At 31.8% G+C, this 140658-nt stretch overlaps 16 protein-coding genes and 1 long non-coding RNA gene across 27 annotated transcripts in view; 9 read left to right on the plus strand and 8 right to left on the minus strand.

Moving 5' to 3' along the window:
• Positions 1-4522: 4522 nt before the first annotated feature.
• On the plus strand, positions 4523-16595 carry LOC114177756 (cyclin-dependent kinase E-1). Of its 2 annotated transcripts, XM_028063264.1 has the most exons (16): positions 4524-4813; positions 4890-5000; positions 5088-5191; positions 5298-5340; positions 5499-5597; positions 6714-6783; positions 7194-7288; positions 7440-7473; positions 7575-7659; positions 7827-7904; positions 9800-9847; positions 10151-10183; positions 10427-10535; positions 15246-15449; positions 15562-15628; positions 16134-16595. In XM_028063264.1, exons 1-15 carry the CDS (start codon positions 4607-4609, stop codon positions 15625-15627), a joined length of 1386 nt encoding a protein of 461 aa, XP_027919065.1. In that variant the 5' UTR covers positions 4524-4606; the 3' UTR covers position 15628; positions 16134-16595. The 2 variants fall into 2 exon arrangements, with proteins under 2 accessions (XP_027919066.1, XP_027919065.1); XM_028063265.1 differs by lacking the exons at positions 15246-15449; positions 15562-15628; positions 16134-16595 and adding an exon at positions 11821-14326 and having other exon boundaries at positions 4523-4813.
• Positions 16596-17661: 1066 nt separating this feature from the next.
• On the plus strand, positions 17662-19284 carry LOC114176183 (protein DOG1-like 4). 2 transcript variants are annotated; one of them, XM_028061135.1, is made up of 2 exons: positions 17662-18730; positions 18811-19284. In XM_028061135.1, the coding sequence occupies exons 1-2, from the start codon at positions 17908-17910 to the stop codon at positions 18876-18878; spliced, it is 891 nt and encodes a 296-aa protein (XP_027916936.1). In that variant the 5' UTR covers positions 17662-17907; the 3' UTR covers positions 18879-19284. The 2 variants fall into 2 exon arrangements, with proteins under 2 accessions (XP_027916936.1, XP_027916937.1); XM_028061136.1 differs by having other exon boundaries at positions 17666-19284.
• Positions 19285-29110: 9826 nt separating this feature from the next.
• On the plus strand, positions 29111-33026 carry LOC114179001. The gene is made up of 4 exons (XM_028065178.1): positions 29111-29392; positions 29777-30965; positions 32090-32164; positions 32644-33026. Exons 2-4 carry the CDS (start codon positions 30075-30077, stop codon positions 32758-32760), a joined length of 1083 nt encoding a protein of 360 aa, XP_027920979.1. The 5' UTR covers positions 29111-29392; positions 29777-30074; the 3' UTR covers positions 32761-33026.
• A 1223-nt stretch (positions 33027-34249) lies between these two features.
• LOC114179122 (aldehyde dehydrogenase family 3 member H1-like) lies at positions 34250-40057 on the plus strand. Of its 2 annotated transcripts, XM_028065346.1 has the most exons (13): positions 34250-34316; positions 34715-34796; positions 35019-35120; positions 35236-35479; positions 35647-35715; positions 35790-35886; positions 36329-36535; positions 36789-36904; positions 36981-37085; positions 37161-37333; positions 37419-37509; positions 38002-38151; positions 39652-40057. In XM_028065346.1, the coding sequence occupies exons 2-13, from the start codon at positions 34759-34761 to the stop codon at positions 39883-39885; spliced, it is 1626 nt and encodes a 541-aa protein (XP_027921147.1). In that variant the 5' UTR covers positions 34250-34316; positions 34715-34758; the 3' UTR covers positions 39886-40057. The 2 variants fall into 2 exon arrangements, with proteins under 2 accessions (XP_027921147.1, XP_027921146.1); XM_028065345.1 differs by lacking the exon at positions 34250-34316 and having other exon boundaries at positions 34532-34796.
• Positions 40058-41380: 1323 nt separating this feature from the next.
• On the plus strand, positions 41381-44401 carry LOC114178341 (aspartic proteinase Asp1-like). Its single transcript, XM_028064181.1, has 8 exons — positions 41381-42106; positions 42350-42467; positions 42623-42846; positions 43024-43248; positions 43353-43491; positions 43699-43899; positions 43980-44052; positions 44158-44401. The coding sequence occupies exons 1-8, from the start codon at positions 41901-41903 to the stop codon at positions 44265-44267; spliced, it is 1296 nt and encodes a 431-aa protein (XP_027919982.1). The 5' UTR covers positions 41381-41900; the 3' UTR covers positions 44268-44401.
• A 120-nt stretch (positions 44402-44521) lies between these two features.
• Positions 44522-46023, minus strand: LOC114178342 (NAC domain-containing protein 2-like). Its single transcript, XM_028064182.1, has 3 exons — positions 45760-46023; positions 45392-45669; positions 44522-45285 (listed from the first exon to the last, which is right to left on the minus strand). Exons 1-3 carry the CDS (start codon positions 45917-45919, stop codon positions 44836-44838), a joined length of 888 nt encoding a protein of 295 aa, XP_027919983.1. The 5' UTR covers positions 45920-46023; the 3' UTR covers positions 44522-44835.
• A 5616-nt stretch (positions 46024-51639) lies between these two features.
• Positions 51640-57192, plus strand: LOC114176486 (beta-galactosidase 6-like). Of its 5 annotated transcripts, XM_028061537.1 has the most exons (18): positions 51644-51967; positions 53048-53143; positions 53310-53422; positions 53496-53562; positions 53669-53761; positions 53874-54017; positions 54250-54344; positions 54445-54553; positions 54654-54738; positions 54817-54935; positions 55015-55179; positions 55299-55480; positions 55588-55679; positions 55861-55970; positions 56095-56199; positions 56305-56406; positions 56550-56695; positions 56834-57192. In XM_028061537.1, the coding sequence occupies exons 1-18, from the start codon at positions 51794-51796 to the stop codon at positions 56955-56957; spliced, it is 2121 nt and encodes a 706-aa protein (XP_027917338.1). In that variant the 5' UTR covers positions 51644-51793; the 3' UTR covers positions 56958-57192. The 5 variants fall into 5 exon arrangements, 4 of the variants coding, with proteins under 4 accessions (XP_027917341.1, XP_027917338.1, XP_027917340.1 ...); XM_028061538.1 differs by lacking the exon at positions 51644-51967 and having other exon boundaries at positions 53051-53143; positions 53321-53422; XR_003603006.1 differs by lacking the exons at positions 56550-56695; positions 56834-57192 and having other exon boundaries at positions 51640-51967; positions 56102-56199.
• A 1760-nt stretch (positions 57193-58952) lies between these two features.
• Positions 58953-60174, plus strand: LOC114177469. Of its 2 annotated transcripts, none has more exons than XM_028062836.1 (3): positions 58953-59066; positions 59162-59756; positions 59936-60141. In XM_028062836.1, exons 2-3 carry the CDS (start codon positions 59217-59219, stop codon positions 60089-60091), a joined length of 696 nt encoding a protein of 231 aa, XP_027918637.1. In that variant the 5' UTR covers positions 58953-59066; positions 59162-59216; the 3' UTR covers positions 60092-60141. The 2 variants fall into 2 exon arrangements, with proteins under 2 accessions (XP_027918637.1, XP_027918636.1); XM_028062835.1 differs by having other exon boundaries at positions 58954-59066; positions 59847-60174.
• Positions 60175-64873: 4699 nt separating this feature from the next.
• On the plus strand, positions 64874-67877 carry LOC114179750 (amino acid permease 3-like). Its single transcript, XM_028066176.1, has 6 exons — positions 64874-64934; positions 65162-65395; positions 66071-66164; positions 66413-66627; positions 66716-66855; positions 67136-67877. The coding sequence occupies exons 1-6, from the start codon at positions 64877-64879 to the stop codon at positions 67778-67780; spliced, it is 1386 nt and encodes a 461-aa protein (XP_027921977.1). The 5' UTR covers positions 64874-64876; the 3' UTR covers positions 67781-67877.
• Positions 67878-68318: 441 nt separating this feature from the next.
• Positions 68319-78957, minus strand: LOC114179493 (auxilin-related protein 2-like). Its single transcript, XM_028065848.1, has 8 exons — positions 78127-78957; positions 72567-74199; positions 72117-72240; positions 71917-72014; positions 71692-71757; positions 71415-71504; positions 70633-70809; positions 68319-68816 (listed from the first exon to the last, which is right to left on the minus strand). The coding sequence occupies exons 1-8, from the start codon at positions 78642-78644 to the stop codon at positions 68778-68780; spliced, it is 2745 nt and encodes a 914-aa protein (XP_027921649.1). The 5' UTR covers positions 78645-78957; the 3' UTR covers positions 68319-68777.
• A 3722-nt stretch (positions 78958-82679) lies between these two features.
• LOC114176925 (ultraviolet-B receptor UVR8-like) lies at positions 82680-87332 on the minus strand. The gene is made up of 12 exons (XM_028062127.1): positions 87089-87332; positions 86252-86438; positions 85771-85917; positions 85085-85166; positions 84557-84709; positions 84166-84339; positions 83904-83975; positions 83719-83790; positions 83515-83633; positions 83342-83427; positions 83189-83241; positions 82680-82996 (listed from the first exon to the last, which is right to left on the minus strand). Exons 1-12 carry the CDS (start codon positions 87174-87176, stop codon positions 82940-82942), a joined length of 1290 nt encoding a protein of 429 aa, XP_027917928.1. The 5' UTR covers positions 87177-87332; the 3' UTR covers positions 82680-82939.
• A 10251-nt stretch (positions 87333-97583) lies between these two features.
• On the plus strand, positions 97584-102467 carry LOC114177514 (lipase-like PAD4). Its single transcript, XM_028062891.1, has 4 exons — positions 97584-97783; positions 97915-98239; positions 100529-101257; positions 101459-102467. Exons 1-4 carry the CDS (start codon positions 97650-97652, stop codon positions 102284-102286), a joined length of 2016 nt encoding a protein of 671 aa, XP_027918692.1. The 5' UTR covers positions 97584-97649; the 3' UTR covers positions 102287-102467.
• Positions 102468-103649: 1182 nt separating this feature from the next.
• On the minus strand, positions 103650-107231 carry LOC114178120 (F-box protein At5g39450-like). Its single transcript, XM_028063838.1, has 2 exons — positions 105068-107231; positions 103650-104045 (listed from the first exon to the last, which is right to left on the minus strand). The coding sequence occupies exons 1-2, from the start codon at positions 106903-106905 to the stop codon at positions 104042-104044; spliced, it is 1842 nt and encodes a 613-aa protein (XP_027919639.1). The 5' UTR covers positions 106906-107231; the 3' UTR covers positions 103650-104041.
• A 1585-nt stretch (positions 107232-108816) lies between these two features.
• Positions 108817-128166, minus strand: LOC114175784 (protein CHROMATIN REMODELING 24). Of its 3 annotated transcripts, none has more exons than XM_028060582.1 (25): positions 117454-117635; positions 117296-117385; positions 117137-117223; positions 116950-117048; positions 116788-116865; positions 116080-116696; positions 115865-115995; positions 115714-115768; positions 115281-115409; positions 114455-114562; positions 114245-114300; positions 114084-114174; positions 113636-113773; positions 113466-113543; positions 113141-113347; positions 112989-113060; positions 112664-112744; positions 112464-112582; positions 111052-111163; positions 110762-110830; positions 110573-110667; positions 110122-110253; positions 109644-109706; positions 109423-109555; positions 108817-109098 (listed from the first exon to the last, which is right to left on the minus strand). In XM_028060582.1, exons 1-25 carry the CDS (start codon positions 117557-117559, stop codon positions 108949-108951), a joined length of 3096 nt encoding a protein of 1031 aa, XP_027916383.1. In that variant the 5' UTR covers positions 117560-117635; the 3' UTR covers positions 108817-108948. The 3 variants fall into 3 exon arrangements, with proteins under 3 accessions (XP_027916383.1, XP_027916384.1, XP_027916385.1); XM_028060583.1 differs by having other exon boundaries at positions 117460-117632; XM_028060584.1 differs by lacking the exons at positions 116950-117048; positions 117137-117223; positions 117296-117385; positions 117454-117635 and adding exons at positions 127624-127719; positions 127808-127894; positions 127966-128166.
• LOC114175785 lies at positions 126922-127246 on the minus strand. Its single transcript, XR_003602908.1, has 3 exons — positions 127235-127246; positions 127021-127151; positions 126922-126943 (listed from the first exon to the last, which is right to left on the minus strand). It is a non-coding gene; the product is annotated as an uncharacterized LOC114175785 (long non-coding RNA).
• Positions 128167-135349: 7183 nt separating the features above from the next.
• LOC114179827 lies at positions 135350-136350 on the minus strand. Its single transcript, XM_028066293.1, has one exon. The coding sequence runs from the start codon at positions 135931-135933 to the stop codon at positions 135568-135570; it is 366 nt and encodes a 121-aa protein (XP_027922094.1). The 5' UTR covers positions 135934-136350; the 3' UTR covers positions 135350-135567.
• A 461-nt stretch (positions 136351-136811) lies between these two features.
• LOC114178942 (tRNA uridine 5-carboxymethylaminomethyl modification enzyme MnmG) overlaps positions 136812-140658 on the minus strand; it is an 8203-nt gene continuing 4356 nt past the window's right edge. The window contains exons 6-13 of the mRNA XM_028065098.1: positions 140495-140658; positions 140226-140306; positions 139768-139986; positions 139496-139638; positions 139240-139406; positions 138352-138569; positions 138109-138201; positions 136812-137254 (exon numbers count right to left, since the gene is read on the minus strand). The exon at positions 140495-140658 is cut by the window's right edge and continues 16 nt beyond it. Of these exons, the coding sequence (XP_027920899.1) occupies positions 137054-137254; positions 138109-138201; positions 138352-138569; positions 139240-139406; positions 139496-139638; positions 139768-139986; positions 140226-140306; positions 140495-140658 (1286 nt within the window). The 3' untranslated portion in view covers positions 136812-137053. The remainder of the gene's footprint in view (positions 137255-138108; positions 138202-138351; positions 138570-139239; positions 139407-139495; positions 139639-139767; positions 139987-140225; positions 140307-140494) is intronic.

Genomic DNA, 140658 nt, shown 5'->3' on the forward strand with positions numbered 1-140658 from the left:
CCAGACTTAGATCAATTTAATTTTTCCCAAGCTTAGATCAATATCACTTACTTCAATGCTCAGATTAAGATGTCATTTTAAACATGTTGGGACTAATATCAACATAATCAAACTAATTCATTTCTTCATTCAACAATAGTACAAAATAGATTGGACTTTAAAAGATTACACACAATAATAGTACGAATAATACAATAACAACACAAGTAAACCCTATTACTACTTGCAGCATCTTTTCAACAACCTTCAATGACTTCTCCAACTCATTAATCCTCATCTGTGTCATGATGATGGCATCATTTTCATCAACACCACCATTTGAAAAAGTTGCAGCCCACATTATTGGAACTACCACTCTGTAAATCAATAAACCAAAAATTAAAACTAATTTATTATTAACACAACAATAAAAACAGATTGTACCCAAAATTTTCTACCAATATTCTTTGGAGTTCTTGCCATCCTCAAAATTGTCATCTTTCCGTAGCTACAAATCGGGGTTAATCCATTTCTCGTTGAACCACCAACAGTGCACGAAGTGATACAACACGGTTGTCTCCAACGATTACAACCAAAGGTGAAGTAAGAAGATTGGGACCGTAACATACCTATATAATGGGATTGCAGGAAGAAGAAGATTGCAACAACACCAATTGGGAATGGATGAACAAGATTGTCAAAACTCACCAACTGTCCAAACATTCCTTACCAAAACCCTAGCTCACTTATTTATCCCCAAATATCTAATTAGTCATACGTACAACACACGTAACACATCCTAATACAAGTCATGCCACCTGTACAATGTTCCGTTAATGATTTAAACGGCGTTACAGAAAATGACCAAATAAAACACGAATTGCAAAGATGAGGACCATTTTAAACATTCTGTCAAAATGAGGATCATCCACAACAAACACTACGAAAATGAGGACCAAAAGGATATTTAAGCATTTTCCTAAATAAATGAAATCTTAAATGATAAAAGTAAATATTCAATATATCTGTATCTTTATCATAAATTAAGCATAGTTGATTCACTTCCGTTATTCAAGGTTTTGTTTAAGGTTAAAATTTATGCCTATAATGGTATGTGATAACTGAAATTGTATATTTGACCATTCAAAAAGAAAGTTGGAATTATTTCTTATATTAATTTTCGCATTTTTACCGAGACTTAAATTTACACTATGATTTCTCAACAATTTGGTATTAAGGTTAAGACTTAGTATCATAATTCAATGGGAATTACTTTTTAAACTATTCTTATTTCAGACTCCTTTAACTAAATAACATACGAGAATGAATAAAATAACTATTTAAGTTCAAGTAAAATTTAATATAAAAAATATTGTAAATATCTCAAAGTTGTTTGTAACTAAACTTTTACATTATATGAATTCAATCATATTTGTTCAACTAAATTATCAATCATTACTATTTTAAAGATATCACTCATAAAATTCTATAAAATTTCAAACAACATATTCCATTTAAATAATACTATTTACTTATTATAACGTTTTTGGAACTTACTTTTAAGTGCTTACGGTATTTCGTATAAAATTACATACAATTAAAAGAAAGAAAAATCTTAAATAAAAAATAATTAAATTTCAAATAAATTTGAGCATGTTTAATTAGTTAGAGATCTTAATAAATTTGTGTGGCTTTTAAGTACTAAAAAATGTAAACTTTTCAATTCACTTCATCACAAAAAATTCTTTAAATACGATCAATTTTAGAGACATAAAATAATTATCACAGTAGTCACTAATTTATAAACTAAAAACTATTGATTTTAACATTATTATTATTAATTACTAATGTTGAAGTTACTAAATAAATTAGTGTGTAAATTGACAATTTAGACATTGATATTGAGCTTGAACCGAAGTTTTATGTGCTAGCAATATTTTAAATAGGACAAAATTAATAAATTTATTTCAAGTGAAAGTCATATTACGTATAACAACTTCTTCATTTTGAAGTTATACTCCTCATACGAAATTGAAACTTATTACTGTCTGCAACTTTGATACATTTTAATTCTCAAACTTAAAAAATGAATGAATATAGTTTTTTAACCCAATTACATTATTTTTTTATGTGTCAAACGCGATTTTCAATGGATATTGAGACGAGAACGTGTCAGATAATAAAATCAACTCAATTACTAGCATGAAACGCATTTATACTTTAAGATAAATTTTACGTAATTGAGTTAGAAAGACTATATCCATTCATTTACAACGTTTAGGGACATAAATATATTAAAGTTTCAAATAGAAATGAATTTTAATTCAGGTCAAATAGAAGTTTTAAAAACATCACACATACACACACACGCTTCAAACACACACACACACACACATACGCTTCACACACACGCTTCACGCACATCACTTCACGTTTCACGCGTCACGTTTCACGTTTTATGCTACACGTTTCACGCGTCATGCTTTACGCTTCACCCACACCCACACGCTTCACGCTTCATCCAAATGTTTCACCTACACACTTCACTCACATGTTTCACGCTTAACGCTACGTTTCACGCTTCACGCTTAACGACACACGCTTCACGCTTAACACTACATGTTTCACGCTTCACCCACACACTTCACGCTTAACGATACACGCTTCACGCTACACGCTTCACGCTACACGCTATACGTTACACACTTCATCCTTCACACTTCACCAACACGTTTCATCCTTCACGCCTCACGCATCACGCTTCACGCTTCACCCACACGCTTCACTCTTCTCTCACACGCTTTATACTTCACGTTTCACGCTTTACGATTCACCTTTCACGCTTCGCCCACACGCTTCACCCACACGTTTCACCCACATGCTTCACACTTCACGCACACGCTTCACGTTTCATGTTTCACGCCACACGCTTCACGTTTCACGCTTCACAATTCACGTTTCACGCTTCACGCTTTCACGTTTCACACTTCACGCGTCATGTTTCACGCTTCACGCTTCATGCTTCACCCACACGCTTCATGTTTCACGCTTCACGCTTTACGTTTCACGCTTCACTCACACGCTTCACGCTTCACCCACATGCTTCACGCTTCACGCTTCACCCCTCAGGCTTCACGCCTCATGCTTCACCCACACGCTTCATGCTTCACGATTCACATTTCACGCTTCACCCACATGCTTCACGCTTCACGTTTCACCCACACGTTTCACGCTTCAACCACACGCTTCACGTTTCACGCTTCACACTTCATGCCACACGCTACACCTACACCCACACTCTTCACAGTTCACGCGTCACGTTTCAAGCTTCACGCTTCACGCTTTACGTCTCATGTTTCACCCATATGTTTCACGTTTCACGCTTCACGCTTCACGCTTTACGTTTCACACTTCACGCTTCACTCACACGCTTTACGCGTTAAGCGTGAAACGTGAAGCGTGTGGGTGGAAGCTTCACCCACACGCTTCACGCTTCACATTTTACGCATCACGCTTCACATATGCATGTTAGAAAACAAAAAGGTGGTGGCTAGACCGAAAAGTTGGTTCCCCAAACAAAAGCACATGAAGTTTCGACATGGTTTCCAAGGTGGGAAGACGATGTCTGATGAAAATATTATCCTATGCATTAAAATGCACCAGAGAGAAACAATTCACAATAGTCAAATGTATGGTTCAATAAGTGACATAATAGATTTTGTAGCATTTCCACATAGTTAAACATTCTTGAACCTATTGTAGGTGAGGTTGATGAGTTGGAGTTAAGATTTAAGCGAGAAATTCTTAGAAATGTCGTTAAAGATGGTGTTGTCAAAGAAATTTAGAAAAAATAAGAAGATATGATGTTGGGCAAAGATTTTTATGATAAATATATTATGAACTAAGTTAAATATTTAGTGATGATGAATTGAAAAAATGGGTGAAATTTGACGATGAAAAAATATAATAAAAGTAATAATTGTAAAATTATAAAAAGTAAAATAAAAGATTATAGAATAAGAATATATAAATTATAAAATTACAAAATAAGACATGACGAGTAAACATGGCAGGAGTGTAAGATAACAAGCACACTACTTAATTAATAGAAAAATAATTAAATATCAAGAACTTAATTAAAAAAAAGTATAAAATTATAAACACACAATACACAACAAAATTTTTATAAAGGATGAAATTTAACATATACAGAGACTTAAAACTTAATTAAAAGATTACAAAAGTTAAAATACATTTATTAATAATTTATGCCAGAATTTAAGTCTTAAACAATAATAACAATCGATTAAATTAGAAGAAACAACTTTTAATTTTGACAATTACTTGCATAGAACTTCAATTGTCATATCTACTGATAATATGCTACATAAGTTAATTAAAATGACCCTCTTTTAGTAAGACGAAAAAAATGATTTTTCTTTTTGTGTTGACATTTATAATATTTTTAACGATAATGTTGCTTTAATGACTAAGCTGAAACACTTTTGGGCCGAATTTAGTGATTTATCCAATGTATAAATAAACAGAAACCATTTCAATTTTGACATTCCAACTTATCCCTTGCGATCGAACAAAAAGAGTCTTCTTCTTCGTCCTCGTCGTCGTCATGGGTGACGGAAGTGGGAGCCGGTGGAGCAGGGCGGAGTGGGTGCAACAGTACGATCTGTTAGGTAAAATCGGCGAAGGCACTTATGGCCTCGTTTTTCTTGCAAGAACCAAAACCCCCTCTCCCTCCAAATCAATAGCTATCAAGAAGTTCAAGCAGTCCAAGGACGGCGATGGGGTCTCCCCCACCGCCATCCGAGAAATCATGGTATCACTTCTTTCCGCCCCCTTCACTTCAACTTCACTTTCAATTTCGGTTTTCTCTCATTCCTCTTTTCTTGCAGTTGTTGAGGGAGATTACGCACGAGAACGTCGTCAAGCTCGTTAATGTCCACATCAACCACGCCGACATGTCGCTCTACCTCGCCTTCGATTACGCCGAGCACGATCTTTACGTCGGTATTCCGTTCCTTCGAGGGCGTTTTTCGCCTTTTTCTTCTTCTTGAGTGTGAATTAAGAAATTGCGGTGTTAAATGTCGCAGGAAATTATTAGGCATCACAGGGACAAACTCAACCATTCTATTAATCAATACACGGTTAAGTCTTTACTCTGGCAGTTGCTCAATGGATTAAGTTATCTGCACAGGTCCGAATTACTGAATTTGAAACATCAATCTTTTTCTTTCTTTCTTTCTTTCTTTATTTTTTGATACTTTTTTTAAATAGACTTGGTATTTTTGCATCCCCTGTAGTAATTGGATGATACATCGAGATTTGAAGCCATCAAATATATTGGTATGGTTCTGGCTACCCCATTGCTGTACATTGGCTACTTTTATTGCAATATATGTGTAGTTTTTTTTTTTTTTTTTTTTTTTTCAAAATTGAACTTTGTTGCTCAAGTTTTGATTAGTGCATTTGCTGTTTTAGTTAAACGAACTTTCTTTGGTCAGGTTATGGGCGAAGGAGAGGAACATGGAGTTGTTAAGATTGCTGACTTTGGACTTGCAAGGATATATCAAGCTCCTCTGAAGCCACTATCTGATAATGGGGTATGATTTGGGCCATGTCTAGAAATTTGGAGGCCTTTAGCATAATTTGTATTTGAGGCCTAGTATTGTTTAATATAATTGATCTTTTGCCATTTTATTTTTCTAGCTTTTTGAGCTGCTAAATTATTAATCGAAGTATTATATGGTCAAATATATTTGATCTATTTTGCAATGTAGTTAGATAGGATTTAATCAACTTTAGTTCCTGATTTTACATGACCCCAACCACTTTAATTCCTTTGCAAAATGTCATTCTCTTTAGTCCTTCTTCCAATGTAAAACCCTAATCCAAAATTTGTAATGCCTGTGAATCACATAAAAAACAGGTATTTATTCTAAAAATTGTTCAAGTCGGTTCTCAATAGAGGAAATAAACTAACCTAATATGTATATAAAAGAACCAAAATTGAAAGAACCTTCTATTAAATGTGTGATCTGCTACACTTGTCACTAATAATTTAAATTAGGAATAAATGAGTTTGTTGAAGCCTTAAATGATTGGTGACTGTAGACAACTGCCAGTTTAGTCTAAATGCCTCATCTGCTCCGTGTATGTGAGTGTAAAACTCCTTTTGTAAACAGGGTATGACCTTATGATGCATTTTTTCATTTTCATCCACATGTATGATATCCAACATTTCATTGGTGTATGTAAGAAATCTTTATCTGTATCTGCATGTGCATGCACATACATGCATGGTATTCTTTGGATTTAAGAAACCAGAGCCTGGCTAAGTATATAATATAGACAAGAAATCATTGATTAAAAGGTGATACTTTCTACAACCAGAATGATGGATATGTTGGTTTCAAGTTACCTTCTTTTGCTGCCTAGTGTGTTTTGGAAGTACCATTAGAAGATAAAAAAAGGGCGTTCACACTTTCCTAGGCAGAAAATGGAGAAGGAAGTCTCTCCTTTTGTTGGCTGAGTGATCATTTGTGTTGGGTCCAACTTTTTACAAAAAACCTTTAGTCTGCTGCTATCATTCTCTAGTGTTTTGGTTTCCCACACAAGGGTTGCTTAAATTGTCTGTTCTCTTCCGCTGTCCTCAATCATCAGCTTGTCATGTGTTTTGATTATCTGGTTTCCTGAATATAAGAGTTACTGACTTGCAGGTTGTTGTAACTATTTGGTATCGTGCACCTGAGTTGCTTCTTGGAGCAAAACACTATACCAGTGCTGTTGGTATCCCTTTATTGAAGTTTTATTTTCTTTTTAAGTATTGGGTATCAAGTTAATATTTTTTCATATTTTCCTGTCAAGGAATTTCTGTGCTGTGCAATAGGTAGCTTCAGTTGCATGTTTTGTGGTTCTGTTTTTGTCTCTACTTTTACTCGAGATACCCACTTCAATGCGTTATGATTTCACTGAATTGGTGATTTCCACAAGATTGAAATAAGGTTTATATTTTAATTTATCCTGTGGGTGCTTGGGGGAAGCTCATCACTATGGTACATGTAAACCAAAGTTAAACTTGTCCACACTGTATAGTAACTGAATATGTGTGTAGAATTTTTCCTTGGGTGGGATAACATTTTTCCACTCTTCTAAAAATGGTCTGTACGGCATTCATTTTTCCTTAAATATACATTTAGATATGTGGGCTGTGGGATGCATTTTTGCGGAGTTGTTGACCTTGAAGCCACTATTTCAAGGGGCAGAAGTTAAAGCTACATCAAATCCCTTTCAGGTACTTGATGCAATAAGTTATACCTTTCTGATTCTGTAGTTGAATACTGTGCTACAAATTTAGTTTTCTTTGGGTTCGTGTTGAAATATTTATTTATTAGTACTAGCTTTTCCTTTTTGGATTTTTCATAATTATTGTTCCACCTGTGCAGCTTGACCAACTTGACAAGATATTTAAGGTTTTAGGTAATAATCTGCTTAGTGTTTTTTATTTTCCCTGCTGGTGGACATTCATTCTGTTGATGAATATTCTAGAGCTATATCACAGGACATTGTTAATGTGCCAGGCCATCCCACATTAGAGAAGTGGCCTTCGTTGGCAAGTCTTCCACATTGGCAACAGGACGTGCAACATATACAAGGACACAAATAGTAAGATCTTTTGATATTATTGTTAATGTGATTATGCACTTATATGTAGGAAGGATATTTTCCTTTAATATGTAGTCCTCTTTACTTACCCTTCATCCTTTAAAATTAAATTGATTTATTTGTACTGTGGAATTAATTGATTGTTATCTGTTTTTGTGGCTATTAAGTGACAACACCGGTCTCTATAATGTTGTGCACCTATCTACAAAAAGTCCTGCATACGACCTCCTGTCAAAGATGCTTGAGTAAGTTTGTTCCATGGATTTAATTTTTTTTTATTGTTCTATGCCTACACAAAACATTAGAAATGATGTGTTTCACTTTCCATTTAATACAAAATTGGACCCTAGGTGATGTACAATAACTTCTGTACATTTGTGATTTTAGTGCTCCCAAATAGTGATAAGTGGATAAGTGAGCCAAAACATTTCTTTTCCTTACTTTAGTGTTGATATGTAAAATGTAGGCTTGAGGTTTTTATTACTTTTACTTGTAATTATATTATTATCACCTACCTGTTAACTTCTTGTTACTTTAATAATCATGATCACTAGTTCTTTCTGTTTCAACTTAAATCCACCTCCTCCTGGTTTGTGTCATCTGAATGATTTATTCTTGTTGTTACACTTGTCCAACCTGTTGAAGAATCTACACGGTGATCTTTTCAATTGTGAAAGGCTGTGACACATGTTTTCAATGTAAAATATTCGCCATGTGAGCCATAAACCTATTTGTCATCTCAATTCTAGGAATTTGTTGATATGGGCATCGAAGGCCCATTTTACTACCCTACCTAAGTCTTAAAATTTGGGTTAATGATCTACATCAACCCCACAAACTTGACTTATCAGGTGAGGATTGCCCAAGCTTTTTGAGCTCCATTTAAGCCATATCTCTAGCTGATATTAGATTAAACACCACCCTCGAGATTGCAATTATGATAGGTTTCTTGATTAAAGAACCCTGTTCGTAACTCACACACACTCCAGAAACGTATGAACACGGGTCTTCTTTGCAAAAATGTAACTCCCAACACAAACAGAGCCCACCTATATACAGTCTCCTATTTAGGGAGACTACCCACTCCTAACCAACCTAATAGGCTAACTAATTGTTAGTTTTCTTTCTTCTCGTATAAACCTTCCATTGCCTATCATTACCCTCCCCTGGCAAAATGATATTTGATAGTGGCGAGATCCTCCCAAGTGCCTGCCTCGGGTCGTCCATCTTCCCACTGAATTAGAACATGGTGCACTGGCTCTCCTGGGTCTGCCTGTTGAACAATCCTTCTCTCTAACACCTTGCTGGATTTGTTTCTTGATTTAATTAGGATTATAATCTAGTATTAGCCTGTATGCACAAGGTTTTGTGCTTTATGTCTTTTGCAACATGTACTACACATACCATATCAAGTCAGTTTTTATTTTAGTGTTTAGTGTATTTGTTTCCTTTTTCTTCGTCTACCTAAAACTTCACAGTTTGAACACAAAATTCCCCCCCCCCGTCTTTTTTTTTTTTTTTTTTTTTTTTTTTCAGTTTTCTGTTTAAGATGATGAGGGATATCATAAACCAACTATCCCCAATGCTTAAGTTTTCTTTTACACTCTCCAAACAAGTCCTTTGGCTTTGAAGTGTGGGTCATGCGCAAGCCAGCCTACCTTTATCTATGTTGGAGATTCCACATAGACTAGAGATAAGGTAAATTTTGCTTTATAGTATATAAGTGGGTGCAAACCTCATTGTATAAGTTGATTTTGGAGATGAATTAGGTTTAAAGTCCGTTATCGGACCACTCATAAATATCTAGTTTCATGTTCGAGATGTGTATGCTTTGGCATAAGGAGGTGTGTTGGAGATTGAACATAGACTAGAGATAAAAAAAATTATAGTATATACATAAATGCAAACCTAATAAATTGGTTTTGTAGGGTTGAGTTAGACTTAAAGTTCACTTTTTTAATAATCTTGTTTCAACTTTTTTACCTGTAAGTGTTGGGGTGACATTGATTGGACTCTAGATTACTGGACCATTGATGCTGTAATAGTATGTTATAAACTGACTATTCAAAAAGCCTAAGCTTTACTATGAAGACAGATTAGTGATTTTACATTTAATATCAGTTTGTGGATTTACATGCAGATATGATCCTCGGAAGCGTATAACAGCAGCACAAGCTTTGGAGCATGAGTAGGATTCTTTTCTTCTCCTTCTTTGTTCTTGTGTACATTATGTGTATCTAACCTTGAAAATATGATTCTGCATTTATTTAGTTATTGGTTTTTCTGTTTACTGAATTTTTCATGTGGTTCTATCTTTTTTTTTTGCTTCTATTTCTTGATATATGACTTACGGTGCACTGAAAATGATGTGGTTGTCATCTTGTTGTATCAATATAATATAGTTAAGATTACATTGTGAATTTGGTTATTTTAGTTTTTTTTTGTAGTTCAGCTGTTATCTGACAAGCATCCCTATACTCTGTTTTGACAGGTATTTCAAAATCGAACCATTACCTGGACGGAAGTGAGATTCTTTCTTACCACTTTTGAATATTCTGGGTTGGCCTTTATTCTAAATTCAAAACATAAAACCTGGTTGTATCATTCTCGATCCCCTTTAATATGCTAAATTTTTGTTGGAAGATTTATAAACAAAAACATTAATGTAGTTATTTTTTGTTTTTCACAAAATTGTAGTCCTTTTGATGCCCATATTCGACCAATGTTTATTTTCTTTGACTGAACATTTCTATAAAATCATGATCAGTGCTCTTGTACCATGTCAACTTGGAGAGAAAATTGTAAATTATCCAACTCGTCCAGTGGACAACACAACTGATCTTGAAGGGACGACCAATCTGCCGCCTTCACAAGCGGTATGCAATTATGTTTGAGAATTTATTGCTTTAATATTATTGGGGTATATCATTCTAAACAACTATTGCGCATACCAAATATATTGTTGGGGTATCTCGGTCTATATATTTAAAATTTTCATAGAGCAGTGTATGAATGATATGATTCAATAATGTCCTTAAATAATATTTTAGCGAAATTATACAGACTTAAGTCTACTAGGAGCAACAAATTTTAGAAAACCAAGGATGTTCATTTTTTTATGGATAAGGCAGTACTTCAAATTGTAACAGTATTGCATATTTAGAGAAGTGAAGGACTATTTAGAGGATGTGGGTAGCCTATGGCTTACAGGATGGTAAGAAATTATACTGTATAAAGATAAATTACATTTTATTGGGTGGAATGTTTAAGGTGAATCAGGGTTATAACATAATGATGAATCATCTTGTATAATGATAAATTACTTTTTCACTTTTTAATGCTTTAAGATGTTTAGGAAACGAGACCTTTCAAATAGGCATATTATATAAGGTGGAATATGAGAAGAAGAAAAGGGGAGTAAGAGAGAAGAAAAGAAATTGTTCATATATAAATTTATGATATCTCTAGAAGATATATTATTTTGAACTTAATTGATGACTACATGTATTTTGAACTTTTACTCTTCCTCTGTTCACTGTTGTAAAATACTCCTTTATGACCTTGTTTTTGCTTTTAATTTTGTATCCAAATTGAGAGTTGATTGTAAAAAATTGAGCCTTTGTCAATATAACTATGATATACAAAAAAGATATTAGATTGAATTTATGTGGACTAATCATTTGATTCCATCCAATTATAAATTTGAGTACTTAATATCACAAAAGAGATATTAGGAGTCACTTTCTTAGAATGGTATACAGTTTCTCTTTAATTAAGTATCTTCCATTTAAAAATAAATAAATTCTTAAATATTATTGCTTAAAGTTAGTTAATTCCTTTTTGAATTTGGTTTTCAAATTTTTAATTTTAACACTCCATATCAAATTAATAGACATAGGGATAACATGTTTGGATTGAAAAAATGTTTTTGTACTTTCATATTCGATTTAAAAAATTATCTGTTTAAGTTATTCCTTTCTAATAAAATAGAAATCTTATTATCTGTAATGAATAAGTCCTTCATTATATTTTATTCTTAAGATATGTTATTTCACCATTGTATAACAATATTTTTTTGTCTTATATACTTTATATCATCTATAATCAATTATAACTTCAAAGTATCCTTGCATTAACTTGCCAGTTTTACATTTCTTACAGATAAGGGAACTGCTTGGAGAAAATGTAGGTGATAGTTAACATTAATAAAGTTCAATTAGATGGTGCCATGATGTTTATGAACAATTTCAATGGTTTTGCTATGTTCGGTAGAACATAGTTGCCTTTGTGTACCAGTTCGTGACAATTCTAAAAGTCTAATGTGAACAAGTTGTTCGAATCATATATGGATTGGTAATGACAAGTCATAGTTGGTATTAATGACTATTGTGAACAAGCCGTACTTGAAAACTTTTAGATGTTATATTATATTACAAAAGTTGTACACATGAAAAATAACAACCTAATTATGTAACGAGTTATCTGCATAATATACATCTTAGCTATATTATTTAATTAGATAATTAGTAAGCCTTTAGAATTTTTAAAAAATATTTGAAGTAAAATTATGTAAATATAGATATGTTTGAGTAAACTTCATAAACTTTTAGGAAAAGAAATAAATAAAATAAGTTTTTCCCAAAGCTAAATTAACTCATGCATAAGTTAAAAATAAGCTTTTAGAAAAGCTAATATGAGAGAATTTCTATAAATTAACTTATGCACTTGTTACTTTTAGCTTTGGAAGGAACTTGTGTTTTTATTTTCTTCTAGAACTGTTTTTATAGAAGTTTATTCAAACAAATCCTATGTCATATACAACTTGCATAATATGTTTAGTTAACAACTCTAGATGTCATACACTACATATATAACACACATATTTGTTAATATAAATTATGTAAGTCGTAACTATATAATTGCTTTAATACTAATATTTATTAACGAACTCAAATATTACAACCAAAATTTGAAAATAAAGTTCATTAATTTACATGATTAGCTTGGTTATGCTCCACAATGAGGGATCTTTAAACCAAATCATGCTCATCATATAAACGTAAATTTTATTGTCATATTGTGGTTGTGATATTTTTAATTTATAAATATAAAATAAGGCCTTAAAAGTATGAATAGTTATTCATAGGGTATTTTTTGATCCATCTATTTTAATCAACACAATAACACAATTACAATTAAGATAGCCTGTACTTCCTACTAAGGTTTCAACAAGAGTTTGTCCAGCTGAATTTATCCATGACATGCCTGAAAATGAACTTGTTGATATTCATCCATAACTGCTCTTAGTTAAAATAGGGTCATTATGTGCAGCCTTACTTTTGCATATGCAAGGAGACTACTTCTGGATTCAAAGCTTTACCTTTGATGACCACAACTTGTCATCAAAGCAACTTTAGTGCTATACTAGGGCACACCCTTAAGTTTGGTAGCTAAAGTTTGAATAAAATCTAACTCGTGAGCATCATCATTCTGTTTGTAAGTTTCAACCGCTCACAGACTTGTGAAATATGTACAATTTCTCCTCGAACTATCAACCACAAGCTTTTTTGTTTTCTTTCAACATTTTTGTGCAGTGTTTTAAATCCTGGACAGTGGGGCATAGCTCAGCTGCCATTGAAAACACTATTATGGGATAGCCACCATATGCATATAAATTCTAGAAAATGATAAAGACTACTCGAAATTCATAATATTCATGAGAAGTAACAGTTGCCTTAAACAGAACATACATATAACAAGTCAAATACAAGTTTGCTAGATAGAAATTGTTGGAAGTTTCACATTAACTAGAGATATTGTAAAAAGTATAGTATATTAGTGAGTAGAAATCTCATCTTGAATTCCCACATTTTCTAAGATGGTGGTAGAGCCTATCATAGTAAGGTTTGTTGAGCTTATTGTCTCACCTGTTATCAAACAACCACACAAATATCTAGTTCCATGCTTGAGACATCTATTCCTCGATGTGAGGGAGTGGGTTGAGGATTCTATATCGACTAGAGATATGCTAAATTTATTATATTAGTGGGGACAAACTTCACTTTCCTTGGTTTTAGAGATTGGATTAGACTTAAAGTCCACTTTCTGAAGTGGTATCAAAGAGTATCCCAACAAGGTTTGTTTACCTAAAATATTTAGTCTCATGTTTGAGACAATGAGTCTTGGGCATTGGCAAAATGGAGTGTTACGATCACTTATCTTTATCATTTTCACTGTTTATCAGTGCTGTAGATTTCATTTTTGGAAATGAAATCTAAAAAATAGCCTCCTAAAGAAGAAACATTCTCTTTACTCAGAGGGCTTTTTTGAAATCAACGGACACTCCTATCTCTTCTGCTATGGCAGGTCTTCACTATTTGGTCTCTATGGGTGCATTAAACTGATCTGCTATGGTGGCCACAATAGCAGCCAGGGTGCTTCCCTACACAGTTAAAATGTACTAATTAAAACTCTTTTAATCAGCATCTTGTGTTTGCTGTTTTGCACATAAACATGAAAGTTTTTGAAAAGACGATTCCTTTTCTCTGCACCTGAGTGTGAATATTTAATAACAAGACAGTTTTTGTTTTGTTTTAGACATATTTTGTCCACATATCAAGTGGTTGGCATGAGAACATTTGAGTCTACTAAAGTTGACTGTTAAATTGAACAGGAAGGGAAAGTTATGAAATTGTGGTAAATCTGTATATAGTATCCTTAATTTAATATATAAGGATGAAAAATGCAACTAGAGTAATAATTCAAGGCTTAAGGTGGTGGTGAAATGTTATTTTACCTTAAATTAAAAAAAAATTGACAATGCTTTGTGTCTAGTCTATACCATGCAGATTACATAATTTTAAAAGTTTGGTAATGTATAGATATATGTGACTGACTTAAATGATGTAAGTTATGTATGCCATATATGACTGTAATTTTTTCAATTTGAAAACTTATTATTTAATTAAATAAATATCGCAAGAGTCATATATTATGGATTTGACTCATGATTAAGTAAAATTAAGTTGTTAATTTTCATGTATATAATTTTTCTAATTTAATTTTAATCATGTAAGATTGGCATGAAATTTTCCTCTTTAACATTGGACCATCGAGACTTCTCCTTCAAAAAACAAAAAATCATAGATGGTGGAGTAGTAAATTGCATAGTTAAATCAGTTTGGATATTGTAGTATAGTTAAAAAGCTGTATATAATTATCTAACTATTTATTAATAATATTGGAATATGTGACTTTTGGGAATATGATTGTGTCGTATCTTTCTGCACTTAAATGTGGGTGTAAATAATCTGAGGGCGAGCCTGTCTGAAGTGATAAAAGTAGCCTTGTGTATTGTGAACTAGAGGTTGACCTAAAAATGTTCTTATGTGAATAATAACTAGGAGTGGAAGTGCATTTGATATCATTATTCCTTATTAAAATTAAAGTTGCCTTGCTTATTAAAAAAAATATCATTCATAGTAAAGTATGGTTTTATACTAGCTTGTGTGCAAGCTTATACTTGTAAACATGCTCTACACCTTTGAGTTTTAACTGTGTATGTATATTTCCTACTTCCGAGTCAGGTAACTGCAGTTTCTGGCAGCATGCCTGGTGCTCATGGATCTAATAGATCTGTTCCTCGGCCAATGAATGTTGTTGGAATGCCAAGATTGCCACCTCAGGCAATGGCGGCTTATAATCTCACATCTCAGGCAGCCATGGGAGACGGAATGAATCCTGGGAGTATCTCAAAGCAACGAGGTGTTCCGCAGGGCCATCCACAACAGGTTTAGTGTTTCATGGGAATTGAGAAAGGGGACAAGGGGTTTAACTTTAATTTCTTTTTTGGTAATTTTTCTTCTGCTGCTGTATATTCAAATTTTATTATGCTGTGAACAGTTGAGAAGGAAAGAGCAAATGGGGATGCCGGGATACCCTTCACAGCAGAAGTCAAGACGAATATAAGGTAATGCAATCCACTTATTTATTTTGGCAATGGTGTGGTGGTAGACGGGCAGTTGTTTTAGATATGAACTTGATTTCCCATTGGACTGGGATATACCTCTGAAATGTGAAACATCTTTTATCGGTATATTTTGAGGGCAAGCCCTAGTGCAACAATAAAGTTGCTCCCTAATAACAGTTTTCATATGTTTTAATCCGAAAACTCCTGTTGCATTTGTAAGGATAAGACTGCGTACGATGATCTCCCCATACCTTCGCTTAGTGGGGAGGAGTCTTACGGCACTCATTATTGTTGGGGTGGTTTTTATTGAAGAATAAGGTTCATAAGATGTATGCAAATAAGCTTCGAATTTTGCCATGTTTGTTTTAAAAATTATATGTGAATTTCAAAATCACTGTTTTACGTGGCAGGCATCAAGCTAGTTTCTATAATTCCAGCCATATTTAACCTGATGGAATGCCTAAAGTAACTATTGGACTGATAGTGAGATTTAATATTGTCTCAGGGTTAGGTTTCTGCTCGGAGATAGAACAAGTGAGGATAGATTTGGGGTCTCTATTGTTCAGTGGACTCATGCAGGACATTTCTAGACGCAGGATTTGCCCTCAATTCTCGCTAGCCTCGCTTTATTGCAATCAAAGATTGGGTGCATTCTTCAATGGAATTTTGATGCTAAAATGCTAACTGTAGTGTTGGAGCACCAATGAAGTCCTGAAAGGAAAAGGGAATAAACGCAGGAAAGGGTTAAGTTATTGTAAAGTACATTTATTAAAGTACATTTATTGTGATTACAACAATGCAATTCTCTTGTATTTCTCAGCTTTTGGGCAAGATCAATGTCGGTAAATCAAATATGAGCGTTTTTATGTTTTCAAAATGTAGCATTAAATCTATCAAATGCTACTATGTATTTGTAAGAATATTATTACCTCGATAGTTCAAATATCACTCGCATTGTTTGTAGGTATTTTGTTTAAGTTTTCTGTGAGATTGCCTCTGGGCTAAGTTTGCACTCAGAAATAAACTCTTAGCCTATGTTTGAACGGGGGGTTTTAGTAATTCATGAAAGGAAAAAGGTTCTTTGAACCAACAATTACCATCTGACAATCCTCTAAAAAAAGTAAAATAGTTTTAACAAAAGTAATTTTTCGTATTTACAAAGAAAACGAAAGATAGTAAATGGTAGTGTCATATGAGTGTAAAAAAACTTTGGTACAAAAGTACCATTATCCTTCATGAAAATACAAAATATATATTCAATTCCAAACACTTAGTTTTTCTATAGTAGTTCGTAGTTTAACCATCAAATTTATACAACAATCTAAATACATGTTATGGATTCTTTAGCTAGAAAGTATAAGTGTATTTGTAAATAGTCTTTCCATGTCTGCTTTTAAATGCTTTTGTTGCAATTGTTGATACCCGTGGATTCAAATGAATCGTATTTGGTGTTAATAATTTGACTTTGTTTAAGAAACACTCTAACTAAGAAATAAATGAATTGTATAGTTGTCAAAATCAAATATTTGTTTAGTTAATTTTATGTTGGTCTTGTTGAGAGAAAGTTAATTGTAATTTAAAAAATTGAAAATAGTAATATTTTACTAAAAGTTAATTGTTATTTGAAATAAATTAGATAAAGTTTCGAAAAGAATTAATTTTAATTTTTATAAGGAATAAAAAATATATTTAGTTTTTTTTTATATAAATAAGAATGAAAGTATTTGAAGTAAACGTGGGCTATTTCAATCCATACTTTTTTGAATTCCCTTTTCACAAACTCCAACGATCATCTTCAAAACTGAGGACAAACTTAGCTTTCAAGAAAGTCTCACGTGGAAAGCAATAAATATGGTGTATTCATTACATAAGCACTTGAGATATCATACAAGTAAATACAATACAATATAGCCGACATATTACCCCTCCCATACAAAGCTACAAACAAGTCTTTTATCGTTTTCCTTCCTCTAATCATGGCACCCTGCAATAAACACCATTATTTATTTAGTCTCATGCATGATCTCATCCACCATTATTATGACTTCATACTATTCTCTCATTTTTCTCAATTCGCCTTCACACACGCATTGCACACACATTTTATTAAATATCTTTCACTAAATACATTATATAGCAGCATATGTAGTTTAGTTGAAATTAATTCCCACAGATGACATACACTGAATCCAATGACATGTCTCTCCCTATAAAAACCACAATTCTGTGTACCTCTGTCTTGTGCTGCTCCTAAACGTTCTTCTACTTTGTTCTCAGCTATGTCTGAGGTTCCTTGCGATTGCAACCGCACCACTGAAAATGGTGCTGAAACTGAAAGCTTTCACCAGTTTTTTGAGTGCTGGATTTCAGAGCAAAACCAGCATCTGAAGGAGCTTTTAGTTGCAGAATCAAGTCAGCTAACAGGTGAGGAACTTCAGGCACTGAGTGAAAAGGTGGTTGAGCATTATGAGTACTACTACAAGGCCAAGTCAAGGTGTGCAAAGCAAGATGTGTTGGCCATGTTGTCCCCACCATGGATGAGTTCCTTGGAAGAGGCTTTTCTATGGATTGGTGGATGGAGACCAAGCATGGCCTTTCACCTGCTATATTCCAAGTCTGGTTTGCAATTTGAGGCCAGGTTCAATGAACTGATCCAGGGTCTAAAAACACATGACTTGGGAGATCTTTCAGCATCCCAAATAGCTGAGCTTGATGAGATGCAAAGGAGGACGATCTCAGAGGAGAGGGAGATCACAGATTTGATGGCAAGTCACCAGGAGACTTTGGCTGATGCATCAATGGTGGAGTTGTCTCATGTTGCTTCTGAGATGATTAGAGGCAATGAAGGAGGAGAGGTTGAGGAGAGTAAAGTGATAGAAGAGAAGGTTGAATCAGCACTGGTTCCAAAGGAAAAGGGTTTGGAGAAAATCCTGCAGAAAGCTGATGAACTTAGGTTGGGAACAGTGAAGGGTATTGTTAATGTTCTGACTCCAAAACAGGCCATTCATTTCTTGATTGCTGCTGCAGAACTGCACCTGAGGTTACATGAGTGGGGAAAGAAGATAGATGCCAGAAAGGGAAATCTTGGTACTGCTGGTGAAGGTAAAAACTGTAATTCATCAATTTGAAGATGGCAACACTTATAAGAGAATTGTGCTAACTTGGATTTTATGTTGTTGTAGTAAGTAACTCACAAGTTGAAAAAAGCAAAGAGGATGTGATAAGGATAGCTTTCTTTTTGGTAGGGTGAGAATGAGATCAAATCAAGTTAAGTCGGCTTTGAAAATGAAATTGTAATGCTTAAATTTGAAACATATGAAACAAACTAAAAGTGTTTTTTTTTTACCACACCAAATAATCTCACAAGATGAAGTTTAAAACAGTTTAAATATTCATTTTTTTCTTCTTTGAAACAAACAAATATGTTGAAAGAATGGTGAAAGAAAAGTTGAGATAGGAAATGTTGGAGAAGAATGAGAAAAACAAGATAATGGAAAGAAGCACCGACTCTCTCTTGTCGGCATATTGTTTCAGGGGTGATCATGTCATGAAACATAGCTGAACTCTGAACCTTTCATTTTTAGAGTGAAAATTAGGCTTAATTCAATTGTACAGGATTAGTTTACAAATTCAATAAATATTCTCTTTCAACTAAATACCTAATTATTTATAATATTCAATTATATTTTATTTTAATTGATCCTAATATTTGCGCTGGTTATTAGAAACAGAAGCACCAGATAAAACATTCTGCTTCCTATTCTATTATATGTCCGATTCGAGTTTAGATTTTTTATTAATTATTTTTTTATTAAACATTAAAAATAATTTATATTAATATTTTAAATATATTTTAAAACATTAAAATTAATAATAATTAATATATTATGAAAATATAATAAGAAAATAGTATTAGTAGAAAATCTAAATTGTCCTCGATATATAATATAATCCAAATCAATCACGAGTCAACAAAAGAAAACTATTGTGTTACATGTTCAAAAATCCAAATTTTTTTACTAAACTTGTTGATGTTATTCTCTACTAAATAAAAAATATACAAAAATATACTGTATTAATATTTTAAATATTTTTAATATATTTTAAAATTTTAAAGTTAATAATCATCAATTTTTTTTGAAGGCACGTTTAAAAAAGAAACCGAGAATTTTCAAGCCATTATTTGATGACCATGAAACAAACCATTTATAGGAGATTTTGGAATTCTATGTTTAACCCTTAATGATGGAACCTAATGAATTGACCCATTTGACCATTTTCTAATTTTATTGCTTCTATTACCAGTTTCACCAACATAATTGTTTCCAATCACCAATGTCATTTCTACTACATTATTATAGTTTTGATTTCATCATTAATATGGTTAACTACTTTTTTTAACTATTGGGTTACTATGTCTTATGTTGTTACCACCACTGCTTTTACTGTTGTTTATAATATCTTTCATTGTCGGGTCATTATTATCTTTACCACTATTATCTTCATATTGCTGTCACCACTGTAATTTATTTAAATACATGTATATACTATTATAGTTAAGGTATTAATTGAGATCGAACACTGAATACCATACAAGTTTATTCATTTTTTTTATTCTTATTTCATTATATACATATGCTTCAAAATGGGTCTAATATGTGAATAAATTTGACTCATGAGTTTGAGGCGGTTTAAATTGAAAAAAAAAATTAGTTTTTTTTTAAAAATTGGTCAAACACAATTCAACTCAAAATTAAACAAATTTGATTTAGGTCAGAGGTGAGTTAACATGTAATTTTCTGTTAATAACCTTTTATTATTTTTTTATTATCTTTTCAAGTACATTTTTTTAATTATTTATTACTTTCAATTGAAATTTAATAATTTGGTATTTATAAATATTATAACGTTGTTTAATAATGTTTCAATAATTTAGATGTTTGATTTATTCGTTTTTTCAATTATATATGTTAATATTTTAATTTATAATTATTATATATTTTTATAATTTTTGATGAAATAAATTAACATTTTTATTGTACTGTATGGATAAATGAGTCAAGTTCAAATATTTTGATTATACCGCAAGAAATATATAAAAGTAAATTAAGAAAATAAACTATCTTTAAATAAGTCGATTCATTTTATTCACCATTTTACGATGATCAAACAATATTATAAAATTTTTGTCCCACTAAAAATACTTAAATTAAATTGATTCAATTTTAACTCAATACATAATAAAATAACTCATGTGAATTAAGTTGATTATTTTTATATCTAATTATATTACTCACATGGATGACATCTTAGAAATCAAAGTTCTTAGTTTTTTAATTTTAATTTATTTATTATATGCAAAGTTTTTCATTTATCATAGTCTGTGTTTATTTTTCTATCACGTTGGTTAATCTTGTTTAAGCATTATAACACATTAAATATATTAAATATAGACGATTCTTAAATGTAAATTTGAAATTGGTCTATCATTAATTTTTCTGGACTCAATCCTGGTATAATTTATTTTATTTTATTATAACCATTGACTCATTATTTTTTAAAATAAAAATGAATACTTTGGTAGATGTCCTAAAATATTTAGTACGACTATTTAAAACATTATTTATGGTTTTAAATTTTAACTGAATAGTACTATTGTAAGACCCTAGAAAATAACGTTTTAAAAGTGATAGTGGTTTAAAAATAATGAGACTCGATTATTTTAATATTAAAAGGTTTTAGTATAAATAGAATTGTTATAAACGAGTTTCATTATTTTAAAACACATCATCTCTCTAGAAACCACTTTTCTAGAGTTCTCTGACTTCTCTCTAGAGGTTCTATCTCTCTGGTCATCTGATTGAAGAACCGAGACCGTAGGATTGATCCTCTCGGCGAGCTCTTCAAATTGGACCGATCAGTTTCTCCATTCGCGTAAGTTGAGTTTTCGCTCTTTATTTTAGTCTTTCTGTTTTCTGTTGCATGCAAGCCCTCTTCCGCTTGCATGCGACGTTTTAATCATCAATATGAGTTTCTGCTGCTCAGTGATCATAACGGTATGTCCTGATCGTTCTTGTGATGTTTCTATGTGGAGTTAGAGGTGTTGACGTTTTTAAGGCGTTGACGTTTATAAAGTTGTCTAAACAGGATAAAAGGTAAGGGAAGCTAATTCTGTAACTCATTTGATGTAGATTGTATTCGTGAGTGTTTTAATTGCATGATTGTTTGTGTAATTGATGATTGAAACTGTTGGTGTGTGAAATTGAGTGGTAGATGCCTTTGAGCGAGTTTGCATGTGCATAACAGGGAGGATTTCTGGTAGTTTCGCCTAGGCGAGTCGATCTCGCCTGAGCGAAAATACCAGAAGCTCACCCCTGTTAATTGTGCGAAATCTCGTCTAGGCGAGCTGGGGTCGCCTGAGCGAGATGACATCTCGCCTAGGCGAGCCAGTCTAGCCTGAGCGAGAGTTCGCCCAGGATTTGTAATTCGCCACTGTATGATGTCTCGCCCAGGCGAGATCAACTCGCCTAAGCGAGATTGACTCTCTAGCCTAGGCGAGACCATCTAGCCTAAGCGAAATTTCCTGCAGAATATTGGTTTTCCCACTGTTTTGATTTCTTGATGTTTGATTGGTTGCCTTAAGATAATGCTGGTTGATAATGCCTGTGATCCCTATGCATGTTGGACTGTATGAAGGAATTGAGTATGAACTTGATGTGAATGGAAGTATGTTAGAGTTAGGATTTCAAGGGAAATTCTAAGAGGAATGTTTTAGTGTAAGTAAGGACATAAGGACTCAGTTTTGGTTGGCATCCTGACGCTCCTAGTAACCATTAAGACTCATGTAGAGTATGATGGATTACGTCGGGGGGAGTAGCAGGAGGTCCTGGTCTATGGACCCGATCCGCCATAGAGGTGATGGGACTTACCTTGGGAGTGGTTGGGTGATAACCCCTTGTGTCCAAACTCTGCAGAGTTTGGGAACCATCGCAGGTGCAAGCCACCAAGAGATTCGATGTCGCTTACATAATCCGGATATTGAGTCTAGAGTCATGTAAATGTATTGTGGTGGTCTATATGATTCTGGTGATAATGAGAAAGATTGTGTGGTTTCTGTTTATAATTGAACTGCATGATTCCTTAATCAGATTAGCTTACCCTTGCTTTTTGTGTTCCTGTCTTGTGTTGTATGTTTCCTTTTGCGATGATCACCTATTCGGTGGGAGCAGATGTGGTTGCAGTGTCAAAGGCACTTCTGGAGGATGAAGAGCCATCGTGTTAGTGTTGAAGAGGAGGTTTCCAGTGGGAGCTTTAGCAGTGGTCAATAGTACAGAGTTTATTAGTTTAGTTTAAGTGTATAAGTGATATATTTTTATAGTCATACCTTTTGTAAGACTGTATTAATATATTGGGTACACTGGATTATCTGTTTTGGAACTATGATGAAACTCCCTATTTTTATTAGTTTTAAGCTGCTGAAATTGGGATGTTACATTTATGGTATCAGAGTAGTTCGTCCTTAGGATGACCTGAGGGTTGTGGGTTTGTCATGTCTTTTTTTTGTGTTGGAGTTCGAGTTTAGTAGAGTTTGTCTTTGAAACCGAAAGTATTAAGAACAGAAAACGTCTTGATAAAGTAATGAGGGTGCACACTCATGACTAGATCAAAGATTATTTTCCTTTCTTAATTTTACTGGTTTGAGAAAATAAGAGAGATAGAGAAAAGTTTTGGTTATCAATAGATGTTAGAGTTTTGCTTTCTGTGTCCATGTTTGTTTTGTTGCACCTCTGTGGTTTGCGTTTAGTGTTTATAGTGATAGAGGAATGCAGATTCAACGTCAACTTGACCTGCTTACCTTTGTGAGGGTTGGACATAACTTTTGAGATAACTTTTTGTCTCAAGGATATAGGTTTGTTGTATGAAGTAGATCGATGAGCGAGGAAAGTTAAGCTTTGGGTTAGTAGACTGGATGAAGAGGTTAAAATTTAGCATCAATGTTTAGACTAAGGAAGCTTCAAGGGCAGACTCACGAGATCAAATATCACAAGTTTTCCAAAAGAAGTTGAGTTCAAAGGTTAGAAATATTGAAGATATCAGTGTATGTCAGCGCAACAATGTTTGGGGAAAATTAACTTGGTTCTACATCATGGCAATTTTGAGGTTCAGAGTTATCCAGATACATGCAATGTTAGGAGAAGTGTCATTAGATATAGTCGTAAGACCATATCTAGTGCTTTATTGGATTGGTGGAAGAAAAACAGTTGGTAGATCCTAGGTTACAGAAAATAATGAGATTGTTTGACATCGAGCAAGCTAATAAAGATAAAGATCGTGAAGTGTAAAAAGACGACAAATCCCTAGTGGGAGGTTAAGACATATCAAAGTTTGCGGATCAGTTAGGTAAGATGATGTTTCCTAAGTAGAAAGAGAAATAATATGTGGATGAGAATGAAGTGGCATAAAGGTTTCATATTAGGTTCAATAATCAGAAGGAGATGCTTGGATCTTTTCAGTAGACAGCGGGATGTTTCAAAGAAAAGTAATTCATGAGCATAAGCATTGACTTTGGGGTTGAGGTAGAGAAATTCAAGTGTGGGGAGAAGAAGTGAACCGTTAAGTTTGATCTTGTGGGAACGATAAAAGCTAGAGAAGGCAGAGCACCGTAAATGATGAAAAGAGAAGAAAAATCTTGTTAAAATGGTGTCTACGGTAGTTAGTGTTGGAGTTGTTAATGCAAATTATCAAATTCAGAAGGTGGTGTTTGGGATATGAGTTTTGGTTTCGTTCGTGATTATAAAACCTTGGTGTCGTCAATATGGTAAATGAGTCATGGTTAACTGCAAGGAAGAGTTGGAGTTTGAGCTAGTAGTTTTTCTTCTATGGCAAACAAGTAAATGTTTCTTGGACGGGTGGTATGTTTCGAGGTGATCAAATGATTCAAATTCAAAGTTAACTTAAATTGTTTCCTTTACAAGGTTTGGGAGCATAAATCTCAAGGGTGACTTGGTTGTTTTCCAAGCTCATTCTGGTGGAATGTGGTATCATAGGAAGTGATGTTCCTTGTTTCAAGAAGGTGAGTAAATGGTTGTGCATCAATGTATGGAACAAGTTGAAAAGTGAAGACAGAGTGTTACCGGTATGAGTGTTTATCTAGTAAAGGCCGCGAAAAACATATGCAAGGGATCTTAGTGGTGAAGCAATTTTAGTTATGTTATGAAGCAGATGTTAGAACAATCACCGACAAACAGTGGGATTCATTATGGCAGTGATATATGAAACGTAACCAGTATCAATAGTTTTACATTGGATGGTTTTGCTAAAAGTGTGGAGTCAAGACAACAGGTGGAGGAGTCCTTAGAAAAGCAATGGTTTAATCGCAGTGTATCATCTTTAGTAATCTAGTCTAACAAAGTTTGGAAAGAGAAGTAATTATATGTTAAGATCTACGACTGTAAGTGGTTAAGATGAGTGGAAAATGTGTTAAGGGAAGGGAAGTTCTAAGAGTGACTTTAAGTAAGGTTTTACAAGCAAATTATTATCAAGGTTTCGTGACAAGTTTCTCAAGTGTGAAGAGAGTCGTCAAGACGTTGAAGAAAAACATGATCGGCGCTTTAATGATTGATTATTCTTTTGCGGTTTATTGTGGTTAAACACATCATATGTGAAAATGGTTGTTGATCAGAGTGACGCAGCGGAATAATGGTGGGATATACTTATCAATAGTGGGAAAACAGAAAAAGAGGGGGTATCTTACTCTTAACCTGGTGGTTGATGTGGTAGTGAGTTCTCTAAAACAACAGATGTGTCAGTGTTATGAAGATTTGTTAAAGATTTTTAGTGATCATCAACAACTAGAAGTATGAAGTTGCATAGAGGGAAATGGATAGGAAACGAGAGAGCAAAATCAAGTTATGGTTTTGAGTTGTGCTATCACCGTAGAAGTGGAAAAGTGCTAGTATATGTTTTAAGCGGAAAGGGAATTGCAGTGGTTGGTTCGACACTGAAGAGTAAGAATTGGTGGAGAAATGGTTGAAGATTAAAGGGTTTAATAAAATGCTGAGAAAGTATCAGAATTTGGGGTCGTTGTTGCCGCAAGTGAAGGGTCTACTCTGGAAGTGGGATAGCATTATTATGGACTTTGCTGCCCTGGTCAAAGTCAGTATGAGAAACATGATGTCATGAGGATGGTGGTGGATAGGGTGGTCAAGAATGTTATGAAGTTGTGTGTGACCAAGTCAGATGAGTGGTACCTCAAGGAAGAAACTAGATAATGAGAAGTGATAACAATCGCGTTCTAGGTTGAGATCGGTTGCAAATCTTTACATTTTGGTAAACACCTACTAGAAGTAGTGGAGAACATGTGGAAGGTGGGTCAGCATATCAGACATAAGTGGGTTGGTTAGGTGTCAATGATCATTCAAGTTTTAAGGTGGAAGGTGGAAAGTTACTTTGAAAGTAGTGACTAATCCAATCTATACTGTTAAACATATATCGCTTAGCACAGAGGCAGAGTTTTCAGTCAGTTTAGCTGTTGTAATCGTTAAGTTAGTCATGTCTAGGTGGTTGTTCTAGAGAACATGAGGATAGCATGGTTTTCTTTCTATCTGACGAGTGAATTTTCGGGGACGAAAATTTTTCTTGTTGGGGAGAATGTAAGACCCTAGAAAATGGCGTTTTAAAAGTGATAGTGGTTTAAAAATAGTGAGACTCAATTATTTTAATATTAAAAGGTTTTAGTATAAATAGAATTGTTATAAACGAGTTTCATTATTTTAAAACACATCATCTCTCTAGAAACCACTTTTCTAGAGTTCTCTGACTTCTCTCTAGAGGTTCTGTCTCTCTGGTCATCTGATTGAAGAACCGGGACCGTAGGATTGATCCTCTCGGCGAGTTCTTCAAATTGGACCGATCAGTTTCTCCGTTCGCGTAAGTTGAGTTTTCGCTCTTTATTTTAGTCTTTTTCTGTTTTCTGTTGCATGCAGGCCCTCTTCCGCTTGCATGCGACGTTTTAATCATCAATATGAGTCTCTGCTGATCAGTGATCATAACGGTATGTCCTGATCATTCTTGTGATGTTTCTATGTGTAGATAGAGCATCCTGTGGAGTTAGAGGTGTTGACGTTTTTAAGGCGTTGACGTTTATAAAGTTGTCTAAACAGGATAACAGGTAAGGGAAGCTAATTCTGTAACTCATTTGATGTAGATTGTATTCGTGAGTGTTTTAATTGCATGATTGTTTGTGTAATTGATGATTGAAACTGTTGGTGTGTGAAATTGAGTGGTAGATGCCTTTGAGCGAGTTTGCATGTGCACAACAGGGAGGATTTCTGGTAGTTTGGCCTAGGCGAGTCGATCTCGCCTGAGCGAAAATACCAGAAGCTCACCCTTGTTAATTGTGCGAAATCTCGCCTAGGCGAGTTGGGGTCGCCTGAGCGAGATGACATCTCGCCTAGGCGAGCCAGTCTAGCCTGAGCGAGAGTTCGCCCAGGATTTGTAATTCGCCACTGTATGATGTCTCGCCCAGGCGAGATCAACTCGCCTAAGCGAGATTGACTCTCTAGCCTAGGCGAGACCATCTAGCCTAAGCGAAATTTCCTGCAGAATATTGGTTTTCCCACTGTTTTGATTTCTTGATGTTTGATTGGTTGCCTTAAGATAATGCTGGTTGATAATGCCTGTGATCCCTATGCATGTTGGACTGTATGAAGGAATTGAGTATGAACTTGATGTGAATGGAAGTATGTTAGAGTTAGGATTTCAAGGGAAATTCTAAGAGGAATGTTTTAGTGTATGTAAGGACATAAGGACTTAGTTTTGGTTGGCATCCTGACGCTCCTAGTAACCATTAAGACTCATGTAGAGTATGATGGATTACGTCGGGGGGAGTAGCAGGAGGTCCTGGTCTATGGACCCGATCCGCCATAGAGGTGATGGGACTTACCTTAGGAGTGGTTGGGTGATAACCCCTTGTGTCCAAACTCTGCAGAGTTTGGGAACCATCGCAGGTGCAAGCCACCAAGAGATCCGATGTCGCTTACATAATCCGGATATTGAGTCTAGAGTCATGTAAATGTATTGTGGTGGTCTATATGATTCTGGTGATAATGAGAAAGATTGCGTGGTTTCTGTTTATAATTGAACTGCATGATTCCTTAATCAGATTAGCTTACCCTTGCTTTTTGTGTTCCTGTCTTGTGTTGTATGTTTCCTTTTGCGATGATCACCTATTCGGTGGGAGCAGATGTGGTTGCAGTGTCAAAGGCACTTCTGGAGGATGAAGAGCCATCGTGTTAGTGTTAAAGAGGAGGTTTCCAGTGGGAGCTTTAGCAGTGGTCAGTAGTACAGAGTTTATTAGTTTAGTTTAAGTGTATAAGTGATATATTTTTATAGTCATACCTTTTGTAAGACTGTATTAATATATTGGGTACACTGGATTATCTGTTTTGGAACTATGATAAAACTCCCTATTTTTATTAGTTTTAACCTGCTGAAATTGGGATGTTACAACTATCTTCAAAATTAATAATTAATTGCATGAAATGTTATAAAACAAATAAAAGGTTCCAATAAATGGTGGTTTACGAAGATGGACCATGTTTAAAAGTCAAAATGTTTGTATATATTTTAATAATTAAAGCATATTTTAATATCTTAAAATAGATGTCTTTTAAAATTTAAAAAGTAGCAATATAAATTAACTAGTATTTCTATCTGTAAAAAACAAAAAACATAAGTAATTTTGTAAGGATAAAAATTAAGGAGTTATAAAGTTATTTAGTTAAGAAATTAAATAAATATTTTTGGTAGAAAGATTTTAGTAATTATATATTTCATCAAATAATAAAATGTAAAATTGTCTAACAACAGAAAAACTGATTATAAAACCATTATATGACTATTTTATAATAGTGTAAATAATCCCTTTAAAAAAATTACAATTTGTTTAAAGTTTTCAAAACAATTTAAGTTTAACTAAAATGAAAAGTTATTTTTGAAGAAAAAGAATTAAATGTATAAAAGTAATTTTTTTAAAACGGAATAAGCACAAATGACCTTTTATTTAAAAAAATCTAAAAAATAAATACTAAGTTATTCCATATTCAGTCCCTTAAACTAAGAGTTAAAATATGTAACTTCTTTCATATTGTCTAAATTTCCCATTAGTGTTTTTTTCCTATGTACCTTCCAATAATTCGTTAAGCCAAAGATTAGTAGTGATGGCAGCATTTTAACGTCACTGAGTGAATGTTAAGGGTGGAAATCAAATTCGAAATTCTCATTAAATAAATCGTTCTCACAACAATTCTAATAATTTTATTGTAGGAAAAAAGGAAAAGCAAAATACTATGATTGATGTAAGATAGAAAAAACATGAATGTTAAGGAAGATTTGAGGAATACAAGGAAAAAATGGTAACACACAAAAATAGGAATAAAAAAAAGTGCTTTTATTATATAGATGCGTGATGGTATTGATGTTCGGTAAGGAAAATGCTACAAATGGAGAAGGGTGGGTAGACGCAATTGGTATGTATGTATGTATGCAGTGTCAGAGCTGAAAACGGTGAAAATGTATTATTGAACTGTTTTTGTGAAAGAGAAAGAAAGAAAGAAAAACGATGCGAGCAAAAGATGCATAAATAAGAAGATAATAGAAGAGAAGAGTAGTAGCAATAAGTGAGAAGTGAGTGAATGAGTGAATGAAACTCACAACACAAGACAAGACCCTCTAACGCACTCAACTCAAATCAGTTCTCTCTGGGTAAGTTATTCTTCACTGCTGTCACCTGAATCTTCCATTTTTTTTTCAAATTTCCATTATTAGTAAGAGATTTCACTGTTGCCCTTATAAAACCAAACAATTGGGTTTTCTGAATTTTGCGTCTTTCAATTGTGGGTGCCGCCTCCGCCGCCCCATTATCACATTCTCAGTTGTGTGCCAGTTTTAGTTTATTTTTCAGATTTATTCTATAATATTCGCTCAATAACAAAATCTGGCCTTTGGGGTAGATAAAGATTGATTTTTGAATTTCCCTTGGAATTTTGGACTGCTTCACTCTTCATGTTTTATTTATTTGTTAATTTTTAATATTCAACTAGAGATTATGACACTGAATTGCAATTAACATACATATACGTGTTTCAGGGTACAGAAGAACTGGATCTGCAGCATTGAAGTTTCTGTATTCTTCTGGAGAATATTTGGTCCAATCTCGTTCCATTGTTTTCTGCTGAGGGCCTCTGCTTTAAAATTGAAGTCAAAACATATTTTCTGCGAATGGTTGTTGTTGTTTCTGTGTGTTGGAATGCTAGTTTTTTTCTTGACGATGATTCTCAGTGCAGAAGAAGGGTTTGTGTACTCAATTAAGTTAATCTTATTGAAGTAGAAGAATGGTCTAACAATCTGAAAGTTCATTTTGTGTCTGAGTCTAAAGACTGATCAGATGGGCAGAGAAAATGATTCAGGAAGGACAAAGGAAGAAGTCAGTGATGATGGTTCCTCCACTGTTGAGAATGGAGATTTAGAATCTCATGCTCGAATTAGTCTGGACAAGGAAGGCTTGGAAACTTGTCGTGTGTGCCAATGTACTGAATCTGATAAAAGGGCAGATGCAGCGCTAGAATTTTTGGGCATCACCCCAGGTTCAGAATTGTGTAAAAGCAAGGGGGAAGTAGGGTGTGATGGCAATGGAATTCCCAGAAACATGTCTCTTAACAGAAACATTGAAAAAAATACAGGGATGGTGGAATTTGTAAGCCCTGATGGGGAGGTTTTCATTTGTAAAAGCGATTTGGAACTTGGTTTGTCTCATCAAGATAAACTGGTTGAACTTGGATGTTCTTGTAAAAACGATCTTGCTTTAGTACATTATGCTTGTGCACTCAAGTGGTTTGTCAACCATGGATCTACCATTTGTGAAATATGTGGACATATAGCAAATAATATCAGAGTTTCTGACTTCAATAAGGTTGTTGGTGCTTTGAAGGAGTATGAAGTATTGAGGGAAAGAACTGCTAGTGGTGATCCTGGTCCAGCACAAGCTCGTGCAAATGCTGGTGTGGATCCTGATGCAGTGGCTGCTATTCGGAGGCAACGGCTAATTGAGATTGCACTATGGTTTTGTCCTCATCATAGCAGTACCAATAACAACGTTAGCAATGTGGACACAGTTTCACAGGTTGCTTCTGAGCAGCCTTTGAGTATTGTTACTGAAGATGCTGTCCCTGTACAAAATACTGCAACTAAATGGGCCGTGGAGGGTACAGGAATCCTGCTTGCTACGGGGCTGCTTACCATCACCCTTGCGTGGCTTATAGCCCCTCGTGTTGGAAAGGTATGTAAAATTATCAATGGGAATAAGTACATGATCGTGCTAATACATTTGTACGACAAGTTCTTAGTTGCCTTTTCTTTTCCTGAAAGTCCCTGTACATGGATCAATACCATGATTGTATACAACTACTTTTGGTTTACTTTCAACTTATGAATTTACATAATTGTAGGCTTAAACTTTGAAGAGGTTGTGATAGTGATGCATACATTGAGGCTGGTTTAATGAGTTACTCATACATGAAGCAAATATAATAGTTTGGCTCGCTAACAATTCCTTGCTCTACATAATCTGTAGGGCCACCCTTTTCTCATGTGATTCTTCATCTGCTAGACCAAATGCTATTTATTTTTAAAGAAGCTGCTTTCATCCTTATTCAATATTCTACCAATCTGTTTTAGTAAAACATACATTCTGGAAAATCAATAGCAGGATTATAACCGGGAAGAATGATGATCCTTCATTTTCCTCCCCGTTTCAATAAACTCCCTCACAACGGTTAGGTCTACTCAATCGTACCCTCCATCTAAACACACATGTTAGAATTATGTCTGAGAGTCTCAATTATGAGGGCAAATAATGTCAGGTAAAATGCAATTTTGGGCGATAGGAAGAGGTTGTTAATTATTAAAATTGAATGGTCATTTATCGATGTGGTGTATACTGTGAAGTGTGTTCATTTTATGGTTGTTTGTTACTAAAAGACTTGATGTGTGCGCATCTAAGAAAAAAGTATGCCACTTGTCTTTGCACACCAAGGTGGATATATTCCTTTTGGACAACTGTTTTTAGCATTACACAGCACTGGGTGTATGCAGCTAGAAAATATTTTTATGGTTTCTTAACTATAAAGACCAGCAAGTATATTGAGACTAAAATCTTATCAGGGCCTTTTTTGCTAGTCTTCAGCTTGTGTGATTCAAACGTAATGCTTGTATTTTTCGGGGTGCTTTGGTCTCTAAAATTTGTTTTGATTGTCGATTCATGCATAAAGTGATGAAACAACTTTATTACTTTCTTTTCGTTTTGTTACACTCCCTTGTGTTGTGTGTGTGTCTATATGTTTCTTCTTCCCTATTGATTTTGTTAGAGGCATATGGATAATACAGCCTTTGTTTGTTGTCCAGAAAACTGCTAGAAGTGGTCTTCATATCTTACTTGGAGGGGTTTGTGCTTTAGCAGTGGTGGTTTTCTTCCGCTTTGTAAGTACTCTGTGTCCCTTCCTTTTGCTCCCATTGTATTTTACTGAAGAAGTTTTATTCAGATTTTGTTATGTTTGGATGAATTCACACTTGACTATGTTTTTATCCTACTCGAATGGGATTGTCTTTTAGGAAGATACCTGTGGCCTTGTACCAAAATAAACAATTGAATAGATGAATGAACAATTTCCAAATTTTGGATTGGATTCTCCTTTTTTGTTTTAGTCCCAACAGTTAGTGCCCTTGTTGAGGGTTGGGCCACGGAAAGGACTACCTCACATTAAGTAGGATAAAGTACTTTAAAAAGCCTTGAGGTTCTCTCACTTATTTGACTAGTATTTATGGTTGTACTCTCTTCTTGTGCTTAAAAATAGAATACATGCTTGATCTCAGTGGCATATTCATAACTGCACTTTTTTTATTTGAATCCTGTTGTTAGAGTCTGACTCGTTTGTTTTGTATACTTGTGGTTATTGCAGTTTGTGCTTACCAGAATCAAGTATGGACCTGCACGTTATTGGGCAATCTTGTTCGTTTTCTGGTTTCTTGTGTTCGGAATATGGGCTTCAAGAACCCATGGTGCCCATACAACATGATCCCTTAGTACAGTTTAGATCTTTGTTAAGTCTTTTGTCACTCTCCCACAAAAAAAAAAAACTGCACTTCCTTCCCATCTTGAATTTTGAGATTTTGAATATATTCATTATGATACGACTTGTAAGTCTATAGATTCGCATATTTGTTCAATGTAAAATAACAATTATGTTGTTTGCAAGCTATATTTCTGAATGCTCACATAGAGAATGTGGATGAACACGTGCACTCTGTCATGAATATAATGAGAACATGCCCTTGCTTACTATTTGAGTTTTCTGTGCTGCACTAATATTTCAGTATATTACGTTGTCTCTTCGCTAAACCTTTGAAGATTTTACAGAAGATAATACAAAAAGATTCAGCTGAAATTTGAAATTGGTATAAAAGTCACACTAATTCAACACCTTTCGGTCACCCAATCCGTACCATTGTTTCTATTAGTGGCCACTACATGAAAACTGTTCAAACTAAGTCAGCATTCTGAGTTAGTTCATTTTTTTTTATGGATGAAACTGTTTGATGCCCTACCGAAACTTTTACAACAGCGTGAAGAAATAGGAATCTATGTATCTGGTAACAAGGTTGGGATTGGAACTGGTCCAGGTGTTATCGATGGTAGTGGAGAACCACTTCACTTTACATTAATAAATAGTTATAATAATAATATAACTATTTAGGATAAAAGTTGAAATAGTAGATTTACGAGTTATTGGATATATATAATCTTCTTTTATCCAATGGAACTCTTGAAATATCTATCATATGAATGACTTGATTGAATAGGGAACCATGTTATCCATTAATATTTTAATCCATGAGAAACATAAGTGGAAGGCTTATCAAGAAAAATAAAAGGAAAAGTGGAAGTGGAAGGTAGAAAAGCAAACTGAACTTTACAAATCTATTCAACTATATCAGTTACAATAAAAGAAAGCTTAAACATTTGTGCTAAAACCACTTTGATCTTCAAATTGAAAAGAGAAATAGTTTCTTAGACTTTTTTTTCTTTCTAAAACCAAATAAAATTCACAAGAAACATATCTTTGTCTTTGGTATAAAAGGTACTGAAGATATTATCAAACAAAGTCATTTTAAAGAAAAATAGACTGATACCTGAGTTAGTAGTTATCTTCTTGAACAAAGATTAGTAATTAATAAATGTTGGTGGGTGATACTATTTTACAATAACATGATTAAATATGTATTTAATTTTATCATAATTGTAAATAGTTAATATTTATGGTGTGGCATAAATATTAATGGCATGACATAATGACTTGAGATTTCAAAAGCTAAATATGTGTTTTTGAAATGGGAGGGATTAAAGTAATTGTTTTTAAGGGATAAAAATTAATTTATCTTAAATATCGAGATTAATACCTAATTAATGATTAGAAAACATCAAAGTTACAGTGTGGTCCCATTTTAATCGTTGTGGGTAGATACGGGTCCATTACGTGGAAAAGGTACACGGACACAAAGCCAGTGTTCTGTGTCGTGATTCTGACCTTTCGTCTTCAACTAGCACAGTACACACATTTGAATTTTTATGAAGGTATTTGTCACCCTTGATCCATCTTCACTCATTTTACTCGTTTTGATTCAGGGACTGTGCCAAAGGAGATGCATGATGCATGATACATGCTGCATGGAACGGTTAGGATTCAAGAGATCCATGTGGGTTCTGTACCACATAAAATCCTACCCATTCCATTACCAAACATTACTTCTCTACGCAAGTTTTTTTTTTTTTTTTTTTTTTTTTTTTGTCTTACTGCCAAACTAAAACGTTTCTTTCAATTTTGGATTTTGGACATGTCTTTGTCAAGTTAGACATGATTAGTACCTAGTCATTAATTGTGTGCCACATTATCTTCGAATTTTTCCATGGCTGAGAACTCACTCTGGTTATGCTTATATGTATGCAAGTTAATTCAGATTTTGAAATTTTAGTTTTAGACATCACTACCAAAGATTTTTCTGCTTCTTGTCCTACCATGAAAAGCCTCTGCCTTGGGCCGTTCCTTGCTGTTAGGTACGTGTTTTATTTTCTTCTGCCTTTTGTATTCATTAAGGCAGTGATTGTTCATGTAATTTTTATTTATTTTGTGATATGAAAACAAAGATGGTCAATGCAACTTGATGGGAAGTATAATCACCCAAAATAATAATAGAATTGCTGAATATAAGTTGAAAAAAAAAACTGCAATTTCATCATAATTGGCGGGCTTCTTATCCTAGTTCTTCATATTAACAGTGACCCAGTTAGTTCAAGAGCCTTTGGAGGCCATTTAACCAGAAAGTGCTTCCCCAAGCAAGTTCATTTCCACTCCCGTTCTGTTGTTTTCTCTTCTATCTTGTAAGCCCTCTCTCTGCCTCCACCTTTTCTGGTCATGAGGTGTTCTAATAGTATTTGCACAATTACAATGTTCTTTTTATGTGGTTTGGTTGCATGTATGGTTTATCTTGTGAAGATGTTCTGCAACCCTATCAGTGTTGCCAGAATTAGAAGAGAAGCAGATATTTGATGGAGAGAAGGCTAATTTGCTTGTTAGAGATCTCAGAAATTGCTTTGATTCAGGCAGGACAAAGAGCTATGAATGGAGGGTTTCCCAGTTGGAGGCCATTTTTAAGCTGTTGAAAGAGAATGAGAAGGAAATCACTGAAGCTCTATATAAGGACCTTGCTAAACCTCAATTTGAAGCATTTGTATCTGAGGTCTTCAATTTCTTGCTCCTGTTATGCATTAGTTTATGGAATTCTCTCCATTTGCTTTTTCTCCATTCCCTTGTCATGTTTCCATTTAATGTTTCGATATGTCCAGTAGTCTTGTCAGCCTCACTATCATCATGGTCACATCAGATTTGCTATGTTTCTTAATGCAGGTTTCCCAGGTAAAATCCTCATGCAGTGAAGCACTTGAGGGGCTGAAAAACTGGATGAAGCCTGAGAGGGTAAATTGCAAGACGAGCAATAAGTTCCAACATAGTTTTATTAATTAACAACCAAATGTCTTTTACCCTTTTAGGTGAGTACTTCAATCACAACATTTCCATCAACAGCAGAGATTGTGCCAGAACCGCTGGGGGTGGTGTTGGTTATCTCTACATGGAATTTTCCTTTCTGTATGTAGATGTTCCTTTTTCATTCAATTCACACATCTATCAAATGTTTGGTTATCATGGAGAATAGCTTTTCTTCATGTCAATTGTTTTCGTCACTGTGGAGGACTTCTTCGGGATGTGTTATTGTAAATACAAACCTTTTTGCACACTTTTCTTTCTGTCAAAATTCAAATTTCACCAGTTATTTCAAGCTCTAAAATTCACTCTGTTCTCTGTATGTGAATTTGGCCAACGATTGTGGCCACTTGCTTAAAATTTCAATAAATTAGAGCCAAGTCTGTGATACTTGTGCATTCTTCTCAATATCATCATAATCTTTTGGTATTCAGAAATGTATTTATATCTTTCTTTTGTGGAGGGAGATGCTTACTCTAATTTGTTCACTTGCTTCTTTTTTATGTCATTTTCTTTCCATTGATTTGTTTTTACTTCCTATATTCAGTGTTATCAATGGATCCTGTTATTGGAGCCATTTGTGCGGGTAACACAGTGGTCCTTAAACCATCAGAAATTGCTCCAGCAACATCATCACTGCTTGCAAATTTGATCGAACAATATTTGGACAATTCTGCCATAAGAGTTGTTGAAGGGGCTGTTCCTGAAACAACTGCTCTCCTGGAGCAGAAGTGGGATAAGATACTTTATACAGGTAACATGTCTTCTAATTTTTTATCCACATCCTACATCAAATAGATTCATTTTAAGATGCCTGAAATTTGTATCTGATTAAAGCTGTTTCATATAAATGTCTGATCCTATTAACACATTATAAATTATGTCCAGGATTTGAGTTAGCACAGTTGAAATTTTCATTCTATAATTAACAAGTCAAATGCATATAGCTCATTTAGCATGCCTGCTTCGCCATAAGGTTCCATGCATAATCAACCCGCTTTTTGCAGGTAGTGCGAGAGTTGGTCGCATTGTCATGGCTGCAGCTGCAAAGCATCTTACACCAGTGATTCTGGAACTTGGAGGAAAGTGCCCTGCTGTTGTTGAATCAGATGTCAACTTACAAGTAACATCTTTGAAGGATCTCCTGATTTACACATCGTGTAACATATTTTCGTTTATAATGATCATTGAATTTTCAGGTTACTGCTAGGAGGATAATAGCTGGCAAGTGGGGATGCAATAGTGGACAAGCATGCATTGCTGTTGATTATATCATCACAAGAAAAGAGTTTGCTCCAAAGCTGGTAAGGTGGCCTAAAAAATACAAAATGCTGTGCACTATTAAAATATATTACTCTTGATGAATTCTCACTCGACAGATAAGTGCCTTAAAAGAAGAATTGGAACAATTTTTTGGTAAAGATCCATTGGAATCAAAAGACATGTCACGGATTGTGTCTTCTAACCAGTTTGCACGGCTTGTGAAACTCTTGGATGAGGATAAGGTATCTGACAAGATTGTTTTAGGAGGTCAGAGGGATGAGAAGAAATTGTGAGTGACATTCTTCTTTTAATGTTTATGATTGTAATATCACTTATAAGATATCATAACATGAGATTCTTCCTTCATATTGCAGAAAAATTTCCCCAACTATCATATTAGATGTTCCTGAAGATGCTTTGGTAATGCAGGAGGAGATATTTGGGCCAATTTTGCCAATCATCACAGTGAGTTATAGTTCACTATGAAAAAGTACAGTTTGAGACATGTTGACAAGAATCGTGGTTCATGGTTCTTTGTGCAGCGAAAACATGTTCCATCTCATTTATGACATTTTTTTTTCCTTTTCCAGCTGTTAGTGACCATTATTTGATTCCACCTCTTTTAAAACCGTACTGTTCTTTTTACCAGTTTCCTGATCCCTTTACAACTAACGTAGATCCCAAAACACCGGTTCTTAAACTTGCATCTCTTTTCTTGTATTATTATGTGTGAATGAGAGCATATCGAAAAGATGATTCTAACTTAACTCAAAGTCTTCACTTGTTTTTTCCAAAAAAAAAATTACCTTTCAAGCATAAAACCACTGTTACCATGTAATATCTATCTTTCTTACTCCCTTTATCCCATGGTTATTTCCAACCAAATTAACTATTACAAAAATAATTTTTGAAAGGACTTCATATGTTTCTTCATATTATATAATTATATTTTTGCAGGTGGACAACATAGAAGATTGCTACAGTATAATCAAATCAAGGCCAAAACCTCTTGCTGCATATCTCTTCACAAACAATGAGCAGCTGAAGAAGGATTATGTGGATAAGATATCATCAGGAGGGATACTCATCAATGACGCTATCCTCCATGTAGTTATCCTCTTCCTAAAATTCACAGATGAAAAATTGTCATTTGCTATCATAATATCTTTTAATTATCATCATATTTTTCTCATAATTCGATTGTTTCCTTTTAGCGCTCCACATATAGAAGGAAAAAGAAAAGTTCCGTCTCTTTATTTGACATCTTTCATTGACATACATAAAATTATTGAACTTAGCTTTAGAAAATTTCTGATGGTTGGCTGATATAAGTTGCTTGAATCAATAAGTGATGAAAGCCATTGGTTTCATCATTCTGGAACAAATAATCCTTTGAAGTGTTTTTTCGGAATACTAATTATTAAGTTTCTTAGTTATACAGTTATATTTATGATAGAGGATGAACATGCATTGGAAGCTTCCATAAGTTTTAATATTTTTGCGAGGTCAGAGTTGAATCTCATTTTTGTCTTAAAATATGAAGTGACTTATGTCAAGCTCTGATTCATAGATTCAAATAACACAAGAACACAAAATGAAACAAAAATATAATAAGAACATAAGAATCTTATGCACTGAATTATAAAGATAATGGTGAGAATATAAAAGCATTAGAACAAGTAAAATAAAAGTGTAGTCAAAGGAAGCAGAAAAGATGGAAAAAAAGTAGCAATGGAGAATATGTTACTTGAGATTAACCCAATATAAATGCATCAGATAATCACCACTTATATTCCAAGAATTTCAAGATAAAACTCAAAAGAAAAAGAACCACTCTCCTAATAGACAAATGTTCTAAAAATTCTCATTCAATATATATAGCTATTGAAGCACCTAAAACGTCAACGAAATTAGAGAGGAAAATTCAAAATTCAAAATTCAAACTCAAATTCTAGATCTAGATGAGTCTATGTTTGGAAGAGAACTAGGAGATGTGATCCATGTATAGTCATGCTTTCCATGTTCCTTGAGGCACCATGCTTTCTGTGTTTTCTTTGACTCTTCTCTTCCTTCTCTTTGGCCGAGACTTTGAAGGCTTAATTAGGCCTTGATTGAGTTTTCAATTGAAGCTCAATTTTTTAACTCAAACTACAATACAAACAAAATACAAATTGAAAGAATTTGTACAAACTCTAAAACCAATGAGCCCATGAACTAGTAAAGAAAGAAAACAAAGATTTATTTTATCAAGAATGTTCAAGTAATCCTTCTTGGATATTCTCACTCTTTTTTCTTCTTGATTCCTGCACTCATCAATATACCATTGATCTTCATGTTTGCCTGCATGTTTTTTACTTAAATATTCATCATCAACATATTGTTGTTCTTAAAGACGTTAGTATATCAATTCAGCACTAAATGAAATTGAACCTATAACATAAGATGCTTGAGACTTCACAAGCTAAATTTTGTGTGGGCATAGAATGAGTGAAAGCTGAAAATCCAGTGCACATATAATCATCAAATGAAATCAAAAACCTTAAATTTAAGCTAGTTCATACATGCACTCAAATGTGTTAATATGTAGACACTTGTCTATGCTCGCAGGTTGCAACTCGTGGTTTGCCTTTTGGAGGAGTTGAAGAGAGTGGAATGGGTTGTTACCATGGAAAATTCTCTTTTGATAGTTTCAGCCATAGAAAGTCAGTTCTCTATAGAAGTTTTGATGCAGATTCATCCATAAGATATCCTCCATACACAACTGAGAAGGAAAAATTATTGAAGGCCGTTATCAGTGGCAATATTGTTCAAATAATTCTTGCTCTTTTTGGATGGTCTTAAAGGAGAAGGAATGATAGGGTTCTTTTTAAAATGTTCATGAATTAGGAAGTACTAAAATAATGTGCTTGGGCAGTAACTTGTGGCTTCCAATTTGGTATAGTGACAAAATTTAATTACAATTTTTCCCCACAAGTTTTCAATCTCATGAATTTGTTCTTTGATTGCCATTAAATTATTGATTCAGATATCAAAGATAATGTGCCTGCTTTGATAGAATAGGGTGTGGAAACACAACATAACATGAATGCAACTTTTGTTTTTGTTGTTTTTCTGTCACTAAAATTGGAGTGTCAGTGATCACATCAAGTATTTTGCTGTTAAAAGTAAGTTGAAAACTTGAAGAAAAAGTTGGAAACTTTCGTGTGTTTCCTTTCTTTTGTACTTTTTGTTGTCAAAATTTGATTCCAAATTCTCATTTTCTTTTTAAAATTCTGTACGACAAACAGAGAAAAAAAAGTTTTTAAATTAGTATTTTCTACACAAATCTTTGAAAATAAAATATTAAAAACATGATAGTTTTATAATTTAAAAGTTAAATAAAAAGATGAAATTTACATCCAAGATCATAGACTCAGCAAAAGTTGAATTTTGTAAATGTATAAACTTTGTCCATATCTTAACCTCACTTAACTTCTATGATCCCACTTCCCTATTTTTTTTTTCTAATATTAAAAAAAATGCTTGTTCACCAGGCTTGACATGTATAAATTGATTCCGAATCCAATTTTTCAACTTTCTGTTGTTTTCAGGAATGCTAAACTTACAATAAATTCTCACTGATACAAAATATTTATATTATTTTATTTGCATTTTATGCAACCAAATAATTTTTAATTTCAATTTTCTTCTTACCATATAATCTAAACAAGTATTTTATTTTTCACTCCTTTTCTTTTCGTTTTATTTCCTTTGTCTTTCCTAAGGTAATTTTAATGTACATTCAGATCCAACAAAAAAAAACTTAATCTCTGCCTCTATACGACCCTTTTGAAATTAGTAAGTTGGTGAGGAAAAACATTTTAATATATACCGAGTTTTTAAGGTGATTTGTCGGTCACTATCTGCGTTCCCAGAAAAGTCATTAACAGAAAAGTTTTCACAGCTTCAAATACAATCCAAACTTGGATAAATAAATTCACATGTTAATAAATAAGTTTGGTAAAGAATATTCACTTACTGATTATTAATTTTATTTTTTATTTTTTATATTAGGTCAAATATTATCAGTTAAGAAAAATGTACTTCTCGATATGCAATTCCTCTACCCAACAGACAATAAGAAAGTTTAAACTTAAACTTAAACTTATATCACCAATATCTTGGTGTCATGGAAAAAAAATATCATCTATTTATGAGCAAATGCAGTTTAATTGATATGTTATTTTTAATCAATTTGTTTGCAATGTATAATAATTATTGTTTGAGTTGAAATAGAAGTGAATAAAAAAATATACATGTTGTATTGAACCGGTTAAAATAAAATATATCAAGTTTTTGGCTGCATTGTTGAAAAGAGACAAGAAAGAAGTTTCCCAGAAGCTATCCAAGAGTCTCAGAATCGAACGAACACACAACAGTGTTTCCAGTTCCAGTTCCAATTTTTTCTTCATTTACTCAAAAGGGTTGTGATAATTTTTGTGGAGAAAGTTCAGTTTTGATGCTTCATGAGGAAGAAAGGAACTAGAAGCTACAGCACGAGAAGCAATTCCACTTCCAATTCCAATGCCAAGGTTGTTCTGTTCTTTCCTCCTTCCTAAACACAAACCCAAACCCAATCCTAGGTTGTCACTTATATTCCCATAAACTAACACCAATAATCGAAGCAAAAGCAATACCCATGAATCCCATCCTTCATGGACAAGGGCAAAACCAATTCTTCCTACAAGAATCAAGAATTCTGATTTAAACTTAACCCCACCACCACTCTTCAAATTCTTTCATCCATACATTTAAAAACAAATAAACAAAATAATAAAAAGAAAGAAGTTTCTGGTTGGATCCAGAGAGAGAAGAGGATGAAGATAGGGAAAGTAGAGATGGTGCTTGCAATGATGCTGTTGTTCAACATGTCTTATTGTTCAGCTTGGTTTGGTAACAGACACAAAAGTGGAAGGAACTCAATTCTCCCAACTCAAGCCACGTCATCATCATGTCCAAGACTGTTGAATCCTGCTGGCTCTTACGTTGTGATCCCTCTTCATGGCAACGTTTATCCTGTTGGGTAGGTACATAACTTATTAACAAGTCTTCTTTCTCGGTTCCTTGTGTTGTTTCATGTTTTGGGGTTCACTTGATGTTGTCTTCTGGTTCAGAACTTTTCCAAAAGAGTATAGAAAAACAACTTTAGGATAATGATATTCTGTGGACATCTATAGCTTCCTTTTTCTAATTAAAGTGAAACATCTTTAGGATATTGATATTCTAATATAAGACATTTTTTTATTGTTGAATTCAATGTTTGCAGGTTCTATAATGTTACTCTCAATATCGGTCAGCCACCAAGGCCTTATTTTCTTGATGTGGACACAGGTAGTGACCTCACATGGCTCCAGTGTGATGCCCCTTGCACCCATTGCTCTGAGGTATTGTTATTGTTATCACTTCACTACCAATATGAAAAGAAAACCACCCCATCAATTTTTTTTTTCATGAATGTGACGGCAAAATGTTCTGATATTGAAAAGCTCATTCTTGCTTATTGCATTGGTTGAACTGAATTTGTTGCTTATTTTTCCAGACACCCCATCCACTCTACAAGCCTAGCAATGACTTTGTTCCTTGCAAGGATCCCCTTTGTGCATCCTTGCAGCCCTCTGAAGACTACATCTGTGAAAACCCTGATCAGTGTGACTATGAAATTAATTATGCAGATCAGTACTCAACCTTTGGTGTGCTTCTCAATGATGTCTACCTTCTTAACTTTACCAATGGAGTCCAACTTAAAGTTCGGATGGCACTGGGGTTAGTTTATCATGCAAGCTTTGTTTCACTTCCTCTCTACCATTTTTCCTTTGTCTATGATATTGTTCTCTTCATATATTGGCGTTTCTGCATGCTTGCAATGTGTGAAGCATTTTTGTTGAGACATTCTTAGTTAGTAGTAAGCTAATGCACCTCTTTTTCTATTCCTTTTTTTAGGTGTGGATATGATCAAGTGTTCTCACCTTCTTCTTACCATCCCTTAGATGGAATACTTGGCCTTGGAAGGGGAAAGACCAGCTTGATATCCCAGCTCAATAGTCAGGGCTTGGTGCGAAATGTGATTGGTCACTGTTTAAGTTCACAAGGAGGAGGATATATCTTCTTTGGAAATGCATATGATTCTGCACGAGTCACATGGACTCCAATTTCATCTGTAGATTCGTGAGTACACCTTAAGAAGTTACATCCTCGTTTTACATTTTCCACATGTTCTTAATGATTCATGATTCTATGTCCTGATTCAAATCTTGTGTGCTTTGTCTCAGCAAACATTACTCTGCAGGGCCTGCTGAACTTGTTTTTGGAGGGAGGAAAACTGGGGTTGGAAGTCTCACCGCTGTTTTTGACACTGGGAGTTCTTATAGTTACTTCAACGATCATGCTTACCAAGCATTACTTTCTTGGGTCAGTTAAATGATTTCCACTGTATTCCCCAATTTGAAGTGTTTCAATAGGCATGGAACAACATTTCTTCTATATGATCATGCAAGTTTTGTTGCAAAAACAATAAACTCAGTTCATTCTATGTTCATCAACATTTTTTATAATCTTGTGTTAGAAAATAATGTCAGGTTATGTAACACGGTCATTTGTTTAATTTTGCAAATGTAGCTGAAGAAGGAATTAACTGGAAAGCCATTGAAAGCAGCACCTGATGATCAGACTTTACCTCTGTGTTGGCACGGTAGAAGACCTTTCAGAAGCATACGTGAAGTTCGGAAATATTTCAAGCCTGTGGCACTTAGTTTCAACAGTGGTGGAAGAGTTAAAGCTCAGTTTGAGATTGCTCCTGAAGCTTATCTTATAATATCAGTGAGTTCTGCACTCTAACCAATCAAACATCTTCTATTTTTCTCAAGTAATGGATGTATTCATGTGTCATGTTTTTCTAGAACCTGGGAAATGTTTGTCTGGGCATTCTAAACGGCTCTGAAATAGGTTTGGAGGAACTAAACCTAATTGGAGGTAGGAATCTTTTTTTCTACTGTTACCATCTCTTTTCATCTGGTTCTCCATTTGGATAATGGATATCATATGGCATTACAATTCTTCTCTTTGTTGTTTATGCAGACATATCCATGCAAGACAAAGTTATGATATTCGAAAACGAGAAGAAGTTAATTGGTTGGGGGCCTGCAGATTGCAGCCGTGTTCCAAAATCTAGAGGTGTCAATATTTGATCATTAAAAAAAAAAAAATCATTCAATCATGTCGGTTATATTGGAACATGTTAAGGAGGTTCATCATTTAATGTTGTATTGTATTACTGTAACATGCTGATTCCCGAAGCAATTAGTTATCGTATTTTACATCAGTTGGCATTTAAAAATAAAACACAATGAAAGTTGATGCTGTATGGACCATGATAACACGAGTTTAGTTTCAAGAAGATGAGATGAAACCCTACATTTCAATTTTCAATTGCTGCTTGCTCTGAAAAATTAAAAAAATATAATATAATATTAAAAGAATCCAACTGCAATAGCATTGGAACTACAATTTTCTACCGGGTCCTTACTCCTTAACACAATTCCTAACATAACTAACGGATCTTCATTTTTCAGCCGGTGGAGATCATTTTTCTTGGTTTTATTTAGTTACAGTATACATGATCACTCATTAGCAGTTAAACTCAACCAGCACGTGCGGTAGTTAAGGCCGCACGATTTAATTTTCTTTTTTTTTGGTTTTGAACAAATTTTATAAATAAATGCGAGACCCTTGTTTTTTGGGTTCCACCCTAAAAAATTAAAATGTCTTCGGAAGGTACGCGAACATATCTTGCCAGGTCGAGGGCTGGTTCATTTGGTATTGGGCCTGAGGAGCAAAAGCGTCATCTGCTGATAGCTCCATGAAGTTAAAATCGTAGCCCGAAACCAGGTCCGGGCCCAACTCCAGGTCGTTCCACTTGGGCTCGCTCTGCACCTCCTTCTCGCAGGTGCCGTCCGGCGAAACCACGTGCTCGGAGCAGCTAGAGTCCGTGTTTAACCTCGGCACCGAATCCGACGTGTCCATGTACAATTGGTTGTTCCTGAAATGATCGTGGTCGTACATCTGGATCTCAGGCTTCATCTCGTGCTGGAACAGAATCTCCTCCGGTAATTTCGCCGGTTTCTGTTCCACCACCCCGTCGACATTATTGTACTTCTCAATCTTCCCTTTCTTGTTGTAAATCCGACATAGCACCCAATCATCAAGCTGCAATTCCAACAGACACACACAATCGTTACAAAAGTTCACCGAATCGCATACTATTATAATGAAGCGAAATTAAAAATTGAAGGTAGTTGTTACGAGGAGATACCCTCAAATTGTTGTTTTTCTTGGAGGCAGATCTATCGACGTTGGCCAAGCGATATTCGTGCATGATCCAATTTGTCTTGACTCCTTTCGGGGCTTTCCCCGCGTAGAACACAAGGGCTTTCTTAATTCCACGGGCTTCCGGTTTTCCAATCGGTTTATCCGCTCCGGTGGCCTTCCAGTAGCCGGTTCCCGCGGCCCGGTTCGGTCGTGAACCGTTAGGGTATTTTCGGTCACGAGGGGAGAAAAAGTACCACTCTTTCTCACCGTAAAGAGCCATGTCTGCACACAGAAAAGAAGAACGGTTAATTATTCCAGGCCGAGTCGAAATTGCTTGTTAGTTTGAACGATGGTTAAGTAAAAGGGTGGTACCTGGAAGCTGCCATGGATCAAACTTATACAAATCGATTTCTTTGATGATGGGAGCGGCAATGGATTGAGCAGCACACTTTCTACACAAGTAGTGATTCACGAGTTCATCGTCAGTGGGGTGGAATCTAAACCCGGGTGGTAATTCCAATTCTCCTTGCATTCGCGGTTTCTCTCTTCTCTAGTTTTCTCTGTCTCTCTTCTTACTATCCCTAGCTCTGGTTTTTGTGTGTGACTTGAAACTTGAGAAAAGAAAGGCGAGGTTAAGCTTTATAGCACGCCACAGAGACTTTATTTTCACACGTGCGTGGAGGGAGGCGGTACGTAGGGTAGACAAGTCCTTCAAACTTCGAACCTGGTCTCGGCTCCAACCTATAAAGTTAAACGCAGCCGACACGTGGCACATCGTGAGTGGAGGGTGCGTTTGAGTGAGCCACCTTCAGCTGATTTTGTCACTGCTTCCGTCACCGCCCCACCCGGTTTTGGTCAAATCGTTGACTGTTTTTGGTAGCTGCTCACTCTCCGTCTCTATCTGGTCGACACCATGTGGACCCAACTTTTCTCCCTCCGCCCAACTGTTCCGCGCCACGTGTACCACTTTTGAACGTTCTCAAAATATACCCTACGATTTTCCCAAATAAAAATGAAAAAACATTTTTCTGAAACACACTCTGATAAAGCAATAACAGTCGCAAATCTCGAAGAATATTCCTCTCCGGAAACACTATTTACTCAAATTGGATATTAGTACAACTCTTCAGTAATGCTTTGACTATTAGGTGCGTGCCACACATTTGATGAAGAGTTAGTGACATATTTTTCCATGGCACAGCACACAATCAAGACAGTAATGTGCACACACAGATTTTAGGTGTGCGTATCTTCGCCAGAATTTTTCAGTAAAAAAAACACACACACACAACAAAATATAAAAAAATTTGACGGTGTTGTAGCAGTGATTGATAATAAAGGAATGAGGTCAAAAACATTGGATAAACAGTTATGCAGAGTTGCATGGAATATGTTTTTTATTTGTGATCGAAAATGGATTGAGAAACAGTAAAAATGAATGTGACGTGGTTGGTGAGGGTAGTGGATAAGGACGTTGGTCTGAAGGTGGAAGCTACCAGGATGTTACCTCGTAGTAGATTGATGAAGACCATTCCACAACTCTTTTTCCACACAATTCATTGGTTATGTCAGGAATCATTTTCATCTTTTGGCCCTTCGGATTCAATTCAAACCTTTTTCTTCACCTGTCTTCAATCAACTTGTTGTCCTCTTCCTTTTCTTTCAACTTGGCCAGCTTGGATCCATAATCCACTCCTCTCACCTTTCACTTTTATCTCCCCTTTTTCCCATTAAAATTAGAAATTAAATTTAATACTAGAATTTCATTCAAACCAAATATATTTTTATATTGTACACCCAAATGCGTTAAGTAGTAAAAAACAGTGAGATGATGTTGTGGAAGATAGTTGACGTGTTTATTAAAAGAATTGAATAATGTAGAGTGAGTGTGAACACTAGATGTAATAGATATGAATTTACTGACTAACTGTTGACTTATAATAATGAGTGATTAAAAAGATTGGGGCCCAGTGGGGGGTTTGTCAGCTTATGCATGATATGAAAAAGATTGTGTCAATGTTTTGGAGTTTAAAAATTGGTTTGATGAGATCTAGGTCTAAACTTGAGCACCAAGTTTTGTTGCTCCATACATAATCATCATTCATGTTGGCCGCCGTCTATTTAGTGGACCAATAAAATATAATATATAAAATATAAAACAGTATTTATTTAAAAGTAAATAAAGGCATTGTCTGATGAACATGGTTAAGAAACATCTTTGTCAATCGTGAACCTACTTGATGTTCAACTGGTCCAAGAGAAATTAACATTTTCTTGTCTTGTAACTCTGCCACCTTCTACGAACCTTCTTCATACTTCACATTATTTTCTCCATTAGGTTCTAGAGAACAAACATTCTCTTCAACTGGGCTAGGACTGCTTTTTGTAAATGGGCTGGGTTCTACTTGGGTTTTAATTGGTTCATTTGCTCAATCTATGAAGAAATGATTCATGTTTTCTTTTTGGTAATATCTTTTAGTATCTCTTTGAATCTCCCTAAGTGTTAGGAAAAGTATTAATGGTTCATGGATTAGAAACCATCTGAACCGGAAAATATGAAAAATTATCAAGACAATGATACTATGGTTGCTATCTTTTGATTTTCATCCTTCCTTTGTTTCCTAATGTAACTTAGGCTATGTTCGCTTTGATGAATGGTACTGTGTACAATGATTTGAGAAGATGAATTTAAAATAAATTTGTGTTTGCATCGCATGATTTAAAAGAGAAAGCAAGGATGGATTTGCAAATAACTATTAAAAATCTATTCCACCCATTTTGCAAAGATTTGAGTAGATCAAGCCAGTTCTCATTTATACCATCTGTAAATTTTATATAAATATACATCTACAAATATAATTATTAATCATAATATACTATTATTTAATTTATTTATAATAAATATTTTATTGTATATTATTAATTATTAACAATTTTAATTATTTATTTACTATTATTTTATTATATATATATATATATATATATATATAAATTAATAATAGATGTAATAAATAATATATATATATATATAATAATTATTTGTAATAATGTACATAATATTTAACAAAACTAAAATTTATATAAATGTCTATAATAATTAATTATAGTAATATAAATTTTGTTAAGATTTTATATTTTTATTTTATTCAATAATAATATTTTTTATTTTTATTATTGATGTTTTAATGTATTTAATAATTTACAATAATAAATGATAATATATTTATATTTAATAATTAGTATTATATATAAAATAATAATTAATATTAGTATTATCTTTTTATAATAATTAATAATAATAAAATATATGAATATGTATAATAATTAATATAAATTAAAATATTGTTAAAAAATAATAATATATATAATTATTATTATTTAAATTTATGTATAATAATTAATAATATATATATATATATATGTTATATATTATAATATTGTTAAATTTTAATATTTTTAACTCTTCTAATAATTATTTAATTTTATTTTTATCATTAGGGATAATTTAGTAATTTTAAAAATTTATCTATTAAAACTTTCTCAAATCATTCACTAACTCTTATAAAATTTATATCCAAATCTACTTATTTTAACCTCTAAATCCACTCAAAAAAACACATATATTCATCCACTCAAATTCACACAAATCCATCTTCACACTCTCCCTTACATCCATCTATACATAGAAACACGACCTTAGTGTGAGTAATTGATTAATATCACTATCTTTTCTTTTGAAAGAATCAATGATTCATATTAAATCACGTCACGAAATGAGTAAATATATTCATTATGTAAGACAATTTAGAATATGTTTATAAATATATTTAGAATTACATAATCTAAAAATTTATTTTAAATTGTACAATTCACAATATTTTTTTATTATGAAATTCAAAAATACATTTCAATTTATACAATCCAAAATATATTTTTAGAATGTGAAATAAAAAAAATTTAGTATGCAATATTCACATCATCTATTACGTGGATAGTCTAATGGTGTTCAATCTAAGAACATATTCGAAGTGTCTAAAAATACTTTAATGGTGTGTTTATGTGTATGTGTAAATATTGAAAGTAATACATTTGAAACTACTAAAAAGATTATTTCAAATCTCGATACATTTTATATATATCAAGATAAAAGCTCAACAATTTATCCATATGACTTTCATTGAGAATAATTTTCTTTAACCCATTATCAGCAAACACACATACTCCTTCTTTGAACCTCAATATTTTATTAGATCTAATAAAAAATAACTTGATCAATACCTAACAAATCATGAGTGCATATAAAATTAGGCTCATGTAACTATTTTTCCCATATCATACTAACGCAATAGTTAGTCACAATTGACATGTTGAAACAAATATGATTAGATGTCACCACTACCTCTAAACTCGTGCTTTTGAAAGTCTTAAGCAATTCTGACTCTTTAATTATTATATTAGACATTTTCACTATTTTTATTCAATGCATCAACAACCATAATAGGTTTTCCATAATGGTAGTTTAGTTGGAAATCGTATTCTACTCTCCTTCTTTGTCTCGTATTTAAGTATTTCTTTTATCAAACAAATATAATATACTTTTGTGATCACTAGATACATCAAATATAACATCATACAAATATCGTCTCAATGTTTTCAGATCAAACACTACATTGTCAATTCTAAATCATAGATGGGGTAACTATTCTCATAAATATTTAAATGTCAGGATGCATAAATAACAACTTCTATTTTCATGCATCAACACACATCTTGTACTCTATAAAGAGGCATCATAGTAAATTTCACTACGATTTTCTCAAATACATAATTATCAACACCGGTGCATTGGTCTTCCTCTGTTTTAATTCAAAAAAACTTAGATCATCATCATTTTGGACAAATTTTTGTATTTCCCTTCATAATGTATCATAATAGTTGGTGATATATGACACGAGTTTGCCTATTGAATATTTGTGTATAAAAACGAAGATTTTTTTATACTTTAACATTTTTTATGTTAATGAATTATATGACATTTAGTTTTTAATGATGGTCTTAAGATGTCAAGCAATATTTTAGATTAAGCATCAAGCAAATAAACACTAACATTTTTGCTTTAGAAATCATTAAAAGAAACACATTTGTATTTAGTTGTAAAATTCTAGGTGTTTCCTTAAAAGATAACTTAGACTAGACACCAATTTTAGAATAGTTACAAAGTTAATGAAAAAGAAAAAAACTTGAAAAGTCAACAAAGCTTGATATTGTCACTGTAAAAAAACAAAAAAACTTATGTGACTAATTCATAAACTAATAAACTATTTTGACTAACACAAAAAGTGTCTAGTAAAATATATTTATAATTTTGTTAGATAATATATATATTACGCACTGAGAGAGCGAGTATGAACTTGTCGACTACAAATTCCTTTAATAGAAATAAAATTTGAAAATGAAAATAAAAATAAAAATATTGAATGAAAAGGTAAAAATAATATATATAACTATTTTATTTATAATTAGTAATAAATATATTACACAATTAAATTATGTAAACTAAATATTAACAATCATTGTTTTTATTGTAAACTAAATATACTTAACTATAAGGCCGAAAACAGAATAGTTAGAAAATGTCATAGATTTAAAGTTGATAGATATTTTCGCAGGATCAAAAAGCATATGGAGCCGTAATTATATGAATTAAAAAATATTTTAAAAAAATTCTTAAAATGCATATCTTAATTTTAATATACCACTGTACCGCTTCAATAGGCTCCAAAAGGAGTTTTATATAAGAATTAAATTTTTTACCTTGCTAAGAACTTTTATGAGAGACGCGCAAGTTGTATTTGTACTTATACTTAACATTATGAGTTCGTTTCTTTGTTTTTGTTTTTTTTAAACAAGTACTATTTAATAAAATAAAACAAGTTTTACTTATTTTTTATGTATTTGTCTAATATACTTATTTTTAAATTTTATATTAAATAAGTAATTAAAAAAAAAAACTTATTTTAAATTGAACCAAAGTAGTTGAACGTGAGGCAACATATAATTTGTACAATAATAGACAAGCTTCAGGAATCTTTGTATTGGCAAGAAAGGGAGTTGTTACATGGACAAGTGCATAGAAGAGGAGTTGTTGCAGCTGTCCCTGTCATTTCATTATTGCCATTTTTGGCCTCATTGATAAGGTTATTACAGTATTTCGGTGTCTCCCATTAATGTCTATAAAGTCATACTTTCTTGGTGGCAATGTCACCCCCATAAAAGATTTTGAAGTTTTAAGGTAATTTGTTGTATATAACCGATATTACTATATATGCAATACCTGACAAGGGTTCAGAGTAAGAGAGGTGTGGAACTGCAGAATCAATAGTCTCTGATAAAACAGTTATTGGAGATGGAAAATTTGGTGTCTTTGGTGCTGATTCTGCTGCTGCTGCTGGTGTCGTTAACAGTGGGTGATAGTGATTTTGAAACAGAGGTCACATATGATGGAAGATCCCTTATCATTGATGGTCACAGAAAAATACTCTTTTCAGGTTCCATTCACTATCCTCGCAGCACTCCTCAGGTAATTAATTCTACAGTGCCTTTTCAGGTTCCATTTTCAGACTCACTCATGCAATTCATTCATCTTCTTCTATTATGTATATGAAGCCCTCGTTGCTGAAAAAATTCTGAGTTCATGTATGGATAATACACTGTGAGCTGAAAATTAAACTTTTTATTAGAAGAATGATAGTCATATATAGCAGTAAGATTTGAACTTCTGTATAGAAACTTGAAGAGGGTGTTTTTGATTCTTGTCTAAGAACCACATTTATCAGCAAAATGTGTTAGTTTGCTTACAGTGATCCTAAAACAGGTAGATATAATACAATGTCATGAAAAGCACATGGTGGTGTTGGTTGAACATAAATAGGTTTTATTGTTTTATATTGCTTTTCTTGCAAGATACTCCTCTTGGTTACAGTTCAGAATTCAGAGTTTTGCTGGTTTTATGTGTCCAATACAGTTCCGGCTGTGAAGCGAAAGACTCCATATTTAATTAATGGAGGTTTGATTTCTGATAAGACGGCTTTAATTATTATGTGCTTTGTTTGGCTCTTCATTTACGTCGATACCAATGTCACACTTTTGGAAGCTTCTGTCTGGAATTTATATAATAGTTGCCATGTGCTACGAACAAAGTCTACCTCATATACTTCTCCTGTATTAGGGACATAATAGGATTTTTTTTTCCGTAATGGGCAAATCAGTTTCCATAATTACAATAAAGTATGTTTTGATAAAGAAACAGTAAAACATTATTTGAGATAAATATTTATAACATTTTATTCTTATTCCGTTCCCTCTTTCTTCTATAATATTAGCCACTGTTACAACTTTGACCTTTGTTCTAATTAGGAAGTAATGTTGTTTGGATGGTTTATTGGGTTTATCAAGCATCGATTATTGAGCTTGACATGGCACAGTCTAATAAATAGTAAGCTAAAGTGTAGCAAACACAACAGAAACTAGGTTGGAATGTTTTATTGTTGGAATCAAGCAACAGAAAAACATGTTACACGGATGAGTTGTTGCGCACTAGTTGCCAGAAAGGAATGGGAGAGAAAGACAAAGAGATTTTTTGACAAAACCTAATTTTCAGATGTGGCCAGCGTTGATAGCAAAAGCGAAAGAAGGAGGACTCGACGTGATTCAGACTTATGTGTTTTGGAATCTACATGAGCCCCAAATCGGACAGGTTTCTTTCTCTTTCTCATACCTGTCCTTATATATAATTACTCTGAATGATGCACTAGCCGTTCGTTCAAATAAAATGAAAATGACCACGTTCAAGTTTTCATCACTACGTGTACGTAGAGTATGGTATTTGAGTAAAGTATTTACGGAGTAAGTACATACGGCAGTATGATTTCAGTGGTAGATACGACTTGGTGAGATTCATAAAGGAAATCCAAGCTCAAGGGCTGTACGTGTGCCTCAGGATTGGGCCTTACATTGAAAGTGAATGGGCTTATGGGTACTTTTCGTTCTATCTTTTATCTTTGGATGGGCCTTTTAATGTGTGAATTTTAATTGTGATTTTCTTTCAGGGGATTTCCATTCTGGTTACATGACATTCCCGGCATTGTATACCGAACCGACAATGAGCCATTCAAGGTAAGCATAGCATAGCATAGCATAGCATAGCATCTTTTGTTGAAATAAATTTACTTTTTATTGCCAAAGCATCTTTTTGAATTTATGTATTTTTTTTATTGTCCAGATTTATATGCAAAATTTCACGACAAAAATAGTAAGCATGATGCAATCAGAGGGTTTATATGCTTCTCAAGGAGGCCCAATTATACTGTCGCAGGTATCATTCCACTAAATGCTTTATTCAACCAATAAATAATGTAGTGTACGGAAATTTTGACTTTGTTTTTCTTTTTTTTCATTAAATCGTAAACATGAAAAAAAAATTAAAGATCGAGAATGAATATCAAAACGTGGAAAAAGCATTTGGAGAAGATGGATCACAGTATGTTCAGTGGGCTGCAAAAATAGCAGTGGGCCTCAAGACTGGCGTGCCCTGGGTTATGTGCAAGCAAACTGACGCCCCTGATCCAGTGGTTAGTTTCATCCGGCCCAACTTTTCACTGTCACAAAATTTCCACCTTTTTTTTTTAATTTAAGAGAATTATTTGATTTGAATTTTGGAAGATGCAAATAATTTTTAGAGATATTTAGTTAACATTTAAGGATAAACTTAGAAAGTGAAACAGTTTTATTAAAGATTTTTCAATAAATTGTTGGAGCTTCTTTTTGTTTTGGTTAATTTTTTAGTTCTGCATTCTTGCGCAGATTAATACATGCAACGGAATGAAATGTGGAGAAACTTTTACTGGACCGAACTCCCCCAATAAGCCTGCATTGTGGACAGAGAATTGGACTTCTTTGTAAATCTCATTGCTCATATCCATATCATTAGTTTTCATTTATCTTAAATTCATCACCTCAATTAATCTTCATTTTTTCTTCATTCTTCACTTTCTGAAGCTATCAAGTTTATGGTGGTGAGGCGTACATAAGGTCCGCGGAAGACATTGCATTCCATGTCACACTTTTTATTGCAAGAAAAAATGGAAGCTATGTCAATTACTATATGGTATCCATTCAACTCATGATTTTAATAGAATCTTTCTCCTCTCTATTAAGATAAAAACTTGTATAATAACTTCCAAGTTACCGTGTTTTTGTAAACGTAGTACCATGGCGGAACAAACTTCGGGAGAACAACCTCTGCCTATGTCATAACATCTTATTACGATCAAGCTCCACTTGATGAATATGGTAAGTGTACTACAACGTTAATAATTCCCCAACCTTGATGAATATGTGCTTCTAATGTTATATATATATTTGCATTAGGTTTTTTGAGACAACCCAAGTGGGGACAGCTTAGGGAGTTGCATGCAGCAATAAAGTCTTGTTCTACCACTTTATTGGAAGGAAAGCAGAGCAATTTCTCTTTAGGTCAACGGCAGGAGGTTAGTATATTCATTCCCTCTCTACCACATATTAGGTTTGTTTCCATTAATTACTGGTATTTGTTTTGAATGCAACCAGGGTTATGTTTTTGAAGCAGAAGAAGGGAAGTGTGTTGCTTTCCTTGTAAACAATGATTATGTGAATATGTTTGATGTCCAATTTCGCAACAGATCATACAAATTGCCTCCAAACTCAATTAGTATCTTACCAGATTGTCAAAATGTAACTTTCAATACCGCAACTGTAAGTTCACACCTTCCCACATTTAATTCAAATGTCTATGCTTCATCACTACATAGTATATGTCATACACGAAATCTAGTGATTAATTTTCTGTTTTGTTTCATTTATATCATGTTTAGGTAAATACAAAGAGCAACAGAAGAGTCATAAGTCCAATTCAAACATTCAGCTCAGCGGATAAATGGGAGCAATTTCAAGATGTCATCCCTAACTTTGACCACATTGCGTTAATATCAAACACATTACTTGAGCAGATGAATGTAACCAAAGACAAATCAGATTATCTATGGTATACTCTGAGGTATGTTATAGATAATAGATCCCCTTTTTCTGTTTCTTACGAAAGGGTTGAAATATATTTATTGCACAGTCAGAACTAACGATGAAACTAATTGATTTTGTGAACAGGTTTGAAAATAATTTATCTTGCAGTGAATCAAAACTCAATATTCAGTCTGCAGCTCATGTTACTCATGCTTTTGCAGACAACACATACCTAGGTAAGTATTAATGAGTGAAGAGAGTCTGGGTTGTTTAATGATAGAATCTATTTGTTTATGTGCTTACATAAACAATGAAAAGCAAACAAAAACAAGTGATGATATAATCTAAATATGCATATTCATTGAAATCCAAAAGATTTGTAGTTATGAAGTATATGTGATCTCATATATGTGGTAGGAGGGGCACATGGAAGTCACGATGTGAAGTCATTCACCACAGAGGTTCCCCTAACACTGAATAAAGGGACAAACAATATATCTATACTAAGCGTTATGGTTGGATTGCCGGTAATGTTTCTATGTCGATTATTTTATATCATCTTTCCTTAAAATGAAAACCTTAATTATTTTTAACACCAAGGAATATTTTGTTTTCTTTTGTTATAACTGTATGACACTGGTTAAACAAAAGGATTCAGGAGCATTTCTTGAACGAAGATTTGCTGGCTTAACAACAGTGGAAATTCAGTGCAGTGAGGGGTCCTTCGATTTGACCAATTCTACATGGGGATATCAGGTTTTATCTTCATTTTTCCACTTGAGTTTTCATAACAATAGGCCTTTTTGCTCTAAAGTATATGAAGACATGTGTTGAGTTGGATTTGTGTGTTATATGTTAAAGGTTGGATTACTGGGAGAGAAATTACAAATATATGAACCAAGTAGCAATGTTCAATGGAGTCCATTAGGGAATACTTCCAATCAAAATCTCATTTGGTACAAGGTAGTTATTGCAAATAAGATTATGTAATGACAACATTTTCTTTGCCCTGGAAACTGATTTTCTTGCGTAAACTCTTTAATTGATGAAAAGGAAATATATGGATACATTTGAAAGAAATGTTAATGATAATGATGATATTGTAGACAACATTTGAAAGACCGAAGGGTGACGAGGGTGTTGCGTTGAATCTTGAATCAATGGGAAAAGGAGAAGTTTGGGTGAATGGACAAAGCCTTGGTCGATACTGGGTCTCCTTTCATGATTCTAAAGGCCAGCCTTCACAAATACTGTAAGTTATATATTTTATATATGTTGATAAATTTTTCGTCGCACTTAAGAATTATATAAAAAACAAAAAGTAAATAAAATGGTTGAGATTATAGGCATTGGTAATCATGTTTTTCATTTTATTATTACATGGAAACAGGTACCATGTGCCGGGATCATTCCTCAAAGATACCGAAAATGTTTTGGTTTTGTTTGAAGAAGAAGGTGGGAATCCTCTTCACATCTCCCTCAACACGGTTACCACTACAACTACGGATGACTGAACCATTTCCCATTTCCCATGGTTAATTTATAAATTATACAAAGAAAATCGAAAAAAGAGAAACACACTTGTGGCAGTACAGAAATTTTTTCTTGTGCCCTTCGTAGATTCATAGAGAATCAATTGATACGAGATGTATTTTCTTCAAAGTTTGATTGAGATTAGTAAAATCAATACTCTTTAGGAATTTGCTGTAATATTAAAGAAATGTGTAAAAATGAATGTTGTTTACTTGAGAAAAAATCACGAAAATCACATATATATTATTTATTAAATTATGTATTTTAAATAAAGACATACTATAATGACACCAAACAAGATAATAGTTAGATTAAAGTTAAAAATAATACAGTACCAAGGTAAGAAAATTAAATTATATTAATCACTTCATTTGATATACATATATTTTTAAGCGTTATCCTATAGAATTACATGCTTCTAAAATGCATAACAAATAAATGAAAGAAAACTAGAAATAAACTATTCCTAGTTTTATTCAATATTTCTGACTTTACATAAAAATGGCTTTGTTATGAAATACAATCACATAGATTCATAACACAAAAAAGTGTGAGTTAATTTTTTTCAAGTCATATAATATGCGTATGTATAATTAGTTATAGGTATATTAATCATTACTATGCATTTTTTTATTAGAGAATCATTTATAATAATGAACATTCTTAATTTTGAGAGAACATAACAAAATATTCTTAATTGAAAATTCAAGATTATAAGTTAATTATGATTTACAATTTAGGATTATATGAATATTTATTTGTATCTCACTTTGACATTAGAGTAACATGTTACTTTTAACATCCAATGAAAAACTTGTATTGTGGTTGTGAATAAGGTTTGTTAGGTATAAATGTATTACTTATTAAAAATAATATTTTCATCTTAGTTGACTTATACAGGATGATTTATTTAAATTTCGTATATTTTATAAAGTTTATAAAGTCTCATGTAAGAAATTTATTTTAGCTTTTTATACCATTTGATATTTTAATTTATATTATTTAAACAATAAGTGAAGTTGAGATTTCTTTTTTTAACAAAAGTAGGAGAAGTTAACAAAATTGCAACAAGAAACTATTATGTAAATTAAATAAATGATTTTGTTTTGTTGGTATAGGTACTATTCGCAAAATTGCGATTGAAAAGAAAGAATGAGGAAAAGTAAGTCATTATTATTATTATTATTATTATTTATTTTAATATGATATTCTTGTATTTTTTTATTATAAAATTATTTTCATTTTAAAATTTTCTTATGCAGATAAAGTATATATGAAATAATTAGTGATATTTACATAGTACAATTTACAAGAAGACGTTTCTAGTATAATATACTACTTGCTGGTTCTTAATTAACAATGTATCATCCTTTTTACGAGGCAGCTCATTTTTTTAAGCGAAGAGTTACTAGTGAAATAACTTTTAAAAATAAAAAAAAAATTAAAATGATAATTAAAAGTAAAACTAACAAAACATAGAAAAAAACTATTTTTTATATTTTTATACGTTTGTTATAGATTATTATTATTATTTATATGTCGACGTAATAAGATTAGTAAATACTTTTTTTATTAAAATTGTATGATTTCGTGTACTTAATCAAATTTTGATTATTTATAATATAATTATTTACTATTTTCACGTAAAAAAACATGATCTTATTGTATATATTTATGTGAAAAAACGGAATTATATATCATACAATCAAACGTGGATAATTATGACTTATTACTATATGATCATTTAAACAAATTCTATTGTTCTAGTTTTGATCATTTATAACAAAAATAAATATCATAATAAAAAAAAAGGAAAAACTGTAAATATAAATGTAGCAAGTTAATATAAATGTAGCAAGTGCAGATGAAGTCACACGCCACGTGTTGGAGGAAACAAGTGTGTCCCATGCAAGTTGACACGTTAGTAAATTGTAGATTTAGCAGAAGATTCTTGTCCCTTGCCTCTGGTAATCTTCTGCTCCGCATCTCTATCTCATAACATCTCATTGCATCATCCATTGCCAATAAATTGAGAATATTCAACCTTTCATGTCATCGTTTTTGCTACACCCTTTTGGTTCAGCTATCAGGTACACGTACCAGAACTCTAAATACTAACTTTACACATTATGCTTCAGTTTCTATCGTCATCAATGTCCACATTCTTCTTTGTTTTTGTGTACAGAAAAAGGAACTGTAACAACAACTGACAACAAACAACCTGAAGTGAAGCAAATACAATGTCAGGTGTTTCATTAGCCGTGTCTGGTCCTGAGGAACAGGGAAGCATGACCTTCATGGGTTCACTGCGCGTGATAGAGCTTCAGCTGGTGGCATTCGTGTTGGTTTTCTCAGCGAGTGGTCTTGTCCCTCTTCTTGACCTAGCCTATTCGGGCCTCATCTCCATCTACCTAATGCTACTCGCTCGTTTCGCATTTCCCTCACACGGACATGGGCCGGGGCCCATGTTCCACGGAAGTAGGCTTTTCCAGATGTACGTGGTGGTGGGCACCGTGGTGGGCCTGTTCCTGCCCCTGGCCTACGTGCTTGGTGGGTTTGCGAGAGGAGACAAGCATGCGGTGCAGGCCTCGAGCCCACACTTGTTCTTGCTGTCGTTTCAGATACTAAGTGAGAACGTGATAAGTAGGTTTTCAATGTTCTCGGCACCCGTTAGGGCTATGGTGCCCTTAATGTACACCGTGAGGAGAATCTTTGTGGATATTGATTGGGTATCTGATGTGTGGCTCAACCAGACTTTGGTCACAAACGCAAATCTTCAGGTTTTTGTTTGTTTGTTTATTTGAAATATATTATTACATTGTTTTGATGAAGTTATTAAATTTTGAAGGAGAGTTTTTTACTTGGAACAGGAGAAGGCGTGGTTTTGGTTTGGTAGGGTTTTGGCTTTGGCTAATCTGGTTTTTTTCTCCATGAATCTGTTTGGGTTCTTGATTCCAAGGTTGTTGCCAAGGGCTTTTATGAAATACTTCAAAGAAAGGGGAGAGGTTTATGCCAAGTCAATGGAAGACCAACGATTTGTGATCAACAACAAATCTCTTTCACACGACAACAAGTCACATTAATCAGAATTGCATGGATTAGTATGTCTTATTAACACATTTGTGCATATCTTAGAAACACTTGTTTAAGCATAACAATTTTAAATCTCGTACCAAATCTGACATATATATATATATATATATATATATATATATATTCTTCTTTTTATGTGATCTTTTAAATATGTTAGTTTTGAGCTTAGTATCTATCGCAAACAGTTTTTTTTTTTTTCAGTAATGATCTATTTTGGCTTTGGACTTATTTATTAGAGTTTAATTGGTTATATCTGTATTTAAGGTTTGGAATATAACTTCCAATCTTAAATTACTACATGTTGTATTATTCATAATTTTATGAAAAAAAAAACACTAAAGAATAGTTAGTCTATCTAAAAGTAGATATTGAATTATAATCAATAACCTTACCAAGACTCGTTAATATATTTAAAATCGCAAACTTAGGAGTATTGTTCTGAGCCCAAATTGCAATTGAAAGAGTGAAAGTTGGGCCTATCTTGTACTTGTGAGTTTCGATGATGGCCCACCGTACCTACCCAACTTAGAGGAGAAATCCTTCTCTACAATTGTTCAATGTACAATCTTCAATCATGAACATTTTGAACAACTCTCACAATTGTTTTAGATTTTTTTTTTTTTGGTAAGTTGAAATTGACTTGCAGATAAATTAATTGTAATTTATGAAAAAAGATATATTATTTATCCTATATGGCTTATGGAAAACTTATGGAAAGTTGTGTGAAATAATTTATTGCGTTTGGGTAAAACTTTTAATACACACAAAAGTGATTTTAACGTATAACGAATACAATTTTTTGAAGAAGTAAAAACGAAAATATCATTTATCTAAGAGTTTTTGGTTAGAATATTTGAGTTATAGAGTCCTAATACGAGATATACAAAATGTTCCATCTGAATAAGAAATGCATTTCAATATGTTTCATTTATTCATAAAAATCCAAATTAATCACTATATATCAGAGAAATTTAACTATTACCAAAACAATTGTACACACACACACGTATTTCAAAACAAATTAAAAAATCAAAACAAATTAAAAGGGATTTCAATCATAAACTTGCATATAGTAGTAGTTATAAATCTATATCTTTAACAGAAGGATCACATAAATATTTACCTTGTCCTTTTTTTTCTCCAAGAAACAAGAGAATAACTTCTTCACAATTCAAGCATAGCAAAATACTACTCTCTTATTTGAACTTGGCCAAAGTCATAAATATATGAAAAACATTTCACCATATTATGAATAGTGTGATAAATATGAAACATCATGAATAACAAAACTAACACAGAAAATAAACAAACTATTCTAAAACTTATATCAAGAAACAAATATTTTTTTAGCCATACAGAAATTGTATTGGGAGTAATTAAAAAGATGTTCAAATGATATTTAACAGATGTGAAATTCGAATACTGGCTATAGTCAACTCAAGGAAAACATGGTGCACAATCAATCAGTTTTCTTGCTTGAAAAAAAAAAAAAAAAGAAAGAAGAAAAAGGAATAAGATTAATTTGGTGTTTTATTCCTGGATTTGGCCATTATGTATAACAGAGAAGATACAGATAATAAATCCAACTTTGTAAAGTGGAATTAGATTCCTATGCAGTGTGCATCAGATGAAGGGTACGAAAAGAATACATAGCTCTCCTCTTTTATATTTTCAAAAAAGTTCTGCATAATTTCTAAGCTTTAAAGTTATTACAAGAACCCAACGAAGGTTATTGACTAAAGAATATGAAGTTAATTTTTATCATCTTCTTTGAAGTAAATTATGAAGTATGAAGTATCTTAGCAATGTAGGTTACACTTATTTTCAGAGTAAAAAAAAACTGAAATACATTTTTTTATAAACTAAATTAATTCATTTGTAAAATTTATTTTCAGTTAAGTTCTGAAAAATCAAATTTTTAATTTAGGCAAAAAGTAATTTTAACTAGTAGAGATTTTTTTTTCTGTTTACCATTCTTTAAAAAAAAAAATATATATATATATATATATATTTATAAAGTTACGTATTTGAAATTAACTGCAACAAAATATATATTAAATATCATTGCTATTTTTTTCTGATAATATTATAGATGTGTTCTCATTCTATCATCTTTCCTCAATAATAGAAAATTGCATCTATGGCCACATTTGTTCATTGTTTTTTTGAATGAATATGCCATCCCATTCCACTTGAAAGAATGTGCTGTGTCATGATTATTTTGATGCTTTAGCTAAAGTTTTTATATATAAATAAGTGATAGATTAATAATTTATAAACTGTAGATGTTCATCGAAAGAAGTATTATTTTATTGTTAATTACTAAAGTAATTATTACTAATAGTTTATTTGATGCCATATAGAAGAGAGTTGTGTACGAATTTAATGTAGAAAAAGAGTTATATTGCACGAGTACACAAGTAAAAAAAAAATTAAGAATAAAGGTATTAGAGAGAAAAATGCTATATATTAACAATTTAATATTGAACTAGCTTTAAAATAAGTATATACTTTTAAGAATCAAGTAATTTTTTAAAGTCTTTGTTCTTTTATTCCTAGTAACTTTTTTTAGCAAACCACCAAATAACAATCACGTATATTTTATAAGTTTTACTCTATAGCTAATATAAGATAATTAGTATGAAGTTTTTAGATTCTTGTTACTTTTTAATTTTTAATTGTTACTCACATTAATATATTCTATATTAGCCACAAAAGTTTCACTTCCATTAACCAGTCCTTGATATCAAATCCTTATAATAACAACAACTAATCCCAAAAATATTATTTCAACCACTGATTATACGAAAATGTACTAATATGATATTAACTGATTCTCATAAATAATGTTTTAAGTTTGAGTTTTTTTAACGAAAAAATTTACTAAGAAGGGAAATTTATTATAGATGTTGTTATTAATTATCGACAAAATAATTTTTTTTATTAAACAAAGTTTACGACACTATTATACCATGATTACTACAAGAAAAAAAAATGTTAAATTAGGATTACGAGGACATTGATATCTTTTAAATTTTTAAATAATATTTCTCTGACATAAAATAAATATTTTAAAATTTTTAAAGTCTTTACTGATCAACAAGAAAAAATATCTCTAATACTTGAATATTTTTTCCCATGAAAGTTTGAGACATGAAGACACATGAAGACATGTAATGTTTGAAAGATATAGTTTTTAACTTTTGAAAAAATAAATTATTTATGAAATTTCTAACAATATTATAATATAGTATTTTATTACTTAATATACATTTTTAATTGTTTTTTTTAACTTTTTAAATGTTTAACATTAGTTTTTGTTAATTTAAATTTTTTTATGTTTAATTATATTTCAATGATTATATTTTAATTTTAAGAACTTTAAAATATTATTATTTTATTATTTTTCATTTTTTATTAATATATAAAATAAAATATTAAACACACTTGTAAATTTGTGGATATTTTTATAAGTAAAATTGTATTAAAAATTATTAAGTTATGATTTATTTAATATTATAGTTAATTATGAATATTTATAAAATGCGTATTAATTATTGTTAACCGGTGTTTAGTCAGTATAAAATAACCCTTAAAAAAATTATAAAAATTGAGAGAAAGAAATATAATTTACAAAGTCAGAGACTGTTGGTAAATAGTTGTGTTAAACACGATAATAATAAAAGGAAAAAAAGTTAGAAGTGGTAGTATGATAAAAAAAGAAAAAAATAATGTTACACAAATTATTGTATAAACAATGTGTATTTATCACATTTTAAAGTTCAACAACATGCCTAAAAACATCAATATAACACTTTTCTTAAAAAGAATTAAAATAAAAAGATAGTTATATTACATAATAACACTGAAAAGTTAGACATTTTTTATTAAAAGATATTAACACCATAAAATCAAAATCCGATGGTAATAGGTTTATGAATATTTTTTTAATATTAATTAAAGTGAATCCTGTGTTAGAATGCAGGAAATTCATTATTGACAGAAGCCAAATTCTGAGTGTCTCCATGAAATGCTTGACAAAGAGAATATGTGCCATGTGGACCACATTTTCAGATTCTCATGTGCATTCAAATGCCAAACAATTAACAAAAGTAATATAATGGAGTCCTTTCTTAAAACATAAATCAGTTTTCATAACTTCAAACGTCATTAACAATTTTCCCACTAATTATTTTCTAACAATAATTTGTAAACTTAAATTTTGAGCCACAACATTAAATGAAAAAGTAAACATAATTTCTTTTTTTAATCTTTCTTGATTGACAATCAAAATATCTTTCATAGGTTAATTTACAAAAGTGGTTAATTTCTTTTGATATTACGATTTTCAATGACGACTTTAATACGAAGTCCTTTATTTCATGTATGATTTCTTCAAAATATTTCAAAATGAAGTCGTGTTTTTGTGTACAACTTAATATGTCCGTAATTTTTTTAAAAACTAATCCGGATCAATAATACGAAAAAGAAATTAACGCTTTTGTAAATTAACCATCTTTCATCTTTCCTAAGTTTCATTCCATTTTTTCTTCACCTTTATCTGATTCCTCAAAATCAGAGCCCCCTATAAATACCTCCTTTCTCCAACACAAAAAAACATACCTTCGTGTGGTTTCTTCCATAACTGGTTTTTTTAGCAGCAAAAACAAATCTTTTTGCTATTACCATAAAAAGTTTCGGTAAATATTTCCTCTACTTTGGTATCTGTTTATTTCACCAAATTGAGATGCCCGAAAATGGAGCCACAACCAACCTTCAAGATTTTGACATCCAAGATGATGTGTCTATGCATTCACAGAGTAACTCCAAATACTATGATGATGATGGTCGTCTCAAACGAACTGGTACGAAATCCTTCTAAGCTGTTTTCACTTTCATCTACAATATTATATACACAACTTTATCCGATATGAACTATGTAGTACAAAAGAAGTATTGTAAAAATACATTTAACCCTTATATATACAATTTTACCTAGCACTTCTTTTATGTCATTTTGGATTTTGGTGCACACATGCAGAAAAAGCACATCTGATATGAAAATATATAATGAAAAAATGTGATGAGGCAGGAACTGTTTGGACTGCAAGTTCGCACATAATAACTGCAGTGGTAGGATCCGGGGTGCTGTCATTGGCTTGGGGCATGGCTCAGCTAGGGTGGATTGCTGGTCCTACTGTCATGCTCTTGTTCTCTTTGGTTACCTTCTACACTTCATCATTGCTGCTTCAATGTTATCGTTCTGAACACCCCATTTCTGGCAAGAGAAACTACACTTATATGGACGCAGTTCGCTCCATTCTTGGTAACACTTCATTAATCATTGTTTTCAAATACATAGATATATATATCTCTGCAGTTTAATGTAACATAATGTGAACTGTTTTGTTCCTGTTTAGAAGGGTGGGAATGTTCTAGGGTTGGCGAATTTAATATAACATGCTCTTTCTTCCATTACCCAACAAACAAAAGGGAATTTTTCCTACAAAACAGGATTCAATGTTCATTCGCCAACTTTGTATTCCGTACTATAATAAATCTACTCGTTAACACCATATCAAGCGTAAATAATTTCCCATGAATAACGTTTTAGTCATTCATATATATATACTACAGTAGGTGAGAACGATGAGCATGTTAGGGTATCTAGCTTTATTTCAATACTTTTCACCAACCATATAATATTAAATGAATTAGTCTTTTTAACTAGTTTGACAAAGTCAGGCTCAAATAATTTTTAATGTAACAGAAATTAAACCCAAATTAAGGAATAAAAAAACTCATTTGATTCATTAGCTTAGTCTGGATAAATTTCCTAATAAGTGTTCATGCGAAAAAAACAAGTTAACTAAACTTATTTTAGAATCAACTTACAAATTCCAATTTTCATAAAAACATTATAATTTTTTTTCAATGAAATACATATAAGCTGATATGTAGAAAATATAAGTGATAACAGGCAATATAATGTATTTTGCAGGAGGAGCCAATGTTAGGTTGTGTGGGATACTTCAGTACCTGGATATACTGGGAATTGTAATTGGATACACAATTGCAGCTTCTATTAGCATGATGTGAGCTCAGATTTACTCTTGTAATTGAATGATACTTATAAACGTGATTTATTCCAGTATTATATATTTTTAATCAGTTAATCATTAGTTAGTTTCTGCACTCTTTCATTCTCATTTTGATCAAACTTGCTTACACAAAAAACTATTAAAAGTTCCCATATTTTCATAATTGTGACATGCATGACAAAAATGGTATTATATATTATGAAGTTTGGTGATGATTGAGTTTCATTGATTTTGATAAACAGGGCCATTAGAAGGTCTAACTGTTTCCATGAATCTGGGGGCAAAAACCCATGTCACATGAACAGCAACCTATACATGATAATTTTTGGTGCAACCCAGATTGTCCTTTCTCAAATTCCCGATTTTGACCAAATATGGTGGCTCTCAACAGTTGCTGCAATAATGTCTTTCACCTATTCCACAATTGGTCTCTCTCTTGGAATTGCCAAAGTTGCAGGTTATATTCATAATGCTCTCTCCCATATACTATATCTTTGTGGGAACTAACATCACATAGTCATAAGTTTTGAATGGTTCATGAACAGAAGCGGGTACCTTCAAGGGTAGCTTAACTGGAATAACCACTGGATCCGTGTCACTGTCCCAGAAAATTTGGAGGACTTCCCAAGCTCTCGGTGACATAGCCTTTGCCTATTCATATGCTGTGGTTCTCGTAGAAATTCAGGTATAAATACCCTTCTAAAGCTAAGAATCAGCTAATTTTTAAATTTTAAACTATTTCTTTACTCAACACATACTTCTTCTTACATTAGTTTTAGTTTAAAAGGCTAAATTGTTTGTAAGAAAATTGATATTTTAGTATTTCACTAATACTTTTATTTCTTAAATTAAATTTTTAACATATTATTGTATTATTACAAAAAAGTTGTCAACGTGTGTGTTTATTGGATAAACAGTGTCAAAATATGATTATGATTTAGTAAGGCAGAGTTTTGTGAGTGTAGGACACCATAAAATCTCCACCTTCTGAAGCAAAAACCATGAAGAAGGCCACGTTGATAAGTGTTACAGTGATGACAACATTTTACATGCTGTGTGGGTCCACGGGGTATGCTGCTTTTGGAGATACCACACCTGGGAATCTGCTAACTGGTTTTGGTTTCTATAACCCATATTGGGTGGTAGACATAGCAAATGCTGCCATAGTAATTCACCTTGTGGGAGCATACCAAGTGTTTTCCCAACCCATCTTTGCCTTTGTGGAGAAAGGAGTGACACAAAAATGCCCCAACCTTGAAAGGGAGTTAAAGATTCCAATTCCTGGTTTCCCCCCATACAAACTAAAAATGTTTAGATTAGTTTGGAGGACTTTGTATGTTCTTTTTACAACTCTCGTATCCATGTTGATTCCATTCTTCAATGACGTCCTGGGAGTGATTGGGGCATTGGGATTTTGGCCCCTCAATGTGTACTTTCCAGTGGAGATGTATATCTCACAGAAGAAGATCCCCAAATGGAGTAACAGATGGATTAGCCTCAAAATATTTACTGCGGCCTGCCTTTTGGTTTCAGTTGTTGCTTTTGTTGGCTCAGTGGCAGGTGTCTTACTTGACCTTAAGAAATATAAACCATTCCACGCAAACTATTAATCTTCATCTGTCGCCACCTTGTGGATGTAAGAAACTGAAGTGGCATGGTAGCAATTATAATGCTTAGAGTTTTTTTTGCTTTCTAATTTAATTTACCCCTATTGTATCCAGATATTCATTAAATACTAAATAAATTTAAGAATAATTTGAAATAAAAAAAATTGGTAAAAAGAAATAATAATCAAACCACAATTTCTTCTAAACGAAATCTGACTCAACTTTGTATTTGACTTCTTTTTAACTGCTCAGTCAAGATTTAACATCATTATACAAACCACGTAGAAGCCTTACTTACCCTAATTTGATTATTTTAACTATGAATGAAACTTTAAGACATTCATACAAACTAAGTCGAAATTTTCAAGAGCTTAATTTGACATGCCTATTTACACCACCCGCAATATGTACATAGAAACAAAGTTGAATATACAGAAATTTCCAGAGCAAATGAAAAACATACAAAAGTTTTTCATCAGTGGACTAAAGACTTTGCTGTCCCAGCAAACAAAAAAGTTGAACAAGCTCAACCGAACACAGCTGATAAAAGAAGATCCATGTATTAATCGCAGCTTTTGGTGTCAATCCATGGTATACGTATTCAAGACATCGTACTATATATACCACACGTATAAAAAGAGGGCTTCCCAGGACCCACTTCGGGGTGGATCCTCCCTTGAACCCGGAAAATAAGGACCACTCATGAGCCCTCGTTAGGCAGGGATAATGAATAATGAAATTGATAGCACAAAAAATTATTTTACATCAACAAAACATGCTACATTAATAAACATTTGAAGAAACCCAACGACCCGAAGGACATCTATTAAACCCAAGACCTGAGACGCCAGACAAGGAAGCAGTAGTATTTAACCATCACCGCATTATAACTTCAACAAAACAAATATGCAATTAGGGAGGAGGTAGATGAAACAGGCCGTGGTCCTCTCTGAACAGAATCGTTGAACAATTACCTTCAACTGGATGAATTCATCAAAGACTAGAAAAGCTCCTCTGAGTTGAATTTATTCCAGGCTTCCTGTAATAAATGAGTAACATTCAGGACAAATGAAGACTATATTATTCTGGACTTAGCCAAAATGTAGAAGAGTCTTGACAAAAAACCCCGTAGATGTCATATTAATTGAAAAGAAGACGAGGGGTGGGGTGGCGAAGATTATTTACGACGGAACAGCAAATCACTTACCACTAACTGCAGCTAAGTAAACTTTGGCGCAATGAATAATTATGTATACATTGGCAACACCACCAAACTAAAAACCACACAACACCTTTTCCTTTTAACTATAACACAACCTGCTTGATAAATTTAACTAGCCAAAGGACCATAACCAATATCAACTAGTTGTCGAGCCTCTTCAAAGCTATATAGGGGCAATACTTTGGACCGGCAGGCAGTAGCTATGCAAGGTGGTACTCAAGTATTTTGAGTGTGTTTGGTGAGACCAATAAGCTAGCTTATTTGACAAGCTAATAAGCTAGTTTGACCAACAGAAATTTTTTTGGTAAATACATCAAAGTAACTTATCATAGGAACTTCTAGCATAAGCCATAAGCTACTTCAAGCTAATTTCTAACTTGGAGCATTTTTTTTCATTACTATCCCTTATATTTTAATATTTCCTTATTATCCTTAATTTATTTTGCCTATTTTCTATTTTTAAAATACAGATATTGAATATTTATATTAATAAATGCATTATTTTTTTCGAATTTGTTGAGTTACTTTCTAAATGTTTATATAGTTCAAATTAAAAAGATTTAACATTACAAATTGAAGTAATGTTTCATTACATGATGTTAAGTGAAAATTACAGACAATGGAAAATGTAAAAAAGAAACTTAATGTAACAATAGTTCAAATGGAGAAACAAAAAATAATTACATAATGATAGATTTTTGTCTAGAAAACACAAATTTTATTTATACACAAAAACATATGTAGTTATGTACTTTTATGAAAATTTACATTTACCAATTAGCTTATCAGCTAATTTGACCAAACACTTTTAAGTTAATAAGCTACCTAATCAGCTCATAACTTATAAGCTAGGAGATTATCGACTAGCAGCTAGCGTACCAATTATAAGTTACCCAATCAGCTACAAGTTAGATTATCAGCTAGTCTTGCCAAACATACACTTTATAAATCATAACTGTAAGTTTCTGTTGGCTTAGTGCACAAACATGATAGTGTACAGTTTACACAGCTTTACCAAAATATTAAATCCTCGATAAACTGTAGTTGTTAATGCAGCAGATCATATAAAGCTAATAAAAATGTGATATTATATGCTGTACACTAAAATACAAAGCTCTCTGAGATTTAGCTGTAACTCATTTAATTAAAATTACACAAAAACACATATATAAATACATACATACACACGTACATACATACATACATACATATATACATACATACATACATACATATATATATATATATATATATTATTTTGTCTGCTAGCAATCATGTGTCACAACTCCAATACAAAAGAAAAAGAAAATGGAAGGAAAATGCAGGAAAGCTTGTAAGAGTTTCCAAGAAAATTATAACAGCTATTAACTCGATCAACTGGCTTGGTCGATCTTATATTAACATACACTTTGGATTAAACCCATCCCCACCAACTTAGCTTAAAATCCTGTCTTTGCATAGACAGAATTTTTACCAGAAATTGCTACACAGAACCACTTCCAAAAGGTTCATAGAAAAAGGGTAGAGTAATATTGATTCAGAAACTCGCTGATTACCACTGGCAACAGTAAACATATCAATAAAGCGTTGATTAAAAAGCATATATATGTTTAAATAAAATGGCCGAAAATACCTTGAGTAGATCAAACACCTTCTCCGCAACATATTTCTGCTGTAGATTGGCACCCTTCTGCTGCACTTTATCAGGATGGATACACAACGTAGCTTTCCTGTAGGCCTTTTTAACAGCCGCAGCTGTAATCAAATCAGTCAAAGAAACTGGCTGCCAACCACATTCAGGCCACAGTACCTGGTCATCATTCATGAAGGAAGCAAGTTAATATAATTGATAGAGACCCTGTAACAAAAACAATAACACCAAAAATATTAAGGGATTGCTTCAAAAACTAAAATGCATAGACTTTTCATTTCAGTCTGTATAAATTGTTATTGAAACAAGTCCCTTTGACTTTCCTTTCCTCGGAAATCTGGACTGTTTGCAATTGAACTATGAGTACATCCTAACAATCTTTTCAAAACCAAACTAGTTTCCTAAGGACATGTCTTCAAGCAAATATCTGATCAGAAATTGCTACTATGGATAGTATCTATTGTATGTATGGTGGTTGAACCCAATGAATAGCTTCCAAACCCATTCAATCAGTAGTACTATAGTGTTAGAATCAGCACACCAATTCACATCTGGCCCTAGGATAGTGGAATGACTATCTGAGAAAATATATGCCAAAACACAAAAACCCTACCCTACCATGCAGTACTCTAAAATCTGAACCTAAGAATTCAAAGAGTAGACATCATGACGTAATTTAAGCCTGCATATTTCCATGCACCACATGGATATGGATAGAAAAAATCAGTGATATTATCTAAAGTGTGTGCACTAGATGTGCATACATATTGTAAGGTGGATAGCAAAGCTCGTAAATTGCCCTCTTTTCCTGCAGCCCAGCGCTTAATTTCAAAATCCAGTGTTTCACCAAGCCTCTGAAATTAGAAAAAAAAATTAAAGGATATTAGAAAAATGTAAACTCTTAACTAGTGGTTTTCACAAAACAGATTTTTACCAGAACAGGGGTGAGGGGGAATGAATAGAATCTGTAGATGCAACTTTCAAGAATACGAAAGAAACCCATGCATATACAAAATCAAAGGAACAAAAACCACAACTTACATGTCTCTCAGCTTGTTCTCTTTGAGTTTGCATGTCCCTCTGATTCTTCTCAGCCAATGCCTTTGCCTATAATAAAATGGAAAAAGTATAAACAAAACAAGTTCAAACAATTTGTACAGAAAGATACACTCGAGACTTCCACATATATCTAATTTCAATTTAAATGAAAAAGAAAACGAAGTAATCAAATTAAGTAGACAAATACAGAAATACAATAATACATACAGCACGCTCCTGAGTCCTCTGGTGGCGCTCCAACCTGGCTCGTCGCCTGTCTTCACTTTCCCCTTCAACTTCCTGGAACTCTCCAGAAGATGGAGCAGCTTCACACCATAAAAGGGAAAGGAAAAGAAAACAAACAAGTAAGCAATGAAACAAACATGCAGACCATTACTGCAATAAATACATTGAAAATGCTGAACTACCTCCAAAAATTGAGGAAAGATCATCAACAATATTAGTGGATGATGATGCTTTTTTCATACTTGTAGATGCACTAGTAGATTTCCTCGTTGCATCTGTCTGAAATTGGGATTCAAATACAGAGTCCTGAAAACATCCAGGTCCAGAAAATTAGCAATAAAATTTCAAATAAAATCAATTTTGTCTTACATGCATGCATGCCAGTCTTGCCTTTTTAATTTAGTTTAAAATAAATTTATAAAAGACTACACAACAATCCGCTTTTAATTTTAAAAAATGATATTTGTTTAGAATTAAAAAGGAAAGAGTCAAGTGAAATAAGTAAATAACTACCCACTAACTAACTTCCTCCTTTCTTACAGGGTAAATTTTGCAAGATGAGAATACACACAAGCCAAGTTTTGGCCATTATATTCTAGTACAGAACTATAGATTAAAGAGAGGGTCCTCACTGAAGAATTAGTCCTAGGAGGCCTTGGGGCACTACTAGCTCGACCCATGCCAAAGAATGACTCAAGATCATTTTCATTCTTTTGTTGGCTCATTCTTGCAGCAGCTGCAGCCCTTTCGCGCGCCTCAGCAGCAACCCTTTCTGCAGTGACACGTTCTGCTTTAGCTCTTGCTTCTGCTTTAACTCGTGCTTCTGCTTCAGCCCTTGTAGCTGTAGCTCTTTCTTGTGCTTCCCTCTCCTTTGCCTCAGCAGCAGCCTTTTCAGCTTTTTCTTTCGCCAATGCAGCTGCCCTTTCCCGAGCTTCCGCTTGTGCCCTTTGTACTGCAGCCCTTTCAGCACGTCCTCGAGCTTCAGCATTAGCTTTCTCAACAGCAGCCCTCTCAGCTCTTTGACGAGCTTCAGCTGCTGCTCTTTCTCGTGCTTCTCTGGTAGCTCGTTCTACAGCCTGTCTTGCCTTTTCCCTCTCCAGTCGTTGTTGTTCTCTTTCTTTCTCCTCTTTTTCTTTCATAAGTCTTCTATGTTCCTTTTCCTCCCTCTCCTTTTGCTGCCGTTCACGGTCTAATCTATCCTGTTTTTCTCTTTCCTCAAGCACAGTTCTCTCATCTCTGTCCATTTGCACAGTTTCTTTGCTTCTAGCAGCCTTTGAGTACTCTCTCTCCCTAACTTCCTTTGCATGCCTAAACTTAGCTTCAGCTCTATCCATTGCCTCCTTCATAGCTGCAGCAGCAGAGTTCATCTCTAATTCTTCATCAGGAAGACCATTTCCACCCTCATTATCATTACCACGACTTCTGCCCATGGCAAAATCATCAAGTTCATCAAACTGAGATGAAGTGGGTACCCTTCCAGAAGCTGGAGCAGAATTAGAACCCTGAGAGAATCGTGCAGAACTGGGAAAAGAAGAAAAATCATTATCCTTCTTTCTAGCATTGGCAGATACTGATGAAGTTGATCCTGACTTGGGAATATGCACAGGCCGTGGAGGAGGAGGTCTTGAAGGTGGTGGAGCAGTAGTCGGTTGTGTAAAAAGAGGAATTTCTGATACCGTCAGCCATATATCTTCACTTGGTTCCAAGTTATCTTCATACTTATCTGCCTGAATATTGGCTTGTCTAAAATCAACATTATTATATGGAGGGGAAGTAGACCTTTTGCCAGCTGGTTTATCAGAATCAGATGAATAGCTAGGCATATGAAATGGAGCCTGTGGAAATTCCCTGTCATTTTCAACAGGAGTCTTACTTTTTGTGTCTCTCTCAGGACTCCTCCCAGATATCTTATCAACGGGTTCTTTATCTCCGGGCCGACTTGGGTTTGTATTCAAGCTTGGGGAACTGCTACCCTTCCTGCTATTTATATCTGATGAGAAAGCTGGTACAGATTTTCCAAGACCATCAAATGGATCAATATCTTCATACACTCTGCCATTTGAAGTTGAAGAACTATCATTTTTCGTGCTTCCAGAACTACCAAATTTACTGATTTCTTCCAATGGGTCCATAAAGTGACCTGTGGATGAATCCCCTGGTGCTGAAGCTGATTCAAATACTTTGAAAGGGTCCTCAGCCATGGTGGAGGTTGTTTTAGTCGTACTGGCAGTTGGTTCTGAGGAGAAACTGGTATCAGGAGTGTGCCTGTTAATAATAATTATATAGAGAAAAGGTTATGATACATCAACCATTGACCAAATGAACAATATCAATGACTCAGACATCGATAGACAAGTATCAAGCTGTTCATTCCACTAACAAAAAAAAAGTATAGATAAAATTATGACACTGATTCATTTAATTGGAGATTCACAGAAATTATAAAACACAACGTTCACGACCACATTTTGAATTTGATAAGACTTATTTCAGAAAAGGAACAGAACCTTTTAACATTATCCTCAAAAGTGATTACAAACGTATCTTTGATATTCGATGACATATTATTCTCATTCATGTTACTTGGTTTATACGCATTACCGGCATTGATATTCACTACCACTTTTAAAAACACATTTACCATTGATAAAAAAAAATACAAAATGTGACAAGATTTATTTCCTAGCTGCCTACACCTTATGTCTGTTCCGATTTAAAATTTCAATCATCCTTTATTTTCATAGTAGTCTTATCAATTGCAGGTTGCAGAAAAAGGCCGAAAATCAATAATTTGATACACCATATAGAAGATAAAACCGCACAAATAGCAGAAGTTGCAAAACTATTATATATTTATGAAAAATTAAGCTTTATGAAAATAAAAATAAAATGAATAAATTAAAATAACAGTTCAATTGGATGGAGACGCATCCAAGATAATAAAGATGCAGGAAGAGGTTCAAGTAACAACAGGCATGGCAACCAGTGGACAGAGTTTCAATTGCGGAAACAAGAAATTCTGCAATGCAATTGTGTCACTATAGCAACTATTTAATAACACTAATTCATCACACGTGATATTTTACGCATAAACAGCAAACAGAAACTGAAACAAACACAAATTTATCTTCAAAAAAACAAAATGATGCAAGAACCAGCATATAAAATAATAGAGTCTGTCTGGACAGCTACAAGGAAAAGGAACAACAATGAACTAGTTGAACCTAACAAAGAGAAAAGAATGAAAAGAACAACGGAAATCATTTAGTTGATATGCAATTTGTACCATAAAAAATAATTGAATAAAAAATAGGTATTAAATATAGGTAATAAGTAGTTGTATTGTAAAACTGCTAGATGTTGTACCATGAGTTGTACCTATTTCTATACCTAGGACTCTACTTCTGGATTTTGAATTTTGCTCTTCTCTCTACTCATTGTATCAGAATTCTATCAATATAAATATAAGAACATAAGAGAGGTGCGGTCAAGCTCTATCAAATATATTGTTTCTTTTATTTATCTTAAGTAAAAGAATTGGCTGTAATTGTGTTTTTTCGTTTTACTTTGCTCAATTTTATGCACATAAAAATCGCATTTCACAAATCCAAATAATAATCTGTTTGTTTTCTCCTTTTTCGGTCCAATTTCATAGGGACTGAATAGTCAATGTCAAATTGGGTCCTATGAATGGACCATCCTCTCTACTTTCTTTCCATGGTTCAACCACATTTTACTTTCTTTGATTTTATGCACATAAAAATTGTTCATTCACAAAGTCAAATTATAATCTTTTCGTTTTCCCCTCAGTGTGTCCAATTTCACAGGAACCAAGGAGTCAACGTAAAATTGGTTCCCAAAAATGAATCACCCCCTCAACTTTCCTTCCATGGTTCTACCACGTCAAATCCATATAATTATAATAGTGGCTAAAAGCTTTTGTTAGTTCTAGTATTAGTAGTAGTATTAAATAGTAATAATTGTACTGAAATTGGATTCCTCCTTCCACCATTCACATCCATGGTAGTTGAATCAAGATGCAAATCATGAAGTAATGCACATTTTCTGAATTGCAAATCAAATTGTAAGATTCCCGATAACATTTATCTACATATACATAAAACATGTACAACAGCACAAATTCACTATCAATAACTAAGAGCGTTTTATTTTAATTTCTAAAACATCTATTCAAATTTGATTAAAATATAAAACTTGAATATGAATAAGGGTCCAAAAGGCAAAACTAACCGTCCAAACAGTAATGCTTAAACTAACTGTCCAAATCCAAACAATATTTGTCTTGTCATGGAACTAATAGACAAAACAAAAGAGAAAAAAAAAAACACATTATGATTTCATTTAGAGTTAGGGTTGTAAATGCATTGTGCTTCTCTGGCCCACCAGCAACAAACACAACCATGAGGGTGGAACAGTCAACACAGGTTGTAGATTTGCAATGCAGCATGATTTCCACAATTTTGGCCACAAGAAATATGATGACCATTGGAGGGGGCAGGATGCCACAACCGCAATCCAATGATTTGCATTAGTGCCACTAGTGTGAGCAACTAACTATGAGTGCAGCATGGCTTGCCAACTCTGGCAGTCATTTTTTGTATTTTTTGTATTTTACATAGCCATAACTGCCAGATACAAAACGAAAAGCCCTTGGAAAACAAGGGTTTGTAACCTGCATTGCAAGAATCATGCAATTCAACATCAATTCTTACTTTTCTAGACAGATTCATGTGATTCCCATTATGATACAAGCACAAAAACGATTAGTATCACCAACCTCATGTCTCATTGTATTGCAAATCATACTATACTCACTACCTTGCTCACATTCTCTTCCTTTCCATTTTGTATAGCCAGATGATATGCTAAGCAACAACAAAATTTTAAGACTTTCAACTCCTAGCAGTTAGTAGACAAAGAATCCTCAGGACAAGAGTAACTTAATTTTCTTTCATAGTGGTAGAGCTGCTACACATCGTAGCCAGATAAAATGTAAAAATCACTTTATAGAAATGAAAAATGAACAACAAATATCACCTGGAACCTCAGAAGTTATTTCTAATGGAAAGATAACCCTTGATCACAAACAAAATGCTAAACCTAACCTTAACAGGATGCATGACATTCTCAAACTCCAGAGGTAATTTAGGTTTAATATTTTATAATTACTCAAACTCCCATATTACAAAGCGCATGTGTAACTTAAGGTTCCCAATTTGAGAGTGCCGCACTGCCATACAGAAATAAATAAATGAATAACCAATAATGAAATCACCTCATTATTCATCTTGGACGGTCCCTTAAGTTTGTTCAGTTGCAAAACTAAAAAAGTATAACAAAAGTTACTAACTTTTTCCTTCAAACTGTGCTATGATGCTTAAATGTCAATCACAGAGATTACCTAATAGACTGATATTACATGAACAACAAATAGCTTAAGACTGTGCATACGACATCAAACGAATCTTCACTACCAAAAACAGTTTGCAATAAATCAACACATGAAATACTTAGAAGAAGACAAAAGGCACCCTGCCCCCTAACCAAAACAGCACCACCACCTCCCGCTTCAAGTCAGTTCTATAGAGAATAGACCTAATGCCGGAATAGCTCCCTCCAAGTTCCAAACAACTAAAATCAATTTTGAGAAGGGCCAAAAAGTTCAAAATTCAAACAGCAAACCATTGATGATTTCAGAGGATTAATGGGGGCTGATTCTTTGCTTAATTTTCAGTAATATCCTGTTATTAGACCATTAACTGCTCCAGAGTCATCCCACCCCACTCTTTAATGAAGATCGTCTGTAATCAATATTTATAAAAAGCTATATTATCTTCTGAACAAATCGTAAGATAAGACATACAAAATTCAAACCTATCTCTGATTACAGAGTTTCTGCACATTAGATAAAACCTTAAAGCGCTATAGTTTGCAAACCGTACTAGCCTTTCCGAAAATTTTCACTTCAACAGTCATTTTCAAGTTTCTCACTGATGTTCCCAGATTAAAAACCATAATAAATTTCAGCTCTATCGGACAACCGCACATGGTAAAGAGCAGTAAACGTAGCCGCACACTTCCTTGTGCATTAAGTAAAAGCTCAAAACCATGAATACCACACCGAGCAATACCAATTGCAAAAGAACCCTAGTTACCAACCCACACATATACCTTCCAGTAGATGGTGTCCCCCTGTGTCCGAATCCAGCAAGCAAATCATCGAAATCAGAAGCACCTTTAGCATCCTTCTCCGATCTCTTCCCACCGGAACTCTTCGGTTCCTTCCCAAACCCGCCGAGAAGATCGTCGAACACGGCGTCGGAGCCACCTCTCTCTGTGGTGGCGAAAACATTATCAAATTTAACCTTAGAGGAGCTCTTCATCCCCGGCACGCCGTCGAAAATGTCATCGTCATAGACAGGTTTGTCGTAGACGGGCGGCGGTGAGCTGGCGGACCGCGCGGGAGGTCCGCCGTACATGGAGTCCAAATCGAAGGGGGAATCAGCGCGGCGAGTGTCGGATCCGGCGCCGGCCAGGAGATCGTCGAAGTTGGAGGCGGATCGCGATCCGAAATCGAAGTTGATAGGCGCCGCTTTGGAAGATCCCTTGGATGAAGGAGCCATTGGCGCTGATTTTCCCTGCGGTTTGAGGCCGAAATCGGAAGTGAATAAGCCATCGAAATCGTTCATGGTTGGAATTGGAGAAAGGAAAAGGAAGAGCGATCTGGTGTGAGGAGCTGCAGCAGGAGAATGGTGCGATGCTTAGAGCACAGAGGCAAATGAAGGGGAAGGGAAGGGTTGGGTTACGCCTTTGATTCCTCCCTCCCTTTGACGAATTGGAGCATTTGCCAATACCGATCCACCTTGTTTAAACTCCTTTTTCCTTTTCTCTTCTTTCCCTTTTTCTGTTCAATCAATCATGTAAGACAATCATGTTTAACTATTAAGCCATCAATAACCTCTTCCATTTTTTCTTAACCTCCTCCTTTTACTTTTTCTTCGGTTTTCTTTATTCACTTCTTCTACTTTTGCATCCTTATTTTGCCTTATTCAAGGCTCAATTGGTGTAGTAGGGACACATCTCCAATATAAATACTTCTTTTTCTTCTAACTATATTTTTTATTCATTGACTTTATTCAATTCTTCAAAAATTTGGTTCATTATTGTTCATAAAATTTCTCCTCTAGTTAAATTTGTTTCTATTTATAAAACCCAAGTTAAGATATGTTTAAAATATTTAAATTTAGTTTCTCCATGATGTAACTATATACATATCCTGTTTGTAAATTTTAATTTACATATATATCTAAAACTGATATTGGAAGTCTTTTGTATGGAAAAGGGAGTGCACATAAATCTTATTTTATCAGTTTAATTTTTTATATAAACACATATATTGCATTTTTAAAATTAAATATTTTTTAGACGTTGAGACACCCAAGTGTTTCATATTTTATAGTGTGTGTAGTTTATGGTGAATGAGAGTAAGATCAATTAAAGTCCTAAAAATTAGTTTAGTTATTCCTTTTAATGGTAATGAATGGCAAAAGTAGTCTTAATCACTAATAAAAATCTTTAATTGTAAAGTCATTAAGAAAAAAAATGATAATTGCATGACCTTGGAGAAGTTAGAACTTAGTTGGGCAAAGGAAGAGCTATTGAAAATGGTACAAGTGCCAAATGATTTGTTACTGGGTGCAATTTTCCTTTGAGAGAGTATTGTGAGGTTTGCTGTGGGGAGTGGATCACTATTATTGTTTCGGGATAGAAATCCATATTTTTAGTTGTTCAATTTTCATAATTATGTTCAAGATTCATTATGCAATGTTCATATCTTAAGGTGTGTGTTACTATGAGTAGAAAGATTTAAGAGAGATAATTAATTTGAGTGGATTTGAAGATAAAATTTGTATTATTTTTTTTTAAAGATTTGAAAGTGATAGTGAGGTAGATTTAAGAGTTAATTTTGTAAAAGTTTGTGTAGAATTTGAGTGATGTAACTAATAAAAAATATAATTTAATTTATGAAAAAGTTAGATTACTGAATTGCCCTTAATGTTAAATATAGTATAAAATGATAATTAGATAAGTTGTGATAAATTTTATTTTTTTTTCTACGTAAATTAAAATATTAAAGATATTTATTAATTGAAAAAAATATATTATAATGTATTTGAACCGAAAAATAAAATATTTTAATTTTTTTATTACAAAACAAAAAAATGAATAACTTTTAATCACACAATTACTAAAAAATCAATTGCAAATGCCACAACATAACGACAATAAACATAAAAACTGATACACAAACAATGGAATCAGGTAAGTGGAGAAAGGGAAACATGTTGGAATTGGATACAAGTAAAACATATTGGTTCCATTACTTCTTCATCTCTCCTTGTATGGAAATTCTGCAAAGCTTGGATGTGGTATGGAAAATCAAACAACCCAACATAGAAAAGAAGGGATAGAGTGGTAAATTGGTATAATTATCTCACAAATCTCTTCGAAACAGTGAGATCGACAATATATTATAACTTTGCAAATCATCATCTATCAGTCACTTCCTTTCACTGATAATGAACAACATTTTATCTGCTAATTCATCGCTCCCCATTGTTTGACTACAATAAATCAATCGATGAGAACACACGCTTAGAAGGAATCGTGTATGGCATAAGATTTGAGTATAAGTCTATTGTGTTGTTGTAAAAGGTAACCATATTCTCATTCAATATAAGAGGTGTCATTTTACTCATTTATATTGTAAAAAATAAAAATCTCAATTGTATTTGGATGAAATTCATTAATTCATATGGTATTTTTAGCAAGATATCTTATTTTGGAGCACATTTTTAACTAGTTGTGTTTTATATTTAATTTTGAATAATATGAAATTAATTGTTATTTTAGTTTTATTTAATTTTGTTTCCTTTTTTATTTAAAATTACAGCGGAAGACATTCCTAGTAGAAAATGAAGTCGAATGGAAGATGAGTTTTTTTAAACCTTTTGTATTCAAATTCAGAATCAAGCACTAACATATAATTCATTAGAGAAATTCACTATAGAAATGCAATTTTAACCAAAAAAATATTGGTATTGACAATTTTTAAAAATATATATTACTTATATAGGTAATTTGTGTATGCATGGTATTATTTTATTGTTAGAAGAAAAAAAAGTGTGCATGCATGACATAACTTTATATTTCTTTAAGTGAAATCGTGTTTTGGTCAAAACAACTTTAATAAGAGCAAAAATGTAATTCGAGTCAAATATAATTCCAATTAATCTCAATTTTTTTTTTTAATTGTTGACGTAGGTTTAGCAGGACTTCGATATATATTTTACTTAAACTGAAATCATGTACATATCTTTATTGAGCTATACGTTTGTTAAGACACTGTTTATATGTATTTGTTTTATAAATATATACGATTTACTCATATAATACATTTTTTTCAAAAACCGTATATTTCAATAACTTTTTTTTGTTAAAATTACACTGGTACGGTCAATTTTCTTAGATTGTTCTGAGCGTCAGCCACATTACATGTCAACCACATTCAGAGGGACAGGCTTTTATGATGACAGAGGATGCTTAGTCTCCTATGCACACGCATCTTTTAAAATATACATAATATTATATTATTAAGTCTCTCTATATTATATGTATTTTTTAAATATATATAATATTATATTATTACATATAATATTATTTTATTTCATTACGATTATTAAGTATTATTAAGTTAATATATAATATAAAATTATATTTAATAAAAATAAAGTAAAATATATTAGAAAAAATAAGAGAATAACTCTTGATAAATAAAGAGAAAGAGAAGAGCAGAGATGAATAATTTTATAAAATAGTTTGTAAAAATAATGGTCAATTTTTAAAAATTTAATAAATAATTATATTTTCAAAGATAAAATTGATATTTTGAAATGTAGACACAAAAGATAAAATCTTCTTTATATATTACTAGCGAACACACAGGCATTGTCGCGCATGTGTATCCGCATTTTTTAATTTTTATAAGATTAATAATATTTATTTTTAAAATATATATAATAAATTTTAAAATAGTTGTTAAATAAAATAATTGTTTGAAAAGGTTTTTAAAATAACGGTCAAAATAAAAAAGATTTAAAAAAAACTGTTACAGAAAAAATAATTATAAAATAATTAATTTTTAAAATAGTAATTAAAGGTAAATTTGGAAAATAAAAGTGGATACAAAAAGAGGAATCCCCTTTATATATTGTTATAGATAAAATAAATAATTTTTAAAATAACTAAGGGTAAAACGGGTATTATGAAACGTGGACGAGGAATCCCTTTTTATAATATTATTATATATATATATATATATATATATATAAAATAATAAATTTTTAAAATAACTAAGAGTAAAACGGGTATTATGAAATGTGAACACAAGAAGAGGAATCCCCTTTATTGTTATAGAATAGAATAGATAGATAATATTATATTATTATTATTATATATATATATAATAAATAATTTTTAAAATAATTAAGGATAAAACGAGTATTATGAAATGTGGACACAAAAAGAGGAATTCCCTTTATTGTTATAGATAGAATAGATATAGAAGATAGATAGATATAGATTATAGATTATAGATATATTTTGAATTTTTATCTTTTATTTTTTTATTTTTTATTTTTAATATATTATATATATTTGATATCTTATGAACAAAATTTCTCACTAATTATACCTATTATTTTATATTCTTCGATAACACTTGCTTGGAAAATAACTAAAACTTACTTTTAACAACTTCAAGTATCATATTGAAGCCTTTACAAAACAAACATTCATACCCTAACTCCTACTTAACAATCTCCCATGCACAACATATCGGTCCTTATCCATAGCTCCTTATGCATGTTGCTCTTTCTAACTGGAACGTCATTTTCTTTAACTCATTAACTATGATGTGCTGTTATCAAATCATGGCATCATTTTCAGGGACACTGGTTTCATGTCCATCATCTCCAGAGGCCTGCCAAATCATAACAAGTTCTGTCACTGCATCAACTATTCTCTTGTTTTTGAAAGAGTTTATATTCAAGCAAAAGTTAGTGATCATGAGTTTAGTATAAGGAAAAACTTGTTCTGCGATGTTATTTGCCCTAACAAAAGAAGAAGAAAATCTAACTACCCTTAGTAATCATGAGAAATGAATGTTACTTACAGTTTCATCTGGAACAATTGCATATCTGACTGATATGGAGGACGATGATTTCCCTATTCAAGGCAAAAAAAAAAGAAAAAGAATCATATGCTAATTATTAAAAAAAAAAGAATAATAATTAATCCTAAATTGCAGAAGGGTATATCAGTGCACCTGATGATGCACAAGATTTTGAGGTTTCTATGTACTTCCCAGAAGAACCATCAACACTGAAGGCCTCAATAATGGTTGGAACATTCCTAATCCCAGAAACAACTAACACTATGAAAGTTTGTATACTTAACATAATTGATAAAAATATGAACTGTACTGATTCAATTTTATACCGGTCTCTGGTTTCTCCATTCCCAAGTTGTCCATTTGCTCCTCTTCCCCATGAATATACATTTTCACGTTCAGTAACAGCAATGGTGTGTCTCCACCCGCATGACACCTGATGCACTTTCTGCAGAGATATAAAAAGTGGATCATTATATTATTCCACGCTCAAATCTTCCAAAAACTGAAGAATGGTGTTGCAGTTTCAGTACCTGATCATAGGGAAACTTCACTTGCACAGGAGAACAACAATCTAAATTGTTACCAACTCCAATCTGTCCGAACTACACACATACAATTCAAGACATATTTAACCAACCATGCAAATTTCTATTCACTGTGTCATGTTCAAGTGTAGTTGTTATGGTAAAAAAAGGTTGTCCACTAGATGTCCAACCTTATTCCATCCCCAGCCAAAAAGTTGTCCACTAGATGTGAGTGCCATGCTATGCCTCCACCCACCTGATACCTGATGAGACAAGTCCAAACAAACATAAGAGACAAAGACAACTATAAACCACTATATTTTGTGCCAAACACATCACGTTCTAGGACAATATTCGGTGCTTTGTCACCAACTTTTTTCTACTTTAAACAAGTAACCTTGTAAGCAATAAAGCGATAAAACATGTAAACCAAGCAAGAAGTTAAAGAAGCACCTGCGAAATGAACTTGTCACTCAAGGTTTCAACCTTGTGAGGTACAAGATGATCCCCAAAATCCCCATGTCCTAGCTGACCATATTTTCCCCATCCATATGTGTATAATCCACCAGAAGTTGAAACACATATTGTATGCCTCCAGCCACAAGCAACCAGAGCTATTTTGTAGCCCTGTCAAATTCACAGTTATGACAAATTTAAGATGCTCAACATCAGTATTCAATTTCATGTCAATAATCTATCTAGATTTTTATTCAGAAATGTATCAAATTTAACTCTCAGAAATGAAATACTAATAATACATTCTCATGGTATGTTTTTGCAGTCTGTAGAATCATAATCATTGTGTAATCTGAAAACGTTAGCTTGTACAGGTTTGAGAATTTACATCAACGGTTACTTTCTCTGGGAGCAAACGATCATTTCTGTCACCCAAGCCCAAGTTTCCATAACGGCCCCAACCCCATCCATACAAATTCCCATCTTCAGTGATTGCTACACTGTGTTCAGCACCAGCAGCAACCATTTTCACAGGTATTCCCTGCAACAATACAGAAGTTTGAGTCCAAAGTAGTCAAGGGAATAATAATAATAATAATATTGTCTGATGCATACACTTTTTTAGAGTCCAATTACTTTATATAATGCCATGCCATGATTCCATAAACCCTTTCATCACAAGAGAGCAGTTCCTGATAATGGCTTTTTTTTTTTATTTTAGCTCCCCTTTCTCCGTAATTTGTTCAAATTGAAGAATATTTATTTGAGAACTGTTCAATGCTTTCTGTCTTCATTGAGTATTACGAAAAACAATTTTGAAAAGAGTACTAAATACATCTTATTGAGTGCTGAAAAGAACCAGGCTATAGAGTATTATTCATTATGGAAAAACTGTATTCAAATCTTAAATTGGTACCTCAAATTTTTGAACTTTTTGTGGCAGAAGAGAGTCCTCTGTAGTACCAAGTCCAAGTTCACCATTTTGATTATGCCCCCAACTTCAGTGTGACAGAAAAGTATTACAGCAATATTTTAAGTTAAAGAAAACTCCAAAGAACATGTGAAAACTAATCATTGAGAAATTATTTGATAGATGTGAAAAAAATAATGGAAAATTAGAATAAAACAAGATTTTTTATTTTACTGAAACAAAACGTCTTGTATGCAGAACCTACATAGGATTATGTTGCAAAAAGAATAAATATATAACTGCATTTTTAGCCTTCCACAATAAGCCAAGAATATCTATATTGATATATCTAAAATGGAATGTTACATTAGAAGGTGTATTCAGGATATTCAAGAGTTCAAACTAAACCAGATGCATGAACCATTTACCGAGGTAGCAGAGCCAAACCATAAAAGGAGAATTTGGGTAGGAAATACATTTAACAGTTGCATGAGTAAGAAAAACACAACTCAACAAGAGTGTGTCCCAATAACAAATGGGCATCATAAAACACCTCTTGTTGCTCCAATTAATGAGAAATATCTTCAAATATTTTCAAGTAAACACATAAGAGAAAATAGAATGAAGATGTGTCGAAGACTCTGCACGTGAAAAGATGAGGTCACAACAGAAAAGACTGGTTAACTACAAACCTCAGCACCAACTTGTTCGTGGTAACTGACAAACAATGACTGTCCCCACAAGCAATTTGCTGTATCATTAGACCTTGTAATGCTCTGATTGGATGAGGAATGAGCATGTCATTATGATCCCCATGACCCAACCTGCCAAAGTCACCCCTGAAAGCCATAGCACGATCTACGTTAGACTCAAGATATTCCAGACATTAATGTCAAAGGTAAAGCAAAAAAGACTCCTCTTCATTAGTGTCAAAAGTTGTCGGTAAGCTGAAACAACACAACATTAAATGATCAAGAAATTAGTTGTTCAATTTTAATGTCGACTATCCACCTTCATGATGGAATCAACTACTAGCTATAACTTACCTGAAGCAGAATCCAACACTAAATGAGAACAAACATTCTAAATCAACAGCCAGAGTTACAAGGTTTTAATTATTGAAGAAAAACACAGTAACCAAAAGATGGTTAAGATAGAGAGCATATATAGTACCATCCCCAACTATATACAGTTCTGCCAAACTCAGAACGTGCCATAGTATGATCAGCTCCACAAGTAACACTTATTATGTCTTGGCCATCCAATGCACTCAGTTTTGTTGGTAACAATCGATCATCGGTGTCACCATGGCCTAACTGTCCATCCTCTCCTCGTCCCCACGTGCAGATAACATTTCCACCTTTTAAAAGAATCAAAATTGAGAAGAAAAAACATGACACAAGTCACACCTAGGAGAAAATTGAGATGATATGAACATGAATACAAGAAATGAAAAAGAAGAACTGAAGTTTGAACTCGAAAAAGTTGCATTGATTTGATGAAGTACTTCTTCTTAGAGCTTATAAGGAATTTAAAAACCCAGTGTATTGGATGTGAGGAGGACCCAAATGAAAAATATCAGAAAGTGCTACTACCATTGAACACCTTATTTAACCACATTCCAGTGGTTCAAGACAATGCAATATAAAACGCTGGATCATGTATGATGGAATATCTCACTTTCCCTAACTCAAATTTCAGAATACAACTTTGATATAAGATGAACTCTAAATCTATACGTAGACACGCAGCATACAAATCAAACAAGAGAAGAGTCATCATAAACTGCATAAAATAAAATTCTATAGATTGGGACCACATAGAACAAGATGCTGACAACAAAAATGAACTGGTGATTAAGTGGGAACCTTCACAGAATCTAAAACACTTGCAAACATAAATCCATCACTCTTTTCTGAAAACTGAATATAAAATTTCATTCAGCTCAATAACAACAATCAGTACATTCTAAACAAAAAGAAAAGCGAGCACTGATTAATGCTTGCTTACTCAGAAGTGCTACACTGTGGCTGGCACCAGCCGATACAAGAAGAACACGACGAGGTGGAGCAGCCACTTCAACATCTTCCATCTGCATGATCGCAACTGTCTAATAAAACTTGCCCGTGCTCGTTATAAAGAAGTTCTGCGTCTTATATACTCGCACAAACAGAGAAACATCTAAGAAAACGAAAAACATGTTGTTCAAAGAGTCAAAATGTCCGTAGATCAAACAATAGTCTTTTCACACCAAACAAAATGGGTAGGTGAAAGTTTAACATTTTTAGGCAGATCATTTAAGAAAGTTCCTGTTACTAACTTTTTTTTTTCACCAACTTATCTGTCAATACTTTGTAGCTATATACGACTGATCTCTACAGAAATTAATGCAGCTATGATGTTACTAACTACCGAGGCTCTAGGCAAATCTCTTTACTTTACAGATTAAATAAATTGAAAAGTTATAAACGTACTTCACGTTGGTTTGATGGATACATGAACACTGTATGAAAAAACTGATAGTGATGTTTGCATAGGTGAGGATAATTGGATTGGAAACACATGCGTCAAGGACAGGTAATATAAGACGATGGAATTCAATGATGAGGGCCCAAATGTTGGATCTTTCTCTTGATTTTCTTTGTGGCATGCATCCGCCATGAATTTGACATGTGATGTTGCAGACTTTTAGAATCATAATGCATATCGATATCTAAATTTGCATCGGTGCTTGTCAAACCTTCACATGATATTACTGTTCTTAACTTTGAATTATTAGAGTTGTGACATGATTATACGAAGATCTTGATTCTACATGTTTCAAACATAGAGGCTATAGGGTCGGTATTATAATATGTTTTTTTCTTTCTGCACTGCCATCATAGTTTTTCTGTACGGCCAAGAAGTTTTTCCTCAAGCACTAGAGTAGAAACAAGAAGGTAGAGAGAGAAAGAAAAGAATGATATGTTATCAAGTATTCAAGTGTTCAATAAGTGTCATCAAAACTAAAATTTTGAATCATTTAACAAAATTATTTTACATGTTTCTATTAATCCTTTTGTTTTGCTTCTTTAGAATTAGAAGAGAAATTAATCAGATTTATCCTTCAAAACTTTTTCATCTGTATTTTTACTCTCTCTCTCTCCTTATAAAACCATTAAATTAGCTAGTAATTAACTGTTATTATTTTTGTATAATAATAATAATTATTATATATTAACTCATACAAGTTTTTCCTCGGATAAGATCCTTTTATCCTATCTTTTCTTTTAAAATAATATATGACAGGATCTTTAATTTACTATTAAAAAATCTTATTTTTTATCAATTTTTTTTTAATTTTTCTTTTAAAATACTTACAAATTTTATTATAAAAAAAGATATAAAAAGTTGTTATTAATATTTTCTGCCAAATATTTTACATAAAATAATTTCCTGTAAAAAATACTCACAAGTTATATAACTTTATAAAAAAATTAATTGTTAATAAAAAACAAGTATAATATAAAAGAGATAAAAACTTATAAAATTTAAAAATTCCTTAGATTAAAAGTTTAGTACTTTAAAATACATAAGAACCATCACTACTACAAAAAGTAAGACGAAAAAAATATATAAATAGAAGTATCCATAAATCCTGATACTAAGTATATCTGATATAGTTTTATTTATTTTTCTTACCTTTTTCCATTGTGCATTATTCACACCGTAACCTTTTTCAACTTAACATAATTAATTTGACCAACTATTATTTTATTGTATATTTTTGAAAAATTTTCATTATTATATACTCTAACAATCATGAGCACCATGGATGACAGTAAATACAGGTAGATATAATTTCTATCCTTGTTCTTTTTAAAAAAATTTGTCATGTTACGTGATAGTATAGGTTTATCCATGTAAAAAGTATACACCAAATCTTTTATACCTATAGTTTCTTTCATTTTTTTTAATTTTAACTAATATTTTCAAAAATAAATTTTGTAAATATAAATTCAAATAATAAAAGTATATAATATAATATTAGTGTGAGTTATTAGAACTGTATAAGTCACAGAAGAAAAAAAGAAAAAATATGTATAAGAGGTGTTTGATTGAAAATAACTCATATAGCTTTTTTACTTTTTATATTGATCTATTAGAAACTTCTTTAATAAATAGAGTATACAATATCTCATGACATAGAGGAAAAAGTTAAACTTAAGATATCATCATAATACATAATATTTTATAATAATGAAGAAAAATAAAATATATTATATCTCCATCAATATAATTAAAATCAAGAGATATGTAATATCTCTAACATGATTACATTTAATAATTAAAAAATGAGAAATTAAATAAGTTGTACTATATAGTATAGGCTTTCAAAACTATAATATCTTTAAAAACATTTTCAATCTTAAGCTTAAATAAAAGTATAAATATATAAATGAAATTTTAATCAATTCTTTAATTATTAATGTTTTATCGTCATCAATTTAATTTGTTGACTTAATTCATGGTATGAAATTATATGATAGGCCAATCAAGACTTTCATACTATATTGTTTAAAATAGAAATTAAAAAAAAAAAAACAATAATATGAAACTAATAATTGCAGTGAATATAGCTTATTTAGTAAAGCCTAATAATGATAAAAGAAAAATCAATACAATTTTAATTCAGCTAAACATCCTTAAATACTAATGTGTTCAAAAGTGCACTAAAAAAATACATGCATATGTCACTTAAACCTACTCAAGAGGAAGAACGAAAATAATAGTGTCAAAACGAGTCAGTCTAGTTCATTTTAACCGGATCCGAATCTAACCTACTCTAAATGGGGCGGATTAGACTAACCCAACAAACCAAAACGGGTTGAATTGTTTAACCCCGACCAATGAGCTAACGGGTTGGCAAGGTGACTAACTTTGACTCTTTTTTTTTCAAGATATATTTTACAAGATAATTTCAATGATCCTTATTTCTTTCCAAATATATTAATTAAGAGAGACAACAAAATTCTTGCTATAATTTTGTAATAGATTTAAAATAACATATATTCTTAAATTTATGATAAGATAAATATTGATGATATGGTATCTAACCTATATATACTTATTATTTATTAATAATTATTAGCTAATTTTATTTAAATATTTTTTTAAATATATAAAAATAAATTTACCAGTGAAGAATAATAATTTGTAAACAACTACTTAAAGTTTGATTTTATATATTTTTATTTAAAATTATAAAATTGAAATTATTTTTAAAAATTAATTTTTTAAAATTTAGATTTTATTGTAATTAGTTTAAATTTGTTCTTTAGGGAAACTCAATTGATTTGCATTAATTCTTTACTGTACATTTTATTTGAATTGTATTTTAAAATTATTTTTTTATATAAATTTATATATTAAACATTTATTTTTAAATAATTTTATTTAAAATTAAAAATAATATATACAAGAATATCTGTAAGTATCATTAATATTTGTTGACATAAAAAATTCAGGAATATTTTTTTTTATGAATTTCTGACAAGTAATGAAATAGATAATAGAGCAAAGTTTTTAAGATAAAACACAATTAAATCCTATCCGTACTTAACCTATTATCATCATCTTTAATATCAACAATTAAATTTCGTTGCTAAAATACAGATACACATCGTTTCAGAGCAAGGATTGAAAGAGATGGACAGAAAGAGAGTGATGAAAGATTTTTTTTGGTCAAATAAAAGAAAACGTGGAAGGAATTTAATCTTCAAGAAAAACAAGTCCTATAACCTTGAAGCATTTTTAATTTCACAAAATAAATAAATAGAAATGTTAGCAAAACTCTGTTTAGTATTTCTTTTTCTTTTCTTTTTTTACTTTTTTTTGTGATTTGCTAAAGTTTATGAAACGTGGCCCCTTTTGATGAGTTTTATTTCCAATAAATTATTTGTTATTTTTAGTAGTTTTTTTTATTTGTTGTAAGATAACAAAAGGTTGGAAAAAAAAAATGTCAAAAAGTAATTTCAAACAAAGGACACACTTTGAAAGAGCTAATTAATTGGTCTTTACTGCTTGAAGGCCTATTTCTTTGGTAGATGAATAAAGAAAGAGGGATAAAGTTATTTGGGCCATCACTGCAAGTACTGTTTTGTTTACATTAAATACCTGAAAAGGTGAATAATTGAGTTAACTTAAAAAAATCACTAATATTGGTGGAAACAAGTGCAGGTGGCCGTACCTTATGGGTTAAATATGTTTTTTTTCTCTTAATTTATAATGAATTTTAAAATTTTAAATTAATTTTGTTTTTTACTTTTTAAAATACGTGAATTTAATCATTTTAATCAATTTTTGTTAAATTTATTTAATATTTTAAGCGTGTTTTATAATAATATTTGAAAAGTAAAAATGTGTCAAGTAGTATAAACAACTCAAATACAATATTAAAATGTATACGAAACATCAAATACACCTAACAAAATTTTATTAAAAGAACTAAATCCACTTATTTCGAAAGATGAAAGGCTAAATTGGTCTAAAGTTTCGAAATAAACTAATTTCAAAATTTTCTGAAAATTAAGAGACTAAAAACATATTTAACCAAAAAAAATTAACGCACATAATCATTCTCTATTTCAAAAAAAACCATATATTATTCTAGGTGAACTTTTGATTATGTTTTAATGATTAAAAATCAATTTACTGTAAATTTTCATTATTAAAACGGTTTCCATAATATGAATGCAGCTCCATTCAGAATCTTTAAAATGTAGAATTAATTCACTAAAAAAACACTGTAGTTCAGATTGAAAATGTTCAAGGTTTTTTCCCCATCAAAAAAGTTCCTAATATTGAATTCTGTTATAATAAATTTTTATAGTTCATTGACAGAAATTAAAAATAATTTATAAGCATATTCTATATTGAACCTTATCATCCATCGAGAAAGTTTTTTTTTTTTTTTTACAGACGTGTATTGTTAATCAATAGTTGTGTTTTTACATTTTTTACTGTGAAATTATATTTTGTAAAAACTATTTTAAATATGAAATGGATTAGTCCGATCATGTTATATATAATTCTGATTTTCAACATCCTAATTCAGATTTTGCATAATTTAATTTAACTCTTTTAACATCCTATTCATAAGTTTATTATTACTATTTTCGTCATTGTTATTGAAATTCGTAACCTACATAACATCCTACAACGTCCATATTTGTTTTTTCAGCAGCCTCCACTGTATTATAATAGAGAAAATCATTTTTTTAATCTTTATGTTCTTTTGAAAAACACATTAAAAAAATCAAATATGTTGCAAAAAAATATTATAAAATATATTTTGAAATGAAGAATCTATAATGGATAATATAAAATTGATTTTTAGTTATTTTAAATTAATTTAATATCCTACCGTAAAACTTAAAATTATAGAATAATCCTTTAAAGTATGCTTTAGATTTTCTTTCGTGAAAGTAAAATCTAAAACTTTCCAAATGTTTAAAAACGTGTCATTCATAACACGTTGGATGGTTACAAGGAAGAAGAAAAAGAGCATAAAATTTTAATTGAATAACACAAATATGTGCCATTTATTCATTTGTTATAAAGCTATCACTAAACTTTTGGATCTAACTCTCTAGAAAGAATACTTTGAAATATGTTGTAAATTATTCGAGAAGTATTATTTAATAATAAAAAAATTTAATATATTATATTCTAAAATAATGAATCCAAATAGTTAAAAAAATAATTTTCATTTTACAATTTCATTTCAAAATACATTTATTCAAAAATGTTTCAAATATTTGTAATTTAGAAGCTTCTTAAAATCTTATGGAGGTGCAAGAAGAAACAATTCATTTATATTCTTAGACACTTCGTGTAAAAAAAAAATCAAGAAAGGCCTATTTTAATGGCAGAAGTAAAGGCCCAAATAAAAATGCCTCTTCTGATCTAGGAATATTTTTTTAAGAAAAAAATGTGAGAAAACATTTTAAATGAGAATTCAACTTTATCTTATAAAACTTTGATTACATTTTTAATTTAGATTGCATTTCATTTTAGTCTTCCAATTTTTTTTTGCAGTTAAGTAATCCTCTATTTCTAAAATTTCAACAAATTCATTCCCTCCTTATCTTTCATCTACCAAAACTTTTGAATGATCATTTTATTCCATAAACTTTACAAATAGCATCAATTGAGTGTTATATATATATATATACTCCTTCCAAACCTTGATTCCATATTTCATAAAATGTTTCAAATACTTTGATAAGTTTTTTTTTAATTTTATACTTTTTAAACTTCTGAATTTCCCTCTTTTTTCCTAATTTTTTAATCTCGCAATCGCGAACATATATCTGTCTAGCTTTTTTTTTCTTTTAATTTCGGAGTCTAATTTTCATGTTTTACAAATAGATTATACTTTCTAAAAGATAATGTGTATTAGAGAATTTTTATCTCACCATAATTTATTCTGGAATAAGTTCATGTTTTTGCTCTATAATTTCTTAATTTTTAATATCTTGACTCTATTTATGAATAATCTATTTTTTTTATGAAAAATATATTTTAACTTACTTTTTTGATCTATTTTTAACTTAATACTTCAATCACCATTAAATCATTTATTTTGATTTTTTTTAGTGATTGAAGTAGTGGGTTAGAAGTGAGTAAAAACAAGTAAGTTAAAGTATCATTGTCTTTTTTTACTGATTTTGTCACTTGAAAAAAATGTTATTATCTCACCTAGTTCTTCTCTTAATTTATAGTTTATGTTGATTTAGTGATAAGCCTCTAGGTACTTAGATTTTAAGAAGTTTTGGATTCTCTTTTACTTATTCTTTGAAATTCAAATAACTTTTAGGTAAGAGAAATATCCGGTGGTTGATTTAAATTGTGATGCGTAATTGGTTTTGACATGTTGATATGACAATGTATTTGAATTTAACAACATATTTTATTTGTAAATTTAAATAAAATAAAATATATAATATTCATAAATTTTAAATAAAATTTAAATAACTCGTTAAAATAATGTTCTTTAAATGATAGTTTACAGATAAATAATTTTTCTTTAAAACTAATTAATAAAAAAATAACTTATTCAAAATAATATGTTAATATTTTAATCATATATATATATATATATATTTAAATTTAAATTACAGTATAGCGAGTATGAGTGTCCACGGGTATGGATACTATGATATATGTACTCAATCCGTTAACATACGTGTATTAAAAATACTCGTACCTGTTACTTACGGATATCTATTTATAATATCAATTTTCTACCCGTTACGAGTTTTATTTACGAATATGAATTTTTTTACATCCCTAATCATATCTGTAAAAAAGATACACATTAAAAGTATTATATTAAGAGAAATGAATGGTAAAGACATGCATGTCTGTCAAATTTATTTATAAAACAACATTAATCTTAATCATTCACGTGTTGATGATCGATTATTATATGGTATATATTGTTAGATAAAATTAAATAATTTTGAGTGTAAAAATGTATTGGTGTTGAGTGTAAAAGTGTACTTGAATGAAAACCGAATGCCGCGTGAGGGTTTGACTGGGTTTTCTGTGTTGACCGAAGATGGATGACTTGAAAACGCGTTTCACCGGAGGAGACATAATTTATGTGCGTATTTGTTACACCTGTCCGAAAACGAAACTTAAACAATTCAGGTCAATTAAATAAAAATAAATGTGATGACTTCAAAATCCAATTTTTCACTTTTTTAAATTAAGTATTTTATAATGTAATGAATTTTATTATTTTTTTCACTTACCTTAGTTTTGGAAACTCAAAGAAATTAAGAAACAAATAACATCGTAGCCTTGGTTAAGAGTGAGCCAATAACAAATTGGATAATTATGCTTTAATCCATTTTTTTATTCATTTTTAATCCATCACCTTTATCATCACATCACATTACTACAAAAAATTAAAATAAATAATCTAAAAATGATAAAAATGATAAATTAAAAGTGAATAAAAAAAAGTAGATTAAAATATAATTATCCTAGCAAATGTATGCAGATAGCCCGGTTGGTTTTTATCTTTTACCATAACATCATATACCTTTTTAATTGTTTGACCATTCTTAGATCCACAAGAAGACAACATCAAAAACCACGTTACACATTTGTATCCTTATAAAAATTTGTTTCTTACATCAACAAACAAAAATTATTAAGGATGTTAATAGGTACATGTCTATTATTCAAAACATCACAATTGTACATGATTCTTTCCGAGCAGAAACAAATAATCCAAATCAATTATAAAACTCTCTAAAATAATAAATTACAACAATAACATGGTGAAGCTAATTCGTTTGTCAGATTTTTTACTTAATTCAAGACAAACATAAAAATGTATTAATCATTTTGAAATACTTAAGATGAGAAAGGTATATTTTCATTTTTTCATTGAGTATCGTATGTCTCCGTACATGTGTCTTGTTTGCTTTACTACTATTTCAATATCGATTAATTAATTTTTATAAAAAAATAAATAAAAACCAACAAAAGGTTATATTATTAAATATGCAATATCAAAAAGATGTATTATTGTTTTTTAATATCAAATATTGTGGTGAATCTTAACTACTAACCTAATCGTTGGAGAGCTAAAATAATATACTCAAAATTTATATATTTTATCATTGTCACTAATACAATAAAAATAATTAGTTCACTTAATATAATATAGCTATAAAAGAAAACAAATATATCGAATAGATTATTCTTTTGTTCTTCAAATTATTGAACATATCATAATTAAACCAAAATAAAACTTTTAAACTATTTTTTCTCAATGTAAATAATCATATTGTGTGCAAAAAATTTATCTTTCATTTTATTTTACAAACTTGCTTTGATAAATCATTATAGAAAAAATATTTTTGTTCAAACAAAATGTATTTCTTATTCTTCTTAGAGATTGAAATAATTTAAAAATGGTTGATAAATTATTCAAATATAGATGGTCAATAAAAGCATCTAAAATAAAATAGTGAAGTTGAAATTTTAAACTAGTTTTCTCTTATATTGGAAAGTTAGTACCAAAATTATTAGTTAATAACAAAGTAAGCAAGTAAAAAAGTCATGATAAATGTTATCACATTTCTTCATGTTTTCAAATTCAATAGAATTTTTTTATTGGGTCTTAATTAATCACCTTAAGGGCAAAAGCACAATAAGAAATGCTACAAATAGGTAAATACTAAAAGTAAAAGGGAGAGTTTTCTTTGAATTGCATTTGTTTGTTCGAGAACATATTATTATGATCGTCAGAGTATTTGTAGGTACCCCATCACTTGAGGTTGACCACCGAGATCGACAACCAAAACTGAAGACTGAAGATCGAAGGGGATTATTGTTCCACTTAGTATCAGGCTGTTATCGAATCACTCATTAATTTTTGTCTATATATATATACGGTTAAATATGTTTTTGGTTCCTTTAACTTTTAGTAAAAATTGAAATTAGTCCCTTTTCAAAACTTTAGAAAAATTTAGTCCCTCGTCTTTTATAAATGGGTGAATTTAGTTCTTTTAACCAAATTTTGTCAAGTTTATTTAACATTTTAAACGCGTTTCTAAGTAAATATTGAAGCGAAAATGAGTTAAATAATGTAAACAACTCATATACTATCATGAAATGCATTTAGAACGTCAAATAAACTTAAAAACATTTGGTTAAAAAGACTAAATACACACATTTCTAAAATTGAGGAACTAAATTAGTCCAAAATTTTGGGGAAGAACTATTTCCAATTTCGATCCAAAGTTAAGGGATGAATAACACATTTAACTCATAAAGAGTATGTTAAAAGTTCTACATTAATTAGAGATAAAATCTATTTATAATATACATGTGATGTGGATACACACTTCACCTTATAACTTGATTTTGTTGGGTTAAGTTATTATCTAATAATTTTACTATTAACGTTTCTATTGAGTGAAACTTTTAGCAATGATGAACCTTACGTGGAATTATAAATATTAATACATGTTTATGTTGGTTGAAGAATTATAAATATTAATTAATTAATACACTCTTACGGTATGTGGGTTGTGAGGCTTTTAAATGCTCTCTTATTTTTGTTCCAGTGTAATTTAATCTTGTTGTATGTTCTTTTATTGTTGTTCTTGTAAATTTTGTATTGCGATCAAGAATAAAATAGAAAAATAAGATCTTTACAGAGAATATCCATAATATATTATTATAAATAGAAAAGTACTTTTAATATTTTAAAAGTTTTGAAGATATAATTTAAATTATTTTAAAATAATGTAATTAAAAAGTTATAGAAAAATATTTTTCAAAATAAATTTCAATTTATTTTTTATTTACTTGATTTGTGAGATATTAAAAAGTGAAAATGAAATGAAGTCGTTGCAAGACATCATATAATTTATTTATTTATTTATATAACTATTAATGAAACCCGTATAACAATGATGATTTTGAAGAATAAATTTAAAACTTCATAAAAAAAATAAAAAGAGTTGAAGCAGTAGAAGAGGTTATAAATGCAATATTCAAAGGAATGGAAAAGGTAGCAATTCAAGGTGTTCTTCGTTCAAACCACTCCAAATTCCAGTCTCCGCAAGACTCCAACGTAAGAAACATCGAAGAAAAAAACCACTATTCCATGGGCATGGCTTCCAACGAAGCTTCACCGTAAGTACTCACTCTTTCTTAACTTTTCCAAAAGGAAAATTAAAATAAAAAAAAACAAAGGAGAATAATCAAAACCTCAAAACTTTCCGAGAAAAGTCGAAGCAATTGAGTCCATGATTTACCCGTGACAGGTTCGAGTCTCGCCAGATGCTCGCCTCCTTCATCTCTTCCACGCCGCTGCTCTCCGACTCATGGCGACTCTGCAACCAGGCCAACGCCGCCCCCTTCCGCACCTTCGTGGCGGACCGTGTCGGCGCCTCCGTCTACGTCGCCTTCTCCGGCGTCCAGATGCCCGGCGCCTCCGACCCCAACTGGAGGGACTTGGTGCCGCTCCACAGCATCGGCGGCGTGCCCCTGTTTTCGCCGCGGCGGAGCAGGGAGGCGGAGGAGCCCGTCATGGTTCACGCCGCCATGCTCAATCTCTTCCTCTCCCTTTTCAATTCCTTCCAGAACCAGGTTCGTTTTCATCTTTTCAGTTCACTTTTCAGTTCAGACTTGTTTCAATTGAAGATAAATTCTCACATAACTTGGATGAACACGAACTTGTTTCATTGCTTTTTACACTTTATTTATATCGATCATAATTAATTGAAGTGAATAATATAACTTTCTTCTCTCTCCACATTTGGTGAAGAATATTTTCCCTTGCTCAATAAATGACCTGCTAAAACTGTCAATTTTTTTTTTTCATTTTGATTTTATTTATAAAAAATAGAAGGATATGGGTGTCACTGTTTCCCTTTAAGATCTTTAATACAGTTGATCAACTAATAAGAAACCAAAACCAGTATTGAAATTTTGCCTTAGTTGAGTATGTTGTTCGAGTTAATTACCTTTAATCAATTATGTAAATGTTATCATCTTTTTATGTGCATTTGTTGAGCTTTGATGTATCCTTTATATAGTTTGTGCTGGCGTGAGTAAATTTTATGAGTTTTGATTTTGAGAAGTGGGAAGATTGTTGCTGCAAAAGCTTGTTTTTTTTATTATTCTGGTGTTGCTTCTCTTATTGTCATGGTTACACATGACGTAGTTAGTGGGGGATGTTAATTTTGGCTCATCAATTGATAGAACAGATAAAAAGAAAAAAAAAAAGTGAATGGTAATAATTGATTAAAAAATCGAGAAAAAGGGAAAAGATTGAAAGGGACAGTAATTAGGTAGATGAACTCGATCATCCATTCAATCGCGTTTTCGGACTTTCTTTGTTAGAGTTAGAGAAGACGTGATAGCGAATGAAGGCTGAGAGAAAAGGGAAGTTACGTGTTCAAATACTAATAGCTAATTTAGTTTATTAAAATTTCAACTCAAAAGAGATACAAGACACCACTGAGATTTAAGCTAATCTTAGAATAACTTATTAACATTAAGAATATAAAAACAATAAACTACGGTGTGTTGTTATTAAAACATTAAATTTCCCTTTTATTAAAAGTGCACTAACTCTTTTAAGAATCCAACTATGGATCGTGTTATTTTTAACTCATCGGTATATGCTAATAATATTCCCACACCCAAAGTACCATTTAGTTTTTTTTTTTCTTTCTTGAGATATTAATTAATTTCTAAATTCCATGGCGTTCATTAGCCCTTTGATCTATTTTATGGCAAATTTTGATAATAAATTTGATGAGAGGTTGAAAGAAAGAAGAAGCAAAGTACATTTTTGCAATGTGAACGGTCCCCTACAACCTCATATTCCGACATGGGTCCCACCAATGAGCAATCATTTTATCGAACGACGGCTAACAACCAAGCCACCTTGATCAGTGCCTGAAACATTTGATGTAAAAACGAAAACAAAACATCTTAGAAACAAAGGGTTGTAATATTAAATGGTTGACTTTTACTTTTGGTGACAGTTGCGTCCATCACCAAGCAAATCATGCCATAAAGAAAAGATGAGTGTGGGTTCAATTTTCAGCGTAAAATAACCGAGTAAAACCTCCATTACGCTCGTTCAATGCCTTCATCATTATTATAGTATGGCTTTCGTTAATGGACAAATATCTGTGACAAAGCAGTTTGTCTTCATCACCACTAGTTGACCGCTAAAATGTTTCCGTACAGATAAATTTTTATATCCTCAGGTAGCATTTTATTTGTTATTTTCTTCGGAAAAATAGTCTATGTGAACTGTCTGAAAGCTCCATAAAAATAAGAAAATGAAAAACGTTACAAGAATTAGACAACCCATAATATCTACGAGGAAATGTTCTCTCTGAATCTGACACGTGTCTCGGTTATTTGGGTAGGTTAAACCCAATTTTTCTTACCATGGTGGTTTTAGACTCAGTCATCAGTGCAGAATAATTAAGCTTTCTTCTACTTTTATGCCAAAGTCGGGGAGCAAGAACACAAGACTTGAGTCTTGAGTCCCCCATGGCACCTACCTTGCCAAATTGAACAAAAAGTCAATTTTTGAAGTGTTCTGTTCACATACAAAGAAAAGGGTTTCGTTTCATTTTCACAGATTATGCCCCATGACCGTCACTTCAAGTCGTGCCAAGTCTTTTTAATTATACGATTACTACTTTATGGCTTAATTTTTGGGAGTTATCTTTTCTTTTTCTTTTTCTATGTGTACATACTACTAGATGAAGTTAAAATCCCAAGTTATTATTCATCAGTAAATATTCATATTAATATCTTTAAGGGTATTTAAGTTTTTGTTCTTCAAACTTATTTCTCCAGAATCTTATTCGTATCCTTAACTAACTGCTAAAATTTAACGTTGTAACTCAGATGTTGGAAATAGTGGGAAACAAAGACACTAAATCAGTTGTGATCACTGGACATTCCATTGGAGGAGCCACTGCGTCTTTGTGCACTCTTTGGCTTCTGTCTTACCTACAGTCCATCTCTTCTTCCTCTGTGTCGATATTGTGCATCACTTTTGGGGCACCATTGCTTGGGAACGAGGCCTTTTCTCAAAGCATTTTCAGAGAAAGATGGGGTGGCAACTTCTGCCACGTGGTGTCAAAGCATGACATAATGCCAAGGTTGCTCTTTGCCCCCATAACCTTTCTCACTACTCAGCTAAATTCCCTGCTACAGTTTTGGCACTTTTCCATGACCTCGGAAGATTTTGGAAAGCTTGCAAATCAGATTTCAGAAAAAGAGAAAGCGAACTTGTTCAATGCTGTGATGGATTACTTGGAAGCAGCATCACAGGAGGAGGGAGAAACATCTGTGCCTATCTTGTTTCACCCTTTTGGGAACTACTTTTTTGTCACAGAAGAAGGAGCAGTGTGTGTGGATAGTCCATCTGCAATCATAAAGATGATGCACTTGATGCTTGCAACTGGTTCTCCAGTTAGTAGCATTGAAGACCACCTGAAGTATGGATACTATGTTAATAAATTGTCTTCACAGACATTGAATCAGGAAATTTCCATGCAGAGGAACATTCCTGACTCGAGCTATGAAGCAGGGCTTGAATTAGCCATCCAGTCTTCTGGCATTGCAAACCAGGTAATTGCAAGATCTTTTAGAGATTTTATGCAAAATGATTCATGCGTGTACCTAACATTTAAAGCTTTCAGTTCACAGATTCAGATTCTATATGATTCAGTTCATAGATTCGGATTCTATATGATTCTATATGATTCAGATTCTTATTGGTGACGCATGAATATTTTTGCTGAACTAGTTATACTGTTATGTAACCAACAGGAATCAGCTATTACATCTGCCAAGGAATGTCTGAAGAAAACAAGGAGAATGGGCCCTTCACCGAATCTGAATGCAGCAACCCTAGCAGTTAGCTTATCCAAGGTGGTACCTCTGAGAGCTCAAATAGAATGGTACAAGAATTGGTGCGAAGAGCAAGACGACCAAATTGGTTACTACGACTCGTTCAAAAGCAGGGACTCTTCCAGCTCCAAAAGAGACATGAAAATCAACATTAACCGTTGCAAGCTTGCAAGGTTTTGGAACAACGTTATTGACATGTTGGAAAGAGGTGAGCTGCCTCATGACTTTGACAAGAGAGCCAAATGGGTCAATGCTTCACACTTCTATAAACTATTGGTTGAGCCACTAGACATTGCTGAGTATTATGGGAAAGGGATGCATAGAGCCAAGGGGCACCATTACATGCAGCACGGTAGAGAGAGAAGATATGAGATTTTTGATAGGTGGTGGAAGGACAGAACTGTTACTACTGCTGCAGAAGAAAACAAGGAGAGGAGCAAGTTTGCGAGTCTTACCCAAGATTCATGCTTTTGGGCTAGAGTGGAAGAAGCTAGGGACTGGTTGAATTGTGTTAGAAGCGAGAGAGACGCTAACAAGTTGGCTCTTTTGTGGGATAAAATTGAAAACTTTGAGAAGTATGCCATGAATTTAGTTGAAAATAAAGAGGTTTCTTGTGATGTTCTCTTTAAGAACTCAAGTTACAGTATATGGGTGGAGGATTTAAGAGAACTGAAACAACTGAAAGTAAAGGTGCAAAGGCTTCCTCATCAGTTTACTGGTTTTCTAGATGGGGAAGTAGTTCCTTAGTAGGTGATTTGGAATCAATAAGTTTGACTCTTGTAACTGTAATATGTATAAGAACTGTGCTACCTTCTGCAAAATAACTCGTTTTGCTGTTGAGTTATGACTTTTTTTGTACCATTAGGATTTCACTTGAATGCATACATGAGAACAGTGATAAAGAGAAACATTCAAAGGTTGATGACGATCACATAATAGTTAAACAATGACTAACATTAATAGTAGTTACCATGGTTGTCACTGTAAGTTTGTAACATGATTGGTGCTTTCTAATATTAGTACTATAAATACCAGCTTAACCCAAATGCTGATTGAAGTGTGGTGAAAATATATTTCTCTTTTCTTTTTCGTGTGATTTTGAGTGAGACTATAGTTTCCACAAATTTAAAATACACCTCATTTGAACAGATTTTGTTGAATAAATTTTTAACATAAACTGTTTATCCCTTCACACCTACATGTTTGGTAGAAACTACTTTTAAGAAATGAATTATTGAACGAAAAAATCTTTCAAAAAGTTAAAAATCTTACTTTTTAAATGAAGAAAACCAAAGTCAGGTTTTGAGACATGTTGCTTTGCGTGTGCAATTGAGTTGCAATTGTGTTGAGAATGAGAGAGTTGAGAGTGGTTGTTGTGTTGCACTTGAGTACAAGGGTTGTGCTTGCTTGCAGAAGATGACAAAATTTCTTATCAACTTCATCTTCTTTATATATACAGTACATGGCGAAAGAGTAATTTGAAGGTGATAATATGATCAATGAATTGAAAGGATGCATGGTCCACCAAAGCTTAAGGGTTCTCTTTAAAGTTGGATCCAAGCACATGATTTCTGCTTTTGCTTGCTTCCTTCGTTTTTTTATCCTCTCTTGATTCTAAGAATACAAGAAAACTAAGGTAGAAAATCAATCAAAAAATGTTAAACCCTAATGTTTTTTTTTTTGAGAATATTAGAAAATATGTTATTTAAAAATTTTAAATATGTACTAGTATGTTCAATCTTTATGCTTTAAAGAACATATGCTGAATCTACTCTTGCTTATACAATATTTAACTCTTGAATTCTTAGGCTCATTTCATTTTTAAGATCTATTCAATTCCATCTTTTTTGTGTTATAAAAGAGAACCAAAACATTATTTATCCTAAGCTTTATATGTTTTTCCCTTTTTATTTATTTATTTATTTCTATATTTCTTTATCCCATTTTCTTCTTTATGACCATTGAACTATCTTGCTTCCTTGATGTAGGGGATACTTGCTTCTCCCAATACTTCTCTTACATACATGCATATATATGATCATTCCTCTTTTGTGTGGATAATTCCTTAAGAAAGCATATGGAAGATATATTAATCATATTTTACTACATGTAGTAATAACAGTGTTTGAAATTATCTGTTATGAAGTTCCATAATATGTATGTAGATCAAAACTTCATCAGGGTCTTTGATGCACAAATAGTTCGTTCTATTTGTGTAACATGCAACTGTGTATACAACTAAAGCAGAGAAGCTAATACTTTAGGACAAAAAATACTTAACAATACTTTATGAAACTATCTCCAACTTTGATCTTCAAAAGACAGTAACATGAAGCCAATAGCAGCAAGAAGTGTATCTGTGTGACAACAAAAAGCAATGCAACTCCAGCAACAATAAACAGCTGCCAAGAAGTTTATGATCCTCTTGTTGACCTGTTATAATACTGGAAGTTGGACACAAAATCCATGCAGTCCCAAATTCAAAAATATACTGTGTTGTCTTTACCTGTCAAAAAAAGAAACATTAAAAATCCTGACATATAATTCCTCAATTGTAACTATCAATTAATATCATTCTTCCATAGATATCAATGACATATATTTCAAATCTGCTGACATGATATATGTCAGACAAAAAGAAGTAATGCAACAGAGAATTGTATGAACAAAGTAACCTACTAAGCAGTCACATCAAAATGCTGTAATATTTCACAACAGTAATTGACAGCATAGTGCATTGGTTGCAGAGCATGCTATCAACTTTTCATGTCCAGATATTTAAACATATTTCCACCTCTTTTAATTTTCAGTATTCTGTTGATCTTTATTGTCAATGAAGATGCTAATGCAATAACAGCTGTCAATTAATGTAACATCTATAATAGAAAAATAAGTGCCACACTTAAAATGTTACTGAATTCCATAGGAAAGATAATTTTATATGCCTACAAAGGTGAGGAATCTTAAAAAATATAAAAGTTCTAGGAGATCAGAATTCCGATTTCTTTCAGACACTATACAAAAAAAAAAAAGAAAAAGAGACAGAGAGTTAGCAATTACAGCAGTGACCCTAACCACATTTCTTGTTTTCCATAATCACAAATAAACTTTGTTTTTTACTAAGTTCTGTAATCATACTAACATCTCTATATGCTAACCATAAGAAAGGTTTCTGCAACTAAGTTTATAGAAGTTCCCAAACTGAATAGAGACACTTACTAGGGAGTCATAAATACAGTTGTGTTAGGACTTCAAATAACATGACCAAAAATATCCCAAATCCCAACTAACAGGAATTGTTTATCACCAATCCATATGTCATTATAACTGAAACTTGTGTGCTAAATGTTTCTTCACAGATACATCAAAATTATTGAAAGTAATCATGAAAATAGGTGTGACATCTATTAATCTGCATGAAACAATGAATCTTTTATCACTATGGTAAAACATCATGAAGCAAGGAGCATGATTTGGGGGGAAATTTGAAATATAAAAGCAAAGTGAGATGTGATGGTAATGTCAAACCTTGGTGAAGGAGAGGAAGTGGAAGCACTAGGAAAGCCTGTAAAGACATTTGAGTAGGACTTGGTCAAATAAGAAAAATTGTTGATGGGAGGAAGAGAGGGTACTCTCTCTCCTTTCTTCAAAAGTTCTTGCAAGTCAAGTCTTTGCAAAGTGAAGACAGCCCTAGTGTCCTTCCAAACAAAGGCAAGGACACCATTTTCAAATACAAAGAGGGAACCAGGCTTTGATCCAGGGTATCTGAACCCATAACCATTTGAAATACCCTCTCCTTTGAAAGCATGTTTGATATCCACTGACAAGGTGTCTCTATTGGAGTCCCAGGGAAAGGAATCAGATGAAGGGTCATTGATATCCACTATAAACATTGCTGAACCATTAGGATGCAACACATAGTGAGTGCCTTCAAGGATTTTTGTTGCAATAAGAAGCTTTTGTTCTTGGGACTCCTCATAAGAGAGCAGAACAAAGAATAGAGCCTTTCCTGGCTTGTCTTCAGAAGGTTTTCCTGGAGGCCAACCAAAAGTTCCTCCCCACAAACCTGCATAAATTTGATCTGCTGAGGGAACTTGCAAGGGCATCTTGAAAAGTGCAAACCAACTATCAGGCATATTTGGCCATGCACGATAAGAAGATAATTTCACAGTTGATGCCTTCAATGTTAGCCCTATTGCATTACTAGACCTAAGAAAATCTTCAAGCCGTGCATGCTTCATCTCACGTCTTGAAGTAAACTTGTCGAAAATTGCATGACTTTCATTAACTGAACTAGATTTTCTGAGGATCTGCTTAAAGCCACCCCAGAAATATCCACCAAGACTTTTCTTCTTGGTGCATTGTATGTGACCATTCTCCTTGTTCAAAAGATCAGACAAATCCTTGGACCAGTTACAACTCTTTCGTATGTCATCCTGCTCTAATTGCAATGCACTCTCTGCCCCTTGAGAACTTTCTTCATTCTCAATCCGACCACTACCATGGCTGCACATTTGACAAAGAATTGCTCTTCTTTCCTTCAAAAGCACCAAATCTTTCTGAAAGTTGTCACAGTCATCTCTCACCACAGGAAACAATGGTCCAGCAGCCATACCAGGAACCTCTTGTCGAATTAGGCCGATGGTGACCTCAAGCAACTTTCTTCTATCACTAAAACCCAACTTGCTGAAGGGAACTGTTGCCTCAGCATTTCCACAATCTCTTTGTAACCTAGAGATCTCACTGTTTGACCTACACGCCTTTCCTGATATCATCTCACAATTTGTACTACTACTACTACTACCACCATAATCTTGTTCCCTAGCTTCAATCTCAAGCAACAGCACATTGCAAGACTCATCTATATACTTGACAGAACCAGGATGAACATAGTCTGTCTCCTCTTCCCTTCCATGGAGGAAAAACATGGTTGAACCATCAAAATCACCAATAACTTCAAACACAGATGACCATTGGATAGGACCATCTTGAATCCCCAAATGACCAAGCTCCTGAGGAATTATCCGACACCCGACAACCGAAACAAAACCAGGCATGACATAGACGAGGTTACCAAGCTCAGGGTTCTGATGAACCCATATTCCAAGCAACGGTTTAACCCTCAAAAGGAAACGGCAAAGAGCCTTGTAAGACGACACACCCTCCCTCCACTCAACAAGGTCCACGTGGGGCACCACACCCACCTTGTCGCACTGAGTGAGCCACACTTTTTCAGAAGATGCAACGTCATGGAGACTCTTGCAGCAGAGACTGAGATTGCACACGTCTCTGGGCAAGAGGAACCGCGACACCATGCCGAACAAATCATCGGGTAGGCACAGGAGCAAGCTTGGATCACAAGACATAATGGAATGGACCCAATTCGACCCAGATAAAATTTGATAGAAAAGAGATGAACTTTAAGCGCGAGTGTGAGCTACACACAGAAATTGTGAATCTCCCAACCCAAATGATCTTCAACTATTGAGTCTAAGTATAAGTCTACGAAATGTTGAATGAAAGAGACGCATACCTACCTGAAGTGAATTGGGTTGTTACGGTGTGTGAAATTCTGAGATTGTGAAACGCGTTTTGGGTGGTTGTTGTCGAAAACAAACAGAGAATTCCAATTGAGCGCAGAGTCAGCGATAAATTCATGGAAAAGAAAGTGGTTAAGTGAGTCAAGTCAACCCATTTAACTCAAAATGTGTATAACACAACACAAAACAGTATTCTTCTTCTGTTGTGTAGCGTGTCATTGAAACAGAACAGTAACTCTAACATAGTTATTGGTCTAATACGTGTTTTTTCCATTCTTTTTTAGTCATTATCTCATTTTTAATAAATTTATATTTTAAAAAATTTCCATACAAAATTTTGAATTTTTTTTCTAGTTTCATAAATATTTTATTACAGAGAATAAATTAAAAATAGAAATAAAAGGACCATTAGTATGTATAATCCACGTAAAATGTTTGGTTTATAAAACTAAAATAGGCTTAGATGTATAAATGATAGAAAGTTAAGGAACAAAGTAAATAATTCATATAAATGAAATTTAATTACAAATTTATATGCATGATCTTGATGTCCAATTGGTAGCTTGACGAGGTAAAACTTCTTTTACAATACATAGAAATTAAATAAAGAAAAACCTTAAAAAACAATTCACTTGGGAAAAATCCTCTCGTTTGTTAATAATAGTTCTTAAGCATAAACAAGCTTCGATAAAAATACTCTTTAAAAAATAATTCCTAGAAATATTTCCCTTGAATATAAATAATTATTCTAATTTATGTAGAGATAAATATGTTAGTTTTCGTAATGTACGAGATAAAAATTTTGTATCAAATTTATTTTAAAATAATTTTAAAAATATACATATGCATTGAAATATATTAAACAAATATTTTTAAAATCCAAAAATTACTGTTGGACTTCAATTTTAACAAGAACCATGTATGGACAAGTTCAAACTTCAAGTCTAAATGCATGGAGGGTTACGTGACATGTGATCTTACTGTAGATAAATATTAAACTTTAAAAACATTTGTTTATTTCATGCTCAATGTTCAAAGGTTCGGGTACTTTTAATAAAGGAGTATTCATGTCCTTTGGTTTTAATATAGGTTATATTACATTTATATAATAGTTTAAATAATAAATGAAAGTGAAAGATGAGATAAAAAGTAAACAAACAAAAATAAATATAATTAGAATAATTAATGAAATTGATTTACATCCATTACAAGTTCAGTAAATTTAAAATTTTATATCTATAATAAAGTTTTTTTAAGAAATATGATAAATTATATTTAATCCTAAAATATAGAAAGATTAGTTTTCATAATAATGAAAAAAATCTAATACAATGAGAAAAATATAATGAAGATCTTCAATTCTAAGAGTTCCATTTCCTTTTTTCTTTCTGGTCCTGTTTTGCTCTCTTTAATTTTCATTTTTCTAACATGATAAAATAAAGGATGTAAATTTTGATATCAGCTAATCATCATTAGTTTTGCTCTGCAATTTGGGCATTATATATAGTGAACAAATCTCATTCGATAAACTGCCTAATCCTACAGACTGTTGCTGCTCAAAGTTTTTTATTTCGCTTATCAATATATTTTTCTTGATGTTCTTTTTTTCTACTAAGCAACCATATTCTCGCTTAATGGATTGCTCTCATCTCATGTCTATAAAATAAAATCTTAATGGATAAACACGGGATTAAATTCTAAATCTAATCTAAAAATTAAAAACCAAACACAACGAAGGAGAATTAGAAAACCATGTATTTTCTTTTCATTTTCTTACCAATGAAGCATTGGACACTTCTAAATGAGATGGCGTCAAACTTGCAGGCTCTTCAACAAGTTCGACACAAAATTATGTCTTGTACGAGAAAATTATAGATTCAACCCTTGTTGAAATTCAGTGGTAAAATCATCCAAATCAATCACATTTCTTTCACTTTTCAGTTCAGCCAGCTCTGAACTCAGTTCCGCAAGACGTTTCTGCAGTTTCTCGCCCTTATCAGGTAACTTAGAAATCATAGCCTGAAAAGGTTAACAAATAAAATCAATCCACTATATCTCGATTCAGAATTGGTCAATCCACACCACTATTCCATTTCTAAGGTTAGTTATTGAAATGAGTACTTTGTGTAATAACCATTTCCCATTTCCATACTTGACTTAATATACCCAAGTCATCTTCCACATGGGACAGGTAGACAGACATTGGATGGCATAAAACCTATAGTACAATTTGGCCACTTCTGAGATTCTTAGTCAAAATTGGTGTTAAATTACTATAGCTTGCAAAGAAGAATAACCAGAGTAGAGAATAATAATTAAACCATCTGAAAGAGAAAAGCATACCGCATTTGAGAGCGTTTGAGAGAGCCGATTAATTTTATCCTTGATTTCTGACTCGGTCAATTTACCAGCACTGCTAGGAGATGAACTTTTTTTGCTTGTGGTAACATTCTTAGGATTAAATGCAAACTCGGAGCTGCTTTAAAGCACAGATGGAAACAATCAAATCTAAACCAAAAGCCATCCTCCAATTTCTAAAAAATAGTGCAATGATAGCGTCGTACCCGTAAGTAATATGGTCATTTGAAGATGATCTCGAAGTCCCAATATACCTAGTCGCATGATTCCTGCAACCATTGCATTTATGGAACTTTAGGTTTGATAAACCAATTTGTAAAACATTAATAGTGAAAAAGAACGAGCACACACCTAAACGTAAAAAAAAGAAATAGCATTTTTAATTAGAGTTGATCCATGTAGCCAATGAGTTCACAGATTAACCCATTAGCCTACAAAAGAAATTAAAATAATATTATTTGCAAATTTATTTTTAACTATTTTGGATTTATAATGAAAAAAGCACAAGTTAAAAGAAATTTAACATGCGAAAAAATATTTACAAAATAAATAAAACATTCAGGCAAGTGCCGTTGGCCTATTGCAGGCATGCACGAAGCGATCTGTTTTAACTGTGCCTATGTGGTGGCTGCTGTGCAGGTGGATTTTCTAACCTAAAGAAGGACCATGTCCACAAAGCATTACCTTGTAACTTCATCATCCTCGAGTTCATCGCGAACCTGCGGCCCTGTCTTTGAAAACAGTAAACTGTGGTGACTAACTCCAGCTATGCCTTGACTCTTCAAGAACTCTATATGTGCTTTGAAAAAGTCATCACTGAAGGAAATACAAATAAGATTGAGTTCAATTTGCGTGTTCATCAGACTCAAGTTATTATAAAAGAATAAGTAATTACAATTTTCACAGCTTCCCTAAGGTTCTATTTTCAAAAATAGATTATATTTTGAAAAAAGGCAGTACCTAAAATACACTATTTTTTTCATATTATTAAATTTCCAAAATGAACACCAAAATGAGAAAATTTGAACAGGGTGGCATAAAGCACCGATGTACCTCACCGTACGTAAGTGAGAAAAGCTAAAGCACGTGTTAATTAATTACACCAAAACACATTTCCCAATTGTAGACTCATTACACTGTATATTGACGATCGTGCTCCTCATTCAATTGCCTTTGGGTAACAGATACATCGAATCCTTCTTTTGGAAGGCTGAAAAGCTCCCTAAGATCCTGCAAGGGATGCATGGAAAGATTACCCGAAATCACACCTTAGTGAACTTCCAAGTGCATTTTTCAACTAATAATACGTCCGACAAAATTATACCTGCTGGCTAAAGTACCGAATCTGTTCTTTCTTCTCGGTAGCAGTTTTGAATAATCCTCCCTTATATACCTAACATGCAATTTGTACGAAAAAAGTCGATCAATGTCTTCACCACATATTTGTTTGCCATGTAGTTCAATCAAAACAATGACATACATACCCACACACGCACATAGTTTCAAGTTTCTGCATGCATGCGCACGTGTATATATATATATATATATATATATATATATATGTATGTATATGTTTGCATATATGTTCATTGCATTGAGATGGGGAAACATTACCTGTTTCCTGTAGATCTTTTCTTCAACAGTTCCGCACGTCATTAGTCTATATACAATGACATCTTTCTTTTGCCCAATTCGATATGCACGGTCAACACTTTGATTATCCATACTGGTAGAAAAAAAAATCGTAGTGCTTTAAATGCAGCAAGAGCAAATTACCTCCCACAATTAATGAATCAAATTTTAAATTGTAGGTGGAAAAAAAATCCAAATATTCAAATTCGATCCATAATCATACTAATTAATATCACTTTAAGTTTAAGTTTATTTTAATGAATCTGATTCAAAACCAAATCTATATTTTTGGATTTTAAATCGAATCCAATGAATTGGATTTAGGTTATATATTTCTTTTATGAAATCGCTTGGTTAAAATATTGTTTGTGTGTGTGTGTGTGTGTTTATATTGTTAGTGATCAAAAAATGAGAAAAAGTAGTACATAAAGGGAAAAAAAGATAAAACTTCAATAAGAATTTCAAACACTTGTATCTTCTTGTTGAACCATTTGTTAGTAATCACTGTACATGGTCATTCCCTCTCCCAAAATTAACAATTTAATTCTGAATTATTTAGTAACAAATATTACCACATTAATTCAATTAGAACGTCATTTAAATTTAACATATATAATAGTCTCAATTTTATCCAAATTAAATGCATATGGATTTAATCAAATTTTAAATCCAAACTTAAACTAAATTAAAAAATCCAAATTAAATTTATCCAATTAAATAGATGTAAATGTCAAATGCAATGAGTTATATTGGATTTGGATTGGAATTTTAAAAGAATCTCATCCATGCCCACCCGTGACAAATTGTTAGAAAGAACAATAGGTTTAGCTAGCCAACCCTGACTTAATCTAGGGCCAGGTGCACAATAGCTTAATCTCTATTGGATTGGATGAGTATTATACAATAACGATCAAATGTAAAACAAGAAATAAAACAATTAATATTGACAGGACAAACTTTTAATTAGTTGTATGTATGGTGAAATCTTAGGACATTACTAAAGCCACTGGCAGAAACGGACAACAGGAGTAGAACACCAACAGGAGCAGTAGGTTATATAGTATTTTACCTATCTAGCTACTTTTACTCTCCTGAGTACCAAAAGGACAACATCTTAATTACCAATTCACTAGAAAAAAGATTAAATTAAAGATACTCTTTCATCGCTTTTACACTACACACAGTTCTAAAATAATCTTCTCAAACATAATAGGGAAACTAGGAAAAAGGTGTTTTAGCAAACATCTTTAGGATGTTCAAATAATGCTTTAGTCATTTATTTACTGACATAGCAGAGAACAATTAAGTGGATAACAGTTTCTAAATTAGAAAATACTAATAATGTCACTTCTTTTTGTATATTTATAACAAATTTAAAGTGCTTCAAGACACACCTTGGGTTCCAAGCAGGATCAACAACAATCACACGATCTGCTCTTGTAAGTGTAAGTCCCAAACCACCAACCTGAGACGTCAAGAGAAATATAGGAGCTCCAACACCTTCTTGGAAATCCTGAAATCCAAACAACAGGTGACCTATAAGACAGAAGAACATTTAAGGAATTAGCAAGCTTACTGAGTGCAAAGCACTTACATTGACAATCTTTAGTCTGTCATTGGCTTTTGTTGTGCCATCAATTCGTAAGAAGTCATAACCTTGGGACAGTAGGCATTCCTATAATCAAGCAGAAGAAAACCCTTAAATAAACTCTCATAGAAAATCATACATTAAAATAACGAAACGGGGAACTTTGAACGTCCTCCAACAAATACCTGCTGATCATTAAAACCAAAAAGATTATGAACACTGCATTTCCAGACATGATAATCCCCATGAAACAGTTGAACAACTGTTTGACTAATCCATGCTTCACAGACGAAATAAATGAAAAGCTTTTCAAAATAATAGATCAACCAACCTGAATAAGATTAAGCATCATGCGAGTCTGAGAAAATATAAGCACACAATGCCCTTCTGGGATCAAATTATCCTACAGCATAGAAAAAGAACTATGATATTATGCTGACAAGTAAACACCAGTAGTATACAAACTGCATGACCAACACTTACCAACAATGACATAATGAAGGAAATTTTGCATGACACGCCTTGTTCATCTTTAAACCTTTCTGTGTCACCAACATCGGCTATGTGCTTTGCTAATTTTGTTGCAACATTAGCTTCGTCTGGCTTTAGCATTGAGTCCATCCCTTCCAACACATCCTCAGCTGCCCGCTTGGTCAACAGAAGTGGATGATCACATATTTTCTTTAGAATCTGATTCGTTTAATTTTTTTTAAAAGACGAAAGTATTACTATACAAAAAGGAAAAGAAGAACAGAATATAATAGCACAACAAGATTGAGTGTAGCTCAAATAACACGACAAAAATTACCGTAAGGGCCGCCAGAGGTGAGCCATCAAATGCTGAGAGAACAATCTCACTCTTCAAAAATGCTTCATAAAGATACCGCTACATGAAATGAAAATTAAACAGTTATCAAAATTTGTTAGATTAACCTCGGAAGATAAAATGAAAAAATAACAAAGAATTGTATATTTAACCTGAACACTTGTCAATCGAAGCCACACAATGATCTCTTGTTTTTGAGAAAGTTTTGCAGTTGTTTTCTCAACATCTTGACTGAAAACCTCACTCTTCATTCGTCTTAAAAAGTAAGGCTGAATACGATCTCTTAGTTCCTGGTAAATAAGTAGCAGTCAAAATACTCAAGTCAAAGCGAAACTTGCTATTAATTGGTGATCGGAATATGAGAGATCACTACATAAATATAAATTACAATTTACAATGAAATCCATGATATATAATGATTGACCAAGGAACAGCTTGAAGTGGAAGAGTACAAAGCACATCTAATCATATTCATATACCTTTAATTGTATGTATTATAATGTGAGCTCAAGAACAAAAACAACGTAATACCTACTACTCGCCATCAAAAGCCAAAGGCCAAGTCACATGAACTATATTTGGAACACAAATAATCCTTACCTGTGCTATAGATGAACCAACACGTTTATCCCTGTCAGAAGCATGCTTGTCATTTCCACGGAGTATGGGCTTTTCAAATTTTTCTCTGAACCTGATAAGTTTCAATTTTATGTTATAACACCGTAATTAAATTAAGAATGTAGCCTGAAAATTATCATTACCATTTGTTGTCACCAAGCAAGTCTGGGCAACAGAAATTGAACAATGCCCACAACTCCTGTTAGGAAGTTTTAAGGATGACAACCATTAAACACGGAAAAATAACATAAATTTAAATCAATATTACAAAAAAAAATCAGAAAGATGTGATAAAAAAAAAAAAAAAACCATCTTAGAGATTATAACAAAAGAAAAATTACAACAAATAATACCTTAAGATTATTTTGCAACGGTGTGCCACTGATGATAATGCGATGAGCACTTGGTATTTCAAGCAAACTTTTAGCCCTTTGTGTGCTTGGGTTCTTTATAAGGTGTCCCTAAAGTTATAAGAAAAATTTGAAAAAAAAAAGAAGAAAATATTATGACATTTTGCAACAAGATTAATATAAGTATTTAAATTCAATGCCATATAGTTGAAATTTCTCCCTCTATAGAATGAAAATCATTATCAAATACTCTAAAACGGTCCCACAAAAGTCCCCACTAGTTAAATATGCAACAAGAAACGTAAAAGATGAGCTGATTACATTACTTTAGCATACCAGATAAAACTACACAGAAGTCAAATTTCACACTGAAAATCTGGAACCCGTTATTAATGACTTATAATTTTCTTTATGTCAAGATAAGCAAACAATAGATTGCAACCATGAATAACTGATATTTATACATATCTTGCTTCTGTTAAAACTAATTTAACACACTTCTCTGCTCAATTTTCACAATTCGTTTCAAACCTCCACTTCTCATTCAATTGGTGATATGCACTCTCTTACATTAAAGGGTGCTTAGGTTCTTGAAATGAAAAAAAGAATCAAAACTTTTCCCACCTATATCTTCTATTAAATCAACTGTATACACATCAAAATTTTCATTAAACCAACTGTATACACATCAAAATTTTTATAAGTAATCTATTCCATTGATCATCTGAGAAATACAAGATCCAAAAGCTACTGAGGAAAAGGCTAATCGACTGCAGGTAGACAGATCAGGTACCCAATTAAGTTTTAAGTGAAACAAGCTCACTTTTACCTCATCCAGTATCATGTAGTCCCATGTAGCGTCATCTTCACTTTCCTCGTCATTTAAATAATTACTCCCCCGTAAGGACTTAGAATTGTTGCGGACAATATCATAAGTTGTGAGAAGAACGCCTTTGTCCTAGAAGGAGACATGAAAACACAGTTGAAGTTGACAGAAACAAAGAACTCAGAAACATCAAAATACCACCATTCTCCATCAATCAACTAAAAGTCCACCGGTGAACAAAATTTAAAACAGTATTATTTTCCTTAATAAATTAAGGCAACTACCCCTACCATGAAATTCTTTTCCTTCCAATTCTTAAGCTCAGTTTTGAGTTACACACAAACACATTACATATTTCTTATCCTCACGGTGTTGAGCCACAAATATTTAATTTCAAGAAATTTCCAGTTTAATTAAAAAAATAAAGAACCAGAACCTGAAGTATATACTGAAGTTCGTATTCTCTGAGTTTTGCAGAAGTTCCACAATATCTGCGGGAAAGGACAAATAGTTGTTATTAGCGCAGAAAAGTTAACATTGCATGTTATAGATAAACCACTCAGATGAATGAAGTCAGGCAGCCTCACTCTCTTGTCTTCTCGGATAGACCCACAGCTGACAATTCTTTGATCCAATGGGGCAATAATGTTTTGGGAGCTACAACCAATGCCCTTCTTATTAAACGAGAATGAAACAGTCCAGCTAGAAAGCCACATATCTGAAAGAACTATCCAGTATTAGCAATCATATACCAGCTATTGCAAAATACTGTTTCTCAAGGTTCTGCTATTCATTTTCTTACCTGCATTGTTTTCCCCAAACCCATATCATCCCCCAAGATTCCCCCTTTTCCCAGACAATACAAAGACCAGAGCCACGTCAACCCCTCCCGCTGATGTGGATACAACATTTTCCCAATTTTAGCAGGCAACTTATAAGTTGACCTGGGTCCACTCAAAGTTATTGAACCATCATTCTCTGGCACAAAATTATCCATCACTTGAACCGAATCCTCTGAATCATACTCAGTACAGTCGCCATCTTCATTCTTATTACCCTCAGTCAAGCTCTCCTGCTGCGGAGAAAACGACGACCCTGCACTCCCATACTCTAAACCCTCATCATCGTGACTTTCTTTACCTGCAACCAAACCCTCAACACGATTCGGCCTCGGCTTCCTCTCAACCGATAGCAACTCAAACTTGGCGTTCAGTTCAGACAAAATATCCCTAATTTCATTCTTGCCCTCACTCTCCTCAATCTGGACGACGCTTCTGGGCACGGGAATCGGCGAATCAAGGTCGATCAGTTCATCAAACTTGGACTCATCAACCGCCACGCTTTTTCCGGCGTCTTCATGCACAATCTTACAGAGGCGCCGCCGTCCCTGTACTTTCACCTTCGTCGTCCTTTCTTCCTCTGAAACAAAAATATTAAAGTGAGGCAACAATATTTTTAACAACAGGGCTGATTGCAGATTAAAAAGTGAGGCAGAGAAGACAACACTTACTTGGGGAAAAATCAACCACGTCGGGTGGAGCTTCTTCTTCAAAAAACATCGGTCCGGGTTTCTCATCCGAGTTTTGCCCTAACAACCAAAACAATCGAGTATGTAGAGTTTCACGACGGCGCTGATTGCAAATTAATGTGAGCCAGAGAAGATAACACTTACCAGAGGAAGAACTAACCACGTTGGACGAACCTTCTTCTTCTTCTTCTTGCTCTTCTTCTTGAAAGATGATTGGCTTATGTTTCTTGTCCAAGTCTTGCCCTAATAATACGAATATTAATCGAGTGTGGCAGATTATAACGACGGTGATGATCGCAGATTGAAGTGAAGCAGAAAATATAGCACTTACTAGTAGTAGAAATATCGTTGAACGGAGCTACAACTTCTTCGGCTTCATGTACCTTGATCGGTTCGTGTTTCTCGTCCGATGCTAACCCTAACAGTAGTGAGAAGGTGAGAACAGGCGTGAGAAGTAAACAAGCGAGATTGGATGGTAGAATGAAAGTACCGATTGGAGAATCGAAGTCGGTGATTGCGGAAAATTGAGGAATGTTTTGGTGTTGTTGTTTCCTCGTGGAGGATTCGATCGATTCTTCATCTGCAAAGAGAAGAGGTAGGTTGATGAGAAAGAAAATAAAATGGAGAAAGAAAGAAGTGAAACGTTACCGAAACGTTTGGAAGAGGGTTTGGGGGGAGCGGAATGTTCTTGGAGGAAGCGATAGTGACTATCATTGAGACTCATTGGTTTCTTGGAGCTCTTGTTGTTCGCCATTGTTGCTGTGTCTTCTCTTCTCCCGCTTTCTTAGAAGTTTTTGAATTTAAACAAAGTTAAGGAAGGAACATGCTCTTGCTTTAGCTCTTCTTGAACTAGCTATTTAACGTTGTCATTCAATGAAATGTTATATAACTTCATTTTCAATATTTTTTTTCATTATTAAAAATTACTTCAAAATTTGTATAAATCTCATATCGTATACATCAAAGAGAAGAATTAACATATCATAATATTTGAAACATCCAAGGTAAGAAAATTCATCTATAAATTAAGGTTGATTGAGTAAATATACACTAAATAAATAAGTTCTTGTTATAGCTTTTATTCAAAAGGAAATCATTATTTTATATTATTGTGATTTATTTTAAAAATTTTAAAATTTTATTTGTTCACCAAAGTAACTAGAAAAGCTAATAATCTTTATTAAAAATGAATAACATATATATAATTAAACTGACGTTTGATCAAGAAAATAATAATAAGAAAAAAAGTGTAAAAATAAATAATTTAAGAAATTAATGAAAATGAAAAGTTAAAAAAAATTAAGAAAAGTTAAAAAACAGAATCCAATAAAAAGATTTTAAAAATCTTGAGAGAATAACTAATTATGATGTTTAAAATTTTACAAAACAAAATATACCAAGATAATTCAAGTTTCAAAAATAATTTTTGAAGTTGATAAAAACATAAAAAATTTATTCAAAAAATTGAGAAAATAAAATTCAATAATATAATAATAAATAAAAAACAATTGATTCAAGAAGTTAATGAAAACAATGATTTATAAAGAAATTAAGAAAATTGATAAAATGGAAATCAAGAAAAAAAAATTAAAAACTTTAAGAAAATAACTCAATATGATGATTAAAAATTTTCAACACAAAATTCAAGAACACAGTTAGAGATTAAAAAAGATCAAGAAGATGATAACAACTCTAAAAAAGAGTTGAAAAAAATTAAGAAAATAAAATTCAAGAAAAGAACAATAAGTAAAAAAGTGTAAAAATAAATAATTCAATAAGTTAATTAAAATGAGGAATTAAAAAAATTACAAAAAGTGATAAAATAGAATCCAAGAAAAAAATTTAAAAAACTTTAAGAGAATAACTCATTATAATGTTTAAAATTTCACAAAAAAAAAAAATACAATAAGATAATTAGAGTTTCAAAAAATTTCAAAAGTTGATAAAAAAATAGAAATGAAGAAAAAAAAGTTTTAAAATAAATAATTCAAGAAGTTAATGAAAATGAGGAGTTAAAAAATTAAGAAAAGTGATAAAATAGAATTCAAAATAAAATTTAAAAAAACTTTCAGAGAATAACTCATTATGATGTTTAAAATTTCACAAAACGAAATACAAGAAGATAATTCGAGTTTCAAAAACAATTTATGAAATTGATAAAAACTTTAAAAAAATATTCAAAGAAATAGAGAAAATAAAATTCAATAATATAATAATAAAAAATAAAAAATAAAAAATAATCAATTCAAGAAGTTAATGAAAACAATGAGCTATAAAGAAAATAAGAAAATTGAGAAAATGAAAATCAAGAAAAACAATTCAAAAACTTTAAGAGAAAAACTCAATATGATGATTAAAATTTTTCAAGATAAAATTCAATAACACAATTAGAGATTAAAAAAGGATGAAGAAGATGATAACAACTTTAAAAAAGAATTCAAAAAAATTAAGAAAATAAAATTAAAGAAAAGAACAATAAGCAAAAAAAATGTTAAAAAAAATAATTCAAGAAGCTAATGAAAATGAGGAGTTAAAAAATTAAGAAAAGTGATAAAATAGAATTCAAGAAAAAATTTAAAAAACTTTGAAGTTGATTCGAGTTTCAAGAAGATAATTCGAGTTTCAAAAACAATTTATGAAGTTGATAAAAACTTTAAAAAATTATTCAAAGAACTAGAGAAAATAAAATTCAATAATATAATAATAAATAATAAAAATAATCAATTGAATAAGTTAATGAAAACAATGAGTTATAAAGAAATTAAGAAAATTGAGAAAATGAAAATAAGAAAAAGAATTCAAAAACTTTAAGAGAATAACTCTATGATGATTAAAAATTTTACAGACAAAATTCCAAAGCACAATTATATATTAAAAAAGGATTAAGAAGATGATAAAAACTTTAAAAAAAAATTAAAAAAAATCAAGAAAATAATGATAAATCAAATTAAAGAAAAGAACAATAGATAAAAAAAGAGTAAAAATAAATAATTCAATAAGTTAATTAAAATGATGAGTTAAACAAATTAAGAAAATTTACAAAATTGAATTCAAGAAAAATAATTTAAAGACTTTGAGAGATGAAGTTATTAAGGTTATTAGAAATTAAAAAAAAAAATTAGACATTCAAAAAGAATTGAAAAAGATGATAACAAAATACAAGAAAGAAATAAAAAATTGGTAAACAAAAAAATAAGAAGAAACAATCAATTAAAAAAATCTTAAAGAAAAAACATTTAAAAAATTTAAGAGAACAACTTCATATGATCATTAAATTTTCACAAAATAAAATTCAAGAACATAATTAGAGATTAAAAAATTATCAAGAAGATGATAACAATCTTAAAAAAGAATTCAAAAAATTTAAGAAACTAAAATTCAAGAAAAAAACAATAAGTAAATAAAGTGTAAATATAAATAATTAAAGAAGTTAATGAAAATAACAAGTTAAAAAGAATTAAGAAAAGTGAGAAAATAAAATCTAAGAAAAAGAATTTTAAAACATTAAGAGAAGTACCCAATGTGATGAATAAAATTTCGCAAAACAAAGTTGAAGAACATAACTATAGATTTAAAAATGATCAAGAAAATGATAACAACTTTAAAAAAGAATTCAAAAAAAAATCAAAAAATAAAATTCCAAAAAAGAACAATGAGTAAAAAAAGTGTACAAAAAAAATTCAAGAAGATAATGAAAATGCCAAATTAAAAAAAAATTAAGAAAAATGAGAAAATAGAATTAAAGATTTTTTTTAAAAAAAGTTTAAAAGAACAACTCAATATATGATGATTAAAATTTCACAAAAAGAAAATTCAATAACATAATTAGAGATTAAAAAAGGATTAAGAAGATGATAACAAGTTTAAAAAGGAATTCAAAAAAATTAAGAAAATAAAATTTAAGAAAAGAACAATAGATAAAAAAGAGTAAAAATAAATAATTCAAGAAGTTAATTAAAATGATGAGTTAAAAAAATTAAGAAAATTTACAAAATTGAATTCAAGAAAAATAATTTAAAGACTTTGAGAGATGAAGTTATTAAGGTCATTAAAAATAAAAAAAAAAGGAATTTAGACATTCAAAAATATTTGAAATAGATGATAACAAAATACAAGAAAGAAATAAAAGATTGGTAAACAAAAAATTAAGAAGAAACAATTAATTAAAAAAATGTTAAAGAAAAAACATTTAAAAACTTTAACAGAACAACTCCATATGATCATTAAAATTTCACAAAATAAAATTCAAGAACATAATTAGAGATTAAAAAAGGATCAAGAAGATGATAAGAACCTTAAAAAAAATTCAAAAAATTAAAAAAATAAAATTCAAGAAAAGAACAATAAGTAAATAAAGTGTAAATATAAATAATTAAAGAAGTTAATGAAAATGACAAGTTAAAAAGAATTAAGAAAAGTAAGAAAATAAAATTTAAGAAAAAGAATTTTAAAACTTAAATAGAAGTACCCAGTGTGATGAATAAAATTTCACAAAACAAATTTCAAGAACATAATTATAGATTTAAAAATGATCAAAAAGATGATAACAACTTTAAAAATAATTCAAAAAAGTTAAAAAAATAAAATTCAAGAAAATAACAATGAGAAAAAAAAGTGTAAAACAAAATCATGAAGCTAATGAAAATGACAAGTTAAAAAAAAATTAAGAAAAGTGAAAAAATAGAATTAAAGAAAAAGATTTAAAAATATTTTAAAAGAACAACTCAATATGATGATTAAAATTTCACATAAATAAATACAAGAAGATAAATAGAGTTTCAAAAGCAACTTTTGAAGTTGACAAAAACTTTAAAAAATTATTGAAAAAAATAAGAAAATAAAATTCAATAAAAGAATAATAAATAAAAAAAGAATAAAAATAATCAATTCAAGAAGTTAAAGAAAACAATGAGTTATAAAGAAATTAAGAAAATGAAAATCAAGAAAAAGAATTTAAAATCTTTAAGAGAATAACTTATTATGATGATTAAAAATTTTCAGGACAAAATTCAAGAACACAATAAGAGATTAAAAAATGATCAAGAAGATGATAACAACTTAAAAAAATTAAAAAAATAAGAAAATAAAATTCAAGAAAAGAACAATAAGTAAAAAAAGTGTACAAAAAATCAATTCAAGGGGTTAATGAAAATGATGAGTTATAACTAAATTAAGAAAATTGAGAAAATAAAAATCAAGAAAAAAAAATTTAAAAACTTTAAAGAAAAACTCAATATGACGATTAAAATTTTTCAAGACAAAATTGAAGAACACAATTAGAAATTAAAAAAGAATCAAGAAGATTATAATAACTTTAAAAAAAAATTCAAAAAAATTAAGAAAATAAAATTGAAGAAAAGAACAATAAGTAAAAAATTTGTAAAAATAAATAATTAAATAAGTTAATAAAAATGACGAATTAAAAAAAATTAAGAAATGTGAGAAAATAGAATTAAAGAAAAAGATTTCAAAAAGTTTAAAAGAATAACCCAATATGATGATTAAAAAAAGAGATGAGGTTAATTAAAAAGAGTTAAAAAAATGATGAAAAAATAAGAAAATAAGAAAAAAATAATTTTAAATATCAAAAAATTGATAAAAAAGAGTAAAAACAAATAATTCAAGAAGTTAATTAAAATGATGAGTTAAAAAAAATAAGAAAATTTACAAAATTGAATTCAAGAAAAACAATTTTAAGAGATGAAGTTATTAAGGTTATTAAAGCTTAAAAAAGAAGAATTTAGAAATTCAAAAAGAATTGAAAAAGATGATAACAACATACAAGAAAGCATTAAAAGATTGGTAAACAGAAAATTAAGAATAAAACAATTAATTAAAAAATTCTTAGAGAAAATTTTTGAAAACATGAAATTCAAGAACACAATATAAAAATTGAAATATTCAAAAGGATAAGATTCAAGAACAAGAAAAAATTTAATGAATAAAATATTCAAGAAAGATAAGATAAAAATTTGTAAACAAGTTTGAACAAAAACGATGATAAAGAAGATTAGAGATTAGAAAAGTATAAAGAAGATGATAAAACTTTAAAACGGAATTCAAAAAAAGAAGAAAAAAAAATTCAAGAAAAAAAAAACAAGTAAAAAATAAATAAAAAATAAATAATTTAAGAAGATAATGAAAATGAATAAAATTAAGAAAAGTTCAAGAACAAAATTAGATATTTAAAAATATCAAAAAGATGATAACAACTTTAAAAAAGAATTCAAAAAATTAAGAAAATAAATTTCAAGAAAAGTACAATGACTAAAAAAAAGTGGACAAAAAATTCTAAGAAGTTAATAAAAATGATGAGTTAAAAAAAATTAAGAAAAATGAGAAAACATAATTAAAGAAAAGAATTTTAAAAAGTTTAAAAGAACAACTCAATATGATGATTAAAATTTCACAAAAACAAAATTCGAGAACATAATTAGAGATTAAAAAAGGATCAAGAAGATGATAACTTTAAAAAGAAATTCAAAAAAATTAAGAAAATAAAATTCAAGAAAAGAACAATAGATAAAAAAAGATTAAAAATAAATAATTTAAGAAATTAATTAAAATGATGAGTTAAAAAAGTTAAAAAAATTTACAAAACTGAATTCAAGAAAAATAATTTAAAGACCCTGAGAGATGAAGTTATTAAGGTTATCAAAAAAAAAAAGAATTTATACATTCAAAAAGAATTGAAAAAGACCATAACAAAATACAATAAAGAAATAAAAGATCGGTAAACAAAAAAATAAGAAGAAACAATTAATTAAAAAAATTCTTAAAGAAAAAACATTTAAAAACTTTAAGAAAAACATTAAAATTTCACAAAACAAAATTTAAGAACATAATTAGAGACTAAAAAATGATTAAAAAGGTGATAACAACCTTAAAAAAATTCAAAAAAATTAAGAAAATAAAATTCAAGAAAATAACAATAAGTAAATAAAGTGTAAATATAAATAATTAAAGAAGTTAATGAAATTGACAAGTTAAAAAGAATTAAGAAAAGTGAGAAAATAAAATCCAAGAAAAAGAATTTTAAAACTTTAATAGAAGTATCCAATGTGATGAATACAATTTCACAAAACAAAGTTCAAGAACATAATTATAGATTTAAAAATGATCAAAAAGATGATAACAACTTTAAAAAAAAATTCAAAAAAATTAAGAAAATGAAATTCAAGAAAATAACAATGAGTAAAAAAAGTGTAAAAAAAATCAAAAAGTTAATGAAAATGACTAGTTAAAAAAAATTAAGTGAGAAAATAAAATTCAAGAAAAATATTGTAAAAAGTTTAAAAGAACAACTTAATATGATGATTAAAATTTCACAAAACAAAATACAAGAACACAATAAGAGATTAAAAAATGATCAAGAAGATGATAATAACTTGAAAAAAGAAATCAACAAAAAATAGAAAATAAAATTCAAGAAAAAAACCGTAAGTAAAAAAAGTGTAAAAATAAGTAATTGAAGAAGTTAATGAAAATAACGAATTAAAAAATTAAGAAAAGTGAGAAAATAAAATTCAAGAACAAAATTTTAAAAAGATTAAGAGAATAACTCATTATAATGATTAAATTTTTCAAAACAAAATTCAAGAATAGAATTAGAGATTAAAAAGAATGAAGAAGATGATAAAACTTCAAAAAAGAATTCAAAAAAATAAAATAAAATAAAAATTCAAGAAAAGAACAATAAGTAACAAAAAATGTAAAAATAAATAATAAAGAAGCTAATGAAAATGACTAGTTAAAAAGAATTAAGAAAAGTGAGAAAATAAAATTTAAGAAAAAGATTTTGAAAAATTTAAGAAAAGAACTCAATATGATGATGAAAATTTTTCAAGACAAAAATCAAGAATACAATTAGAGATTAAAAAAGAATGAAAAAGATGATAAAAGTTAAAAAATGAATTAAGAAAATAAAATAAAATTCAAGAACAGAACAATAAGTAAAAAAAGTGTAAAAATAAATCATTCAAGAAGCTAATGAAAATGACGAGTTAAAATAAATTATGAAAAGTTAGATAATAAAATTCAACAAAAAGATTTTAAAAAGTTTAAGAGAAAAACTAAATATGGTGATTAAAATTTTTCAAGACAAAATTCGAGAAAACAATTAGAGATTAAAAAAGTATAAAGAATTATTCAAAAAAAATGAGAAAAGAAATCAATAAAATAATAATAACTAAGAAAATGAATAAAATAATCAATTCAAGAAGTTAATGAAAACAATGAGTTATAAAGAAATTAAGAAAATTGAGAAAATGAAAATCAAGAAAAAGAATTTAAAAACTTTAACAGAAAAATTATATATGATGATTAAAATTTTTCAAGACAAAATTTAAGAACACAATAAAAGATTAAAAAATGACCAAGAAGATGATAAGAACTTTAAAAACGAATTTAAAAAAATAAAATTCAAGAAAAGAACAATAAGTAAAAAAAGTTTAAAATAAATAATTCAAGAAGTTAATGAAAATGATGAGTTAAAAAATTAAGAAAAGTGAGAAAATAGAATTCAAGAAAAATATTTTAAAAAATTTAATGAGGAGATCAAAAATATTAAGAATAGTGAGAAAATAAAATTCAAGATAAAAAATTTAAAAACTTTAAGAAAATAACTCATTATGATGTTTAAAATTTCACAAGACAAAATACAAGAAGATAATTAGAGTTTCAAATGAAACTTATGAAGTAGATAAAACTTTAAAAAATAATTCAAAAAATTGAGAAAATAAAATTTAATTAAAGAATAAAAATAACCAATTCAAGAAGTTAAAGAAAACAATGAATTATAAAGAAATTAAAAAACTGAGAAAATGGAAATGAAGAAAATAAGAGAAAAACTTGATATGATTATTGAAATCTTTAAGGACAAAATTCAATAACACAATAAGAGATTAAAAAAGCATCAAGAAGATGAAAACAACTTTAAAAAAGAATTCAAATAAAAATAAGAAAATAAAATTCAAGAAAAGAACAATAAGTAAAAAAATGTAAAAATAAATAATTGAAAAAGTTAATGAAAATAACGCGTTAAAAAAATTAAGAAAAATAACAAAATAGAATTTAAGAAAAAAAATTTAAAAATTTGAGAGAAGAACTTGTTATGATGTTTAAAATTTCACAAAACAAAATACAAGATAATTAGAGTTTCAAAAACAATTTAAAAAATTGAGAAAATGAAAAAGAAGAAAAATAATTTAAAAACTTTAAGAGAAAAATTATAGATGATGATGGAAAATTTTCAAGACAAAATTCAAGAATACATTAGAGATTAAAAAAAATCAAGAAGATAACAATTTTAAAAAATAATTTTAAAAAATAAATAAAATAAAATTCAAGAAAAGACAAAAACGTAAAAAAAGTATAAAAATAAATAATGAAAATGACGGGTTAAAAAGATTAAAAAAAGTGAGAAAATAGAATTAAAAAAAAATATTTTTAAAAGTTAAAAAAAAATAACTCAATATGGTGTTTAAAATTTCACAAAAACAAAATTCAAGAATATAATTAGAGACTAAAAAAGATCAAGATGATAATAACTTTAAAAAGGAATTCCAAAAAATTTTGAAAATAAAATTTAAGAAAATAACAATAGATAAAAAAAGAGTAAAAATAAATAATTTAAGAAGTTAATTAAAATGATGAGTTAAAGAAAAAATTAATTAAAAAATTCTTAAAAAAAAATTTGAAAACGTGAAATTGAAGAAAACAATATAAAAAAGGAAATATTCAAAAAGAAAAGATTCAAGAACAAGAAAAACTTTAATGAATAAAATATTTAAGAAGGATAAGATAAAAATTTGTAAACAAGTTTCAACAAAAGAATTATAAATAAATGAAGAATAAAAATAAATAAGCCAAAAAGTTAAAAAAAAAAAAGAATTAAAAAGAAATTAAGAAAATTTAGAAAATAAAATTAGAAAAAATTATTTAAAGATTTTAAGAGAATAATTAAATAAAATGATTAAAAATTCACAAAATAAAATAAAAGAAGATAATTAGAATTTCAAAAACAATTTATGAAGTGAATAAAAATTTTAAAAAATGATTAAAAAAATAGAGAAAATAAAGAACCAGAACCTGAAGTATGCACTGAAGTTCATATTCTTTTGCAGAAGTTCCACAATATCTGCGGGAAAGGAGAAATAGTTGTTGTTATTAGCACAGAAAAGTTTCAACATTGCATGTTATAGATAAACCACTCACTCTCTTGTCTTCTCGGATAGACCCACAGCTGACAATTCTTTGATCCAATGGGGCAATAATGTTTTGGGAGCTACAACCAATGCCCTTCTTATTAAACGAGAATGAAACAGTCCAGCTAGAAAGCCACATATCTGAAAGAACTATCCAGTATTAGCAATCATATACCAGCATTGCAAAATACTATTTCTCAAGGTTCTGTTATTCATTTCCTTACCTGCATTGTTTTTCCCAAACCCATATCATCCCCCAAGATTCCACCTTTTCCCAGACAATGCAAAGACCAGAGCCACGTCAACCCCTCCCGCTGATGTGGATACAACATTTTACCAATTTTAGTACAGTCGCCATCTTCATTCTTATTACCCTCAGCCAAGCTCTCCTGCTGCGGAGAAAACGAAGACCCTGCACCATACTCTAAACCCTCATCATCGTGAATTTCTTCACCTGCAACCAAACCCTCAACACGCTTCGGCCTCGGCTTCCTCTCAACCGATAGCAACTCAAACTTGGCGTTCAGTTCAGACAACACTTACCAGAGGAAGTGTAGATTTTCACGACGGCGCTGATTGCAAATTAATGTGAGCCAGAGAAGATAACACTTACCAGAGGAAGAACTAACCACGTTGGACGAACCTTTTTCTTCTTCTTGCTCTTCTTCTTGAAAGATGATTGGCTTATGTTTCTTGTCCAAGTCTTGCCCTAATAATACGAATATTAATCGAGTGTGGCAGATTATAACGACGGTGATGATTGCAGATTGAAGTGAAGCAGAAAATATAGCACTTACTAGTAGTAGAAATATCGTTGAACGGAGCTACAACTTCTTCGGCTTCATGTACCTTGATCGGTTCGTGTTTCTCGTCCGATGCTAACCCTAACAGTAGTGAGAAGGTGAGAACAGGCGTGAGAAGTAAACAGCGAGATTGGATGGTAGAATGAAAGTACCGATTGGAGAATCGAAGTCGGTGATTGCAGAAAATTGAGGAATGTTTTGGTCTTGCTGTTTCCGGGTGGAGGATTCTTCATCTGCAAAGAGAAGAGGTAGGTTGATGAGAAAGAAAATAAAATGGAAAAAGAAAGAAGAAAAGAGAAAGAAGTGAAACATTTGGAAGAGGGTTTGGGGCGAGCGGAATGTTCTTGGAGGAAGCGATATCATTGAGACTCATTGGTTTCTTGGAGCTCTTGTTTTTAGCCATTGTTGTTGTGTCTTCTCTTCTCCTGCTTTTATAGAAATTTTTGAATTTGAACAAAGTTACGAAAGGAACGTGCTCTTGCTTCTTGAACTAGCTATTTAACGTTGTCATTCAATGAAATGATATATAATTTCGTTTTCAATGAAATGTTATATAATTTCATTTTCAATATATATTTTTTTTCATTATTAAAAATTACTTGAAATTTGTATAAATCTCATATCATATACACCAAAGAGAAGAATTAACATATCATAATATTTGAAAAATATAAATTAAGGTTGATTGAGTAAATATACACTAAATAAATATGTTCTTGTTGTAGCTTTTATTCAAAAGGAAATCATTCTTTTATATTATTGCGATTTATTTTAAAATTTTATTTGTTCACCAAATAACTAGGAAATATAATAATCTTTATTAAAAATGAATAACGTATATAATTAAACTGAGCGTATCAAGAAAATAACAATAAGAAAAAAAAGTGTAAAAATAAATAATTCAAGAAATTAATAAAAATTAAGAAAAGTGAGAAAATAGAATTAAAAAAAAAATTTTAAAAACTTTGAGAGAATAACTCATTATGATGTTTAAAATTTCACAAAACAAAAATACACAAAGATAATTAGAGTTTCAAAAACAATTTTTGAAGTTGATAAAAACTTAAAAAAATTATTTAAAAGAATTGAGAAAATAAAATTCAATAATATAATAATAAATAACAAATAATAAAAAATAATCAATTCAAGAAGTCAATGAAAATAATCAATTAAAAAGAAATTAAGAAAATTGAGAAAATAAAAATCAAGAAAAAGAATTCAAAAAATTTAAGAGAATAACTCAATATGATGATTAAAATTTTTGAACACAAAATTCAAGAACACAATTAAATATTAAAAAAGAATCAAACTAACAACTTTAAAAAATAATTCAAAAAAATAAAAATAAAATTCAAGAAAAGAACAATAAGTTAAAAAATGTAAAAATAAGTAATTCAATAAGATAATTAAACTGAAGAGTTAAATTTGTTTTTAAAAAGCGATAAAATAGAATTCAAGAAAAAGAATTTAAAAACTTTAAGAGAAGAACTCCTTAAGTTTCAAAAACAATTTAAAAAGTTAATAAAAACTTTAAAAAAATCAAAAAAATTGAGAAAATAAAATTCAATAAAAGAATAATAAATAAACAAAAAGAATAAAAATAATCAATTCAAGAAATTAATGAAAACAATGAGTTATAAAGAAATTAAGAAAATTTAGAAAATGAAAATCAAGAAGAAGAACTCAATGTGATGATTAAAATTTTTTAAGACAAAATTCAAGAACATAATTAAAGATAAAAAAGGATCAAAAAGATAATAATAACTTTAAAAAAGAATTCAAAATATTAGTATTATTAAGAGTTTTAGAATTGTAAAAAAGTAATCTGACACCGCCCACCACAGGTTATACTATTCTAATTAATTAAAATTGAACTTATATATTTTAATAAGTTAAATTACAAAACTATTACATATTTATATTTTTAAATTATATAATATAATAAAGTTAACATGTGAGTTGAAAATGTTACTTAAGTCATCAAATTTTGACGGGTTAATGTGTGAGATGCTTATTTTAGTTATTATTGGTTATAAAAGAGGTTATTTGGAAATCATGTTAAAAGAAAGTTTTGCCGAGCTTAAACTATTTATCTCACAATAATAAATTAGGTAATTAGATGTATAGAGCAAACCAGATGAATATCCGACACATTAAACCAGAGAAAAAAAGTAATTAAGAAAAGTTTAATTAATTTGTGAGTTACTTAGAATTAACGGTTTATAGTTATCGTTATATATATATATATATATATATATATATATATATATATATATATAAATTGAACAGGAAAAGGGGAACATAAACCAAATTGTGAGATGGTCTCCAATCTTTACTTCGGAATCGTGGTTTTGAAGGATTTAATATCATGAATGATATTGCAGCAACGATGAAACTTTGGTTCAGAAGAAGATAAAATAAATTAGGCATATAATGAAATTTGGATTAATTCGTTTCCATTTGTTTCTTTGGTGTTCATTAGTGTGAACACAAGACAGGTAACAGCTTTTTGAAAAAATGATCTCTGTATTCTGTTATTCAAATATAAACAATAATACAGATTTATAATGACATAGAAACAGAAAAAATAACCCACCCACTGATTTCACGCAGGAAACGTGGGTTGAAGTAACTGCAAAACTAATGAGAGCTAAAAATTAGCTCTATTCCTAAATATTCGGTCAGTAACTGACCTCTTATTTAACAAATCAGCAATTTAAATTAAACAGAATAAATATCTAACATTCCCTCCCTTAAACTAAATGTCAAAGAGAGCATTTAGTTTACTTCATATGCTTCAACCACGCCTAACATTCTCCTGAGTTTTATGAATTGCTCTAGCTTTAAAGGCTTGGTCATTATGTCGGCGATTTGATTCTGGGTGTTGCAGTGACTTAGTTCAATGCTTCCATCTTTGACCAGATCTCTTAAGAAATAAAATCTTATATCTATATGTTTACTCCTTCCATGGAAGACTGGATTTTTGGACAATTGAATAGCTGAATTACTATCACATAACACTAGAACTTTACTCTGAATTTTGAGGCCAAGAGTCTCCATAATTCTCTTAATCCATATACTTTGACAAGCACATGATGCAGCTGCTATATATTCTGCTTCAGTCGTGGATAAAGTTACCACTGGTTGTTTTTTGGATGACCAAGAAACAGGTCCAGATCCTAAAAAAAATACAAATCCAGATGTACTTTTTCTATCATCAATATCTCCAGCAAAGTCACTATCTGTATAGCCTACTATGCTAGTACTCTCCCCTTTCTTGTAGTATATTCCAAATTCTGCAGTGCCTTTTAAATATCTCAGTATTCTTTTAGCAGCAAGCCAGTGATTCTCTGTAGGATTGGTCATAAATCTGCTAATTAAACTCACCCCATACATTAGATCTGGTCGTGTAGTAGTCAAGTACATAAGGCTTCCAACCACTTGTTTGAATAGAGTAGCATCCACTTTGGGTCCTGCATCATTCCTTGACAGTTTTGTACCTGGTACAATGGGATTTTTCACTGCATTGCAGTCCTTCATACCAAAACGTGACAATACATCATGAACATACTTCCTTTGACACACAAAAATTCCATGTGTATTTTGCAATATTTCTAATCCAAGGAAATACCTCATTCTTCCTAAATCTGACATATCAAATTCTGTCATCATAGAACTTCTAAAATCATCACACATATTCTCATCATTTCCGGTATATATTAAATCATCTACATATAGGCTCACAATTAAATTGTTACCTCCCTTTGATTTTGTGAACAATGTGTGTTCACAAAAACACCTTTCAAAGCCATTGTTCGTGAAGTATGTTTCTATCTTGTTGTACCAAGCTCTTGGTGCTTGTTTGAGTCCATATAGGGCCTTTTTCAGCTTGTATACCTTTTCTTCTTTGCCAGTCTTCACAAACCCAGTAGGCTGCTGTACGAATATTTCCTCATTGAGATCCCCATGCAAAAATGCGCTCTTCACATCTAGTTGAAAAATGTTCCAGCCATATTGAGCTGCTGTCGAAAGAATAATACGTATGGTATCCATCTTGGCCACTGGTGCAAAAACTTATGTATAGTCCACCCCATATTGTTGTGCATACCCTTTGGCCACCAACCTAGCTTTGAACTTGTCAATTTCTCCATTTTCTTTGAGTTTGGTTTTGAATATCCATTTGACTCCAATTGGCTTAACTCCTATTGGCAAATCTGTTAACTCCCATGTTTTGTTCTTTTCTATGGCCTCCATCTCTCTCTCCATTGCATCCCGCCAAGTTTTACTTTTGACAGCTTCTTCAAATGTCACTGGATCATCTTCTATCATCATCATTGCATTTTCACTGTCTTCATCTGATAAGCCTTCTCCCTTTTCATAATCAATCATCCAAACTGGATCTCTTCTACATCTTCTAGCCCTCCCTTCAATCAAAGTATCAACCTGTGGAAGATGCGATTCAATCTGTATTTCATCAGTGTTAATTTCAGTATTACCTTCATTCATATTTTCCACTGTTGGCTGCCCAGAAAATTCTACTGCTGTCTGATCAATTTGCTCCTCAATATCACTGTTCTGTGTTGTATTTTCACTCCAGTCCAAAGTTGTGCTTTGACTGGTTTTGTCATGTTGTTCCCAATCCCAGGTTTTTTCTTCTTCAAATATGACATCTCTACTAATGATGATTTTTTGATTTATTGGATCAAACAGTCTATAGGCCTTGGATTCATCACTCACTCCAAGAAGAATACATCGTTTACTCTTGCCATCCAATTTGACTCGTTGTTGATCTGGTGTATGTACATGAGCTATACATCCAAACACTCGAAAATAAGAAACAGAAGGCTTTATTCCACTCCAAGCTTCCTCGGGGGTTTTGTCTTACACTGCAGTGGTAGGACATCTATTTAGAATATGTACACACCATTTTGTTGCCTCTGGCCAAAATCTTTTGGGAACATTTCTTCCTATTAGCATTGACCGAACCATATTCATGATGGTTCTATTTTTCCTCTCAGCAACTCCGTTTTGCTGAGGACTATAAGTTGCTGTCAATTGTCTCTGTATGCCTTGATTCTTGCAAAATTCAGAAAAAGAGTTAGAATTGAATTCACCTCCTCTATCTGTCCGTAAGCAAAGAATGTTGTCTCCAGCTTCCTTTTCCACCAATGATTTGAAACTTTTAAAACAAGAAAAAGTTTCTGACTTCTCATTCAAAAAATACACCCAAGTTTTACGGGACATATCATCAATAAAACTCAGGAAGTATTTCTTGTTGCTGCATGATGGAGGTTGAATAGGACCACATAAATCAGCATGAACCAACTGCAATTTTTTCGATGCTCTCCATAAGCTCTTCTTTGGCATAGCATGGCGGTGTTGTTTTCCAGCAAGACAATGTGTGCACAGATCTTGGGGCGTAGTGATAGATGGCAACCCGTTCACCAGTTGTTTTGAAACAAGAGTTTTTAAGCCATCATAGCTTAAATGACCCAACCGATTGTGCCATAGTTGAGAATTTTGTTCTAGTGTTGCCTGAAAGCATGTAGTATTTACTGAAACCATGGTTGCTGTCAGCACAAACATTCTGCTACTGCTCATGTTAACCTCCATAATCTGCCCTCTTTTAGGATGCATAATAGTGCACTTGTTGTGTTGAATATTTATAGACAGGCCTTTTTCTTGAAGTTGTCCTAAACTCAATAAATTATTTTTGAGTTCAGGAACGTAATGGACATGAGATATCACATGCGTGACACCACTCACCACCAACCGAACGCTGCCTTTTCCCATCACAGCAATGCGTGTATCATTGCCTAGTTTTACTCGATGTCAAAATTCTTCATCTAATTGTGTGAACCAATTTTTGTTATCACTCATGTGGTTACTACACCCAGAATCTAAAAACCACTCATTATGCTTTCCTTTCATGGAATTTGTGGATGCCATTAACAAGAGCTCATCCTCTTGTTCCTCCTTGTCTTCTACTTCAGCATAATTTGCCTTCTTCTCCCACATAGGACATTCATATTGAAAGTGTCCTAGTTTGTGACATTTGAAGCATTCAACTTCTGCTTTGTTGAATGATTGTCTTCCTCTACCTCTTCCTCTGAAGGAGCCTCTGCTTCTTCCTCTTCCTCTGCCTCTCCAACTTTTGTCTTCTGTCACCGCCTGCATCACTTGCTCTTCATCTGTAGCCAACATCATTATTTGTTCATGAACTAAGAGGCTACTTTGGAGTTCATCAATCGTCATGTTATCCATGTTGTTGGATTCTTCTACTGAGCATACCACATAATTAAATTTCGTTGTCATTGATCTCAGGATTTTTGCGGTAATAACACTTTCTTGCATGTTTTCACCGCATGCTTTCATGCTCTTAGCAATCTTCAGAGTTCGGGCAAAATAAGAGTTCACAGATTCACCATCCTTCATTTGTAACAACTCAAAATCTTTGCGCAGAGCTTGCAATTGTGCTCGTTTTAGCCGAGTTGATCCTTGATATTTCTGCTTCATTGAGTCCCATATATTCTTGGATGTTTCATCATTGAGGATAGTGTCCAAAATTTCTCTATCAATTGCTTGATAGAGATAATTTTTTATCTTCAAATCCTTTAGCTTTTGTTCCTCCTGTGACCTCAGTTCAGCTTCTGATGCACTTGTTTTGTCAGCAATGTCTGCAATTCCATGTTCCACCAAATGCCAATACTCCTTTGAATGTAAGAAATTTTCCATCAACTTGGCCCAATGATCATAGTGCCCGTCGAATTTGGGAATAGCAGGTTGCACATATTTGCTAGAATCTGCCATTGCTTTTCTTTGATGATTTCACTCGCTGTGTCTCTCTAACACTCACCCACTGTTTGGTTTAAACCCCTTACTTCTGGTGTCTCTCTCACACTCTCCCAGCGTTTGGTTTTAACCCGTCACTTACTATTTCTCTCACTCCGATATTGGTTCTGGTTCAGGCCCCTATGAAGGGGCTCTGATACCAAATGTGAACACAAGACAGGTAACAGCTTTTTGAAAAAATGATCTCTGTATTCTGTTATTCAAATATAAACAATAATACAGATTTATAATGACATAGAAACAGAAAAAATAACCCACCCACTGATTTCACGCAGGAAACGTGGGTTGAAGTAACTGCAAAACTAATGAGAGCTAAAAATTAGCTCTATTCCTAAATATCCGGTCAGTAACTGACCTCTTATTTAACAAATCAGCAATTTAAATTAAACAGAATAAATATCTAACATTTAGTCCAGTGGCGCAACTGCATATGCATCTTTCTGTTAATGAAAATTGAAGTTGCAGTTACACAAATGAACATTTGTTCGTGTTTGTCCCCCTTGAAACATACTAAATCAAAATGAATGAAAAACAAGAGAAAAGAAGGGAGAGAACAGAAACAATCTTAAACTTTTGCTAACAGGAAGAGATACTAATGAACCGATAAGAACTACAAAAAGAAGTCTAGTTGAAATTCATATATATATATATATATATATATATATATATATATATAAACCCATGTCAAAAGTTTCCTAAAAGCTATATACATGAAAAAGAAAAATAGAGTTTCGAGTGAAAAGTATCTGTCATCGACATGTGAATAGGACATGCATGCATGCATGCATGGATCCCTCGCATATTCCAACATTGCCAGAGAAGGTTAACGTAAAAGAAAATGTAAAGGCTATAAAGAAGGATATATGCATGCATGCATGCAAAGTCGAAGACAATGATGATGATCATGAGGCCATAGATTTTGCAAGTGCCATTTCACTCTCGTGTGAGGCAATGGATGAATCCCTGTTTAGGTTACCAGCTTTTGCCCGAGATGCGACCTCCACATCTGCACTTCCAACTCCGGCGAGGCTAACTCTACATCCAAAAGCTCTTGACAAGACTCTGTAAACGAAGGTGAGCAACCAAAAGAACCATGGTAGGCAAACCAATGCCACCCCTATTTCTGGTATCCAAGAGGATGATGTTTCTGATTCAGGAAGGAGCATGTATGCCACAAGGCATGCACCTCCTGCCACTATAGACATGAACAAAACACCAGTTATGATCCATATGAACGTGCGTCCAGCACTAGGATCAGCCACAGACATTTGTGTTTAGGAATAATGTTCAAATATTCACGATTTCCTCTTTATCTTCGTCCATTTTAAGCAGTGGTGAGGGGTTAATGTTGGAGGGAAGAACATTGGGGTGGCATGGGGTAGGAAGCAGGTTGCATTTGAGGTGCCCTGTTCTGATTTCTTCTGGTGTAGCAGTTGCAGGGAAGCCTGAGAATGGGAATTTTTCTCAAATGGAAGGCGTGTTCAAAAGTTTGTTAACCTACCTAAAATGCTGTTATCGATTAGAACGAACACGCCCACGAAGACAAAGAAAGAGAGAGGGAAGCGGGTTCCAATTATGGTTATCCAAGTTGAGGTTAGAGATGGTTTGTATGCTACTATTTCAAATTGAAAACTCATTCTTTATACATGTTATGTTATGTTTATGCATACAAAATACCCAAAATTGACAAGGTATTAGCACACGGCAATAATAATAATAACAATAACAATAATAATAAAAATAATAATAATATTATTATTATTACTGAAAAAATTAGTAGTGTTTTCTTAAAGAAGTTGGGTTGTAAAAGATATTTTTCTTTAACTGATAGGAACAATTTTATTCATTAAAATTTAGTACAAGATAGATACTACAAGTTCAGTTTCCTCGTTGGTTCCCCCACCACCCCTGGTAGGCGGATAATAAAAGGATAAAATAAGCAATAATGTATAATTTCTTACAAACTTTGAATGCAAAATAATACTTCAATAATTGAAAATAATAGGCTCAATGCTTTAACAAATACCGAGCAAACAAATTACATCGGTTAAACTCTACATGAATGGAATATATTGAGACCTACTTTTAAAGTGTGGACCAAAATCCAAATCAAGAAAAAGTTCATAAACTAAAAGGGTACATCTACTTTAAAAAACAAAAAAGATTGACATTTATGTCAACAAATAATTTGTTTAAATATTATCAATCGGATCGAATTGTCAAATGTAGTACAAAAATACAATAAGTTTCTTTCCCTTTCTATCCAATCCTTTCTGTTAATCTATAAATCTACGACACTGATTTTGCAGCCTTTATATCACATATATAATGTGGCACACTGAATATCAAAATTGGTAGAATGGTAAGGTATCAACATGACGTGAAAACTTACCCAGAGCTTACTTTTTCAGTCAAAGAAACTTCAGGCATCTCAACTTGGTTATTTGCTTGAACGGCATTCATCATTTTGTGCCTCCTCTGTTCTTGAGCTTTCCTCCGTCTGGTTTCGAGCACAATGAGTAGAGCAGTGATATCAGCGGGGCTCACCCCACCTACTCTGGTTGCCTGACCAATGGTTTGAGGCCTAACCTGAAATCATTGAGATAACATTGTCGCAAGTACAAGAGAGAAAGTTGCATTATAGAGAATATTTAATAACCTATGGTCTTACACTCACCGAAAAGTATATACATGTAACAGTTAAATTATAAAAACTATTTAATAAATTGTACTAAACTTTCCTTGATGCTACAAAATAAAAATTGCTCCTTAATCAATTTCATAAGGGCATCTCCAAAGCTCCAATGTCGCTTTTATCCATGCATCTTCCGCATAGACACCTGTGCCTATTAAGTTCGTACCGTATTCTGTATGACGACGAGTACGTGTTTCTACAAGCACCGGTGCATGAGGTATATTTATGTGGAGCACCATGTCACTATCAATCAAGGCCTCCGTAATTTAAAAAAATAAAATAAAGTATGTGTACCAACTCAACTCATTTATGGTGGGAACCCATTTAGTAAATTTAGATGCTTAGTAATCTAATCTTTAACATTTGAAAAGATTAGTGACAAAATAGGTACTATGTTGAGAAAAGAGAAAATGAAAAGGAACATCGAATTTAATGTGTTGCATACACACATGAGTAATCTTATTTATAACGAAGAAGACATACAATAATAAGGAACAAAATCAATATCTAATAATGTGAAATATTTGGTAAAATAATAATAAATAAAAATCATTAAAGTAAATTGAACCATTTTAAAAGAAAAAAGTAAATTTCACATAATTTCTTTTCAACCAAACAACCTCTTTATATTCTTTCTTACCTCTTTCTCCTCTTTTCTTTTCTCTATCACTCTATTTCTTTCCTCCCAACCGAACATACAAGTAATGAACCAAATATCTATACTGATGAAGTTATATAACTTACAAACCTTGGAAAGTTTTTCGCGAGCTTCATGAGATAATGTTGTCATTGCATAGTAATCCAAGTCTTCGGGAAGTGGTCTATGGTGTTGAGCAACCAACTAGATGTAAATCCATCATAACAATGAAATTTGAATTATATACACAGCTGAATTTCTAAAATGTGTAAAAATTAAAATGATTTGGTATTTAGAGGTCAACAAAGAGAAAAATGGTATTCACTTTTGCTCATTCACAAGTGTAATACATACCTGTTGAAGTTGGCTTTGCTGACGCAAGATGAAACCTTCGTACTTTATATCAATCTCAACACATTCTTTCTCCATTCTTGATAAGCTTTTGTCGCCAAAACCATGCTTGTCAAGAATTTCATATTCTATGTGTGGTTTCTTAAGAAGGCTTTCTAATGTCGAAGAGTCCTTCACGGGCTGACCAGATAGACTAGTGACTTCAGCAGCCAAATCCCCTCCTGATGAGAAAATTGGGGAGTAGCGATAATTGATAATTAGCCAAACAAAATCTCTACATAATCTATCAGAGTAAGTATTTGAAGGGAAGCATACATCGATGGAAAATCAGTACAAATATAATGATGTACTCCAACTATATAAGAAAACATTTTATTTTCCTAAAGGATGAATAGTAGTAATCACAAACAACTTGGACTTCTACTAACACTAGTGTGAAGTATCTACCCGACTATATTAAAAGTAGTTTGGTTACATTTTAAATTGTAATCCTTGCGTAAAATATTGTGACCGTATAAAGTGCAGAAGAGTGAAGATTAAAAGCTCCCAATTTACAAAATCCCCTCTGTTGTTATTAATACAACATTACATGGGTATTACAATTTTTTAGTCAAAGATTATAGGGAAATGAAGGGAGTGGACAGAACAGTCAACCATCATTTCCTGTCAATTTATTAAAATATTTTTAAGAAATTTTTTCAAAATAATAGAATTGAACAACAAAAGCTAGGCCAACAATTTAATTTGACTTGAGAAGTATCAACATTTAAAAAACTTTGTTATTATGCTTAGATGTTGCCATCTTGTTTCCCCAAACTCATAAAATTTCTTTCAGTCCAAGAAACACCTTCCAAGAATGAGTTGCCACCCAAAAATAGTGGGCAAACCTACCTGAAATCCGGACACTTTTCAATCGCTTCTTTTCCCCAGAAATCCGAGCTTGCTTATCCTGGTACAGTTTCCAGCGTCTATCATCTATCAATCCTATTTCATGACCCAAAGGTGTGAGACGGCTATCAGCATTATCGGATCTCAAGAGTAACCGATGCTCTGAGCGGCTAACATGAGGAAGGAAAAATTTCAATTTATATGTCAAGAAAGAAGAGACAGAATAAAGCAACATAAATGTTATATTCGGTTAGCTTACCTGGTTAACACACGGTAAGGCTCTCGCAGGTCCTTGGTTACTAGATCATCAATTAATGTTCCTATATAACTGCTCTCCCTCTCAAGAACAATAAGTGGCTTATCATCTGCATGTCTAGCAGCATTGATACCAGAAATAATGCCCTAAACAATAGCATAGAGGGTTGAAAGCTTGCTAGATTAACGGGAAGCTCAGATAGCCAAGAAATACCAACACATGATACAACTCACACAATTCACAACACTGAAAAAATCACAAATGAATTATGATACCTGTGCAGCAGCTTCTTCATAGCCTGTAGTTCCATTTATCTGACCAGAGAAGAACAATCCTTGAATTTTCTTTGTCATTAGAGACCTAGCACATTGATGAGCAGGTAAATAATCATATTCCACAGCGTATGCAGGCCTCAACATTGAACACTTCTCAAGTCCAGGTAAAGTTCTCAGCAAAGGTAATTGTAGTCTCTCCGGCAAACCCGTTGAGAACCCCTATAAGATAGAAAGCATTAACCATATAAACTTCAACTCTTTGTAAGTAGAAGTCCATATTTCATCTATACTAATTTCAAAGAACACAAAAGAGTAGAATTGGAGGACAGTACTCCTCTTGATAAAAAGGAGCTGAGACAAGCCATTAGCATTACCAATCCATGCTTACAAAAGAAATGTCAAGTTCCATTCAGATAACAGAAAAGTGGGTAATAAGAGTATACAAAAGTATAACTTACCTGCACATAGAGCTCAGGCACATTTCGACCCTCAGGTTCAAGAAATATTTGATGGGACTCTTTATCATGAAATCTTACAATCTAAAAGTGAACAATATATCACATCAGGAAATAATACAAACGATTCCAGTATAGTTCATCTGATGCTTCAGACCCATTTTTCTAAATGTTTCAAGTTTATTAGGAGTATGGATTGAATTAATATAGTTCTGTACATAAAGATATTAAACTGGAATAAACAAAGCCAGGGTAACTGTTTTTAAGCACACCTTATCTTCTATTGAAGGACAGTATCTAGGTCCTTTGGCTTCTACCCATCCGCCATAAGTGGGAGTCTCATGTAAGTTCTCTCGTATTATCTGATGGGTTGTACTTGTTGTACGAGTTAGGTAGCAGCACATCTGTTCTCTTTCAATATGGACCTCAGGATCAA

This window comes from Vigna unguiculata, chromosome 3 (genome assembly GCF_004118075.2).
Source record: "Vigna unguiculata cultivar IT97K-499-35 chromosome 3, ASM411807v1, whole genome shotgun sequence".
NCBI classification, from domain to species: Eukaryota; Viridiplantae; Streptophyta; class Magnoliopsida; order Fabales; family Fabaceae; genus Vigna; species Vigna unguiculata.

Excerpts from the sequence above, each read along its gene's own strand:
- LOC114177756 (XM_028063264.1), top strand. The coding sequence starts at position 4,607 with ATGGGTGACGGAAGTGGGAGCCGGTGGAGCAGGGCGGAGTGGGTGCAA. Across the intron at positions 5,001-5,087 it reads ACGCCGAGCACGATCTTTAC|GAAATTATTAGGCATCACAG; the intron begins GTCGGTATTCCG and ends TAAATGTCGCAG. Across the intron at positions 7,474-7,574 it reads CAAGATATTTAAGGTTTTAG|GCCATCCCACATTAGAGAAG; the intron begins GTAATAATCTGC and ends TTAATGTGCCAG.
- LOC114176183 (XM_028061135.1), top strand. The coding sequence starts at position 17,908 with ATGTCTGAGGTTCCTTGCGATTGCAACCGCACCACTGAAAATGGTGCT. Across the intron at positions 18,731-18,810 it reads TCTTGGTACTGCTGGTGAAG|TAAGTAACTCACAAGTTGAA; the intron begins GTAAAAACTGTA and ends ATGTTGTTGTAG.
- LOC114179001 (XM_028065178.1), top strand. The coding sequence starts at position 30,075 with ATGGGCAGAGAAAATGATTCAGGAAGGACAAAGGAAGAAGTCAGTGAT. Across the intron at positions 30,966-32,089 it reads TAGCCCCTCGTGTTGGAAAG|AAAACTGCTAGAAGTGGTCT; the intron begins GTATGTAAAATT and ends TTTGTTGTCCAG. Across the intron at positions 32,165-32,643 it reads TGGTGGTTTTCTTCCGCTTT|TTTGTGCTTACCAGAATCAA; the intron begins GTAAGTACTCTG and ends TGGTTATTGCAG.
- LOC114179122 (XM_028065345.1), top strand. The coding sequence starts at position 34,672 with ATGCTTATATGTATGCAAGTTAATTCAGATTTTGAAATTTTAGTTTTA. Across the intron at positions 34,797-35,018 it reads GGGCCGTTCCTTGCTGTTAG|TGACCCAGTTAGTTCAAGAG; the intron begins GTACGTGTTTTA and ends TCATATTAACAG. Across the intron at positions 37,510-38,001 it reads CAATTTTGCCAATCATCACA|GTGGACAACATAGAAGATTG; the intron begins GTGAGTTATAGT and ends ATATTTTTGCAG.
- LOC114178341 (XM_028064181.1), top strand. The coding sequence starts at position 41,901 with ATGAAGATAGGGAAAGTAGAGATGGTGCTTGCAATGATGCTGTTGTTC. Across the intron at positions 42,107-42,349 it reads GGCAACGTTTATCCTGTTGG|GTTCTATAATGTTACTCTCA; the intron begins GTAGGTACATAA and ends CAATGTTTGCAG. Across the intron at positions 42,847-43,023 it reads AAAGTTCGGATGGCACTGGG|GTGTGGATATGATCAAGTGT; the intron begins GTTAGTTTATCA and ends TCCTTTTTTTAG.
- LOC114178342 (XM_028064182.1), bottom strand. The coding sequence starts at position 45,919 with ATGCAAGGAGAATTGGAATTACCACCCGGGTTTAGATTCCACCCCACT. Across the intron at positions 45,670-45,759 it reads TGATCCATGGCAGCTTCCAG|ACATGGCTCTTTACGGTGAG; the intron begins GTACCACCCTTT and ends TTCTGTGTGCAG. Across the intron at positions 45,286-45,391 it reads AGAAAAACAACAATTTGAGG|CTTGATGATTGGGTGCTATG; the intron begins GTATCTCCTCGT and ends TTGGAATTGCAG.
- LOC114176486 (XM_028061537.1), top strand. The coding sequence starts at position 51,794 with ATGGAAAATTTGGTGTCTTTGGTGCTGATTCTGCTGCTGCTGCTGGTG. Across the intron at positions 53,144-53,309 it reads ATGAGCCCCAAATCGGACAG|TATGATTTCAGTGGTAGATA; the intron begins GTTTCTTTCTCT and ends TACATACGGCAG. Across the intron at positions 54,018-54,249 it reads CTGACGCCCCTGATCCAGTG|ATTAATACATGCAACGGAAT; the intron begins GTTAGTTTCATC and ends ATTCTTGCGCAG.
- LOC114177469 (XM_028062835.1), top strand. The coding sequence starts at position 59,217 with ATGTCAGGTGTTTCATTAGCCGTGTCTGGTCCTGAGGAACAGGGAAGC. Across the intron at positions 59,757-59,846 it reads TCACAAACGCAAATCTTCAG|GAGAAGGCGTGGTTTTGGTT; the intron begins GTTTTTGTTTGT and ends TACTTGGAACAG.
- LOC114179750 (XM_028066176.1), top strand. The coding sequence starts at position 64,877 with ATGCATTCACAGAGTAACTCCAAATACTATGATGATGATGGTCGTCTC. Across the intron at positions 65,396-66,070 it reads CGCAGTTCGCTCCATTCTTG|GAGGAGCCAATGTTAGGTTG; the intron begins GTAACACTTCAT and ends TGTATTTTGCAG. Across the intron at positions 66,628-66,715 it reads TGGAATTGCCAAAGTTGCAG|AAGCGGGTACCTTCAAGGGT; the intron begins GTTATATTCATA and ends GTTCATGAACAG.
- LOC114179493 (XM_028065848.1), bottom strand. The coding sequence starts at position 78,644 with ATGAACGATTTCGATGGCTTATTCACTTCCGATTTCGGCCTCAAACCG. Across the intron at positions 74,200-78,126 it reads GGGACACCATCTACTGGAAG|GCACACTCCTGATACCAGTT; the intron begins GTATATGTGTGG and ends TATTATTAACAG. Across the intron at positions 68,817-70,632 it reads AGGTGTTTGATCTACTCAAG|GAAGCCTGGAATAAATTCAA; the intron begins GTATTTTCGGCC and ends CATTTATTACAG.
- LOC114176925 (XM_028062127.1), bottom strand. The coding sequence starts at position 87,176 with ATGCAGATGGAAGATGTTGAAGTGGCTGCTCCACCTCGTCGTGTTCTT. Across the intron at positions 85,167-85,770 it reads ACGAACAAGTTGGTGCTGAG|TTGGGGGCATAATCAAAATG; the intron begins GTTTGTAGTTAA and ends GTCACACTGAAG. Across the intron at positions 83,242-83,341 it reads AAAATCTTGTGCATCATCAG|GGAAATCATCGTCCTCCATA; the intron begins GTGCACTGATAT and ends TGCCTTGAATAG.
- LOC114177514 (XM_028062891.1), top strand. The coding sequence starts at position 97,650 with ATGGAAAAGGTAGCAATTCAAGGTGTTCTTCGTTCAAACCACTCCAAA. Across the intron at positions 97,784-97,914 it reads GCTTCCAACGAAGCTTCACC|GTTCGAGTCTCGCCAGATGC; the intron begins GTAAGTACTCAC and ends TACCCGTGACAG. Across the intron at positions 101,258-101,458 it reads CTTCTGGCATTGCAAACCAG|GAATCAGCTATTACATCTGC; the intron begins GTAATTGCAAGA and ends TGTAACCAACAG.
- LOC114178120 (XM_028063838.1), bottom strand. The coding sequence starts at position 106,905 with ATGTCTTGTGATCCAAGCTTGCTCCTGTGCCTACCCGATGATTTGTTC.
- LOC114175784 (XM_028060582.1), bottom strand. The coding sequence starts at position 117,559 with ATGGCGAACAACAAGAGCTCCAAGAAACCAATGAGTCTCAATGATAGT. Across the intron at positions 113,348-113,465 it reads CACCTCTGGCGGCCCTTACG|ATTCTAAAGAAAATATGTGA; the intron begins GTAATTTTTGTC and ends TAAACGAATCAG. Across the intron at positions 110,831-111,051 it reads AAAAGATCTACAGGAAACAG|GTATATAAGGGAGGATTATT; the intron begins GTAATGTTTCCC and ends ATTGCATGTTAG.
- LOC114179827 (XM_028066293.1), bottom strand. The coding sequence starts at position 135,933 with ATGTCTGTGGCTGATCCTAGTGCTGGACGCACGTTCATATGGATCATA.